We start from the raw sequence: 144,179 nt of genomic DNA on the forward strand, positions 1-144,179 counted from the left end.
TCATGCATAGAAATGATCACAATAGCAAACAATGACATGCTCACTCATTCACTTAATTAATTAGTCACTGTTTCATTCACTTGGTTGACTCAGTCCTTCATACTTAAATCTTTAGAATTTCATCTCATTTCACAATGAGATGCAGGAGTAGTGCCAATTAAATTCACTTAAGACCCACATAAATTGAGAAAATCAGAATTACGCTGTCAGTCTGATTGATAGTAAACTTCATGAAAAAAAAAAATCTCAATGCAATCTGAAAGTATTTTAATGTCTTAGGTAGAAATTCAATGCTGCATAGGCCTCAGCTAACCATCTCTTTTTTTCCTTTTTATCTTGCCTGATTTGAAAGCAAAAGATGAGATTCTGCCTTTGGTACCATTTCTGTAAGCAAGCATTATTGAGAACAAAATGTGGCCTGCTGCATGTAAATTATAAACAAGAGTTTAATACTTACATATTTGTCAGCAATCTATCCTCCATAAAGCATTTCTCAGCATCAGTCTGTACGGACACTCATTTATTTCAAAATTTTCTTGGCTACAGTCCAGTACATGTAATTGGTCACTTTAAGTACCTTTAATTCCTCCTAACTGTATGTTTCATATCCAGCATGAAGGATTCAGAGAGAAAAGTGATATATTATATTTCTAAATTGTTACACTAATGGCCTTTTTTATTCTTTGTTACAAGTTGGATACAAATTCCAACTAGTGGTTTTCCCGTTAAACATCTGCAGTATTCAGCTGACACATAAAATATATCTTTGCCAAATCAACTCGTGACCAAGTTCTGCATTCCTGTGTGATAGACTGATGTACAGGTATGTTTGTCTTTGTATACATATATGAACACAAAACACAAAAACCCATTGCATCCAATGTTCTGTTTTAGAAAACAGAACATTATTTTTCCCAGCAGCAGCTTTCTCAAAAGCAGCAGTAGAGTGATTTTTGGTTTTACCATTTTGTTCTTCAGAAATAAATATATAGCGAACCATATATTTGACAAAAAGACAGCCAAATAACTACAAATTCTTGCAACTAGTAAGTAAATTCATTGTCAAAAACTCACAGTAGTGAATGGGTCTGCATAATCTGTTTTTGAAATTTACATTTATTTGAGAATGCTTTTACCCACAGCTAAGACTGAAAACCAAAAACACAGGGGGTGCTTTCTGTTGGAAGGGAATGGCATCAGCATCTTGACTCACCACCAGCTCTTTACATATATGGCAGACAAGGAACGGGAGCAGACAACATCATATAGTTTCCAACATCACAGAAGATTTCTGCAACCCAGGCCCAAGGGATGAAATTTGGAATATGCTATCATTTGAAAATGTTTGTGAATCACAAAAAGTGCAATCGTAACACTAACTAACATGTTATGGGTTGCCATAAGCATATTCAAATAACATACTTCTACTGTGTACATCTCCACAAACCTTTTTGAAGAACATCATATTTTCATTACTTGCATCTGACAGTTTATTCAATAGATGGATAATTATCTTTTTACTTTCAGTGTAAACTATTTAATATATATCTTCTTAAATTGTCTTTTTTTTTTTTTTTTTTTTTTTGACAATATAATTTACTAATTCTGGAGAGATTTAACACATCATCAAATACACTTACAAAGTGTGGATATTCCCAGTCTTGTCCAGTAAACTAGTGTTTTCTTTTCTTTTCTTTTCTTTTCTTTTCTTTTCTTTTCTTTTCTTTTCTTTTCTTTTCTTTTCTTTTCTTTTCTTTTCTTTTCTTTTCTTTTCTTTTCTTTTCTTTTCTTTTCTTTTCTTTTCTTCTCTTCTCTTCTCTTCTCTTCTCTTCTCTTCTCTTCTCTTCTCTTCTCTTCTCTTCTCTTCTCTTCTCTTCTCTTCTCTTCTCTTCTCTTCTCTTCTCTTCTCTTCTCTTCTCTTCTCTTCTTTTAAATCAAATTAATGTTACTAAATGATATTTTCATTTTCAGCTTTTATGAAATTTCTAACCTGTAGTATGTGAGTTTGTGTGTGCATACACATAGTATGCATGATTATCATACTAAAAAAAGTTAGGTAGGTTCACTGCAAACACCTTCTACTATTTTAGATGTCATGATTAGGCAATTCTGGCACAGGACTGCGACTTTACAACAGAAGAGCTGGAAGTTGGCGTATGGTAAATATCAAAGAGAGAATGAGAAGGGGCAAATGAAGTTTAAAATGGAGGCGTATGTGTGGAAAACACACAGATAGATGGGAAGGTGACTACGTTTGGAAATAACGCTTTCTGAGAGGTGGAAGGATAAACAGAAGGAACGAGATTTCACAACTGCATTTACTTTTGCAAACAGTCTCACTTATCACTACAAGTACGTTGTGCCTTGCTGTCTGAGGAAGTACCTTCTGCAGCTGAACAAGATTTGATTCTAGTCAGGGAACTCTGTACGTCTCCTACATTGATTTAGTCACTGCCACAGAAGAATTTTGGCACCTCAGAAGCGGAATACCCAAACAGAGCCCAGGTTTTTAATCTTGGATGTGGCCCAATGGGATAACTACCATCTCTCACTGAATGCCCATCTGAACCATTAAATTTACAGCTCTTTCTGTTTGGGCAAATCCTCCCATGTGAATGGCACTCCCCAAAATATCATACAGCTACACTCCCAAATACACCTGGAAATGGGGAAGGGGATCAGGAATTTAAGTTCTCATTCATGTGCTTTCATGACTACTTTGTTAAGTTTGGCCATTTAGACCTTAAGATGGTTTTAATATATTGGTAAATAGAGGTCAAGGAAAAAAAAATAAAGTGAAAGGTGACAAACAAGGAGACAAGGATGGTGAAGTATTTTTCCTACAAAACTTTTCCAACACTACACAGCAGCCTCTGTGACCACAAAATAAACAAAAGTAGATTCTTCAGAGTGAAACCATTGCTACAGATAGTTTTTAAAGTCAAATTAATTTTTAATTGAAGCCAGGGGAAATCAATTAATCCTTTTCATGAATTGAAATAGATGATCACACACAGTAAGCTTTATCTCTGCATGTAGAGAAAAATAGAAAGTCACCCACACTGCTTCCCTTGTTGTATAAAAACATTGTAGTTTTCCTTTCAGCAACATTTCTCCTTAGCCAAAAAGATACTATCCTGTATTTTAGACAGTGCCATAGTTTGAGTTAATTGTGTTACTCTCACTTCCACCTTTATTTGTCTTGCATTACCTTTCCTTAAATTGGATGTTTTGTATTATAAACGTTCTGTGAATTCAATATGATAGAGCTGAGGTGACCAGCATGCTGAAAGTACTTACACTTCGTATAAACTGTATTGCTTACATGTATTATGATCCATGAGATGAACACTCAGTGAAAGGTCAGGTATCTTTAGTTACTCGGAGGGAAAACTGATGCTCACAAAGAGCTAAGAACCAGCTGCTTTCATTATCCTTCACAGCATCAGCTTCGGACGGCCCGTAAATGGCACAGAATCTGCATTTTCCTCTAATAGCGCCGTGTCAAATCTTTGCCACATTAAGCAATACCCTTACTGCTATAGTTTTTTTCATGCACACATTCTACCCAGTTTTCTTGGTACTCTGGTGCTAGTACTTTGAGACAGTAATTACACCTGCACTTGCTGTTGTACACATATATCGCACCCTGACTGTACACACCTCCCAACCTTCTTTTGGATATGAGAGTTTCCAGGTCTTGAGACAAGTGCATCAAATAAAATGGCAACTACCAGTCTGGTTGCGTGACAGGGAAAAAGTCTAAATCATGAGTAATCTTTGCTAGCAGGGATGCTTTGAGCATGGGACTTCTTTTAGAGGCACATCTCCAGGTGCACACCTGTGCCATGGCCTCTTTCCAGCTTCTATGGCCTATGCCTTGGGCACGTCGGGTGCCAGAGCAGGCAAGGCCATAGCACTGCACTGCAAGTGTGTGGGAAACAGGGGAGGGCTGATCAGGAGGCTCAGGTACAGTACATTGGGCTTGGCAGGTCTGAAAAGCACTGGTTCAGTGGGGGTACGTTGTGCACTGCAGTGACTAACTAGGCTCCTTGTTCTCTCACGTAGCCTAATGGCCACTGTGTCCAAAGTTACTTTGGTGGATTATCTGAGTATTGAATTAAATTCTAATGGGGATACATATAGTAAATGGAAAAGCACAAGTCAGAAATTATTTGTAAAACAGGACGTAAGGTTGCATTTCTTTCAGGGAAATTAGTCTGTAAGTACCATCAAGATGTTATGGCAAAACATAGTTGTTCTCAAAATGGCTAGTTGCAAAACACGGTCATTAATTGTTACTAAAGGTTAACACACTAAAAGAGAAACTTTATTGATAATAACATAAAAATAGCCAACTCTTGTTGTGTCCATGCTGACTTGTACAGTGTAATTATTGCAGCACATAATAGTTTTATGATGTTACAAATTAATCATTTTAGGCCACGCTTTTAGTTCTGTACATATGTTTCCATGTTTGTAAACATTTTGTAAAATCTTACCAAATTAACATGGGCTAAAATTCAGGATTTGATCCACAAAAGAAGCTAAGGTAGCCAGAAAAGTACAGCTTAGTGTTAGGAATTGAAGGAATATTGAATGTGAAACATCTTTCAAAGCAGACATGGAATGCATTAAAAAAATATACAATTAAACAAAGAAAGAAAAGCTCAAAGAAACAAAGACCATACTTCTGAGTGGCCTACCGTAAGAAATATTATTTGCAGGCTTTGCTTGTAGGGCAGTATGGTGGTAGGTGCAACAAGGAGAGGGTGTGCATCCTCTTTCTCTCCCCATCAAAGAGCAACTGAGTTCAAAACCAGGCGGACTGAACCTTTTGAACTGTGTGACTAATATATGAAGTCCACCAGACTGCATTACAGAACAGACCCACCCAAAATCTATGTGCAGCTTTGCTGAAGCTAGGTCTTGAAGGGCAAGGGAAAATTACACCGTGATAAGCAAATCGTAAGGTTACCAACAAGAATTATAGATGCAGCCCCCAACACAGTTGCTTTGGGTGGTTTATGATGGGGGCAGCCTGGCTGTGCATCCCCTTAACTAAGCAGGATGGACAATAGAAAAACAGGCCAACATTTGTGGTTATTCCGGGCTAGGGGAGTTCTCTAAGGGTCTTGCTGGATCCCTCAGACAGATGGAAAAATAACATGTCATTCTGACTGCAGGAATCAGCAGATTATCAGGACAGTTATTTCAGTAATAATACATAGAGAATAGTCTACGTTTTATAAATATGACCTTTTTAAAATGTCACAATCTTTAAAAGAAATCACTCAGCTGGTAAGTTTGCCTTTTAGTGCTGTATCTTTTTTTCTGTTTTCATACGTCTCTTTTTCAAACGGTGAAAGAGGCACCTAAGTACCTCAGATTATCCTGCAACGTTGTTAAACAATTCTTTTTACATCTAATCGATATTAGTGATCCAGCATTAACAAATCTTTATTCTACTATTTCAATCATGCATAAAACATGAATAAGCTTGTTTCATTCATGTATGGGAAACATATAAAAAGCTCTTCCAGAATGTTATCTATTAAAAAAAAAAAGGAAAGTATTTCACCAAAGAAGAAATAAGGTCCAAACCATTTTTTTTTCCTGAGTATGACTTTATTTTCATTGACATGTCAAACATATATTTCTTTGGCGTTAGCTACTTTTCTCAGAAGCACTATTACACACTGTCATCAGAATTGACTCCTTTCAGAATAACTTGTCAAAATATCAGATTTCATAATTCTTTCAGAAACTTTTGTAACATTTTAGCCTAGAGATCTGGTATGAATGTCTCTTCATCAAGCAGATCAGTGTGCAAATGGACATACTTTAATCATGAAAATACACAAAAACGGAAAACAATTCAGGTACTTTATTTTGTGAAAACAGAAAGTCTATAAGCAGCTCATTGCAACATTAAACACCTGTGTGCAGAAAAACAAACAAACAAACAAAAAACAGCTGTCAAAATTCTCCGGATTGTTTGAAACAGCTAGGATGACCGATCAGAGAACTGGTACTTAATGGAGATCCTCACTGAGGAAATTCATCACTTTAAGAGTCTAGAACTGTGTCTCGGAGGAAAAGTTGTTTAACTACAGTGCAAAACAGAAAGAGTAATTCATTTCAAAATGTGTTTTGCTTTCCAGTAAGCATTAGCTTGTGATATAGCAGACAAGTAATTTTCTGTGAAAGAGGGAAAAAGCTAGCTGTACTGCAGTCTAGTTCACAGCGTTGGTTCTACAATAGATTTGTCCACCTTGTGACTGAGGTACTACTTAAATCAAGGTGCCCTGTGCTTATTCAGTATTTTTACGTTTTGACCAAAACCAGATCTCATGAAAGGCAATTCTAACAATCAAAGTAAATTACAAATTCCAATCTGTGAAGAGACTTGGTAGCCATTTTGGTGGTGGCAGCCATCTTGGGGCAGAATAGATTTAAATAGCTGAATTTCCAGAAATGACTAATATTTTGCAAAGTTGACAGTCGTAATATAATCTTGAAAACTGCCAGCTATTCCATGAGAACTGGGGGAAGGGCACGGCAATCTATCACTCTGTGACATGTAAACACAAGAAGAAATCATTTATATCTCACGTTTTTTGCTTACAAAATAAAAAAACTAAAATAAGTCCCTAGTAGAACCCCCTTTTCAAGGTCATAAAGTAGATCAAGAACAAGCCACGTAAGAACGACATCTCTTGAGATTTCATTGCAAATTTAATATATGATGAAGTTTGGACATTTTAAGTGCTTACATGTGGAAAGACAGAGGATGTAAAAGCACCCCAAGATACCACCTCTAAGAATAAGAGCCCTGCGTGACTTGTAACCCAAGTGAATGATGTGGGAGTGGGGTTGTGTTTTTCCAGACGGGAGTTTTGTCACTCAGGACCTCATCGCGGTGCGTGGCGCCCATTTCTGGGGCCTCGCCCACGGACGAGGCACGGTCCCGGAGGGCGCCCCAAGCCACGCACCCGGTAACAGACAACAACGGGAAGAGACGGCGAAAGTGAGAACGCGCCTCAGGTTTTATTCCCCCTCAGAAACCGCTGGGCGCGCAGGAAGGAGTTACGGTTACAATACAAGGGGAGGCGAAGAAAAGAAAAGCTGACTTAATGAAATTTTATTTTTAATCGGTAAAGGCGCAGAAAGGTTGGGGCGGGCAAAGAGGGGGGAGCGCCGTGCCCCGCTCCCGAGGAGGGGCAGGGGACGGCTGCGAGGAACCGCGCCGGGTGCCGGCCGGGGGGCGAGGGGCTGCCGAGGGCTGCGCCCCCGCCCCCCCCCCGTCCCGCGCGCAGCGGCCGTTAGGGCCGTTACCGCTCCCACTTTCGAACTGATTCAAACCGGGGCGCGGCCCCGCCCCGGGCCGCCAATCCCCTCGCGCCCCCCGCCCGGCGCGGCCCCGCCCCCCTCCCTCCGGGGGGGGGCAGCGCGAGAACAAAGAGCTCCCCCTCCCCGCCCTGCCCCCCCCGCACGTGGGGCGCCAGGCCCCGCCCCCCGGCCCGCCCCGCGCCGCGCCTGATTGGCGCGAGGGGGCCCCCCGTCCGCGCCCGTCCAATCGGGGCGGCGCGCGGCGCTCGCCAATGAGCGCGACGCCGATTGGGCCGCCGCGTTTGGCGCTCGGTGCGGGAGGGTGAAGCCGGCGGCCGGCGGCGGCGGGGCGGCAGAGCGGGCGGGAGGGCGGCGCGGGCGGAGCGGGGCCGGGCTGCCGGCGGCGGCGGCAGCGCTGAGAGGCCGGGGCGGGGGTGAGTAAGGCAGCGAGCCGCGCGGCGGGGCGGGAGCGGCTTTTTATAACCGGGGAGGGGGGGAGCGGGAATAGGGGAGGGGGCGAGGCCCCGCGGCGAGCCGCCCCTCGGCCCCGGCGCACAGCGCCCAGCGGCGGGGGGACGCGGGCGCGGCGGCGGCCGGAGGCGGCGTGCGCGGGGCGCCCTTTGTGTGCGCTGGCCCCGGCCCAGCGCCGCCGTTCCCGCGGGGCCCTGCCCCAGGCACGGCCGGGGGGCTCCCCCCTGCCTTCACCCCTCCGAGAGCCCCCCCCGTGGTGCCCGCCGGGCCCCGGGAGCCCGCCCGGCCCGCCCGGGGCCGGCACGGGTGCGCCCGGCCGCGTGTGCCGCGCCGTGCCGGAAACCGGGGCAGCGGGCAGCGGGGCTCGGCGCGCTATTGTCCTGCGGGGCAGCTGCCGCCTCCCGCCGGGTCCCTCCCCGGGGCTCGGGGCGCCCGCTGGGCGCGCACCCCTGCGGGTTTCCCGGTCCCTGGGGGCTGGGGGCTGCCAGGGCGCCGCGCCCCCGTTCGTAGCTGGGTGCCTGGGGTGAGCTGCAAGGCGGCCAAGCGCGGGCGCAAAGAGCAGCTCTGAAGGCAGGAGGTGTGAAGGAGGCTGGCCTCGAGCAGCACGTGTGCGGTCCGGGAGCAGTGAGGAGGTCGACACGTTGTAGCATCGTGCGTGTGTGGGTTCGGTGTCACCAGGTACTCTTGGCGGTGATTCGGAAATTACTCGTGGCGGGCTGAGCGTAAGGCAGCAGGAGTGGAATAATGGGCTGGTGCCTCGCTGAAGGCACCTACACAAAGTTACAGAGCACCGTCTTCGTTTTACTGGAACTGGAGAAAAGTTTTTTTTTAAATTTTTAACTGTAGGGCTGAAAGTTCAGATGCTTTGTCTCTAAGAAAAAGCATGTAACAATTTGAATGGAGCTGTTCAATTGTTGCAGGATAGATTTGTCTTTGTGTAAGTCTGGCGGCTGCAGATCCAGCTGTTATGAATTTGGCTCATATTAACGTGTGTATCAGTGAACGTTTTACCAGTACTTTTAGCGCGAGCTTCGCTTCTAAACTGGGATTTCCTCACAGATAAGTTTTCTCTTTCTCAGGGGTTGGCACACTCAGATTCTTTATGTGACTTATAAAAATTTATGAGTCTTTATAAGAAAATGTCATTCTTTGTTTGTCCCCAGTGTCTATATCAAATTGAGAGTCTGGGGAATGTTTATTTGTGGTAACAATAAAGCATCTTCAGAAGGGTGAGTATTATTTGTCCACAGCGTACAATAGCCACTCTTGTTTTAGATTAGATTATTAAAATATGAATATTAAAGATATGCGGTATCTTTCAGGCAGCATGCTTCCAGTACTGTAGAAGATGTGACTGAAGAGTTTTCTGTGATGTGTCAAGTGTTTTAACTTTGATAGGTAGTGGTTTGTTACCTACTTTAAGCTTATTATGTCAAAATGTTACACTTCTTGTTACAGGGTATTCTTTAAAAAAAGAGAGGAAAAGGTACACTTTCCTTCCTCTATTGACAACAGGGACTGAAGTGTAATTAAAGGCTAAAGAATGTATGGAGAAATCTGTGGTAGTAAAATGTTCTGTGAGGCGTCAGTAGCTATTTTCTACTGGATAACTGTAAGAATTCAAGATTGTAATCTAGGACAAAAAACTGGGGAGAAGAAAATTAAGACATTTTTAATATGTAATCTTACCTTGAAAAGTGACAGACACTGGAAATCCATATAATCAAAAGAACATAAAATGTCTTTGCTCAGTTTAAAATGAGCTAAAACAGTAGTCTGTCAACTTAGGCTGGATACTTGAAATTCAAACTTCTTATTTTCCTTGCTGTATTTTTTCTGCTCTAGTAGATATAATTGCCAACAAGCTGAAATACGGTAAGTGATTTAATTGAAGACATGCCTTTAAATGGATTTGTTTGTTCTGTAGCATTGCAGCATTCATAGGTGAAATGTAAATGTATTCCTGCACTTCTGCTCATCTGCAAAGAAACTTTGGCTTCATGAGCAGGGAATTCTTGTAGTACATTAGTGAATGCAGTGACTGTATAAATGGAGAGTGCAAGCTAACTGCTACTTTCTGTAATTCCTGAATAGTTGGTGCACTCTAAACATCCTCTTGAAATTAGTAAGAATAAAATAAAATAAAAAAAAAATAAACCTCTCCTTGCCACCATTCACAAAAAGATTCTGCCTCTTCAGCTGTATACATCATGTATACATTCTAATAAATTCACAGCTGTAATGTTCAAAGTTGAACAACATTTTTAAATGGCAGCTCTACCGTCATGGGGAAAAACTATTTTAAAAAATGGCTGCAATACTGACTGAAGGTATATTTAACAAATGTTTGCTTTATGTTGTTCTTGAGCAAAAGTAAGGTGGAAAACTTTAGTGTTGTCCTTTGAATGTTCTGTAGTTCTGTGGTTAGCTGCAATGCATTGTAGCTGACTTGGAGAAATACCTGAAATTTTAGGGGGAATAACATTTTCCCCAGCAGAGGTCCTGAAAATTTCAGAAGCAGGATGTGGCCTTTGCTAAGTGAGGAATATTCAGAAGTTTACTGAATCAAGCAGGTCGTCATTACAGAATTACACACCCAAGGAAATTTCATTTTATCAGATTAAAGAAATGTTGAAGAAATGGATTACGTACCGTGAATATAATTCTTAATGGTTTCATGAATTGTTTGAATAGCACTTACCTTAGGAAACAAGACTACTGTTAACAGAAGCTGTAGGACAATAATAGGAAGATTATTTTTAACTGTAATGTTCTCTAATGGTAATGTTGCTACCAGCCTTCTAATTTGCTGATAGTATGGAGGTGGAAACTCGTACAGAGCTCATTGAAATGATGGCTGACAGCATTTATGCTGTCTGTATCTTTAGATGTATTTCATATGTGCATCTGTATATCTAACATCCATAACTTGCTATTCTAGAATATTTGTGCTAAATTAGTCTTTAAATGGATGAATTATTCTAGTGGTGGCATAACTCAGGTGATAATTTCGGTTAAGCTTTGTGCTTGGGAGAAGGAAAGGTGAGATGAAGAATCAAAGCCTTGTGTAAAATGGGTGCAAAATGGAGAGACGTTTTACAGGGGAAAAACAAGGAAGTCAGTTCCAATTTAGCAGATTGCTTGGATTTGTTTTTTAGATCTAAGTATATGCTCAAGATTTTTGTTGAGTTAAAGACTGAAAGGAAAACAATGTAAAGAACTACTAAATAGGTATTCTGTCTGTTCCCACAGAGATCAGTTAAAGACTCTGGGATGAAGCTATGAGCTGCTTGCTATCTATGCATGAGGTGAAACTCAAGAGTGAAATTTGTTGAAGAAGTAGGTTCTGTTGAGGTCCAAGCTAGCAGCACTGAAGTTTTCTAAAAACACAGTAGTAGCAATGCAATTTTCTGTAACTGATAATAGTAGGTAGGTTGTTTGTTGCGGGCTTGTTCTAGCTGTGCACCTAGACTCCCATTAAGATTGTAGGCTTGAGGTCTGGGTCCTCAAATGACAGTGAGAAAAATGCCTCCAATACTGGAGTAAGTATTTTAAATTAAAAAGGTAAATGTGGGTAGAGGCAACTCTAAGGAAGAGGAGTGAAAAGTAAGATTTTCATTTGCATATAGCATTGACAATTTCAATGTAATTTAAAAAAAAATAGTGAAGAAACAAATTCTTTGATATTACTAATTATTTAACCACAGACTTGTAAATTGATTTCCATTTAAAGAAAAAAACAGAGGATGTCTTTCAGATGTCACTACCGTGTCCAGAAAAAGTATATTAAAAAAAAGATTATTGTGGATTCCTTATTTTAGGAATCTTTTGGTTACCTGGCTGAAGTGTGGATGTAGAGTGTTTTGGTGATCGTACCTCTGTTCAACTGGTGAAGAGCACTATTGTAATGGAAAGATTCATAGTGCATATAGTGCTTCCCTTCTAATGGTAAAATCAGGAGTACTTTTAAGGTGAGAAGACCATCTGGAAATGTAGTTAGATACCAGGCATGTTCTAACTGCTTCAGATAACAATAACAATGTAGTGATGTGAGTGGATCAGTGCAATATTGGCAATTGCTTGAAAATGTGACGTAGTTCTTCAAAATGTCTTTCAGATACTTCAGTTGTTAATATAATCTTAGATAAAGCTGTCAGTGCTGTCATCATTCTGTATGCAGATAAAGCCTTCTCTGATATGCCATTTCAGGAGTACATATGAATTTGTTATTTTTTCACCTTTTTTTATATGTATATGGTGCCGGCTTAAATGATGTATGTGTAGCTATGCAAGCAAAGTGGTGCATATTGCAGTCCATACTCTAGGCTTTCTAATATGTGAACTAAAAAAAATATTTGCAGGAGAGTATGATTTCCTTATGTGTTAATTTTATTATTTTTAATCTAGACCCAGGCTGTTTCCTTTGTCAATTTCTGTTGCATCTGGTTCCTTCTTTCATTCTGCCTTTTCGTGGTTGATTGTTTCTCTGCTGCGTATTCTCCCTTTCACAGCCTGTGTGTTCAGTTTAAATCTCAAAGCAATTAGACATAACTTAAATAAAGTATTTGAAAGGAAGCAAACTCAAATCTTACTAGTAAGTGTTTTAACTGTGAGCTGTTTTCCTTTCTATGTTTCTTAGGCTGAGTGGATCTGGTAAATTGTGTATTTCTTCTGTGTAGGTGTCTGATCTTACTTTCATCTAGTAAGATGAAATTTAAGAGATAGAACCTAGTTTGCTTTTTATGTGAGAAATCAGGCTTGTTTTAGAAAGACCTGATATACCTGCAAAAACTATACCATGGCAAATGGATTAAAGTCATTAAGTTGATTTTATGTACAACTTACAACTAGGAAGAATGTAAAGTCTGTCCATTGCGATAACTCTTCAGCTATCTGCCTGCCAATTTATGCCATGTTTTTAGTGAGTATTTTTAACTAGTGTGTTTAGTGCAAAGTTGAATCCATTGTTTAAATATTGGGAGAGAAGATTGACAGATGTTGTTTTAGTGTTAAAATAGTTTGACCATTACTGGTGTTCAGTATATCATTGCTTTGAAACCGGGGGACAGAAACAGTCCCAGAGCCATGGAACTACTCATAATTCTCATCTGTAGCCTAAGGTAGCTGAGTTCTCACTGGAGTGTGTTTTTTTTTTTTTTTTTTTTAAGTTAAACTGTTTCTCATTAATTCTCTTTATTCTTTAAATAAAGATTCTAGAAAAGTAGGATCTTTTTTTTTCCCCCTTTATAAGCAATATTTAATCTGCTGATGAATTAATCACCGTATGCTTTTTAGAATAGGGATGCTCTGTATTAAACCCAGTTATTTTGAGGGCTTTAGGGATGAGAGTTGGCTAAGTAACTCTTCTGGTTGCTTTCCTTGTTTGAAGTTTATTTTGGAATTGTTCAGACAATTTACAAATATTCTAAATACACATTCGGCTCCAAAATTTGATACGCTTATCTGCAATAAATTCTATATGACCTCTCTGCATAAGTGGTTGTGTAATGTCTTTGAAAGTTTAAGCTATTTGCCTATATAGAGGAAGAAGTATGTTATAGCTATTGAACTGCTTAATTGTTATGTGGCAGGATTTTTTCAGTTTGGAGTGTGGTTTGCTTTTGTGTGTGTGAATTGAACTGAAGACCTTTTAGGTATTTTAATGTATTTAGAGTAAAAACTAAAAAGGTGTGTCCACAAAACTAGTTAGGGTGGAATAGTCACTGAACTCTAAATTCACACCTCAAATTATTTTACCTGTGTAGACATGCGTTAGGTGCTTGCAGCAAGTGCTATTTTTTCTGCTAGGTTTATCCAGGGTATCAAAAAGGTTTGAATTTTAAGAGGTGGAGGTGTTAGGCAACAGAGGTTATTTGGAACGTACAAGGGAGTCATCTAACTGCTCTGGGCATCTGAACGAGTGTTAGGGGAGAGATCTGGAGGTATGCATTTGAACAACTGAAAGTTTAAGTCTTATGTCTAAAACTTTACTGTCTCCTGACAAACAGCCAGGCTTCATCTTATGTTAGAGGTGTGGAATGGTTTTAATGGTCACTTATAAAGAACATTATAAAAATCAGGCTTGAAACTTGTTGCTGTTCTTTTATTTGAATTTTTACATTTTATTTTTTTTTGGGGGGGGGGGGGGCGGGGGGAGGATCCAAATAGTCTCACTTGTGCCTGCAAATATAGTTAAAAACACAAGTGTAGGTAAAAATAAAAAAATAGCTTTATTAGCTGATACTGCCTAAACTGAAGTGAGATTTCAGTTCCAATTTTCGTTTGATTTTTTTCACTTAAAAAAAAAATCCCCGGTGGTTATAATTTCCCTGTTTTCTACTCACCTTCCCCCACATCCCTAAGTACTTAAGTTTATCACTTCTGTTTCTCAAACAGTATTTTTCTAGAAGTATCATATGTTTAATTGTTCTGGGAGAAATATCATTGAAATAATTGCTTCTTACATGATATTCAGTAATTACATTTTGTCTTTTTTTTTAATTCTATTTTTTTAATCCTGAAACTGTTGGGATACAGTGAAAGGAATTAATTTTTGAAGGGAAGTTTTGAAAGCTACAGGTTAGCATGAGCAAACTGCTTCAGAACTCTAGTAAAGATTTATATTTATATATATTTAATGGCTGTCTGAAAACAAATGATACTTTTTTTGTCTTACTCATATTTAAGGAAGTATATTAGGAACCTATTGAAATTATATATTAACAGACTATTTAGTTTTTTTCTTTATTAAAGAGAATGAAACCCTTTCCATTGTCTTTACTAGTAAATGTCATAAATGAAGAACTTCCCTCAAATGAGTTGGCTTAAATGTAAATCCAAAGGCAGTGTACTACTGGGAAAAAAAAAAAGCCCTCGAACCGATGTCTTCCATCCTTATGGTTGGTGGAAAATCTGCAATAAACTGCATTTCTGATACAGTTCTGTTGTTGGATTTTACTCGGGTGCTTCATGTCTGTTCAAACTGTAGTTGGTGCGAAAAGTTTTAAAAATGACTGGGGAATTTTGTCAAGACTATGTATATTCTTACCTTTTCTTAAACATGTTTGAAGTAGATTGATTACAATTATTTTAGATGCTAAAAAAAGGTTTGGGATAAATTTTATGAAGTACTTGTAGAATGTTTGGGTTATTTATAAGCTCTGAGTTTAACATGCTGGTGGATAAGGATAAAGAGATGTTAAATAACCAGTTATTACTTACCTTTCATAGCTTTCTAACACAAAAAATAAAAGATTCTAATGTAAAAATAGTAAAATAAATAAATAAAATAAAAAATAATAATAATTAAGATTCCTACCCCTTTTCCGGGAAGGAAAAGGGAGTGGAGGAGTGTTTCCTCCTCTTTTCATATTCAAGATCTGTTTTACTCCTCATTCTTCTCTTTCCCTGTTCCATGCTGTGGCAAAGGTGGCAGTGTTTTTTGTTTTGTTTTTTTTTTTTTTCTTGGTTTGGGGTTTTCTAATGTCTGCCTAGTCAGTTTATAATAGTTGTAGAAACTCCTGAAAAGAATATTCAAGCAACATAGTGTTAAACTGTGAGAATGAACTATTAGGAGAAAACAAGAAATAAAATACTGTGAGAGGCACAGTAATACATTTAAAAAAAAAATGAGATGGGGGAAAATACTTGAAGAAAATGTCAGTTCTTAGAGCACTAGAACTGACTTGTTTCCTTCCTGTCTTGATTTACTCTGATGTAAGCATCTCAGAAAATAGCGGTATGAGTTTTAGTATGAGTTGAGCGCATTCAGAAATCGATCCACAATCTTAGGCATTTAGTGCTCTCAGGAGTTGGAAATTGAATGTGTAAGGCCAGAGTTTCACAGTGTGGTTAGGTGGGGACAGTAGAAATGGATGCTCACTTTTCTTCAGTGAAGAGACATAAGGTGTTTTCAGCCAAAGGACTTTCTCGCTTCTGTCAGTGACTGGCTACGAAAATACTCATGCTGTCGGGAGGGAAATGATAGCACAGATGCATGAGCAAGTGGCAGGTAAAAGTCTTTTAGTAGCAATGTCAGCAGAAAGTAGCAGTGACACTTGAAAGTCCAAGCCATCTGTACAGGTTTTGTCTGGTATAATCTTTGGTTTCTTTGAGAAACTTTTTTTTGAAAAGGTTCACTTAAATGTTAAAAACAGATAAGAAATGATTGATTAAAGTAGGCAGATGTGCCCAAAGCAAGCAGAAGTCATGAGTTAGGCATGGGGATGAAAACAGGGTTTTCTAACAGGTTGGTAACTGGACTGAAGGTTAGAATTCCTAATATCTAAAATAAAAGCATATCCTAGCAAGGTCTAAGGATGCAACGCAGGACTGTAGCTACTGTGAAGTAACGTATATAATTATGTTATGTGGCTGGGACAGAGAACAGGCATGTCAGTGAGTCTTCTGAATTGTGGTTAACTACAGTGGCATCTCAGTGAATCTGCTGCTGGGTTTGGTAAGTCAGTGTCTGCATGTTTTTCATGATTTCTGTTTGTTGTTTTCTTCTGCTTTTCATAAAATGAGAATTCATACTGCAACATTTCATAATGCCAAGGCACTTGCAGACCTTTATGAGTATACTGCAGAAAGCATAACTAACTTAGTTATCTCTAAGAAATGTCACATATGATTTATGCTTGCCATTTGTATCAGAAGTTACGGTAAAGGATGTATGCAGAATGAGGCCGTCGGCCTTATTTTCATAGGAAGGCTGTAATCAGCCATTTAAAGGAAACTGATTACACCGATCAGCTCAGTTACAAGGTTTTGCCTGTGTTATAGTGAATTAGTAACTACTCCCAACTAATCTTAGTTTGGGGAGTAATACTGCAAATAAACAAGAATTAATTACAGCTAATTTCTTTATTCAGCGTATGGTCATGCAGTTTCTAGACTAGGACACAAAAGGTAACAGTATGAACAAGTGAGTGAACAGCAGGCTGGCAATTCGGACAGAAGTATGTAGCTTAATTGGATTAAATACGTTATGAAAGTGTACTCCTAGTTCAATCATAGCCATTCAAGTAGCTATAAGAAAAAAGGGTGTGTATAGTTATTTTGTGTATGGTGGCTATGTGGATCGAGATAGCATGTGATAGCCAAAAGAGTTAATATGCTGCAAAGTAGTGATTTTTTTTAAACCTCTTTTGAAAGAGTGGTGAGATGTAAAGGATTATTCCTAACAAAGGAGTGTGAAAGGGTGAGGGACCACTTTAACAAGGAAGAGTAAGTAACTTTAAAACTTGAAATGTAAAACTGATCTTTTTTTTGAATAAGAAAAATTGCCGTTTTAAGTATGTTCTCAGAATTACTCAATGTTTTTAAAGCTATAAGGATTGACAAACACAGCAAAAAGAAGCTGGTGACTTTAGCATCAGACTGAATGCAATAGGACTAGAAACATTCTGGAAGTGAAAGCAGAAAAATCAGTTGCTGACAGGGTGAAAATACGCTCCTGGATGAGTAATACCTTATAGGTAGCTGTAAAAGGGTGAAAATTTAGCAAAGAAAAATGGCTTTGAATGTGAGCTGAAATTCTTGCTTAAAGAATGTAGAAGAAATGTGAGTAACCTTGAATATCCTGAAGTATCAACTGGGTACTATTAAGTTAAGGGGGTGCTGGGATAGTAACAAAAGGCCCAGAGAGTACTGTGCTTGGGAAGAAATAATTGAGAAGGCACAGCATTTCACTTGCAGGGAAGCAGGTCACAGCAGTTGCTTACAGTGCACGTGTACTCCTTGCTTATTGATAGCTTCTAGAATATGTTTAGGTTTTACTTAAATACTTTTGTCTTTTTTTTTTAACATTCCAGGGTAAAGATCAGGCTCCTGATCTGAACCACACCAAGAACAAAGTAAAGCTTTATTCACTTAAATTACAGTATGTAAAAGGTTGGCAAAGAATGACACTTCAAAGGCACAAAAGTTGGGCTATAAGAAGAACTCTATTAGAATATGAAGAAGGCTCACTTGAAAAAACAGCCCTTTACAAGTCTTTCTCAGCTAATTTTCCCTTTACTTTCTTTCTTTTTCCTTCACTTTTCTAGTCCTGCTCCCTTTGAAAAAGAAAAAGAAAAACAACAATAAAACACACCTTTATTTGGAGTTGAGAGCCTGTTGCCCTGATACATTAATTCAGACAGTGAATGATGGTTTCTTGAAGCAGAACTTGCAAAGTTACTACTTTGACTCTGTTATGGTTTTAGAACAAGTGATCTTTTTTCTGGCTTTGAAAGGAACACTGCATCTTAATTTCTTAATTTTTAAAAACATTGGTAAGTTTCTGGAGAGTATGAAGTACAGTAGTTGGAATACATTTCTTAATTAGTAAAGAGCTTTCTTTGCCTTTTATGTTTTATATGAGGGGGAGCTGAAGGTTCCAATTGGTGTCAAGCAGAGACAGACTCTTCAAATGAACAAACACAAGATTGTAGTGGGAAGGAATATGTGAACTAACGAGTTGGAGTTGTTAAAGGAGACTCTAGCACAAGGGGTGTTTATACTGATGAGAACAACCTGTGATTACACACCAAACTAAAGATTGCAATCTGATTAAGCTCCCAAACACTTTAATTCAGAAATTACTGTTCCCTTAATATTGTTTTCCAAATTGTACTTGTAGCTGACTGAAATATCAAGAATTTTAAAGTGTAGTGGTGAATATTTCCATCTTCTGAAATACTAAATTGGAATTTAAACAGCAAGCAAGCTTGGTAGCATCAGCTCTAAAAACAGTGTGGCCCTTGGTTTTGAGATGGCAGGCCCAGTTCAGAATTTTGTTGGCTTTTAGAATAGTTTAGGTTGGCAAGGAAATCTGGAGGTTATCTGATCCAGTCTCCCGTTCAGACAAGGCCAACACTGAAATTGCATCAGGCTATTCAGTGTCTTTTCCAGACCACTTTTAAAATGTTTTTGCGGATGGAGATTCCAGAACCTCTGCTTAATGTGTTCTTGTGCTGGACTGCACTCGCTGTGAAGCATTTTCTCCCTATGTTGAAGTGAAATCCCTCACTTGAGACTTGCTTGTTGACTTTGCTGCTCTTTTTTAGCACATATTAGCATGTCTCCATAGAAGGGCTAGAGTAGTACTCAAATTCTGTGGTCATCTGGGTTTAGTGCTGATTTCTATGAGACATAATGCTGTTCGTGGAATATTTGTTTAAATTCTTGAAATGACTTCCAATTTTGATAAGGCCACAAAACAGACGAAAGCGTAACATCTTTAAAAGAGACTGTTTAGGAGTTTGGATCCCTACATGTAGCTTCCTTCTATTCTTTTTAAGAATAGTCAGAACCATATTTTGAAGCCTTAGACTTGTACTAATAATAGGAAATGGAAAATAACTTATTAACTGTTGATTTGAACATAGAGAGTTGTTGTGAACGGCTATTATGTATGTATGTATTATGTATGTATGAGGCAAAACTGAACTGTAAAGCTTGCATTAACTTCTCATTTGTTACAGACATCTTCTATACCTGTCCTCCACTGGCAGCTAACAGAGGCAAGTTATAGACTGGTTTGCCAGTCCCTGAATCATTTTCAGGGTAATCTTTAGCTGATAGAGCAAGAGCAGGAAGCACAGTTCTTGACAACTACTCACACAATTATTTTGCCATGTTAACTTCTTTGATTGTGCATAGACTTGTAAAGAAAAAAAAGATTAGTGTGAATAGTATGGTACATGTGGTATGGAAGATAAATGTTCCAGTCTAAGACAAGTTGGGGAGATGCTCAAGCAGTTTGCTGGTATTGACAGAAAGAGGCTTTGCTTCATACCCATGATGCTGTCTGCATGGCTCTTCCCTGCCAGTTGTGTGCTGGCTCTGCCAGCTTGAGTAATTTTGACTTTCTGGTCCAGTTCAAGAGCAGTCAGCCTCTTCTGAGGGGGGAAAAGGTCTGATTTAGCAGAACTAATCATCACAATCAAACTTACCGTATTTGCTCTCTAAATCTATCAGAGATGCAGAGGTAATGTAGGCAGATAATGAAGAGAAGAAATGTATGCCATTTTAAGATTCCATTGCCCTTCCCAATTCTAGCCAAGAAGTACATGAGGATATATGTTCCAAAAGCAAATGGATGTATGATTGTGCTGCTAAGTCATGGTTAAGTTGCAATGTTCTTCCTCAAAATTAAATTGTATTAGGCAACTGTTAATACACTAGTAAATACTGATTTTGCACGTTGGGGAGGAGGGAGTGCACTGGCCTTGAATGTGACAACTTTTAAGCTGTTATCTCAAAGAAACAATACTGTAGTGACAGACTGCCAATTTTGAAAGGATTTCACTACTTAAAATGTATTCTAGTGTTGCAAATGCTAATTGCAAGTAACTGGCAGTACTATAATAAATACAAGCTTAATTGTGATGAGACTGCTCATAAGAAAAATGTCTATTTATAGCAGCAGCAAACCTGCTTTCGATGCTGCCATATTACATGGAAGGTCTGTCTATGGCTGTTACCTATTTGGGTGTTAGGGCTGGTGCTAACGTGCCTTGGTGCCCATGCTGCTATTGGAACATAGGCTTTTAATTCTACTTGTAAACCAGGGGTGTGCTGTGAACTTTAAGGTGGAGGGAAAGGAGTCATTCTGAGATTGGGATGCTTACTTTCACATACAGACATTCCTCTTTAGTTCAGGGTTATGGCATTGGTATATATGAAGAAGTTGATGGTTCTTCTAGATACCTTGTTAAAATTAGTTTTGTATTTGATGATAGCTTGTCTAACAGTTTCCATCTCCTGAGTAATCAAGAATGTTCTTGCAGAGTGCAGAATCGTACTAGAATTGGTCACGAGTGTTGTATTAGCCTACATCAGCCACAGCCACTGATGTCTGTCAGAGTGAGGAAGGACAGATGAGCTGTTTAGAGTTACCTACATAGCCTAGATTCATAAATAAGTATACTTATTTTAGATATTGCAATAGTGCAATAGAGGTTAAGCCTCTGTGGGCCACGACAAGCTTCTTGGCTTTTATGTGGCCAAAGAGTGGCAGGTCTGGCATGGGTGTCTTGCTAAATGTTTCTGGTTGGTAAGGATAACATTTACATATTGGTAAAACTGTGGTAGTGATACAGTGTGGCTTGACAAACACTTCTGTTGAAGGCAGGACTGGCATAAACTCCTAGCCTCTCCAATTTCAGTTCTTTGCCTCTTGTTTCTACCCCCTACCCTCGTGTTGATTCAAGTATTCCTGTGGCTGCTGAACAAACCTGCCTGTGGAACTGATTTTGTTGAAAATTTGTATTTGAAAACCTAAGTGTGTTTATTTTCTGGGCTGTTCAGCAAGATTTTTTTTTCCTGACCTAGTTTGATTAACAGAACCATAAGCACTTAGGTCTTACAATACAGAAGGCTGAGTAGAGGTGGAGATGAGGTATGTGGGGCCACTGATACAAAGGATAAATGATGTCTTTTTCTAGGTGAAACTGACAACAAATAATGTCTGAGGAAGATAGCTTAACTTGATAACATTTAATAAAAGTCCAATGCTGAAATTTAAATATTCTTAATGATAAAGATCTTCAGCATATGGAATAACATGAAGTATATTTTAAAACATAGGAATTTTTAGGTATTTCTTGGTTAAACAAATTGAATTGCACTGTAAACTTAAAATACTATGTTTCTATAATATATTACAGTAAAAAACCACTGCAGTTTATTCTCATCTATCACTGTGACAAATCTTGTAGAGTGAATGTGATGTAGTGGAATGTTACTAATAAACTATGCTAATCTTTCCAGTGTTGTATATGACCCAGAGATTTTTAGTTAGTCAATGTGGTTTGGTGTCTGAAATGCAGAAGCTGACAACAGAGAGCTGACAGCCTTGAAAGTGTTTTTCTTCCCATGGAAATGAGAACATGCTATTTTACGCAGATAAGTTTGAAAGACAACTGTTTTTTTATTTCTTTAGAAAATGCAGAAAGAGTAGCAAGCAGCTATAGATCACCTAGGCATAGATGATTTATATGTGTGCTCATAACACAGGTAAAAAAGCCATTCAGGTGCTGGGGTGTCTTTTCCCCTCACCCTATAACTTGCATAGGGAAGAAGTTAGCTCTGAAATCACAGAAGTAAATAAATTTTCTTAGTTTGCCTGAGAGAGTAATACTGTTTCTTGACCAGAGTTTTTTTCATTAATATCTACACGGTTAATAAAAGTTTGGAGTAAATGAAGGATGCAGATTACAGCAGTTAATTATAATTAAATTTGACATCACTTCTTGAAGTCTGGCAATATGTATATGTTGGTTTATTTTTAGGTGCTTGATAATTGTAATAAGAGTCTGCTGGAAACTGCTTACTCTGAAGGCCTTCAGAATAGGTTCATAAATAGTATTGGCTTGTTTTGCATTTAGACTGCATGAAGTAAAATACTAAAAATACATCTCCAAGAGTTTCTAAGCAATAAGGTTTGGTTTAGTGTAGCTGATAGCTACTTGGCTGTAGCTGAGCAATCATTTAGTAGTATTTATATATTACGTTGTTATACTACTTTGTACTGTGTAAAATCCTGTAATATGAAGATCATCTGAGTTTTTTATTAGATGGGTTTGGAAAGTTAAAAGTACTGTGAACTTACACCTTTAGGTATACACTGAATGCATTGATGCTAGTAATTTACATTTATTGTCTTCTTTTCTAGTGAAGGTGCGGTTGTGGTTTTTTGTTTGTATGTTTAGGCTTATGGAGAAGTCTTTAATCCTTTCTTCTTCCTGTTGCTAAAATTCTGCTTTTTGAGTTGAACATGAATTATCTTAAATCATGCTGTCTGAACAATTTTATTTTTTCTAATTTGAAGAAGATAGCATGGAAGGTGTGGCTTTTGTAATCGAACCCAAGTTTTGTAGATGAGTGAAGAAGCTCAATAATGACTTCAGATAGGGTTTAATATATGGTAATTTTGTCATTAATAAAACTGAATATGCATAATGTGAGGGACATGTGTGCTGTCTGGATCTGATAACAGCTTACAGGTAAAGAGCATGTCTGCTACTCCAGAGCAAACTGATGTATAAAACCAGGGCTTCTTTATAGTACAGTGGCACGTGCTATTTCTTCCCCTGTGGCCCCAGTGTTGGCCAAAGTTCCTCACAATTCCCTCCTGATTTGTAGCTGTGCGTTGTGTAGGGCTCTAGGTGGGGTCTCATAAGAGCAGAGTAGAAGGAGAGAATCACATCCCTCAACTTGTATGAATATCTTTGTGATGTAATATTGAATCTAAATTAATAAGTTTATGGCATTTGAAGTGACAGTTCTTGAAGCTAGCTGAGATGTGTGCTTTGAGCTCAATAGTGTGTCAGTCCAAGGAATGTAGTGACAGTATGTCACTGTGTTCATGTTGTCAGTGAGGTGGGAGAGGTCTGGACATAAGATGTAGTTTGCTGAGCAGGTCTGTGGAGTCCAGTAAGTTTCCCTACTTCTTGAGGTTCTGAGAAGCAAATGTGAAAGCTTTCACACTTGGCTTTAGGTGAGGTTCTAGAGGTAGTATTTCCTTCCACCCTCCCCAAACTGAATTATTTTATTCTTTCATTACTCTAGGCAACAAAAACATTATGACTTGATTGTTCATTGGTTTGCATCAAGTTGCACAGGCACTTTGTCTGTTGGGTTTTGTATTCTCTTCCCCTCACCATTGAAACTTTTGGTTAAGAGTGCTCCTAAGTGCAGTGTTGTATTGGAGTATACATACAACTGAAGCATAGGAATGACATTTTGAGCATATATGAAATTCAAAAAAAAAAAAAAAAAAGGACTTGGAAGTTGTGCTGTGCACAGTATGTTTTAATTCTTAAATATTGCCAAAAAGAATTTCTGAGTTGTCAGAAGATACACAATATTTTAAGCTGTAACAATATTATATTAATATTAAGCGCAGTTACAGAATTAATAATATTCGCTTATAAGGGCAGACTCTCTCCTCATTTATGCTCTCATGGTTTGCAATTTTAAATTTTTTTTTCCTGAAATTTGGCAGGGTAGCCAGAGGAGCTTTAATATAGTCTTTGACAGCAGTATGACTGCTTGAATAGACTGCCTAATTTAGAGAATTATCCACGTGCTTGTTTATTACTGATGAGTATTGCTAAAGCGATTGAAGAAAAAAAGGATGTTGTTTTTAAATAAGGCCATTTGTATGTTCTGTAGGCAAAACAGCAATATGAATGGATATTTTTCTGTACTTAATTGTCTCTTGTTGTGAATTGTAGATGTATTGTATACACTTTGGCTGCAGACATTTAGTAGTTGTCAGATTTAAGCTCATGCAGTTTTTTAAAACTTACTGTACAGCATATGGATCTTGTACAAAATTTCATTATGAAATGCTTAATGGAGTTTATTTAGTACAAGCATGCATGCTGTAGGACACTTGCATATTTTGTTATTTTTCATTTCCAGCTAGGCAAGCACGAATGGAAATGGAAAAGAACACCTCTGTGTCTATTTTTTTTTTCTGTATGGTTTTTCTTGGTCATTGTTTTGGTCGATTGGTATATCTCATTCCTAATACCATAGTTAAGGCTCCTCATTGGTCAAAAAGAGGCATTATTTCTGTTACTTTTCATTTGATGATGCTCTGCTTCAAATTGTGTTGGTCCTTCCATTAATATAACTAACACCCAATTCTACCCACCTGTGTACTTAATGCTATGAAATGGCTATAGCTCAGGGAATTAGTTGCGATATTATTGGTAATGGGAAAAATAGGGATGGTGTGAGATCTGCAGAGAGGAATGTAGGGACACTGCTATACGGAGTAGACAGTGTGGGGTCACTTGAGTTCTGCGGTCCTGTGTTGTGGAAAGACTGGATAGCTTCTGCTCTGTGTTGGACTCGAGGACTTTGTTTAGATGGGGCATAAGCATCTCTGTGCTTTTTGTGGTATCAGGATGATTGTCCAGTCTGGAATGAGTGAGATCTTTACCAAGCTGAAGCTAGAACTCCTTTGGTGTGTCTCACTGCATTTCTCAGTGCTCTCTCTTCTGCAGATAGGTGCAGGGAGCTCTGTCAGGGCTGTTCTCTGTAGTATGAAGCCAGGTATGATCAGGGAAGGTTGGCTCAGGTTCTGCAAGGAAGTCATTCTGTGCTTTGGGAAATGAGCTTTCTCTAGAGACAAGATAACCGCTTTAGCGTTGTGCTTTCTTTCTCTACTTTTTTTTTGAGATGAGATAATCTGCTTATAAATAATGACTGAGTTGACTGTACAGTATCTTTTAGAAAAAGTCTCTGGACTGAGATCATGAGCAATTGCACAGTTTCTGCAGGCTGTTTCATCAAAGAGGATGAACAAATGGGAAGAAGATTTTAAGCAATAGAAGTAACAGGATTCAGAAAGGAAAATTGAGAAGGACTCAATTGGAGGCTGTCTGAATCACACTCTTGCACAAAGATATTCCAGAATCATGTTTATATTTGCTAAATGCAAATTGTTTAACATTATGTTGTCTTAAGACAGCTTTAACTATTCTTAAATGGAATTTAGCTTGTGATATTGTAGGGAATATTTGGAAACTTTTTAATGAAAAGGTTTCAAAATCAGTCTTAAAAATATCCCTGGCTTTTCTGTTCTGCAACCTTAGCTGCAAATCCCATACAAAATCATTTAATGAAAATGTACAGGCTTTTTTTTTTTTCTTGTGTAGTAAAGTGTAGTTTGCAGCTTAGAGTTGCATACAAATGTGAACTGCAGAAATTGTAGGTGATTTGGAAAAGGTTTTCCTTACACACAGGTACTAGTGCAAATGAATGAAGAGTAGGTTTGAGAGAGCACCTTTACAAGTCCTGGATTTGCTCCAGAAGCCAAGTTTACATTGATGGTTCTCTGAAGTCTTTTAGTTCTCTAAATTACCTCCATCCCTGAAAGAAGGTATACAGCATCCTTCTGTAAGAATCCATCTTTGTCTGATTTTTTTTTCCTCTTCTATATATATTAGCCCAGTTTCTCAGGCTTAGCTTCTGCATAGTTTTTTTTTGTTTTGTTTTTTGGTGGACCTTCTAGCTGGTGCTAATAAAGTATCATAGATAATTCCTATAGTCCTAATATGAAGATGCACCATGGGAATTAATTAACTCTGTCCTCTGTGAAAATGCATTAATATTTCCCCCTGAGACATGGGGACAAAAGAAACAATTACTCTTACTGCGGTATATCTGTTAAAATGTAATATAATTCTACTTCAGAGATGTTCAACTGCCCAGAAACTTGCAAGCCAAGTGAACCATATTTGTAAAACTGCTGCTAAAAAAAGGAACAATAATTGAAAACAGATTTCTTTCAAAATTGATATTATACAACCCTGTATCCAAAACACTTTTTCTTAGCTGTATTTTTTGTTTAACATATACATGTGTATTCTTCCTTTCTACTCAGTGCTTTTTGTCTTACTATGGACTTGCCATTTAAAGGACATTTCTAATTTGTTTGTACATATTTGACTTAATGTATTGTGTGTATCCCACTGATCTTTGCACATTAACATTATTACTTTATCTTGAAATGTTTCTTACTGTTGTTTATATGAAGTTGTAGCATATTTCTTTATTTTCTAGGATTTTCTTTATCTGGTACCTTCAATACTAAATTCGTTGTCCATGTTGTGTCTCAGATAGCAGCTTGAAACTAGTGATAGTGTTTTTAAAATAATTTTTTTATCAGATGAATGACCTGTGTGTAGTATTTTGAAAGGAAGCATTTGTTTTGTAAAGTATGAATTATTTTTCTTCTCATTTTAGCACACCATGTAACCATGATGTTCATTACTGGGTAAATTGAATATACTTGTTTTGTTTATTAGATGGAGATATTTCTCTCTGGTTTTAGACTCCAATTTTGGGGACTTCTGAGGCAGTATTTCAGATCTGTGATAAAATAAACAGAATTCCCATCATTCTATTATTATTAACCTAATTATATATGGTTTCCATGCAGATATACTTCTGATTAGGGCTTATCTGGCAATTTAAGTTAAGTTGAGAATGCTTTTTTAAGACCTGAATCATTTATGATTTTGCAAAAATCTAAAATTGAACGGACTGTGCTGAATGGAGTATTAAAGTAAACATAAGTTGTGTTTTGTCCTGTTTTTAATGGGATGTGCTACTTTAGTGTTGTCAGCTGAGGTTTCATTTATCTTTTTAATTCCTTCATACTTGTTACATGTCTTTTGGCTGAACCCTAACTGAGACAATTTTGATATTCTATGTTACCTAAAAATTGAGATTGTCTTTCCATTATTTATCGTGTCTGATTTATTTCCAGTTAAAGGGATGTTTTTCCATATTTTTCCTTTGCTTAGTTTAGCATATAATACAATGCATTTACTTTTTTTTCCATAATGCTTTTATACCATTCTCTAATCAATATAGTGCATTTTGAATCACCGATCCTTTTCACTGTGCTCTAACATGAATGGATTGTGATTTTTCACTTTAATTATCTTTAACCTCTTTCTCCTGTAGTCACTTGTGTTGTGGTAAATGAAATACAGGTAGATTCTACCTGCTGCCTTGAGGCATGGAAACATATCAGCTGTGTTTGACTCCTTTGCTCTAGGTTGACCTCTCCCTTCTAGTTTATTGTCCTCCCCTTTGTGTAAGTCAGGTTCTCTTGCATTATGGGAAACATCATTTATGCCTTGCCTTTTTTTTCCCTCAAAGGATACTTCCTATGATTTGGGTTAGCAATTTTGCTGTTTGTTTTCAATCTCAACCTGAATATCCAGTATGTTTTCTTCCAAAATATTAATCTCTTGTGTACAAATGTGTGAAGCTCTTAGACTATTACTTTTTATTCAATGATTACATTGTAATCATTAGAAATTAATGTAAATTACGGCATAGTATTGAGAACAAACAGGATCTGCACTGATTTTTCTTTTCAAGATTATCACGAGTTCTTGTAGAACTCAAATCCACTTGGTACAAAACTGCTGAAAATTGAGCTCTACCTACAAAGATCTTTTAAGTATTTACTTGTGACTGACAGGTGTGGAGTGGTATGGTGTGGCAGAAGTGGCACTGGGCATTTGATTCAAGCCTGAAGAATGCATTTCTGTTCATCTTTACTTATATTGTACCTTGATAATAAAGGCTAGAATTGTTTCTGCTCAAATTGATTCTGCTCGTTTGAGAAAGCATTTTTCTTGGGCAACTGGACACATAAGCCTTTCAGCCTCTGATGGCTATTGTGAGCTGTTCAGTGAAATATAGGTTTTGTTACAGTGTAACTCTGGAGAGGAAGTAAGTCTTCAGTGTAGTAGTGGCTTTGTTTATGAATGCTGTCAAAAGAGTTGTCAGCATGGGTGCAGTATATGGTCCTTGATTTTGAAAAATGCTGAGCAGATTTACATGTTCCAGCAGTTTCTGTAATATAAAACACAACTTCAGTGCCAATGGTCGTGAAACATAAAAATAAAGCACTTGGTACTAGCTGGGTGATCAGTAAAAGTAGAATCTGTGTCCTGTTTGCAAACAGCTGGATAGTTCAGTTGTTCATATTGTACCTGAGAAAAGAGTGAGGTCTGTCTCAAAACTTATGTACGCCTGAATTTCTAGAACTCCTTGGCAATTGAGTGGCTAGCAAGGAAGACTGTACTTGGTACATCTGTGCACTCGAAATCTACTCTAGAAGCCTACTGCAGGGTTTACTATCTTAATGACCCTTCCTGTGAGGAGGGGAAGATTTGTCTGTCTTGAACATTGCTGCCCAGAATCTAATTTACAAGACTGCTTGTATGGATTCTAACCTATCTCTTTGCAGTGGGGAGTTTGATTTGTTCTGCTTTACTCCTTTAAATACATCGGGTACTTTTATTTATGTAGGTATTAGGAGTGCTTAAACCAAATGTGAATGGTCCCCATAATTTGTAACTTAGATTACTTTCCTTCAGTGTCTATCACTGATTCTTAATTAAAATTACTTTTTCCAGTGTCTATCACTTACATGTCTTTTGGCTGAACCCTAACTGAGATGATTTTGATATTCTGTATTACCTAAAAATTGAGATTGTCTTTCCATTATGTATCGTGTCTGATTTATTTCCAGTTAACGGTGGAAGTGGTGGTGGTGGTTGTTACTTAGACTGGGATGGTGTTTCAAGTGTACGATTGAAAGGAATTAAGTATGTTAGGTATTAAAAGAATATCTCTATCCAGCTTTTCCCATTGCTCTAACTTCCTTTGTAAGCAGAGGGGATGGGTTTGGTAGTATTAATATGTTGTCGTCTCTTGCAGCATAATCATGGGTCAAACCGGAAAAAAATCTGAGAAGGGACCAATTTGTTGGCGAAAGCGTGTGAAATCAGAATATATGAGACTGAGGCAGCTCAAGAGGTTCCGACGTGCAGATGAAGTAAAGGTATGTCATCTTTTGGTTAGATTGTTTAAAAATTGATATCAAAATCAATTTTCTTCTGAAGTATGAGTTGGATTGACTATGAAAGTTGTTGTACAGTTAACAACTGCAATAACAGTTTTATGGAATATTTTGTTAACATACTGAATCTTATCTCAACTCTGATATTGCAAGTAGGTGTGATTGATTTGTATATGATTGAATTAAGTGTGCAAAGTATCAGAAGAGACTGGAGAGCAAGTATGGCAGTTCCTTTAGCTACCTACTCTTTCTGATTCTCTTTAGAATTTAAGTCCATGTTAAACCTGTAAGGCTCTAAATGTGAGAACTTGGTTTCAGTCAAAGAAAGGGATAACAATCTATTATATATATAATATATTATATATAATATATTATTATATTTTATATATTATATTATATATATGTGTATATATATATATTATATTATATAATAGATTGTTATCCCTTTCTAATCTATTATAGATTGTTACACTTAAGCAAAACTGGGCCAGTTCAGTGTTGAGCAGCTTCTTAAATTTTTTGGTTTTAGTATATGTTATGCCTTAAGATGTTAGCAGATTAGTTCATAGTCTTTGATTTATTTGTAATGTTTACAATTGTGATTAATTTTTAGAGTATGTTTAATTCTAATCGTCAGAAGATACTGGAAAGAACTGAAATATTAAATCAAGAATGGAAACAACGTAGGATACAGCCTGTACACATCATGACTTCTGTGAGCTCATTGCGCGGGACCAGGGAGGTTGGTTAACATGTGTTGTGGTAATTCCCCTTACAAGGTTGTTAGCATGTTTTAATTTTATTACAGTAAATTTGGCTGTTCTTTTAATTTTTTTTTACCAGCTTGATATGACTTTGCAACTAAACAATTTTCTTACAAGTAAAGGAGTTATTTATCCATCAGATAACTTCCATCAGATGACTTCTGTCTGGAAATTATGAAATAGCAGGCTACTAAGCTTTGAGTGTCCCACAAGCCCAAAACTTCTGATAATACGTGGCTTGTACTTCAGCATCCTTTAATCAAATCATTTTGTCTCAGTCTCACTGATACTAGGAGTCTAATGTTGCTTCTATCAGAGTTGATCCCCTGTGGTACAAATGACTAGTTACTTTAGTTCTTACTAAGTTAAAACACATGAAAGGTGTGAACATAACTATTTGAAGAAGTCTTCTTTATACTTAGAGTTGTTCAAACACACAGGTTCTGAAAGGAGTTGATACGCCATTATGTTGCATATTCAGACTAAACACTAGATTTGTGTAAAAAGCTTCCATGATTCTGATGCTGAGTTGAACACCTAAATTGGCTGTCATGTTGGTAGCTGAAATAGTGGTTGGAGTCCACTCCAGCTTCCAACATTCACCCCAGCTTAATTTATCTTGTTTGTCGGTTGCTCTTTAGACACTTCAGACTTAACCAGTTTGAGGATGCTTCACGTGTAATTATCTGAAAACCTAACTCTTCTCATTAGACTGAGAATGAAGACATTACTGCATACAGGTTTATAAAAAGAAAAAGCAACACCTTCCTATTCAAGGAAATTTGTCAGGCTTTCCTTTTCCTAAAATTTTAGAGGGAAGCTGATTTTCTTTATATCATAGAGGTGCATTTGTGTGCCTGACTGTTTTCCTTTAAGCATGATTGAATGTGCAGCTCTCATGTACAGCTCTACACCTATTATATGGCACTGTGGGATCAGAACCTCTCCTAATAACCGAGAGGTATACATCCAGTTTTCATTTTTTTGATAGAAGATCATGTCTCACCATTCCTCTATTGCTCTTTTTTTTTTTTGTAGCTTGATTTACTATTCTTTTATTTTACTCTTTTGCCTGAATTGATTTCTTGCCTGAATTGATGGAGCACACTACTTACTGCATTCAAAACCAGTCTGCCTCCATGAATTAGAAGAACTCTACTACTTGATTTAAGATTGCTATAATTCACAGTGGGAGAAGTGAAAGAAAGTAGTATGGGAGGTGTTGAAAGATTACTTAAGTCTTTTTCTTTCTTAATATGCTAAATTTCTTCAAAGAGTTGTATAGGATAATGGCTAGAAATTAAGTTACTTGATTGAAAGGATTTGAGAAACTTGATGTTCTTGATGAAGTCTGTAGGGCATTGCTGATGATGTAGGTTTCTTCCAGTCCCTAGTGCAGTTAGCATCAACAAGAGACAATACCACATATAATATGTGGTAGCCTAATAAACATCAAGCTGAGTTCCATACCTAAATAATGGGGGAACATAATGGACTTTGTACTAAACACCTTGAGTCATTTTGACACAGTCTGAGATTTCTAGTTCCAACGGTAAAAGTAATGATTTTTGTGTTTTTCTTTAAATGAAAGATATGCTAGAAGGCTGCTAGCTAGAAAACTAAATATTAACCTGAAATGGCAATAAAGCACTATCATAGCACAGTGTCTTGAGTGTATTGATATACACAGCAGAAATCTAACTTCATTGCCTGCATATTTAAAAATAAAATAAAAAACCTGGCTTGTATCATTCTACTGGGGTACTGTCTCTGTATGCTGTTTGTTATATTACTTTGTGTATTTCTTTAGAAATGTGAAGCTCTGTTCATCTTTCCCTTCTGGAAAGGAGAAAGATCTTTTGTCTCCACTTCCTTTTTTCCTTTCAGGTACCTATGATAGCTGTTCTACGTTCCTTCCTTGTTGTACTTTACCTAGCATTGTATTTTCCTATCTGCTTTGGCTTGTAACATTTTTTAGGAGTTTTTCATACTGCTGTTCAACTACTTGAGAAGATCTCATCTGTATCTCTGTATCTGTTATCTGTTGAATTGATGCAAGAATAACCTAGAAGTTGTTTTGTATTTCTGTGGTATGTTCATTCTTCGGAGGCTGCATACACATTAGAATTTCAAAAAAAAAAAAAAAAAACAAAACAAAAACAAACAAACAAACAACAAAAAAAAACACAAAACCAACTCATTGACATGTCCAGAGTTGCACAGTAAGATGTTAATTTTCCTCTGCTCTTTGTAAACAGTGACCATAATCAAAGATTTGGCTATAGTGTAAAGATATGCAGACAGTAATGGGTAAGCAGGACAGGAGTTAACAAGGCATATATGAAGTATCAATTTCCATAAGATGTCTTGATGTCATTAAAATAAAATTTTATTTTTAACGTGTATCATACATGATTTCTGCAGTGTATTGATCTAAAGCCAAGGGAATTTTCATCTGCCTGCGATGGCTTCAGTAAATACTCTTAAGACCAGTGTAGCAGCAAAAGGTACTAAATCTATTCTGAGGTACAAAAAATGGCTTATGGCAGGCTGAATAGTCTGAATAAAATACTAAGTATCTAACACAGTCACTTTAGTATTATGTGGAGGAAAAAAAACACCTCATGTTCTATTGACAGAGGTATTAACACAAATAATTCCTGCATCTTTTTTCTTGCGAAACCTGGTTTATTATGCCATACAAATCTGAAGCATTTCTCAAAGGCAGGTCTAGCGAATTTTGACAAACACTTACCATTTTGTTCATTGTAGAGTGATTTCTGTGTTTTTTTTTCCCCCTGAAATTGCTATGTAAGTGTAATTTTAACCTTTTATTTCAGTGTTCTGTTACCAGTGACATAGATTTTCCAAAACAAGTCATCCCACTAAAGACTCTCAATGCTGTTGCTTCTGTGCCTATAATGTATTCTTGGTCACCTCTTCAACAAAATTTTATGGTAAGTTTAAAAAGGTGGTGCAAGGAGAAATGTATGGTGAAAAGAGGGGATTAGTTTTAGAAATAAAACACTAAAGGTATTACTAATAAAAAAATGGTATTAAAAGTATTTTTTTTACTAATAAAAAAGGTATTACTAATTGCAGACTAAACCTGTGTTCTTAATGACCTTCAGTATCTCTACAACCTTGCTGTAAAGAAAGCTGTACTGTATTTAATTTCATCATATAATGGTTTGGGTTGGAAGGGACCTTTTAAAGATAATCAAATTCCAACCCCTCTACACTTTTCACTAGATCAGATTGTTTTGGGCCCTATCCAACCTGGCCTTGAACACCTCCAGGGATGGGGCATCCACAGCTTCTCTAAGCAACTTGTTCCAGTGTCTCACCACCCTCTGGGAGAAGAATTTCTTCCTAAAGTCTAACGTATATCTCTCCTGTTTTAGTTTAAAACCCTTACCCCTTGTTCAATCGCTACTCTCTGACAAAGAGCTCCTCTCCAACTTTCTTATGGGCCCACTTTAGGTACTGGAAGAGAGCCTTCTCTTCTCCAGGCAGAACAACCTCAACTCTCAGCCTTCCTTTATAGGTGGAAGAAGAGGTGCTCCAGTCCTCTGATCATCCTCATGACCCTTCTCTGGACTTGTTCTAATAGGTCCATGTCTTTCTTGTGCTGGGGGCCCCAGAGCTGAACATAGTATTTCAGGTGTGGTCTCACAGGAGCAGAGTAGAGAGGGAGAATCACCTCCCTTAACCTTCTGCTCATCCATCTTTTGATGCAGCCCAGGGCCCAATTGGCTTTCTGGGCTGGAAGTACACATTTCTGGCTCATGTTGAACATTTTGTCAACCAACACCCCAAAGTCCTTCTCCCCAGGGCCATTCTCAATCCATTTTCCACCCAGCCTATATTTGCGCTTGGGATTGCCCTAGTCCAGATGCAGGACTCTGTACTTGGTCTTGTTGAATTTCATGAGGTTTATACAGGCCCACCTCTTGAGGCTGTCCAGGTCCCTCTGGATGGCATCCCTTCCCTCTAGTGTGACAACTGCAGCATGCAGCTTGGTGTTGCTGGCAGACTTGCTGAGGGTGAACATGAATCCACTGTCTGTGTTGCCAGCAAAGATGTTAAACAGTGGTGGTCCTAATACTGACCCTCTGAGGAACAACACTAAGCACTGATCTCCACTTGAACATTGACTATTTTAAGTGCAACCATCCAGCCAATTCATTACCCACTGCGTTGTCTGTCCATAAAATCCATGTCTCTCCAATTTAGAGACAAGGATATCATGGGGGACAGTGTCAAATGCTTTGCACAAGTCCAGGTAGATGTCAGTTGCTCATTCCCTGTCCATTCATGCTGTAGCCCCATTGTAGAAGGCCACCAAGTTTATCAGGCATGGTTTGCCCTTTGTGAAGCCATGCTGGTTGTCACCAACCACTTCATTGTTCATGGTCCTTAGTGTAGTTTCCTGGAGGAACTGCTCCATGATCTTTCCAGGCACAGAGGTGAGACTGATTGTCCTGTAGCTCCCCATGTCTTCTCCTCCCCTCCCTTTTTAAAAGGGGTTATGTTTCCCCTTCTCAGTCACTGGGAATTTCACTGTGCTGCCATGACTCCTCAAATAGGATGGACAGTGGCTTAGCAGCTACATCTGGCAGTTTCTTCAGGGCCTTTGGATGCATCTCATCAGGTCCCATGAACTTTTGCACTTTTACATTCCTTAAGTTGTCTTGAACATAGTCTTCTCTTACAGCAGGCAGTTCACAATTCTCCCTGTCCCTGCCTTTGCCTTCTGGGACTTGGGCTGTGTGGATAGAGTTCTTGTGGGTGAAGTCTGAGGCAAAAAAAAAAAGTCATTGAGAGCCCCAGCCTTCTCCATATTCTAGGTAACCAGGTCTTATGTTTCCTTCTGGAGGGGGCCCGCAATTTTCCTAGTCTTCCTTTTATCACTGACATACCAATAGAAGTCTTCCTTGTTACCCTTGACGTCCCTGGCCAAATTTAATTTTAAAAGGGTTTTGATACTAACCTGATCCGTGGCTGCTCAGACAATGTGTCTGTATCCCTGCCAGGCTACCTGTCCTTGCTTCCATCCTCTGTAGGACCCTTTTTCTGCTTGAGTTTGGCCAGGAGCTCTGTTCATCTATGTAGGCCTCCTGGTGTTTTTGCCTGACTTCCTCTTTGCTGGGATGCATCACTCCTGAGTTTTGCAGAGGTGATCCTTGAGTATTAACCAGCTTTCTTGGGCTCCTCTTCCCTTCAGGGCTTTGTTGCATGGCATTCTACCAAGCAGAAGAGGTCAAAGTCTGCTCTCAAAAGGTCCAGGCTAATGAGCTTGCTGTGCTCCATCCTCACAGTCCTTTGAATGCAAAATTGCACCATTTCATGGTCACAGTAGCTACATCTGCCCTTGACCTTCATGTTTCCCACCAGCCCATCCATGTTGGTGAGAATGAGGTCTGGCACAGCGCCTCTCCTCCTTGCTTCCTCTGTCACTTGGAGAAGGAATTTGTCATTCGTGTGTTCCAGGAACTTCCTGGATTGCCTGTGCCCTGTTGTGCTGTCCCTCTAACAGATAGTGGGGTGGTTGAAGTACCCCATAAGAACCAGGGCTTGCAAATGTGAGGCTGCTTCTATCTTGTCTAGAGAGGGCTTCATCTGCTTGTTCTTCCTGATCTGGTGGCTTGCAGCAGACCCCCACTATTTTGTCCCTGCCTTCCCCTAATCCTGCCCCACAAGCTCTGTTTGCTCCTCATCTGTCCCCAGGCAGAGCTCCTTGCACTCCAGCTGCTCACTGACGTAGTGTGGTGCCCACTCCTTGTTTCCCATGTCTGTCCTTCCTAAAGAGCCTATATCCTTCACAGCCATCCTGCCACATCCTCATATTGCCAATGAGGTCATGGCCGTGCAGGCTCTGGACATCTATTGTTGACACCAACATCAGACTGGGAGGAGTGGGGTGGGCTGAGGTTCCCCTCCCCTGGCAACTTTAGTTTTAGCCCTCTTCACCAGCTTGGCAAGCCTCACACCAAAAATGCTCTTCCCCGTCTCTAACAGGTGGACCCCATTAGCCCCCAGCAGACCAGGTTTCTCAAAGCCAGTCCCATGCTCCCCCAGTTTTGGCACCAGTCCTGTAACCATCTGTTGATTTGACAGATTCAATTGGCCCTTTCAAACCACTTCTCTCTGATTGGGAGGACAGATGAAAAAACTACCTGAGCTCCTGAGTCCTTCACTGCTGCTCTCAGGGCTCTGTAATTCCTCTTAACACTCCTCACGCAGCTCCTGGCTGCATCACTGATGCTCATGTGAAACAGCAACAATGAATAATGGTAGTTAGCATCCAAGGCTTGGCAGCCTCTTGGTGACATCCCTGATATGAGCCCCTGGTAAGCAGCAGACTCCTCTCAAGAGTAGGTCAGGTTAGCAGATGGATGCCTCTGTACTTCTCTCTCAGATGAGAGTCATCTGCTATTATCACCTGTAGCCTTTTCTTAGGTGCACTGTATTTAATATAATGAGAAATATTTTCAGAGGGATGTGACTGTCCTTATGTAAGACAGGTGACCAACATACCTGTAGCAGAATAATAATTCTTACATACTAAAGAGATCTCAGTCCTGAAGTAGTCTCCCAATGTAATGGTGATTTTATATAGCAACTGGAGTTTAGACTTTTTTTCTAATTAGCCTTACTGTATATGCAAGCTGTAATGTTAGATTTCTGATAAAGGTGTTTGACTTACTTGAAAGGCTTAGCTTATTACAAATCTTTGTCACAGCATCTTGTATACAATGGCTTTTGCTGAAATGGTTATGATGATAATCACAGCAAAGCAATTTAAATAACCAGTTTTATCAGTATAAGTACAGAGTCCTTCCACAATTTTTTCTATTCATTTCAATTTTTCAGTATTTGGGTATTTGCACTGCTGCAGAATGATGATCAGCAGGAAACGTTGCATTGTCTGTTTTCCTAACAATAGAAGGCTCTTTTGAAATGCTGGAAAACACAGCTGAGTATCAAGGTCTGTAAATTCTACTGATAAAACTTTGAGTTATTAATGTGGTTAAGTCTGGATATAGACAAAACAAAACTGAGAATGGCATTTGGATTAAATAGTGTGAGGCATATTTCTGTGCTATCTGTTTAGACAACTTGAATTTAGAGTCTTTCTGTATCATGTTTTCTTGTCTCTAGCAAAGGAATGAAAGGACGATTTCTATCACATATTACTGAGAGAAGCAAGGAAGAGAGAGTGAATTTATCAGTGCAAGCTTCCCAAAGCTAGGTAGCTCATTGTGCTTCTGTAGTAGGAGTTCTGTTGCAACACACTGCTGACCTCAATGGTAGGAGTTAGTGTCAGAAACTTAAGCCTTTCAAGACTAGTGCAAAAAGTTGTTGAATAAAGATGAGGGTTTTGTTTTTAGTTAACTGTGAATATGTTAAGTGGTGAAGCCAATTTAACTGTTACCTAAACAGTTGTAGATTATATAAACAGCAGTGGTGATATGGCCAACTGAACATGCAATTTAACAATGATTCTGATCAAACAATTTTACTAGGTAGAGGATGAAACTGTTTTACATAACATTCCGTATATGGGAGATGAAGTGCTTGACCAGGATGGTACCTTTATTGAAGAGCTTATCAAGAATTATGATGGGAAAGTACATGGAGACAGAGGTGAGCCCAAACACTCAGGTATACTAATCACTTCTTTTTACATAAATAATTTCTGTCGGTTTTATTTGTTAAGGCCTGATACTTGATTGTTACAATAGTATCTCTAGAATGCCTATGCTGTGTAGATGTTGGGTGTAATAGAAATCCTTATATAAATATAATGACTTTCATTTTCATAAGGCTACAAAGTATTCAAGTATGGAGAAATTAAATGCTTTTTTTTCCCCAAGTGATTCATCATAATGCCTAAGTGTAACATGGAGAAGTTTTTGGTGTTCAGGGTTCAGAGCTTTGAATAGTGTAACATCTAGATGTGTGTAGTGCTTAGCAGAAAGTAGCAGGAGATGCATGTAAAACTCTGATTATAACAACACTTACAAATGACATTCAGTAGAACAACCTTTTGTGGGTTTTGATTTTCTTCCCTTACCTGCAAGGCGTAAATAATTTTTCATTAGTTATCACAAATTATTTGCTATTTAAAAGCATTGGTTCTATAAATCAGACTGTAAAGACTGTGTGTAATGCTGTATTCTTCTCTTGGTACACTGTATCAGAGAATCATAGAATGGCTTGGGTTGGAAGGGACCGTAGAGACCCATCTAACTCCAACCCCCCTGCTATGGGCAGGGACACCTTCCACTAGACCAGGTTTCTTAAAGCCCCATCCAGCCTGGCCTTAAACACTTCCAGGGATGGGAGGGGGAACAGGGACAAGTGTCAAATGCTTTGCACAAGTCCAGGTAAATGACATCAGTTGCTCTTCCACTACCCACCAATGCTGTAACCCTGTTGTAGAAGGTCACTGATTTGCCCTTAGTAAAGCCAAGCTGGCTGTCACCAATCACATCATTTTCCATGTGCCTTAACATAGTTTCCAGGAGGATCTGCTTCGTGATCTTTCCAGGCAGAGATGAGACTGACTGGCCTGTAGTTCCTTGGGTCTTCCTTTTTTCTGTTTTTAAAAATGGGAGCTATTTCCCTTCTTCCAGTCAGTGTATATGTAACTATCTACAGTATGTATATGTATTCACATGTATAGTTTTTTTCTTGAATCAGTAGATCTGCTTGCTCTGTGTATCATTCTGTGTACTCAGAATGGCTTATACAAGCCTAATTTTATAGTTGTAAAAGTTTCTCTGACTAATCTGCTTCACTTTCACAAAAACATTTGTCCTGTTCTGCTCCTTGCCCACTCTGTCCCAAGCAGAATCATTTCTTGCAGTGCTACTTTTACGTTCCTGTTAATGCAGGAGTGACTAAGGAGGAAAACTACATTTCTGAGTACATTTTGTGTCACTCATGAAAGTTAAGCCTGTGATTCAATAGTAAATGTTACTCAGTCCTACATCAATCTTGTTAATGTCCTCAGGACACATGGTGCCTCTATATTTCTTGAAAGAACATTACTGTTTTTTGCCTTTGGATAATTATACAAATTTACTGATTGTTGTTGACGCTCTTGTCAGAGAACTGATTAGGTCAAAATGTTGACATTACTAATAAATGTATTACTGATTTAATTTATTATTTTTAATTTATTATTTAATTTATTATTGAGTCCAGCTTTAAAAATAATCTTTCACTGCCTCGAGTCCCATGTTCACGATGGCAATTATTCAGGTCCTTTGTACCTGTATAGCAAAAGTCAAAAGAGTTCTTTTTATTTTTCCAGTAACTGTTTTTTTGTGTGGCTATAATGAAATTTAAATGCTATGGAAATCTGTAATCCAGAGGCATTTCCTTTTACTTATATATATACATATATACATATATATATATATACTTATATATATATATATATAAAATGAGCCATAATTATAAAATAGTTTTGTAGTTGCACTTTTGGGAGAGAAATTCTTACTAATCTACGTGGGTATGTTGAGAGTTCTGTTTAAAACATCCAAATGCCTGGCTCTTTCAATTATCTGTGTATTAATAAATCTATGAGCTTCATTCAAGTTACATTGTGACATCCATACCCGTTCGAGTTCAGAAGTAGGGTGAAAGCACTACAGTTACAGTTCAGCCACATGCTTCAGTTATTTCTTGAGAAGTAACAGCAGTATGTCAATGTTAACTACAGTTTTCCTCTCTGCAAAAAATTGCCTTTTTGTCCATCTGTGCTGCCCTGTGGGTTTCACAGCTGAATCTGAGCTAAAAAGCAAATACATAGCATTATATCCTTGAGTTTTCTTGTGAAATTGTTGTTTACATTTCCTTGCCGGTGAACCTACAGTAGTGGAAATATATGCTAAAAACTACCAGCCGAAAGTCTCTCTGGGGATTCCCTGTCGAAGGATAGTTTCATAGTCTGTTTGCATGAATTGGCTGGCTTTGCATGCATAAGGCTGGCTTAACCCAACCACATTGGACTTGGGATTCTGGTATAAAATAATATACAATAATAAACAATCTAGCTAGTAACTCTACTCTTAAAAGAAAAAACTAAAATCTATCAAGGAAGAGAGATATATTCTTATTTACTAGTATGAAGAATGGGGAGATGAAAAGAATTTTCAAAAATTTTTCTCCCCATCCCAGTTCTCAGGTTAAAAAATGAATACCAAGTATTTTTAATTCTTCTGAGTTCATACATTGAAACGAAGAAGGAAAAATACAAATTTGTTTTTAATAAATTACAGCTTTTGCCATAATTCAAATGTAGGGAGTATTAAAAATATTTCATATATACCATGTGCTTTTCTGTTCACTCCCAATTTTGCTGAATTTCAGAATGTGGATTTATCAATGATGAAATATTTGTTGAGCTGGTCAATGCACTTGGTCAATATAGTGATGATGAAGATGATGATGATGGAGATGACAATCCTGATGAAAGAGATGACAAGCAAAAAGATCGGGAAGGTAACAGGATGGGTATGTCTGTCTGCAGACTTTAAAATTTAAGACCAAAAAAACCTTTTCTTTAATCACTCGGTAAATTTGTTCAAACCCTTCAACTTAATAGTTTTCAGATCTAAAGTAACATCATTTTCTTCATCATTTCCTTTGCCATTTAGTTCAAGAAATTTACAGAGAATACTACAAAAATGCTTTTGTCAACTTTTGTTTCTCTCCAAATTGAGACAATCAAATGCTCAAAAATCAGTTGGGAATCAGTCTAATAAAAACTTTGGTAAGCCTCAGAAAATGAAATAATATTGTTCTTAAGTAGACAGTTCTGAATTGCCATCTCCATCTGCTGGTGAAATAGTGTTTTCTCCAAATTTTATTAGTACAATTCTGTCAGCAGGAAAGATCACTTTAAGGAGTTTAATTTAAATTCTCAGTAATTTAGAAATAAAAACCTTTGTTTCTTTTTTTATTAGGATTTTGGCGAAGTCCCTCTTTGAACACCTCCTTGAAGTAGCAAAGGAATAGAAATATAATTTTTGTTTGTTTGTTTTCCAAAATTTTGCTTCTTTGACAGAGAAAGAAAGTCATCCACCTCGGAGGTTTCCTTCTGACAAGATATTTGAAGCCATTTCTTCAATGTTTCCAGACAAGGGTACAGCAGAAGAACTGAAAGAGAAGTAAGAAAATATTTCTTAGTATATATTGCTTTGCTGAATTATGAAACAAAGATTCTTCAACTTCATTAAATATTTGTTGATAAGGAATGGTCCCCCTAGCTTCCAGGTTCTGTGGCTGTTGTGTTACTCTAGTGCAAGTGATATTTGAAGGTAATTGGCTGTTCTCTCCAATAGAGTAAAAAAAAAAAAAAGGTTTATTAGCTTTCCTTTCAAACTACTGAAAAGTGGATGCTTGTGTGTGCTTAATGCCATTTTCTTGAAGTGGTAAATAAAAGCTGTTTAAAAAAAAGCCACCTTTTTGGTGTTAGTGAGTAATACATATGAAGAGGTGAGTTTCAAAGTAAATGCATGCATTCCTAGCAATTTTGTACTTGTGTTAATGAATATAGAACTAACTTGTCATATTACTTGCTGATGAACCTTTCTAGCTGATGCATTGCCTACAATTTTTTATAAAAATTTTGTCACTGAAACAGAGTGGTACTTGTAAAAAATTGTTTTTCATTGCACTGAATAAATAACTTGTATTTCTTTCTCCTAAGATACAAAGAACTCACTGAACAGCAGCTTCCAGGAGCTCTTCCTCCTGAATGCACACCAAATATTGATGGACCAAACGCTAAATCTGTTCAGAGGGAGCAAAGCTTACACTCTTTTCACACACTCTTCTGTAGGCGCTGTTTTAAATATGATTGCTTCTTGCATCGTAAGTACAATTGTATTGTGCTTGTATCTCTTGCTTTTTGCAAGTCAGAAAACTTAACATAAGATGCAATACAGAAGGAAGTAAAAAGAAATGAAAGTATTATTATCACTAAAGTTTACAGAAGTAATTTGTCCATGTTGACACTATTTTGTAGGGAAAACTATACCTCAGAAAATTGAATGCACCTGTTTGGGGTTTGTTATGCTTTTTGCATTTAGGAATGCTTGTAGAATTGCAGGCTTAGACCAGCCTGTGATGTTATTTCTATTTATCTGGTCTTCAGGAGAACTACCCTTTTTCCCACTACTATTTCTGTGTTACACCTTTGCGGTTTGTGCAGAAAAACTGATAATGGAATATGTTTCTGTATAAAAATATCCAGTTATTCAACAGACTTGCTTTGTCTTCCAGGAGGGAGAATGAATATCCATCCACAAACAGCTTTATCTTAATCATTCTCTTAGGTCACTTTCACCTGTCTGATGATTTGAAAAAGAATAGTTTCAGACAGCTGAATTTTAGTAACTGTGATATCCTTTCCACTGAATTCCTTTTGTGTTGTCCCACACTTTTGGGGAATTCAAAAAGACAGTTAGCAATGACATTAGTTTCTGTTTGCAAAATATGAAGAGTAAGAGAAATTTAGAACTGCTAATTGAGACAATTATTTCTCTGAGAATGTAGTCAAAGGTAAAGGGGAACCTAATGGTCAAATACGAAGTGGTTTGGACCTTAGTTAAATACTATGATGTCCTTTATTTCAAATACTTTTTCTCTTTTGACTTAACTGCTCATATGTATGTTAGACTGCAAGTATAAATGCATATTCATTTGGAAATCTTCATGCTTTGTCAGCAGCTCCTCATCCAGCATGCATGCATTCTGCCTGTATTTGTACTTCATCCAAAAGGCTTTACACAGTGCTGGTGCTTTTTAGTATCCCTTAGTTGCCTCATAGTTTGAGGAGGAAATGGTGTTGTTCTTACATGGGGAGTGGTGGGGAAACTTCTAGTTTCATCGACAGTTGTGGCTTTTGGAGTTAGGTCAGTTAGTTTCACTTTCCCCCCTGTATTCTTTTGGCAGGTCTTGCTTGAAAATACATTCAGAGAAACTCTTACCTCTCAGTGTTTAAGAAAATAAGTTTCTGGAGATAAAGCTGCTGTCTTGTCCAGCCAGCTTCAACATTGTGTGTCCTGTGAAGCTATAGATACTGTTTAAATGTGCCTTAGTTGCCTGACTGACTCATTTCAAGAAGTGTTCTGCATGCAGCTGTAGTCTGTAGGACAAGGGAGGTGAAGCTGTATGCTACTTCTTGGCAAATATATTATTCTGGAATTTCTTTTAAGAGGATCTGACACTGACAGTAGTCTCAGGGAGTTTGAATGCCAGTATAGTTTTCCTTTTCCAAAAGCATTTTGGTTTTTAAGTCAACAAGAAAACACTGTTCAGACATTTTGAGAACAAACTTTTTACAGTAGTGCCCTAGAAGGTATTTAGGTATTTCTGCTGCAGTGTTTTTTTGGCTATTTTTCTCAGTATCTTTTATAAACTTGGAAGAGTTTTCCACTGAAGTTGTGGGCTTCTTTAAGAATATGCATATACTCAACGATTAACATAGTTCATGTAGATCTGCCTGTATATAGATATGCCTTTCATAGTCATTTTTGGAGAGTGTTAGAAGTAGAACTGAACGAACCTACATACCGTAAGTCTGTATCCCTTCTGGGATACACCTGCGAATTCTGAGTGATCTGGCAAATGCTGTAAGGTGGCTCTCAATCTTTGATCAGTTGTGGCAACTTGGAAAAGTGCAGAGACTGGAGAGAAGCAAGTATCACTCCTATTTTCAAGAACTGCTAGAAGGAGGACCCAGGGAGCTGACCCAGGTCAGACTCACCTCAATCCCTGGAAAGATCCTGGCAAGTATTTCCAGGCACATGAAGGACAAAACATCTTGGGAGTTGTCAGCATGGATTTACTAAGAAGTCATTGTGCTTGATCAACCTGATAAGCTTCTATGATAAAATGACAGGCCTTGTAGATGATGGGAGAGATATTGTCTATTTGGACTTCAGTAAGGCCTCTGATACTGTCCCCCATAAGATCTTCAGAGAGAAGCTATTGAAGTATGGGCTGGATGAGCACACAGTGAGGTGAACTGAAAAATGGCTGAATGGTGGGACCCAGAGGGTAGTGTTCAGTGGTGCAAAGTCTAGTTGGAGGCCAGTAAAGAGCAGAGTACCCCAGGGGTCAATACTGGGTCCAGTCCTAGTTAACATCTTTGTTAATGATCTGGACAGTGGGGTAGAGTGCACTCTTAGTAAGTTCATGGACAACACAAAGCTGGGAAGAGTAGTTGACCCACACATCCATCCAGAGGGACCTTACAGGCTTTGAAGGAGAGGTGGGCTAGTGGGTGTGCTTCAACAAGAAATGCAAAGTCCTGCACCCAGTAAGGAGCAAACCCATGCATCAGGATTTGCTTGGGGCTACTCAGCTGGAAAGCAGCTTTATAGAAAAGTCCCTGGGGGTCCTGGTGGACACCAAGTTGAACATGAGCCAGCAATGTGCCTTTGCTACAAAGAAAGACAATGGTCTCCTGGGCTGCATTAAAGAAAGTGTTGCCAGCAGGTTAAGGAAGGTGATCCTTCTCCTCTACTCACCCTTGGTGAGACCACACCTGGAGCAATGTGTCTAGTTCTGGGCTCCTAGTACAAGAAAGACATGGACATACTTCAGAGTGTGTAGTGGGTAATTTCCTGGTCCAGGTACTAGGTAAACCAACTAGAGGAGAAGTGTTACTGGACTGGGTGCTCACCAGTGTAGATGAACTCATTAGAGAGGTCAAGATCAGAGGCAGTCTGGGCTGCAGTGATCATGCCCTGGTTAAGTTTGTGTTCTCAAGGAATATGGGCTTCGCAAATCCCTGAACTTCTGAAGAGCGAATTTGCAGTTGTTCAAAGACATAGTGGGTGAGATCCCCCTGGAACCCTCTAAGGATGCTTTTCTTAGAGTGCAAGAGCTTTCCATCCCTTTCCATCCCCATGTATAAGAAAGGAAGAAGGGAAAGCAGGAAATGGGCATGGCTCAGCAAGAACCTGCTGGTCAAACAGGTGTGAGAAGGAAATGCACAGGCAGAAGCAGGGACATGTGGTCTGGATGTACAGGGATGCAGTCCAGATATGCAGGGATGGGATTAAGAAAGCCACGGCACAGATAGAACTAATCTTGGCAAGGGATGCAGAGACTATCAAAAAAGGATTCTATAGGCATGGCACATTGGTCAGAAAAGTAAGGCCAAGGAGAGTTTATTCCCTCTAGTAAATGAGAAGGGAGAACTGATAATAAGAGACATGGAGAAGGCTGAGGTACTCAACTTCTTTGCCTCAGAATTCACTGCCAGCAGGCTTCCCAGTCCCTGGTGATGGCTGGGTTAGCAAAATCCCTCCCACTGTAAGTGAAGAGCAGGTTTGAGACCACTTGATGAAACTGAAGAGATAGAAGTCCATGGGGCCTGATGACATGCATCCCAGGGTCATGAGAGAAATGGCTGATGTAGTAGCCAATCCTGTCTCCATCATATTTGAGAAGTCCTGGCAGTTAGGCGAAGTCCCCTGTGACTAGAAAAATGAAAACAATACCTCATCTTAAAAAAGGGTCAAAAGGAGGACCTGGGGAGCTACAGGCTGGTTAGCCTCACCTCTGTGCCTGGCAAGATCATGGAACAGATCATCCTGGAAGCAATGTTAAGGCACATGCAGGGTAAGGAGGTGATCAGAGACAGACATGGTTTCACCAATGGCAAATTGTGCCTGACCAATCTGGTGGCCTTCTGTGATGGAGTGACTGCATCAGTTGATAAGGGAAGACCAACCAATGGCATTTACCTGGACTTCTGTAAGGCCTTTGACACGGTCACACATGACATCCTGATCTCCAGATTGGAGAGACACATATTTGAGGGGTGGAGGACCTTTCAGTGGATAAGGAATTGGCTTGAAGGTCACACCCAGAGAGCAGTGGTCAATGGCTATATGTCCAAGTGGAGGCTGGTGACGAGTGGTGTCCTTCAGGAGTCTGTCTTGGGACTGGTACTGTTTAGTATCTTTATCAATGACATAGACAGCAGGATCGAATGTACCCTCAGCAAGTCCGCAGGTGACACCAAGGTATAATCGATACAACAGAAGGAAGGGATGCCATCGAAAGAGACCTATACAAGCTAGAAAAGCAGGCCTATGTGAACCTAATGAGGTTCAACAAGGCCAAGTGCAAGGTGCTGCACCTGGGTCAGGACAATCCCAGACATGAGTACAGACTGGGAGAAGAACTCATTGAGAGCAGCCCTTCAGAGAAGGACTTGGGGGTTCTGGTGGACAGAAGGCTCTGCGTTAGACAGCAGTGTGTTTCAACACAGAAGGCCAACTGTGTCCTGGGCTGCATCAGAAGAGGAGTGGCCTGCCCTTGTGAGGCCCCACCTGGAGTACTGCGTCCAGGTCTGAGGCCCCCAGCACAAGGGAAGATGTGGAGCTGTTAGAGCAGGTTCAGAGAAGCAGTTTCAGAGAAGAAACATGAAGATGATCAGGGGGCTGGAACACCTCTTCTGTGAAGAAAGACAGAGAGCTGGGAATGTTCTGCCTGGAGAAGAGAAGGCTCTAGGGAGACCTCATTGCAGCTTTTCAGTACTTGAAGAGGGCTTATAAAACAGATGGAAAACAACTTTTTGCTCAATCAGGTAATGATAGGATGAGGGGGAATGGTTTTAAACTGAAAGAGGGGAGATTTAGTTTTGAGTTTAGGAGAAAATTCTTCACTGAGAGGGTGGTGAGGTGCTGGAACAGGTTGCCCAGAGAGGTTGTGGGTGCCCCATCCCTGGAGGTGTTTATGGCCAGGCTGAATGAGGCCTTGGGCAGCCTGATTTCGTGGATGGATCTTTTAAGGTCCCTTCCAACCTGAGCTATCCTATGATGAACTTAAATTTCTTCAGATTTTCAGGGCCTTAACAGAAGGAAGAATAATGTTTTCAGTATGGAGGCATTCAGAACACCGCTGTGCATCAAGACAGTGTGAAGTTACCTGTAATGATTATGCTTTTCATGACAGCTCATGCAGCATGTTCATTGTTGCTGACCTTCTTAAAAAAAACCTAGTTTATCATTGCAAAGAGACCATTTTGCTATGCAGCAAACCAGAGTGGATACTGGTGTAGTAAACTGATGCTTCAGTCACCATTCCCTGAAGACATAATCCAAATCCCACCTCTGCAATGATTGGTCACTGCTTTGGATGCGTTGCTTCCTTCTGCTTTTTTCTGTAGTGACAGCAAAGGAAGAAGTTTTTTTTTTTTTCCCCTGTGTCTATGTGTGACTAGAGCTAGGAATTTGTCTGTTAAGAACTGAGAAAATTCACTTCTATGACCTCTTCACTTTCTGTGAAGTTTTAAGACTGTTAGTCTAAGTACACTGGATTCACTCCTGGGATCTAATTTGTAAGCAGAAATCTCTGGAGAAGGCATAAAGAATTAAAAAATAAAAAGTACAGGAATTCTGTTAGTTCTGTTTTTGATCTTATAACTCCCATTCTTAGAGTCTGTCCTTGTTAAGTTTATCCTTATTTTATATAGTTTCAAATCTTCATTGTAGAAAGTTTGAGTTAAATATTGGAAAATTTATCATTAGATTTCTAATATGTCTAGTCCCCTTGATGAGCTGGCAATCCCTTTATGTGCAGGTGATGGCATTACTGAAAAAAACTTGTGTACCGACTTCATTTGCTGACAGCAAGGAATTATGCCTAAGTGTCTGGACTAACAAAGAATTTAGAAGAAGGAAAAATATCAGGTAGGGAGAATTTCCCAAATAGCTTGACTGTGAAGCAAATGTACATTTCAGGTTAAGCTATTGCCTGTGTGCTTTCATGAAAAAGTTGAGAACTGAGCCTGTTGTGGATTGCAAAGATGGAAAACATTCATAGTGGAACAATTTTAGAATTAATTTAAGGAAATTATTAAAGAAATTGAGTTTAGTTACTTAGAAAAATCTACAAAGTTATCTGTTTTGAAAAAAATATATATTATTGTTTGCAACATTCAGAATACAGCTATAAAAATTTTTATATCTCGTCCTGGTCCTTTCTTTTGTCTCACAAATACCTTGCAACCATTGTGGTAGATTCTGTTTATAGTGGTCAGTACTGTATGGTGTATGGTGTTGTGTGTTTTGGAAATAGCAGAATATAAGATACGATTCTAAGATTAATTTTAAGGTATAGCATATTTTTGGTCTTGTTGGTTTAAAAAGTCAAAGGATTTGATTTTACAAATGAGAAGGGTTTCTTTATTATCTAGTGGAAAAGAGGAAAATAAAATTTTAATAAATAAGAACTTGTTTTAACTTGTTTTAGGACCTCACAAACTTGGAAGAGAAATACTTAATATTGCCGAGTGGCATATGTAGAAACAATAGTTTTGATTTCTGCATGTTGCAGCAGTCTGACATGGATCATGGATAGCAAATATTTTACTGTTCTTTTGCATTGTTGCAAAATCATTTTCCTTGTGGTGTGAAGAGAGAGTAAAACAGTCAAGCTTGAATGAATAAAATGGTATACGATGCAAATTTAAAGATGCAATGTTGAAAAATGTGCCTTTTCCTTTCCACTTTTTGTTGAGAAGCTCCTGTTATCTCATTTCTCAAAAGCTGGCAAAGGGTGGAATAACTTGGCATTAAACTGTATGGTTTCTTATTTAAATTATTTTAGCTGCAGAACACATGAACTCTTCAAGGATATATGAAGCATGAGAAGTGACATACTACATAAAAGATTTTAACTGAAATGTGGGGGGAAGAGAGGAAGAAATGCTAATAGCAGCACTGTGCATAAATTACATCCATATACTTGTGTGTAAATAATTTTTACATGTCTATATGTCAGAAAGTGGTAAACTGAAGCTTTTTTATTTTTACAAATTTATAAAATGTAATATATGTGGAAAAAAAAGATGCAATATTTAATTAGTGAAATATTTGTATCCTTGTACACCTTTTTAAGCCCAGCTTTGGAAAAATACATTGCTTCCCTGAAATCCCTATGTACTCTTGTTATTAATACAAGCATAAAATTACAGAATTTAAAATGAAATTTTTACCACATCATCCCTCATGGAAGAGGGGAGTATGCAGTGATGGTTTTAAGATGAAGTGATTTCACCAGAGGAGCTTCCTGAAGAAGCACTCATTAACTCATTAGCTCACCTTCCCTGCAGGTGCCAAATCAAGTGCTTATGAAGCTGTGTTGCAAACCAGATCACTGAAACATGATTTCATTGTAAAAACCTTCTGTGAAGACATATGCAAGCTCTGTCCATAACAGCTGACAGATATTCTTTTTTAACAGGGGAATAACTGCATTTAAAATGTTAAAACTTGAAGCGTAGTGGATTATAGAGAGGAGCCTTATGTAGAGTCTAGCAATGAGTAGGAAAAGCTATGGTGGTGATCTGTTGAAGAAAGATGTGAGTTTTGTTAATATAGAAGAGCCCTTCTTATGGATTAATATGGGTGTGGGGGAGAGATTTGTTCTTTCAGTTCACACAGTAGCACTCTTTATTCACCAAGTCATGAAAAACTTAACTGTGCCTTACAGTTGCTTAACTGTAAGTGTGGTAAAACTGCAGCGTATGTTCTGCAGTGCTTGGGAATCAGTATTTTCAAACAGGAGTCTCTTGAGTCCTATGTTTTTTAAACTTAAGTACGTTCTCCATTTTTGATCCTTGAAGTTGTATATGTCATTGTTACCATGTTTAGGGGAAAAAGCTATTTCCTGTATTAAACTATTTATGTGTATTAAAATAAACAAACAAAAAATCTTTGAGGATAATTTATTTATTTATTTATTTATTTATTTATTTATTTTTAAAGAAAATTGCAGAAAACTAAGGATAGTATTTTTGAAAAGCTCCTAATACAGCAGTGAACAACAGAGATAGAACTTGGGAACTTAAGTATGTGAGTTTGGCTACAGGTTTCCCAGACTTTACTTAAGTAGGGGATACTGAAGAGTTCCTGATGCTTCCAGTGAGAACAGGAAAATCAGTCTCTCTGGAAACATTCTGTTGGGAAGCTGTTAATCAAGTGAGGGAAGAGCTGGCAGAGATGAGCTCTAGCAAAGGAATGGCTAGGGAACTTTGTTATCCTGTTGTAAAGGTGGTAATGTGGCATCTGCAGCGTACCCAGTTTGGCTTCTTTCTGGGTCACCATTTTGCAACTTGAGTGCTCTACAGATGCCACCAGGATACAAGAAATAGTTCTCTGCAAGTTGCAGACTTGACTGTGGCTGTTCTGATCTGTAATGATTGTGTGCTGTTAATTCATTTTTACCTTGCATTTAGGTTAGAGGAACTGGACTCTTACTGCCTGTTGGCTTAGTTGTGGTGCTAGTAACTACTAGAGTAAAAATGCCTGTAAGTCCTTCTCACTAACCAGAATGAAAAGTGGGTCTGTCACATTTGTAAAGTGTGTGGCTTTTTTTTTTTTTGACAAGATAGAAATGGAAAATATGGTTCTTACAGCTTGAGAGATGAACACTTAAATGGAGAAATCCTGAATAATTCTGTTTAACTTGGTAATCAAGTTTGTTCTGTTTGTTGGAAAGGGAGATAGAGCAAGTCTTCCTTGACACATGAAACAAAGGTGATGATTGCCTTCACTGATATAAACAGGCATATGCAAAACTTACCCATCTGCTTTCTGTGTGTAATTAAGTGGTAAGCAAATGTCAGTAGCTGGAATATATTTTGTGTTTTTCTAGTTTTTATCGGTTTTATGCATTTTTATGGTGAAGTCTAGATAAATCTTGTGTTTTGAATATTGTTTGAAGTTTCGCCTAATGCATTTGAAGTTCGCCTAATGCATTTTTTTAAGATTTAAAAATGTTATTTTTTGATTCAACAGCATTCCATGCAACTCCTAATACTTACAAAAGAAAGAATACAGAAACAGCATTAGATAATAAGCCTTGTGGACCGCACTGTTATCAACATCTGGTAAGATTTCAAATAAACTGTTAGAATTCATCAAAGCAGAAATACTTGTAAAATAGCAAGCTGCTATTGTGTGTTGCTGTATGTGTTAGGACATGCTAGGTATACAAGCATGCCTATGTTTGTGGGCCACTTGGAGTCAAATCTGTTGTCTTTAGTTTTTGTGAAAGGAGAGTGTTAATCACCAATTGAAAGTCTGAGTATGAATAACTTTTAACTCTATTAGATGTATTCTGACATAGCTATAGGGAAAAAAGATCATTACCTCCTAATGTCATGTTGCTGCCATTGTGTCTAACTTAGTTAAAGAACTGGGTGTTATAGACTTAGCTCTCATAAGTTACATATCAACTGAAAATTGGACAGATTTAGTTTACTGAAGGAGAGTTATATACAGTATTACAGTTTTTAAGAAAAATTGTGATAGAAATTAAGGGGAAAGTGTTAGTAATATAATTTCAAATTTCTCTCATACCTGCCCTAATTTTTTTAATGTGAGAAACTACATATCTAATTTTCCAGTCTGAAAATGTACTATTTTCATATCCATTTTCATTAGAAGGCAAATTGCCACTGATTGTATTTTGAAAAATGCAGAATGTATATTGTTTAGGCAAGAAAAGTTCTTGTTTTGAAGGCCATTCTCAGTGGGAAATTCTCATTCCTTCTTACACCTAGGAAGATGGAAACTTAAAACTGAATTATTTTTTACTTGGCAGCCAAAATGAAAGTAGAGTTGAAATACATAATTACTTTGTAAATGTAGATTTATTCATGGTAGCATCAGAAGTATTCATGTTCATGATAGAAAACTTGAACACAGAGAGACATTAAAAACAATTTGCATAATTGGCATGAGTAAATTAACTAGAATTTATGTATGCGTGATTAAGTTACAGAACAATGTAGAATAACGCAAGCCTGTAGAGTATGTAAGTAGAATCTATTATCTGCCGACCCCAGGCTAGAGGTGAAAACACATTTAAACTCTTTACTGATAAGCATAGTGTTTTGTGTCTAGGAAGGTGCAAAGGAGTTTGCAGCTGCTCTGACTGCTGAACGTATAAAGACACCACCAAAGCGCCCAGGTGGCCGCCGAAGGGGAAGACTTCCAAACAACACCAGCAGACCCAGCACACCAACAATAAATGTATTGGAATCAAAAGACACAGACAGTGACAGGGAAGCTGGAACTGAAACTGGAGGAGAAAACAATGATAAAGAAGAAGAAGAAAAGAAAGATGAAACATCTAGTTCCTCTGGTAAGCTTCTTTAATTATTTGCAGTGCTTGAGAGCATGAATCCGGATTATGCCATGCAATCTTAGAAACCATGTATTTGAAATGTATGGAAATCAGAGAAAAAACAATACGAGTTTAGTAGAAACCTGTAACAAAATGTACAGATTGTCTCAATTATGTATAGAAGTTAGATGTCTAGTTTGAGTAGCTACCTAATTTTAAACTTCTCTAAGAGCTGTGTGAAAATTACTGTTTTGTTATAGTACTTAAATAAAAGAAACAAGCCAAAATGCAGTCTCTTTTAACTACAGTTGAATAGGTTAATAATTTGATGTTTTTAAAGGCTGTGGAAAAAATTTGAAACATAACCTTACATTGTTCATGCTTTCAATAACTATTTATTACAGAAGCAAATTCTAGGTGTCAAACACCAATAAAGATGAAGCCAAATATTGAACCTCCAGAGAATGTGGAATGGAGTGGTGCAGAAGCCTCAATGTTTAGAGTTCTTATTGGCACCTACTATGACAACTTCTGTGCAATTGCTAGACTGATTGGGACCAAAACATGCAGGCAGGTAAGGAGGGGAGAAACTCTTACTAAGGATGATAGTATTTTATTTTCAAAAACTGAAGTGCAGAAGTACTAGCGCTGAAAGAGAAAATTAACTAATTTTCTTGTTTTTCCTAAGAATGCTATGATACAGAATATGTGACACTTTTATATAAAAGTTAGTTTTAAATCTTTTTTTAAATTAAATTTACAGGAAGTTGTAGTCAGACTATCTGTTCTTAAGGAGAAAAATAATAAACTTTAAATATATTGAAAAGAGACTATGGATATAATCTGTAAGATGTTGGTTGGAGGAAATCATATTAACTTAGAAAATGAGCAACTTTCTACTAGTGAGAGATTTATCGTGGATGTATTATGGTATCTCTTGTTAGGTGTATGAGTTTAGAGTAAAGGAATCTAGTATTATTGCTCCAGTCCCTGCTGAAGATGTTGATACTCCTCCCAGAAAGAAGAAAAGGAAACACAGGTAAATTTGTTACTAAATAACCTTAGCATAACAGTAAATTGGAGGTGCAAGGGATCAGAACAGAAATTATTTTGAAGGAAAAGCTATGCAGCTCCTCTCCTTTTCTTTTCAAAAACAAAATTTGCAGCAATAAAATGAAAGTGTGTTGTTTTCAGACAAAACACTACCACGTATGCAAGTATAACCCTTCCACTTCCCTTCCTTCCCCCCTTCTTTTTAACCTCTTAAACAGTCAGATTCTGGATAGGTTTATTGTTGCAAATCAAGTTTAGTTTAGAAATACTCATCTATACAGATAGTTAAAACATTCAGGATATTTCAGTATAATTTTGTTTCAGCAATAAATAATAAATTTACAAGCATGATTGTGGTATTCAATAATGATTATATGTTATTTTGCAAATCAGAATCTATGGTTTTATGTTGAAATGTATTCCATCAAAATTCTATTCAGATGATCAGTAAGAAAAAATGTTTCAGGAAACTAGGATTGCCTTTTTGGGAGGGGTGACAGTGGGAATTCCTTTATTGCACCCAGCTTCATTATTAACTAGAACTTCAACTGAAGAAACAAGTTAATGAATTATTATTTAACATGTGGCTGCAATTAAGAACCTTCAATTAAGTACAAAATAAAGCTATTTGCTGGAGCTAGAAAGACCACCTATAACAATTCCTGTTGAAATTATAAACTTACTGTCCAATGTCAGTGAAGTGTAATTGTCTTTGTTGAGAATCCTGAAGTTTGAAAAATGTGACAACTTGTGTGTTGTGATCATTTTTGTTCCCAGGGATAAGAAAATAGGAGATAAATCAATAAATAAATGACTGAAAATTAGCAAGAGCGTTTCTTTTTGCAAGGAATAAGTACACTTTTTTTCCATATTTCCTATTTTTCCCTTTAACTTTCCTTATCTTCTACCAAGTTCATTCTTCCAGTTCTTCTCCCAGTAATTCTAGGTATATTTGTTATTTTCAGGGTTAATTGAATTCCTAATGTTGGTTCAAAAACTACTGTTGGAGTAGAATGTTTCTACTTTGTAGCACAGAAACAGCTGATGTAAGCTAGGAAAAAATTTGGTGAGCCTCTGGAAGAGGTTCTGTCTGTTCTAAGCAAAACCTATATTGACTTAATGTTTTTGGCACAGCTTTCAAGTTTGTGGGCAATTTGGGACTTGGATGTTTAAATCTGGAGTTATTAGCCACAGTGTAAGTTTGGAATATTCGGTTGGGAAGCTTGCTTTCAGGTTCATGCAAATTGCTATAAAATAGTGGCACTACATCTATTTGGAAAGCGCAACTAAAAGTACTCAAATTCATTTTGAAGCTGGACTGGATTGTATGGTTAATGGATTGACATTGTTTTGGAGTAGTTTGAGGACTTTTTTGTTTTAAATAAATGAAAGAATATACCAGTATGTGGAGTTTCTTGATGTTTCTTTCTTCCTACTAGTTGCCAATAAAGAATAAAAAAACCTGTACGCCAGTGATTTGGTTTTGAAATGCCTTTTAATTATTTTTTTTTAGCCCTCAGTGAAGGAAGAAGTTAAATTTTTCTGTTGATTTCAGAGAATGTGGCAATCAAGCAGTCTCCACTCTATGTGCAGTAGTCTTTCAAAAAAGAAAAACCTTTTAGCCCATCTATGTACAAGTGTAATCTGAGCACTGTCTAAAGATGGCGCACAATCCTAGTGACTGGGAAAACCATCTGGAAGCCTTTGTCTGGTTCTTATGCTGAGTCCAGTTTGATTTTACTCAGTCATTGAGTAAATCCAGTTCTAGAGGCAGGATAGTTCTTTCTCTTCTCTTTGCACTTCCCCATTGCAAGGGACTTGCTGGTCTGCAGGTTTTACATGTGCAGATGTGGTACACAGCCTTTAAAGAAAAGCAGCATTTACCAAAGAGAGAACGACCAGTAGAGGACTTAGTTAATGATATTTTCTATCTGATTTGATAGCAGATTCTCTCTTACAAGGCTTTTTGTTGAATTTCTTTTTAAATATCCACATAGTATGATAAAATGACAGTTCTGTCTTGTGAGTGGAGCTGCCATAGTTAGCTGAATGGCCTATGTCCCATGTGGTCTTGTTTGTACTCATGTAGGCATACTTAGCAACTAGCTAGCATGACTGCACCCATTTGGGATAGTAAAAGATGCTCTCACCTTCCTTCCAGTGTCACTTTAGTTAGATAGCTGTAATAAGACTGATCAGTGACAGGAGAAAACTTTTTAGGTAGTTATTTTTTGGAGAGCTGGTAAATGTTAGAACTTGTCTTATATATCAGAGATTAACTTGGCAGTTTGTGACAACGCTGCTTTGCTAGCAGAATAAGTACTTTGCATAAGAAGCAGACAATAGAAAAATATGAATAAAGAAAAAAAGCATTCTTCAGTACTGTTCATTCTCTTATGTATATGCTTTTTTCCATTGCTGGGAACTGAACTGCACTTGCTTTAATCAGCACTCTTCCCTCTGCATTGTTAGGGATCTGTTATTGATTGCCATGTAATGCTGCTGCTTGATTTTTAATTTTTTTCTCCCTTCCCTTTCCCATCCTCTATTTAGATGTGAGTATACTTTACTAAATTTTATTTGAAAGTATTTTCTTTTTTTTCCCCAATTTTTCTCATTTTCATCCTGCTGTCCCTAGACTACTGTTTACTCACCAAATATGTTTGATTAGCTAATGCAGTTCTGCCTAGAGTTCATGGTGTAAAGATGCATGTTAGCAAAGAATAAAACTCATTTTGACAGCTGCTGTCATAATGCTTCTCGATATACTTCTGGAAATGCTTGTTTTCAAAGCTGTTAGCCCTACAGATGTTAGCAACCAGATGTACAAATCCACCTGCTTGTTTGGAATTCTGCCACTCAGTTTCCAATTTATTTATTTTTTTTCTGATACCTTGTGTTGCGAGTGCTTCCTCAGCTTTGTTGTCTTCCCTTTGATTCTTGGTGCACAAGGCCCGATCTTGGCTTATATTTCTGTTTTAGATAGCAGATTATAGGGCAGATGAAGACATTAATCTGCCTCTGATAGGGTACTCATTCAGGCTTTAGTTCTGTGTACTACTAGTAAGGAGAACGTACAGTGCTTCCTGGCAGTTTTTGAAAGTTGCAAGAAAATGAACACAATACCTGATTGTGCTAATCAAACCTCCTGTCTAACTGGTCGGTGTTGGCAGCTCCATGCTGCTGCCTGTCATTTCCCTCATGTCATGGTCACACAGCATATCTTGGTTCCTTTCTTGCTGAGGTCTCTTAGCCAAAACACCAGTCTCTGTTACAAGAGTGGCAAAACTGATGCCTTTGTCATTGTGACTTCCATGCTGAATTTTCTATCCATCTTGAGTTGTTAGTATACTGATCGTTTGGTTGATAATGGCAATCTTGGTCATATTCAGGTAGCCATGTCAATACAATCCACTTTCGCATAAAACCAAAAAGTTCCAGCAGGCAACTAGTCAGGAAATGGCATTTTACTGTTAAGTATTAGGACAGTGCTTCACTTAAATATCTGTATCTATAGATACTCATACTAATTGCTAATTAAATAGTTTTTTAAGGAGTGTATCCACACACAAAGCCTTGAAGGATTTGGTATGCTGGTAGGTCCTCATTACCTTAAGCTGAGACAAGCTTCTGTGAAAGAGTTGTTCAAAAGTAGCATTAAGTTATACTTGCCAAATACCAGCCAGGAGAAAAAAAAAAAAAAAAAAAGAAATAAAGGTAGCTTATGCATTAGAGTAATTTAAGTCAAAATTACACTCCTCCCAATTTTATGGGAATGGGCTTCTTACATAAAGTCAGTGTTTCATCATTCAAAAATATATGTTGGCATCTTTTTTTCCCCAGTTCTTCTCTTCTAGAGAGAGCCATTCTCAACAGGAATGCCATCTATTTGTTACAGTGTTCTGTAATTCTGATAGTCTTCGGTTCAGTGCCCACTCCTCAACTGTGTTACCTTGAATAAGTTTGCTTTTGGATGTTTTTAACTTGTATGGGTTTCTATAAATGTTTGGAAGAAAGTTAGCCATTGATAGCTTAATGAAGTCAAACAGTAAATCTTTGAAAGGGCAATAGCACAGAGAATATTGTTAACCTAAAAAATATTGCATGTGACAGGAGGAGGCAGCAAACAACTGAATTAAAGCAGAAATTGAGACAATGCTTATATAAAAGAAAGTACCAGGTAAAAAAATCCTATTTGGGTAGGTACAGCAGAAGGTAATTTTTCAGAACACAGACTTTGGACTGTTGCATTCATCAAAAGGCAGTACAGCTGTCTAAGTATTCTGTGCTGAGGAATTTGAGTGCAGGTGTTTACTACTATTTCAGACCAGTTATAATAAGAAAATTTGCACAGAAAGTAATGTTGCTAGATGCAGCTAGCAGCATATTTCATAGTTATTTCGTTGGGGAGTGAGAGTTGTTCTATACTCCCTTGATGTTGTTATATAATGTACTAATAAACAGCAAGTATCAAATTTTGAAAATCCTAACTCCAACTAATTTAACTTTTTAAAAATTGTTTATTCACTGAAATTCAGCTGCCAACAACAATGCATAGAATTGAACAAAAACTTAAAAAAACAACAAACAACAACATGTATTTTTAATTTTAAGGCTGCTGAAATTTTTTAAGTGTGTGTTTGGTACCTGAGGTCCAGACAAGTGTTTTTGCTTGGTTATGTCTGACTCTGCTATTCATGATACCTTACTTGCCCACAAAATTTGCAACCTGAAATGGCTACAAAATAAAGAAAAGGGGTAACCATAACCTGCAAGAAATTGCAAGTGTAGCAAGCCATGCTGTGATAAACAAAAACACGCATTCCACAAACACCCCAACCTTCTGCCCCCAAGCAAACTAGAAAAAGCATTGCTTAGGTACAGTAACAGAGAAAGAGGACACTGAAGGAAAACTATAACTATATAAGAGGAAGGCACATAATGCACAGAAGGTTTGAAATTGAAGGGAAATGACTTAGCAGTGTGACCTGTTGTCACATACTTGGAGATTGGCAGATGAGGGGTAATACCTGGTTGTGATCTGTAGGAGACTATTAGTGTGGTGCTAAGCCCAAGTCCTGTGATGCAAACAGCTGACAGACTTTCATTCCTCTATTTAGAGATACCCCTGCATATCTGCAATTTGATATCTTCTGCTGCTGCTTCTGCCCACTAGAAGCAGTTCCAGCAGTCACCTCCTTGCAGGGTTCCTTCAAGGCCACCCGAATTTAAATAATCTCTAGCCTGGGCTGGGTGGGGGCTTCTCATGTGTACAATTCTGGGACTACAGCAATGCAGGTGGTGTGGGGAGAGGGAGGGATTAGCCTGCAGAGTGTTGAGTTTTAAAACTCAGCTCCAAGAGACTACAACAAGGTGGTTCTGCTGCAACCACGTCTGTCTGTACACTTAGCGGATGTTCATGTTACCAGAAACTTGCCCATTTCATATCAAGCATGGGTGCAAGATGCCAAGATGCAGATATCTTTCCCAGCCCACTGCAGGAAGAGTTCCTGTCAACCTTGTTGTGTTTGTTTTGTGTTTTTGCAGGTTGTGGGCTGCTCATTGCAGAAAGATACAGCTGAAAAAGGGTTAGCATCTTTCCATTCAATTTATGTCCTGAACTTTTAAGATCCTACTATTGCTTTTTTGGTTTGCTTGTTTATTTGTTTGTATTTTTTTAATGCTAGGTCATTATATACATTCCATGGGGAGATAGAGATCATAGGGGAAGTAAAAACATGAATAAATAAATCTCATTACAGATATAGTAGGGACATGGTTTAAATAATTTCTTGGAAATATTCTATAAATCAATGAAAATGGTAGGAGGCTGAATTTACAATTTAAGTTTGGTGTCATTAAAATACATAAAACAGTACCAAAAATAGAAGCTGCAGTAAAAAGCAGCATTTATTTCTTAAAAAAAAAAAAAAGCTTATTTTAGTAATTGTTTTCTGAAAATTTGTTGAGAATGGTTGGGACTTTTAGCAACGAATAATCAGTTTGTTTCTCTCCCCTTTTTGCTTCCTAATTGAGCATTTTTACAAATATATGCAAGCCCAACAAAAGCTCAGGAGTATTAACAGCAAACATAATTTATATTGCACCAAATTCTCCTAGCTGCTCTACAGGTAATGCTAGATTTTCCACCAGTAGTCCCTCCTAGCCTGTAAGATGTTAGCATGGTCTTTATTGGAAAAATGACTTTGTAAAGCACAGTGGTATAATGACCAAGTATTATTTTGCCCAGCATTATCTGTTTTAAAGTTGACTGTTGCTCTAGTGTAAAAATGATTTGGGGGTGTTTGAGCAAATCTGCTTTGAATAATACCAGGGTTACTCTCCCACATATTTACGCAGGGAATTATACCATTGTAGTTTTGTTTTTCAGTTTTCCACAGTAGGAAGCTTCCAATTTTGAATACTTTAAGTAGCTAAATAATGGGAAAAATGAAGTGCACAAGGAAGTAAGCAACTAATGGTGTCAAACACCTTACTAATTTTATAGTTCTGGTTTGGTGTTTTTTAAAAAAAAAAAAAAAAAAAAAAAAAAACACAAAAAAACACACACCAACACACACAGTTTGTAGTATTGGGCTTGTTTGGTTTTGGGGTTTCTTAGTTAACGGACTTAAAGGGAACTTATACTGAATGAAGGGAACTGCATATTGTTTGTTTACACCTTTCACCGTTACCAAATGTTGCTATTTTTATTCAGATGGGTCATCAAATCATGTTTACAACTATCAGCCATGTGATCATCCACGTCAGCCTTGTGACAGCTCATGCCCATGTGTAATTGCTCAAAACTTCTGTGAGAAGTTTTGTCAGTGCAGCTCAGAGTGTAAGTAAAAATGTAAGAGCTATCTTATAAATTTTTTTACTGTCCTAGCGTCTCTGTACTAGCTCTCTGTCCGTATTGCAGACAGTGATTGCAAGAGAAGCAAATAGTGTTGAACAGTGTTTACAAAAATAAATAAAAGCAGCACAATATTCAGTTTTATCTTGCCCTCTTGTTAGCCACTGAACAAAGTCAAAGTCTTAATGTTTAGATTGGGGAAGACTGAAGTAAAGGAGCTGGACTTGGACTTCATGATCCTTATGGGAGTTGGATTTGAGGAGTTGGACTTGATGATCCTTATGGGTCCCTTCCAACTCGGGATATTCTGATTCTAAAATCAGAGAAGGCAAGAATTCTTAGTACTTCCAAATGTCCTATAAAAAGATCAGTGGTTGTTTTGTTTTTAATATTCTGATATGCTATAATCTCTATTGTTTCTTTTATAATCTCTTTTACCTGGTACTTTTTTCATACTTGCCCTTTTTGTTTTTCTTATGTTCCTTTGTAGGCCAAAACAGGTTTCCTGGATGTCGTTGTAAAGCACAATGCAATACTAAGCAGTGTCCATGTTACCTAGCTGTACGTGAATGTGATCCTGATCTCTGTTTAACATGTGGAGCAGCTGACCACTGGGACAGCAAAAATGTTTCTTGCAAGAACTGCAGCATTCAGAGAGGATCCAAAAAAGTATGTAGATATACAATTACATGCCTATTGCCTTGTTTTGTTTTTCTGAGTCATTTTCATATCAGAATATGGAATTTGTCTTCATGCTTTCAAAAAGGAAAAAAAACAACAGCTAAAATAAAACAAAAAACAACCAAACAATAAAAAGCCAAAAACCAAAACAGAATGGGAGGTAGCTGTCACTTACGTTACTGTGCTTATGTGCTGCTGTTAGGCTTGTACGTTTTACCATATACTACTACCACGTTAGTGTTTTTAGTGTTCTCTGTGTAATACCATGGTAGAATCTCTCTTCTTTCTCCCAGTCAGGCTTCTCTTGTATTTTGCAAATAGTCTGCTGTTCTAAAGTGGTAGCTTGTAAGCCTTTCTCTAGTTCAGGGCAAGAAAACTTGGCTGAAACATAGAGACTGCTATTCTTTGTTAAGTTGTTGACTCTAATGCAACAACTTGTACACAGTCTACCAAATATATCTGGAAAGCCTGTTCAGCTCATTTAAAAAAAAAAAAAAAATCTGCTTTGGAGCATCTTTCCACCAACTAGGCTGTCAAATGGTGAACTAATTGGTATTATACTCCTGTCAGCAGACCTTTCTAGTTTGAAGTCCTTAGTGTATATGTTGTCTAAGCTCTTTTTTATTCTCTCCACCCTGCTCCCACAGCACTTGCTGTTGGCACCTTCAGATGTGGCAGGCTGGGGAATATTCATCAAGGATCCTGTACAGAAGAATGAATTCATCTCTGAATACTGTGGTGAGGTAAAGAAGGTTATGTATGAACTTAATTGGTAAAGCTGCATGTTGACTTGGAAACAGGAGATTATCTATAACGTATGTGATATTTTTTAGAGAGACAAATGTGATTGACTAAGTATATATTTATTGCTGTCAGAGACTCCAAACCCAGGAGTCAGATGTCTGAAATGTCACAAAAATGATGATATAGGTTCTTGTGAGAATGAGTGTTGAAGTTTACTTTTATCTTTGATATAATTTCAATTCAGACACACCTGGAACTTTGTGCAAAATCATTTAATATAGTACTAAAATTCAGTAGGCACTTTCATTAACTGATATTCCACAGTAATAAATAATAATGATAATAATAAAACTGAATCATATATGCAGTCTTGATTTTGAGATGAGAAGCAATTCTGGCTTTCTTCCTGTTCTGAAAGAACTTATGCTTAGAGCAAACCGTGATTGTTTGGTAACTCCAGAATACTGAAAAGAGTATTTTATGTTTGGGAATATTTTCAGTGTCAGAGAATAAATAAGCAAGGCCTCTATTTTTTCCAACCTTAAGTTCTTATGGTTACAAAAGGGGAGAGGTGGTCTACTTTACAAATACTGTTCCTTTCAGATTATTTCTCAGGATGAGGCAGACAGAAGAGGAAAAGTATATGACAAGTACATGTGCAGCTTTCTGTTTAACTTGAATAATGGTAAGTGTTTACAAGTCACAATCCTTACAACATACATAAAATATGTATGTTCACAATATCCTTCAGCCCTGTTCTTTTGTAGGCAGCAGGTAAGACTAAGCAATTTTCTCTTTCCCTTATCTTTTCTCAGTAACTTTCTTGGTTCCTAGTGCTGATAGTGTTTAATGTAAACACTGTTCAAATAGATACTAGTAGTTATATAAGCCAACTATGCAAGATGAGTTGTGTAGATTTTCAAGGAGTAAAATGACATGCAAGCTCTAGTAAACTAACCTGAATAGTAAAAGTCATGCTAGCTATTGTTTGAAATAATTTTACTATAACTTAAATAATCAGTAAGTTATGACGGTAATTTGTGAGGAGAAGAAGCTACACAGATGTACAGCTACTGCTGCTTGAAGAGGAAAAACACTGATTGTACTGTGTCAATTATGGAATACTAGAAAATATTTGGAAGAAAAAAGCTGCCTTCTGTAAATGTTAACTTAATATATTTATGGAACTTGTCCTTGTGGAGTAAGTTTAGAGAAGCTTGAAATGAGAAACTAAGGTATTGCTACTGGGGCAGGAGATAAATGGGCTGCTCGGTGTTGGGCAGCAGGAACATTCTGAGTTGCAGGACAATAAAGCTACTGTAAGAGACTGTGCAAGCTCTTCTATGTGGGAAGCTGAGCAGTTATCTTTCCAGCTGCTAAAATCTAAGCACACTAGATATTAAATAAACACCAAAAAAAAAATGTTTGTAGGTGACCTACCTATCACTTGTGGCCTTTTTTTCCTAGATTTTGTGGTTGATGCAACACGCAAGGGCAACAAGATTAGATTTGCTAACCATTCAGTAAATCCCAACTGCTATGCAAAAGGTAAGTTTTAAATTCACCTTTAGCGTAACAATACATGAAATGTTGTGGGATGCTAATTCAGAATATACATTTTCAGTATTTTTGTTAACATGAGTTTATATTTCTTTTTAACAGTTATGATGGTTAATGGTGATCACAGAATAGGAATATTTGCTAAAAGAGCCATTCAGACTGGTGAAGAACTGTTCTTTGACTACAGGTTGGTAGATGTTTTTTGTAACTTCTTCCTATCACACATTGCATTATCTAACTGTAGTTCTTGGCCAGCTCAAAATTAGCTGCTGAGACCCGAAGTTGTAAGGCACAGTAACTGAGAGACAGTCCTGGAGCATTTTTTTTTTTTAAGTCAAAAAACAATAGTAAGAAAGACTGACTTAAGCAAAGCAGCTGGCCAAGAGCCTTGCAAACCTTCAACAGCAGCTTGTATCAAGAAAAGAAATGGTACTTAGAAAGAGGGCAGATTTGCATAATGCTCCCAGCAGACAGGCATTAAAGTTTCTTTGGGTAGGGTTCCCTGGGTAGCAGTGCACGTTGTCTCTACCATCATTCAGAAATGGACAAGAAATTTTTGCTTTATTACTGAGAGGTGCTTGCTTGCTAAGATTGTGTTCATACTTTCCTCTAAAATCATTACTAGAAGAAAACTAATCTGTCCAGTGAAAACAGTACTATTTAACTGCATTTCTCAAGGTTGACTTAATTTCCTTCCATTAGCTAAAATAACTATAGCAGTGTGGGATGCAGGATGAAAAGTGTGGGTTTCTTTCCCCCTTTGGCTCATGCTTTTCTTAAAGCAATTTCTTGAACATTCTGCATTGTTTTGTATCTGCAAGGTCACAGAGGAAGCAAAGGCCCCAGTAGTGGGAAAACTATGGCAAATCTGAGGGTATTCCAGGCTGAGTTGCTGTGCTGTTAGGTCAGAGCAGTGAAGTTGAAATGCTGTGTTACTGATTTTTGTTGTTATTTTTATTTCAGATATAGCCAAGCTGATGCCCTTAAGTATGTGGGCATAGAAAGAGAAATGGAAATCCCTTGACACCAGCTACCTCTTCTTTTAAACATACAGCTGCCTTATCTTCAGGAATTTCTAGTACTGTGGGCAATTTTTAAAAGATAAAATGATGCAATTTGAAATTCTGTATTTGCAAAGTACTGTAACAGTAATTTATAGTAACAAATTTTAAAAAAAACAACTTTTTATTGCCTTCTCACCAGCTGCAAAGTGTTTTGTACCTATGACCTTTTGCAATAATGTGGTGTGGTACATTTTTCAACCTTGAATAAAGGATACTTGAACTTCTTCATTTTTACTGGAATGGAGTTGGGATTCTGTGCTAGGTAGTTGAAAAAGCAAAGTGGCGACTTGCTTTCAATTTCTGAATAAAGGCAGTCCATACTTGCCTAGTTCTGTTTCTGTTACTTCAGGTCACACTTACATTAAATTCTTTACATACAATCATCTCTTGGTGCTGTCAGGCTAATTGTACGAACTTCAACTACAGCACTTAAGTAAAAGAGTAGTGATCTTCAGTTTTCATGCACCCTTAGGGTAAAACTACAGTCAGGTTCTCTGAAGTGATAATTGGAGGCCAGAAACATCTAAGCTGACCTGTTGTCATGCTATCATTTTTCCTCTACTTTCACTATATCCATCTCATCAGTCCTAACAAGAGACTAAGTCCTACCAGTCCATTAGCAGCAGATGGACACTAAAAGAACGAAGGGACTAAGTAGAGTTGTGATTATTTCTGAAGCAAAGCGTTTTCATGACAAATACTAAGATGTATGTGGTGCCTAATGTTACAAGGTTTTCTTCTCGACACATACTAGCTTAACAGTAACCCAGCTCTCCAAACAGGTGACATGAATATATGTGTAGAAAAAACACTGAAGAGGCCACCTGTCATCTGATTAGGGAACAGTGTTCCCTTAACTCCAATAACTGCTCCCCTGAATTGTGGCTTTTCTTAAGCTGCAACCTGAATGATGCCATAATTACGTACATATACCATGTGCATCAACCAGCCAAGACCACTTAACTGGCTCAGCTGTAAGCAACAACTGTTTACTTATTGGTACAAATGTCTAGCTCTTATTACAAACTTCATATGTTTTCATCCAAAATTTTTTAGATTGGAGATAGATAGTCATCTGTTTGGGTCTTGTACATGTTTATTTCTTATTTGCCAGCAGAGTCTGAACTCTGCAGCTTATTGCTAGAACATGATGCTCTGATACATAGTCAAAACAGCTGGGCTAGGAGGGCAGAGACAGGAAAACAGTATTACAAAACTGATTTCAAGAAATCCTGTCAGTAATGACTGACTGCATTCTGAACTGAGGAGGTTCTAACTTACTGATTATTTTCAGACAGAGCTGAAGTATTGCAGTCTGGTATCAGGTGCTCAATACCATCTTATTCCACACTGGCTCCAGGAACAAGAACTAAGAATTCATACCCCTCATCTTACTGATAAGAAAAAAACAGCTTGAACCATTCAAACCTTTGGGGGCAGTTGCGAGGGGAGAAAGTCTCTCTTGCTGGTCATTTTTGCTTTCCAGTCCCCACCCCTCCCCATGTTGTAACATGGGTGACCAGTCAGCTATTCTCCTTCTGCAAGGTCAAAACTTATTTTCACCCTGCTTAGCTAAAGCATTTCAGTTGCCTAGAGCCAGACTGAGAGCAGATGGGCTTTTTAAAATAGAGCTCTGCACAATATAACATACAAACTATGCAAAACAGTACTGCTTTAACCAGTGATGGGTTAGGCTGCCCAACAAGGCTGTGAAAGGCAGCTCACAGCAGGTTATTTCTGGCATCCCACATGAGCATTTGGTATGCTTTTCTAAAGCCATACCACCCTTATATCCCCCTACAGAAAAAAAAAAAAAGAACTTCAAAAGGTAACTCAAAAATCAAACAGCAAGGTGCATTTAATCATGCAGGGAGTCTTCAGTGCAATTAAAGTTCTTTCAGTACAGGAATAGGAAGCTTGCAAAATCTCAAGATGATCAGACTATCCATTTTCCAAACAAGTTAGGATCCTATCTAATACTCCACAATTCAAGCTGGGACTTTTTTTTTTTAAAAAAAAATCATGCATTTTTGTAGGTCAAAGCCTAGTTATAATAACAGAAATTAGTTCTAACCATAAAATTCAGATTCAGAGAATATTATCAACACCAAACCTGCCTCCCTTCATGCCACACAAACAAAATACTGATTGTTTCTAAGGGGAAAAAAGGGAAAGCAAAAGCCTTTTCACCATCAAGAATGAAGAATATAATTAATAAGATTGAGTCGTGTGAGGATGGTAGCTTTTCACTTGTTACATACATAAGCCGGTTTTCCTTTCACATGTATATGATGAATATACAACATGAAAAGAATGGAATGAAGCTTGGTCAATCAATGTATGTATAGGAACATTTTATTCCCACCACAGGTTGCATTTAATAGGAGTTAATCTTTAGGGACACACTCAATTTTTTGTTTTATTCAAAGAAAGGGGCAGCGTAAACCTTATTCAAAGCAATACTTAGGCAAGTGTGATGGGATATGTTAAAAATAACTCCAATTTCAGATGACCAAGTATTTCTGCATATTTCACATTTTCTATTCTGCTTATCTTGTGAAATCACAGTTTTCTTCTCTTTTCAAAGCAGGCATTTCCTCTTAAAGAAATAATACTTATGTTTGATTACAGATGAAAATTAATCTCTTCAGAGAACAAAGTATGCTTTAAATCACTGGAAAATGGGAAAGGAGGAAAAGCAAAACAAGTTTCTATATCTTTCATAACCATTATACCTTTTATTTACATTTAGAAAGATAAGTCATGAAACTTAAAACAATAAAACCAAATGCAACTTGTACAGAAATCTTTTAATTTTTTTTTTTATTTATCACATTAAAAAATGAAACACACTATACAAATGGTTTTTCATAGCAGATTACACATGGGTCCATTCAGACTCGCTCTCAAAGTGCTGCCAACATTTATAAGTGCTGCCTGTGATGGCAGCTGTTTATCATATAGCCAATGTATTGATTTAAATGCAGTAGCATGCAACCCTTAAAGGAGAAGGGTTTGATTCCTTTCTGTTCTTAAATTAGGTTAAATGGCATTGGTGTCCATATTTACATACTTGAAATGTATCAATCCTGAGCAGTTCTGATGTAAGTCTGAGACTGGCTGATGGGAGTCCTGGTCTCAGTTATTAAAAAGGGAGGTCCAAATGGCAGCAGGGTAGCTGCTATGAAGTTCCGTTGCTTTCATTCTTTCCATCACATACCTATTTGCCGAGTGTCACACAGTCAGAAATTTTGCTAATAAAAATGTTAAGCCAAGTAACTGTAGGTGTCCTTCTCACCATCAACACGTTCCAAGTACTCCTTCTCAATCAGAATGTCAATGCATTTCTGTGAGGAGAAACAAAGGTAAGTGGTGGGACACTGACAGAAAGCCTCCGTGGTTGCTACGAGCTTTGAACAATTTTGGCCTTTGATTTTCATGCCAAGTAGAAGATGGGAGTAGGCAATGGGCACAAACCAAGGCAATTCACTCTCCCATTTCTGACCACATCCATGTTGAAGACACTTCACTAGTCCACTGAATGGAATTATGCTTACTTGATGCCATTCCATGGTAGTATGCTCAGCAACTTGGTAGTAAGACAGCAAATAAAGAATTAAACCAAGATGTAGAGTGCTTACTATAACGTTACTAAAGATTGCTACAGCAGTAACCAGTGGCCTGTTTAATGACTTGTCTATACGCATCATTTTCAGCACTGGTGCCTGTTAATACAGTGGCTCTCCACTGGCTGTTGCATGCTCCACTTATCCCTCTGGGTCTTCGATGTGAAAAGAAAAACTAAACCAACCAATTAGGAAAACATATAAACATAGTGTCCCCTTCCCAACTTTTTTTATTCTAGAAGAGATCAGGAAACTATTATAGTAAGCAGGCCTGTAAGCAGTGGTACTCTGACAACCATGAGAACAGAACAATAGGTGGTAAGCCTGGAGAAGGGATTGCTGTATGCTGGAACTGACACACACACAGAAAATAAATAAATAAAAGCACTCAAGCTACTGTTTTACCACTGAAAATATGAAAATATTTTCATATGAAAATATGAATAGTAGACATTTGAGAAACCATATAAGGAATCTATTTCTGGTTAAAATATTTACTGATTAGTTACAATTTTAAGCTCTGTCCCTACCCATCCCATCTTTAGTTTCCCTTTTTAATTCAGAAGCATATATTTTATCTTCCTCACCCCCAGATCAGTGATTCAGAGCAATGATTTTCACACACCTTAATTACTGGAACTCGTGGCTTGAACCTTGAGGATAGCTGTGTTAGCACTTCTCCAAGCAGTTGCTGGTGTTTTAGAACCTTCCTCATTTTCATGATTCTTACAATAGCAGCCTGCACGTCAAAGTCAGAAAGATGTGCTTTAGTGCATACAACTTGACTTCTGCATAGAACCATTTCACTTCCCCAGCAGATAATGTTTGCTAGCACAGAAGCATCATCACAGACTACTTCAGTAGCAGATAAGGAGAAGTGTACCTACAAGTGCCAACTACTCAAACAGACTTTCATAACTCATTCTATATGGTATACAGACATCAAAAGTGCTTTTGACACATGAATTTTGAGAACTACTCTGCTTAAGGTCAGTAAGGACAATAGTACCAACAGCAATTCACCTTACAACAACATTTAACCTTACTGTAACATTCTCTTAGTAGTCCATTTATGTAGCAGGCAGGTGATTGATGCCCCATGCCTGTCAGTGTTCAAGAGGCATTTGGAAAACAACCTCATTAATATGCTTTAACTTCTGGTTAGCCCTAAAGAGGTCAGGCAGTCAGACTCTAAAGGTCCCTTCTAACTGAACTATTCTATTTTATCTCCTTCCCTTGCCCTACTTGCTTCTCAGGTGGATTCCAAATGAAGTGATAGAAAAACACCTTCTAGTTCATTCTGCTTAGATATAACTAATTTTCACCCAGAATAGAGGTCTGGTGAGTGTATGCCTCCATGGAACGCAAACACTCGCCAACATGTTAAAACTATGTGAAGGACAGTATGCTATCATGTCTTTCACTGGAAGCACCTTCAAGAGCATTGTAAATATATTTTTAGCTTCATTCCGTTGCATTGGTACTACACATTGTCTTTCAATAAAAAATAAAAAAATCCCATAGTGTATCTCATTAAAAGACTACAGAGTTAGGATTTCAAGTGCACTGTGTGGCAGTACTCTGCAATACTAGTCACCTGAATCAGTAGTTTCCTATCTTCCTCTATATTTTTGTGTGTAGTTTCTTGCTCCTGCTTCTGTTCAGTCTTCATTGGCACATTGATGTTCACCCTTAATTTTTTGCTGTAAAGAAAAACAGAAGTTAATCAAACAATGAGCCTGTTCTCAAAACAAAAACTCACTGAACTACCCACAATTACTTGAACAACAAAAGTAGACTTTGTCAGTTCCAAAAGATTTAAATAATCTCATTCAAGTTAAAATAAAAAAAAATAACTAGAAAAACAGTGGGCCCATGACCATGTGCAGCATGTATCATGCCACGTTACAAGCAGGGAATACGCCACAGCACCGGGGCACTTGTGATCGTGTCTCAGTGCTCAGCCTGTCAGCCACACTTGGAAGTGCTGCAGTGGACAGAGGTTTCACTACATACTTAGCAGTCCTGTGAGCTGTAATTTGGGAGCCTACAGTCCACACAATACAGCAACACTCAAGTGTTTCCATTACTACACTGATGTAGCTGACAATGAATTCTCAAACCTTTTATTATTGGTCAAGAGCAGAAAAAAGCAGATGAAGAGGGAGGTACAAGGGCAAGTTTTAAAATAAATGTTTCATTCACTTAAGATCTTATCTTCAGGAAGTGCTGAATTCCTCACTGAATGTGTGTCTATGCTCTGGTTAACATGATAAGAAGTCAGCACAGTGGTGCGAACAGCTTAAAATACACAAACACTGAAAACAACACTGGTTAAAGTAGAAAGTAAAAACTACTGAGAATCATGTTCAAGTTTTTACATCACTTTCCACTTTGAAGTTCTAAAATGAGCCCGCTGATCTTCTCATGTTATTGTGACTGGATGGACACTTAAGTCTTTGGCCCTTGCTGATCACTGTATACTAATTTATAAAATGTAATGTCCTTTGTGGACTGCATTTACGCTATGCACTCCAGTAAAAAAAACCAGCATAATTATAACTGGCAAGCAGCATATCTTGCCAGAAATAAATTATACAAGAATTAGGTAAGAATTGAATCAAGGAACAAAATAGAGATGTGAAAACATATTAAGGCTTTGCCAGACTATGAGAAAGTCAGACAACTGAAATCTCCATTCCCTTACTAGCTGTCTCCTTTAAAGCTGGTATCTGGATCTATATTTGTATTGGCACTTGTGCCCTGGAGCTTTCATCCCATGCATGTTACCCAAACTTTGAAAGCAGAAAAGCAGGATGCTACCCATGCTATATAAGTGACGTAGGTAGGCAGCTGAAGGTTTTCCTTACTTTTTATAACCAAGATACAGTTTTATTAAGGTATCTGGTTTTAACTCCACCTCATCAACATTTGCATTTTCATCTTCCAAAACCTGCAAGAAATAAAGTAAATAAACATTAACGTCATTAACATTTTGCTGGATGTTAGGCATATCATAAAAAACAAGGAGTACTTACAAGTAATTTTGATTTCAACAGTATCTGTAGAACTTGTGCCAAGATATCCTACAAAATTACAGAAAATATTATCAGACAGACTGCTCCCTTCTCTAACCTAAAATCCTCTAACAACAATATACAGACTTACGGTAAGGACTACTGAGTGCAGAGCACTCCAAAATGAGTCTGAGAAGCAGTAAAAATGTAGTTAACATTAAAAGAAGTAATAAGGTCTTTTTTGGGGTATTAGGACACATTCCCCTGTAGTAGGCAAATACTATAAAATTCTTTATGAAGACTAATTCCAAACAAAAGATCTTTCTAGTTGTTGTTCTAAATATCTGCTTAAAAAATCACCTCTAAGTGTTAAAAATCATTTTCCTTCAAACCATGCAAATATAAGTACCATGCCAGGCTTAAATCTCAGAAGTAGGCACCCTCTGCTTTCTGATTAACATATTTTTCTTGTCTTCAATACAGAGGTCTGTTCTGGTTACTGTCACTGGTCAGACACCCAGATGGCTACACCAATGCTCTGTGCAAGGTTGCAAAGCTGCTATTTTAACACAGTGAAAGTCTTCTGGATTTCATTTCATTAAGTTTCACTTGAATGAAGAGTTTTATTCAGGTCCAATCATGATCTGGGCCAAATACGTATTTTTTAATAATATAATATATATATAGTGATGTATGTTTGCATTTATCTATCTGCAGATATCTGCAAACAAGTATCTGTAATAAATGGTAGCCCTTCAGCATACATAAAACTTCTGAAATTGCTGTAAATTATCAACAGCAGTAACTGACTAGATTTGCATTTCTGAAATCAAAATTTTAAAACCCTCACTGACTAGGTATTGCCTAACTTTCCAGAAGTCCCAGCAGACTCGATTCAGAACTACTAGGAAAAGACAAAAATGCCAAATAAATTGTGGGTTATAAAGGCTACTTGGAAAGAAGAAGGAATCTTTTTCACAACAGATAGTGAGCCTATGATATACAGACATTACTACGTTCACATATATAAGCACTGAAGTGCAACGAAAAACAAACTCAAAACACAATCATTTAGGAAATAAGATGTTCTCTAGGAAGAACAGTATTTAATATTAAAGATTTATGCAGGGAAACTGTGAAAACTTGATATGGGAATTCAGCAGGAGCGTGCACAATTCACTCTAGTGATCAGACATGCTAAGATTCCTTAGAAGATTAAGCAGTTACGATTACAGGAAAGTAAACCAGGAAAGTTAACCAAGAATAGAGCACATCTGCTCCTTCAGGACAGAAATCAACTCTGGTTTAAAGCATGTCTAATCCCAGTTTCTTATGATAGCAGAAGAGCCCTGATGACCAAAGAGTGCAGTTAAATGTGCAAAATCACTACCATTTTTATTTGAGTACTGTCTGTCAACTGCTGCACAGTGTAGGCATCTTCTGTGTTGTACTGCAGTAAAATTGCCATCTGGAATGTGGATGCCTACCAGAAACAAAAATCAGAGAATGAGAATGAACATACTTACTGAACTTGAACAGCTTGGAATTCACCAGCGTGAACACACATACTGGAATAACCGGACAGTGGAAAATAGCCAACTAGCACTAATCATTATACAATACAGGAAGTCTGATACTACTTATATAACCAGAACTCTACCTTTCAGCATTATCTAGACATAAACCCTAAGATAATGAGCACTGAACTAGCCACAGACACTTAATATCTTCTATTATGATGTCAAAGCGATATCTTTCCACTTGTTAATATCAATTTTTAATTATTTTCCCATCACTCTCTGGCTCTTACTCGTTTAATCTTCATTAAAAACCTACACAGACTACTGACTTCATTCTCACAACCCTCTCAAATCTAACAGAATAATGAAAACAAATTTATAAACAAGCAGCTATCAGTGGCTTATTCACGTCTATCACCGTTGGGTTAACATATGCTGATTACACAAGTTCAGAGTCTGAGATTATTTTGTTTCTTCTCACTGTTGTGAACTCCCCTCCTCTGCCTACTTTTAGAGAACACAGACAGAAAAGCATGACATGCATGAGATCTTCCATAACAGTCTGTTGTCTCACGTAACCCAGTTCAACAACTATTTAAACCCCAAGTAATATACTCCCTTTTCTAAGTCAAATTTCTTTTAAAGAAATCTTAAGTATCATTACAGTAAATAAGTCAAACATATAACAAAGGTTCTATTTATCATAACACCAACAACTACCTGTTGAGAGCTAGTATTTGTTCACATTAGAAATACCCAGAATACCTTCAATATTGCACCAGCGCTTTTTTTTCAGCCAGCAGCATCGTACACAAGTAAAGCTAATTAGCTAAACTTAGTAGCTAAACACATACAAGCACACACAAATGCGACAATTGATGAACCAAATGATTTAAAACACTTGCAATATATCATTACATACTGTTAATGAATATTTTGACATACAAATAAAACACAGCTTAAGTCTCCATATTATCTTTTAAAATTTGTTTGTATGGGCGCACAGGTATTCACATGAACTCCACTACTTCACCATCTACACACTTTGCCATTTTAAACACATTTATCTACACAATTATCCTTTAATGTTGGGAAAACCAGTTATCTCCAAATAAGAGGAGGTTGTACAGCTCATCTACAATACATAAAAGCAGTGGAGTAGAGTGTGAATGCATGTCTCCGAAGTGATCAGCCACAACCAGCCCTCTAAAAATGCAAACATCAAGTGTTTCTACTGGCATAACCTTATTCGTACCTGTAACGTGTATCTATTTTTGAAACAGTTGGTAACCAGTTCCCCTTTGGACAGCTGATACAACCACGTTAGTTTTCTTCCACTATGACGACTGGCGTAAAATGCAGTGAATCTCTGATAGCTCCGTTCTAACTGTATAAAAACAATAAAAAAAAGGAATATTATTTTTCTTCATCCTTTACTAGAATATGCTCTGGAACCAACACATGACAATCAAATCTGATTGCCCCATGCTGCAATGTTGTCTGAAATACGAAATATTCAGGTTCTTCTGATTGGATGGAACATTTCCCTTTGTAATGAGTTTCCCCTTTAAAATGTCATTAACAATAAAAACCTTAACAAGAATCTAAATTTCATTCTTCCCTTTTTGAGATATTAGGTAAGACTAGAAAGGTGATTAAACTACCCTGATCCTCCACTTAACAGCAGTTGTTTCTCATGTTAAGCACTCATTTCTTGTCTAGTTTTCTGCTGAGTGCTTATCAAGAATAATGATTACAATATCCAAATAATTTGGAAGCAACTGCAACAAAGTTTCTTACACAGACCTATACAAAAAAAAAGATACGCTAACAAAGACTTGTCTCAGTTACTGTGGAACGTTTTGAAGAAAACTTCATTAATTGTCTTTCTATAGAAGAAAGAATTTAGGTATTTCACATAATTTTGTCCCACTATCTTTACTCACTTATCTTATTCCCCATATCCTTCAGCCAAAAAGCCAAACCCCACATACAAAGCTTTTAGACAAAAAAGAACCTTCCAGTCCTCTGACACACAACAAAACACGCACACACACCAGCCTTGCTCTTGTTTAGTAATCTCATTGCTCTGATGAACAAAGTGCAGCACCTTACCTCAGAGGGCAGAGCAAATGTGCAAGACTGCTGAAATGGCCATGATCCAGAACTCAGCACCTGTATACTAAAATCCACTGGAAGAGAAAAATGCACATAAGTAGGCTGGACTGCATTATCTTCCTTGCTTCCACTCGCTGCTCAAACATGCAGTTCGTGTTCTAACACAGGAAATAGTTCTGTTTTGCTCAAACTAACACAATGAAAAATCATTAAGCAATATACATTATTATTCAGGCCATAGAACAAAGAAATTCATGAAGGATGATTGTACAGCTGGATAGGTTTAGGTTTGTGACAGACACTCAATTTTCTTTCATTTGCAGAAATTGCCCTGCTTCTACCCCACAACAGACTTCTCTTTTACCATGTCAGTATAAAAACTTATAAACACACATTTCTGTGTGTAACTAAAACACAACGCATAGCAAGAACAAAAATTACACGTTTATATCTGTAAGGCATATAACGTAATTCAATAAGAAATAAAAATACAAAACTCTAATGTAATCCAACAAATAATTATCATTTTTTGAAAGGATTTGATTCGATATGCTTCAAATTAAAAACAAAAACAACACAAAAGCCATAAACACACAAAAGAAAGCAATAAGGCTTTCTAACAGTGTAATGCAGTATCCTTTCTCTTAACTCTTACAGAAGTACAATTACTAAGCCATGTTGTGTTCGAAACCAAAACTGTTTACGGAAAATCATCTCAATTAAAAAAAAGTGACAGCATTCAACTTACTTTCATTAGATACCCAAATACAAGCTACAAAAAGCTATGGAATGAAGAAGATGAAGTACAGACACAGAAGACTAAAAATCCTAGTTATCTTGGATAAAATAGTAACTCTAACCATTGGGGAGTTAAGGTATGTCAAATAATGTTTCCTTCATATAGTTAGCACGTAAAAATACTACTTACAATCTAGTGGTTCTGAATTGGTCAGGTGTTTTTTAAATTGCTCATTCAGGTCCTTGCTTACACCAATATCTTGGAACATCCGTTGCAGTTTGGACGTATACTCGAAACCACAAGCTTGCTGTATTTTAAAAACAAATATGTCAGCACAAGACAACAGGTTTTGACACTGAAGAATGAAAACAAAGCATAGGAGCCTGTTTTCTTAAAAGATGTACACAGTTCAGTATTTCCTTTACTGAATTATAGATCCCAACTAAATGTGTTCTTCAAGTTACCAAAAAGTGAAAGTTTTGTTTAAAGATGAAACAAAAACACACAATGAAACAGACTACCAAAAAATCATTAAATCTTATTTCGCTTGACATTGCACTAACAAATGAAATTAAGTTAATGAAATTAAGTCCTTCACTTGGACAATAATATCTATGTCATTTATTGGATTAAGAATAAACTTTAACTCCATCAAACAGACATGCATTACAAGTTCCTAAGAGGTTAAAAAAATTAGAAGTAGATGAGAACTAGGTTGCGTATTTTTCTGTTGTACATGAAGTAAGTGAAAAAACAAAGTGAAAGTACATACAGCAGTGATATACAAGGTACTGTGAAGACGTGCAATATGGTAGATCATGGGACAAGCACGGAATACTCACTTTTAGTTTAGAGATCATGCTTGCCTCAGCATCATCACTAGCACTGTTCTGATGTACAAGTCTTTTTGCCAGCATTTTGGCATAGAATTTTTGAAACACATCTTTATCCTCAATGTACTTGAAGACAACCATCTGCAAAAGCCAAGATAATTTGTAAGAAAGAAAATTAAGCATTTGTTGTGAAAAGCTTTAACAGGACCTACTTCAATAACAGTTCAAACTTCACAGCAGGGTTGTTTTTTTTTTTTTTTTGAACGTTTTTTCTCCTTTTATTTTTTTGTAAATCTGAATATAATTTAAAAAAAATTGACTGTATAGTCCACAAAAATAGTCTTATTATGCATTAATATAGATAGTGTATATACATGTATATAGCTATATAAAACCAGTGTAGAAACTGTTATGCATATATATAAATCAACTAAACTAAGTGGAAATTCTACCTTGTCATTTTAAATACACTAAGTACTCTGTATTAAAATTATGTACAATGAAATACCATTAACAAGTCTCAGAGATAAAGACCATCACTGAAAAGCTAATGAAATCAAACATACAAAGTAACAGGTTTGATCTCATCTGACTTATGTGACAATTTAATATTACTAACTTTTCAGAGCTAAAAACGGAAGAGAGCTAACTATTTACAGATGTCTTACCACTTGATTGAGTGTATCTTCCAATTCTGCTTCTTCTGGATTCTTTGAGCTGTAATGAAACAAGTGAATTTTTTATGATTCTCCAAACTGCTATATTAGGCCAAAATAAACAAGTATATGGAAATTTATTTCATAAACAAAGGAAAACTAATAGTTTTGGAATCAAAGACTCTCAAAAGAGGAAACAGTGTAATGAAATGAATGCTTTTCTCTTTACTCCACAAAACACACATATGCAAGCACTTCTAAAATATGTGATTTTGAAACAATAGGTTGAATTCCTGTACCATTAATTGCTTGTGATTTCCTGATAGCCTCATACTTCTCAGGATATACGGGCTTAAATGTGGATCCCTTTCTTCCTCCTTTCTGTTCTGCTGCTAAATTCTACCTTCACTTCTTATCTTAGATAGTACAGTGAAAAGGAAACAGCTCAGATAGCTGGATCTTGAAAGCTAAGGTGGCAATACATTGTTTTTCTCCATATCATGCTTGATATGGAGAATCTAAGCTATAGAAGGGTAGTATTTATAAAGGGGAAAAATAAATCCTTTGCAGGAAGAAAAAAGGGATGGATGGGAAGTGAGAAGTGAGCAAGTTTTTCTGGTTTTGTTCCCTCCCACCCCAAAGTTGCCAGTGACAAAAATGACACCAATCCAGTATGAACTGGACTGGTACCAACTCAATTTATGTGCTGTTTAATCATTTCAAGCTAAATAACTTAATATGAACTATGAGAACTCAGAAGGCAATTTCTGTCCTCCTCAATTTCTGCCCAGATGGAAGAATATACAGAGAGAACAACAGAAGGAAAGCAAGAACTTTAATGGAAAAGGGATTGCGTTTCTTTTCTTTACCACATGTATATACTGCACCACTCAAATTTATGGGGGGGGGGGGGGGGGGGAGGGGAGCACCTAGACGTTAGAATACATGTAGAACTAAGAAAAACTAGAACTTTGTTTTCTATAAGAAAAAAGATCTTAGTTCTTTTGTTATTTCCCACCCTCCTGCCATTCTTTAAAAAAGAAAAGTAAACTACATATCATCTTTAGGAAAGGCCCTACTGATTTTTTGGTTGGTTTGTATAAAATCAGGAATTGATATAATTAGTTTTTCTTCAAAAGTTATGTTCTCTTTCTGAATACACAAAATAAAACTTCACAGTATAAATCATTTTAAAACAAAAGCCAACCTGGAATAATAATTCGTCTTCGAAGACGTACCTTTTCTTTAGCAACGAGTCACAGTATCGTGCCAGTAGCTCTGGGGATTTACTGGATGATTGAGCCATTTTTGTCACTGCATTATTATTTATAAATCGACCACAAGCCTATAAATCACAAAAGATCGTGAAATTTTGGGGAAATAGAAAAAGGAAAGAAAATTGTTACCACATGCCATTACATATACTTACTTTGTCCAGTGCAGCCACAAAGCCAGCATCATTGTTGAACGCAGACATGACTAAAGCATTGTATTTCTTATGGACATCCAACACTGTCTGTACGTACATTTTTGGATCCTGTAACAGAGAAAGATTGTTCGCAAACAACTGACTTTGTGCTTTCTACTTTCTCCTTCCTCTAAAAAGAAGCTACTCACTGGAAGTTTTTATGGCAAAATGTAAAAAGTATTAGAAATATTTGATGTAGTATTAAAAGTTTTAGATACTGTTAGAGGTAGTATCTATCCAGACTAGTTTAGTCTCTGTTTCTGTTATTACTGCAAACTTTCATTTAATACAACCAGGGCAGAGTGTTAACTATACTATATAATACAAAAACCAGAATCAGTTATAAAACTAGAACCAGTAATTCTGCCATTGCGAGTACTTTCAAGAAAGGTATTTCCAGAGACACGAGCTTAACTCCAATCAGACCTGAGAGCTGGATGATCATAAAGTGGTAATTGCTGGAAGAAACCCTCAAAATAAATTTCTGTAGCAAGAATGTAATAGTGTATCGCGAATAGGTACAACTTAGTGCAGAGACCTCAGTCATCACTGATAGTTAAAAAAAAAAAGATTAACTCAACACCCAGTGGCATTCAAATGCCAACAAGCATCCAGCTTGCGTCACTCAGACCAAGTCCTGCATGCAATTACTGACCTCTGCATCTCAAAAAAGATGTAGTGGAATCAGTAGAAACAGTGAAAGGCAACTAGAACACCACGCAGACAGGACATCTGCTTTACATGTGTCTAAAAAGGCTAGAAGTCTTCAATTTGGAGATCTGAAGTGTAAAAGCGCACACTGAGCCAAGGTTTAGAAAATCCTGAGGATGAGTGACAAGATGAAGGTTCACCAAACACCACATTTTAAAACTACAGGGTACTTGATGAAATTAATAGGAAACAAGCTTAAAACAGGTAAAACATGTAATACCATTACATACAAGGTAGTGAACTTCTGTAACTTGCTGCCGCAGTAGACTACTGGAAGCAGAGACTGTAAGGGGGTCCAAAAATGCATTAAACAAACTCAAAGGACGGAGTTTGTCATAAACAAAAAGAATTGGGCATGGAATTACTACTGTTAAATCCCTACCATAAGGGTTCTGGATGCTGGGAACAAATAGCAAAAGGGGCAGGGTTACATCAGGATCCTGAAAAACATTTCCTGTTGCCACTGAAGACAGACACAAACTATGTAGACCACCAGTCTAAGGCTGTGCTTGAAACATAGAACTGACATGATATTGAGAATCTCGTTGGCAAGAAATCATGAAGAGAACCTGAAGGACATTCAAAGAGGAGTGTCCTGTTTACAAATCCAAAACAGATAACCAAAAGCAACTAAAAACAGTAGTCCTCTGACTAAAGAGCAGTCCACTTAATATAGTTAATGGTGTTTAAAACACAACTCATTCAGCAAAAAGAATCTAAAATAAGTCAGATGAATCAACTTGGTATGGCCATTATCCCCACTGACTACAGAGAAACTGAGACATTTGCTCAGTTGTTAGTGTGTTCAGACACAATACAGATAAATGAAGTTAGACAGAACCAATCCTACCTAAATGCAACCAAGGGCAAACAAGACAACGATTCAAGTAATACAGTGGAGTAATGGATATTGTAAGAAGAGGCAAGATGGTTCCCAAGGAAAACCAGCCAGAGATACAGTTATGAAAATAAATATATATATATATATATATATATATATATATATATATATATACAGAAAAGGAAAAAAAGAGAAAGGTAAAGCATACACGTTTAAGAAACAAGAAAGAGTGCCATGATAAAGGTTTTTTTCCCCTCTCTGTCCTTTATGGGGCTGGAGTTAAAAGAATACATATGAATCTCAGGCTTCCTCACTCTCAAAGACAAACTGCTGAAAAAGAAGCTTTTATTTTTCTGGGAACTTCAAGGTCTAGGTAAAAAGAAACCTGAGAGTTACAACTTCTTGAGGGATATGTCTACTATGGAGCATATCCAATTTCAAAATTTAAGTTGACATCTATGAATGAAACTGAAGACTCCTTAAGTTGCTTCATGATTCATAAAGCATCACTACTGCCAGAAAGCTAGGCGCTTAGAACTACAGAAAGGAAACTACAGACATGTAACGCATTTTAATCTCTGCTAAAACCTACAGTATTTACAGCTGTCCATACAGTTATTACAGACTATTGTTTTAATATTTATTAGTATGTTCCACTGCTAGTACTATTTCAAGAATATCTGTGCCCAATAAATGGTTGAAACTGAACTATGTCAGAAATGAAAATTAAACCCAGTTTTAAACAAAATTTACCAGAAATCTATGTTCCATTCTTCTATCCCAATTTTGTTTTGTGCAATGCTTTTTTTTTTTTTTGATAGTTAGTGACATATTGTCTACGTTCAAAACGGTTAAGAAAGGTTTTAAACAACTTCTTAACATCACTGAGATCAATACAAAATTAATCCTGGAATTGTAATGTAACAAAATCAAGAGGGCCAATTATATGGCTAAATGACCACATTGCTGTGGAAGAAGTAACCTGCTTCTTATATTGTACCCTAACCAACCATTTCAGTTGTCAACTTGTTTCTTCCTTTACCATTTGTCATGCTTTTCCAAACAGAATGAAGCAATTCACCAAAATACTAAACCCAGAGACTTTCTTCGAACAGTCCCCTCCAAGTCAGGAGTCTACACAACAATAAAAGAATAGAATACACTGGAAACAATACTTCTTGTAACAAAAATACTACACTTAGAGTGGACTTCCAAGTATGTTGTATTTGCACAGCCAGCTTTCTGAGCAGTATGACATCCTGACAGAGCCAGAACTCAGAAAGAAAAGAAACCCCAGAAACAAAATAAAAACACAGAAAAGTAGTAATAACACAGCAATATAACTGTTGCTCTAAACCTACCCTAAACATCAGAGAACTGTCTATTCTTCACAAATTTGAATGAGTGAGAAGAAAAATGCATGAAAAATGAAGATTTACACTATAGGAGGGTTCATGACATACATTGGCAGTAACCATATACAGACTTATTTTAATGGGATACTTGCGTTCAGAGCAGCTTCTCCACATTTTTCTATTGCAGCTAGACCTTGATTATGAATGTGGGTTTCTAACAGCTTTTTTAGCTCTCCAAGGCCATCCTGGATTCGAGATACAAGGTTATACATACGTCCCAAGTCTGAAAAGTAACAAAAAGACAGTATCTTTTATTTGTACTAGCTATGACTCCAATTTTTCATTTATAAATTGTTGATAGGAGTTAAACATTCATTACCAATGAAAATATGCATGCAATTGCCATTGTAAAAAGTAAGAAAAATAGCAAAAAAAATCCGTATAGCAAACTTTTCCACTAACCTGGAAAGCTAAGAGTTCAAGAGAAAATCTGTTAAATATTAAGACACGTTTTACATTCTCAGTGCCATCAATAAGAAAAAAAAATGAAACTTCAGTTACAGAAATACAATTACCTCTGACTTCTAGTCGTCACACATCTAAAGAAGTGTAATAGTTTAAAAATGGAATTAAGCATTCTTATTTACATGAAGTTTTGAAGTGATGCCTTTAATTAGGACTTGCATTAGTGTTACTGCTAGCTGTTCCAAGAACACAGAATTCTCCACTTGATCACCATCCCTTAGATCTGTTCTTATTTCGAACAGGACAGTTTTCAGAGACAAGACATCACTTGTAGCCTATTCTATATTAACATTTCTATTTGGGGCAGCAACAGTGGAAATTGCAGGAAATTTAAGGCAAACCATCACACACCAATGAGACCTCTGGAAGATAATCTGTAACATTAGAAACCAAATTTCTTCCAATAATGCTGTCTAACAGTGTTTAACTATCTGATTTAACTATCTAATAGAATATTTAGAATTAAAATAGAATACTAATTGATTTGCTTTTACCTCAAAGAAGAAAAAGGCTTTTAAAAATCATCCCCACAGCATAAAACTAGTGATGGTAGAAAGAAATAAATTGGGCATCATTTCACACATATCAAAGCTTCATATAAAATTCTCAGTTTCCAGCCAGTCAGTTCATAATGTTGGGTACTGTCCTTAAAGAGGGCACTGTTCTTATTCCTTTTAAACAGGGCAGATTCTTTGGGCTTTCTGAGTGCGGGACTCAACCTCTCCCCATCCCCTAACCACCTTTTGTTTCATTTAAGCAAACAAAAAACTCTTAAAACTTTTACATTGGCAAACCAGGTACCCAAAAACACTTGGTATTTCTAGTGATCTTGCCCTTACCGAACAGACACTTAAGTAAAACAGCAAATCACCAAATGAGTTACTATAAAGAAATGCGGATATTTCACCTTACTGAATTGATCTTAATGTTGTCAGCTACATCTAGCTATATTCTAAAATTGTAAAGACTTCTCTTGAAGGCTTAGGAGCAATTTATTACCACCTTCAGATTATTAAATGTAATGGAGTAATCAAGTAGCTGTATTGCTATCTAACACTGAAATACAACACAGAGCTTGATACCTTTAATAGTGAAGCAATTACACCTCTATTCTGAAGAATTTTCATATAATGCTTTCAGTTCCCTAGAACATTGTGAAGTTTTTAATTTTTGTATTGACCATTTTTGAAAATGGAACTGTTTTTCCCCCCTTTGAAAAATCACACTCCCAGTGTAATGTTAAGCTTTTATTACTACACAGGAATGTTTTTCCTTTACCTACAGAAGGTTAGAAAAGAGATAGGAAAAAAACGCACGTGTAAGTGTAACAAGCTGCTATCCTGCTCAGGGGTCACAGGTTGCTCTATCAGGATGTCTGTATTGGGTGAAATACAGAAGAGATACTACAAAAAAAGGACCATTTACAATGTAATTACTCCTAAATTATCTTAGAATCTGTTCCCAATAAATATAATTATTTCCTATAGGTGTAATGCTGATGTGAATAGGTTAACACATGAAAAATATGCCCTTAAAACCTAACTGGCTGCACGATGCAATTAAAAAGTTAGAGAATACCAACAGGTGTGGCCTGCAATACAGTATGCTTAATATACTTCACTTAGGAGGACCTCAAAACCTGCATGCTCTCAGGAGCAAAGCAATAAAGAATTCATCGAGAGTGATCAAGATTTTATTATGAGTTATCATAGCCTATAGTAGACTATCCTAACCGTACCACAAAGTTTAGGTCCAGTGCTTCAAGAGTGAACTGATTAAAAATTGATATTTCATTCTTTAATCACAGTCAAAATAAAATGCTTCTACTCGAGAGACTTCAATAGGGCCAAGGAACACTACTGTTATTTGAGTAAGTGAAGCCCAAAATGAGAAAAGGAAGCATTTTGAAAATTAAGAAAATATCAGTCTTTGATATAACTCAAGCGAAAATTAAAGAAACACACCAAAAATGAAACATCAGATGGTGCCCACGACTCAAGGTTTTTGTTTTTTGTTTTTTTTTTTTTTTTTCCTCTTTACCCCAGGAAGGCTTCCTGAGTCCAGACAAGTTTTCTTCTTGATTGAGCTACTGTTATTTCTATTGTCAGAATATATTTATGAAGCCATTTTACTATTCAACACCTATCTATATAAAAAAAAAATCTCCATTATAGACTAAGTACATTTATTAACAAACAAACAACATCCAACCTTTAAAGACTACCACAGGACAAAAAAACTATTGCATCCAAAACAGGTAACTTCTGATCTACTCATCATGTTTAACTGCCCTGTTTTGAAGTGTCTCTTAGTTATCAACATAATCATAGTAATTATGCATAGTTGCTCTTTAAGGTTGGTATGTAGTCATAGTTGCAATACACAACTGTGAAACCAACAGTATTAACAATACTAACTTACTACATCTCTTCAATTCTGTCATTTCTTTATAAGCAACAGTTCAGCTTATCTTGATATAGTTCTAATTAATTGCAAAAAAATCAAAAAAAAAATGCAAAAAAATTTGCAATCTCCAATTGCAAAAAATCTGAAATACCATTCTTCTTCAGCACCTGCATTATTTGACCCTAGTTTTGACAATTTTGTACAAAGCATTAACCCCTGAAGAAACTCTTAGTAATCAGTGCAATTGATAATTCCTTAGAGATAACCAAACTCTTAACTTATTTTAGAGGAACTACTGAAGAAACCTTTATGCTCTTTGTTTTCTATAAAGGTATAAATTTAATTCACTTAATTTTAGCTGTGAAAACGAGTCTCATCAAGTAATAATTTGTACCTTTGTGCTCTATATGCAGTTCTATTTAATATTTTAGAAGTTACTTTTTATTTCTCATATTCCTCTTTTAAATTCCAGTAAATTTAGATTTTAAAATTCTCATTGCTGACTTAGTAAGATCCATGTAACAAACTGAAACAGCTGGTGAGACTACTGATCTGTTTTCTGTCTCAAGACTCGAGAAAGCTTCCGTTCCTGCTGGAAGAATAGCTCAAGTGCTCTTGAAGCCATTCCAGCCAAGCTAAAATTAGTGCTGTTTTGCTGTAGTATTTAGGATTAGAATGGGCTTCGTGAGGCAACATCCTGAACTGTCCCAATTTAATCAAAAGTTGTTTGTTATCAATTTGATGTCTATCTTTTCTCTTAATCTGTCTTGGGAGAAAAAAAAAACACACACACAAAAAATCATGTTTAGCTATTAACAGAATTTATGTCATTCACAAACCATCAGGGAAGAACTCTCAAGCCTAAAACCAATGTCTTAGTTGACCTACCTTCATTTTTGTCAGCATCCAACAAATTCTGAAACTCTGTATGAAATATTTCCAGGTGTTTTTCAATAAGTACTTGCTCACATTTCCGTGCTAATTCATCTTGTGTGCTCTCATGGAGATATACTTGAACTCTACGCTGTTCTTCAAGAAGGCGAGCTTCAGCCTACAGGAAAGAAAGATGGACATGAAACCTGTATGGAAGGCAAAGATCCAATATAGTAGAAAACAGATTTCTAGATTAATTTACTAAATAGACGACAAACAAAAAACGCCAAATCTCTTATGAATGCAGTACTATGGTACCTACCCTCACTGTAAGCATTATTTTTCTGAGAATTGCAATGTGATCCCTCCCACACTACACTATATACATATGGAATCAATGTCAATGTTGATGATAACATCATATACTGTTGAAAAGGTGGAGAATCACAATAAAATTGTCCTTCCCTTATGATTCTGATCAAGAAGTTTTCAGATGGGAATATGTTGTCAGACAAAGAGAAAGCCGCTGACATGCAATGCTTGCAGTTTCAGCATCATCAAGATCTCCAGCTACAGTGTGTGCCTGCGCAAAACTACACGGCACAAAACTAGAATTTAACTCTACACCCATTATAAACTTATCTGAATGTTCTCATATACATTCTTAAACAGAAAAGCTTCTTAATCTACAATTACTTTAAACTGTATCAGTATTTGATTTAGCACATGAAATACTACATATGCATATATTTCTGGAAAAACAAAATTAAGTGTCATTTGAGAAACACTACTTTATTCAAAAATGTAAAACTGAATGGTTTTTTATGTAACGATGACCTCTACTTTGTTAAAGTGTTAAAGATTCCCTTTATAAGCCATGTGTAAGAGTAATACGCTACTAGGGATAAGGTACATATGATTATTTAAATTAATGTCACCGAGACACTATTTATCCCCAATCAGAATTCAATGCACAGTGCTTCCATGGGAAAGTCAAGTGTACTAATAACAGATTACTTTTCCTAGTTTATACTTCCAACAGATGACTTAAGATGCTCTTACTGCCAGGATGACACGTGACTGATTGACAACTTGCAACTTTTCACATCAGTCTTATTAATTTTCATAGCAGAAAATAATTGTATCAGTACATGAGTAATAATTATGGAGAGTACTATTCTGTTCCAGGCATTTAAGTGGCATGCATGATTAACACCCATCCAGAAAAAAAAAATAAGATAAATATTGTAAGACAGTTTCGTGCAAGTCAAAAAATATGTTAAGAACTCCTGACACAGTAAGAAAAACTGAAGAACAAACCTATCTGAATTTTAAATAAATAAATAGTTGCAGTAGACCACATAGACCAGATAAATCAGTCAAGACAATTTATTCCAGTAAATAAACTTTTAGCTTCAGTAATTCCGCTTTCTGGGAGGTAAAATTAGTTTGTTTTTTTTTTTTTTTTTTTTTTTATCATTTTGCAAGCTTTTACCATTTTTGCTAGCTCCAGTTAAAATGCTCCAATGACACTTACTGCAGTCTTCTTGAGTTTCACCAGTTAAATCCCAAATCAGTTTAAAGAAAACACTAAGACAGACAAAATGTCTTATACATAACATACAATATACAATACACACACACACACCATATATTAGTATACAACTGATCAGACTTGCAAGGCTACACGCTTCCTTGGTTAAGGATTCCCTTACCTTCCAATAGCTTTCTATACATTTTCAGCATCAACTAAAAAGCAAACATTAAGCTTCAAGCAAAGCAAGTTGCTCTTCTGTGCACTTTTCAAGTTTTTAAGATCACATGAGATACTACTAAGTTTGTTGTACTTGCCACTAATCCCTAGTTCTTGAAATAGTAATGACCTTCAGACAGCTTTTTACTGTCCTGTACTAAGGAATCCTGGCTGAGCCATTCATTCATGTTATGAATGACTAAAATTCCCTTACTGTTTTTTTGTTTTGTTTTGTTTTTTTAATTGACACCCATAACTCAGAAAATAAAAGAGATTGTTAGAGAATGAAAGTAGAGACAAATTGAAAGAGAAGTGTCAAAAATAATGAATTCAACATCAACAAATGTAAATATAGAAATGTCTGAGAACAACTGATGCCAGGCAACTCTCCCAATGCACTGAAAATGGGATTTGTTATGTTGTGTTATAATCATATGTTTCTTCTGTGGCAAAGAGCTGCACAAAGATATTACAACAAGAGACTGTTACATGTACCTGCACACTGCATATTCAAAAAGCTGTTTTTTAATTAAAGAAAAAAGATAAATTCAGAAAGCAATAAAATGTACTAAATATATATATACATACATTTTTCAAATTCACTAAGACTGACCCAATAACCAGGCAGGAAATACAATTTGTTTATCCAGGTTGCTCTTAATCACCCTGTTTGGGAGTGATTAAGAAACCAAACCAGAGTGACCAAGAAGAGACCAAGGATTCAAACCTTGCTTCTGTTTATCAGAATGACTACGTAGAGTTCACTAAACGAAAATATTCTGAAAGAACGAATGCTGATTAATGATCTACTTCCTCTGTGGAGGCCAACTTGCTCAGGAAGAGATTTCAGTAATGTGCTAACACACAAAGTTCCTGGTACAGGAATAACAAACTTGGAGAACTAAAGCAAAATGATTATTCTGGTTTCAAATCCTCAAGTCTAACAGAAACCTGTATTTATTTCAACTTCCTTTTCTGTTTTGCCAGTTAATAAGGTTTCAAATTTTTGTTTTACCTAACGGAAATCACTAAGGAGGCAAACTTCAGACCAGACAAATAAGTAAAACATAGAAGCATATCACCTTAGGGAAAAGAGATGAATTGTTTTGCTTCTGTAAAGTAATTGTCATTTAAGAAACTGGTAACAAAAGTCAAAAACATAGTATTACTTTACCTCTAACAAGAAAATAACCAAAGTCATTTAATAACCTACCTTCTTCATATACTCTGTGACTGGGTTCTGTTGCAAAAATTCAGTACTTTCTCGTGTATAAAATCTCTCTGTGTCAGCAAGAAACTGTGATTCAAATGATTCTTTATAGACTGTTAGTGTAGGTCCTTTTGCAAATGCATCATCTTCATTCAGTCCCAGCTCCACTACAAAAAAAAGAGCAAATATTACTAAAATTGTCTTTTATTAAATGGCCCATTGCAAGTAAACAGGTAGTCTCCTTCTAAGAGACATGAATATAATCAACTGGGACAGTATAAGCATCACTTTTTTTTTTTTTTTAAGTAGTATATATTTATAGCATTTAAAAACAGCACAAGGACATGAGAAACTCCACTCTCAAAATATAGTTAAAATCCCCCCTTCCGTATTTTCCCTCTTAAGAGTTACACATTATATGCATACTTAATTTTAGTTATGAAACTGGTCATTAATCTGCATGGCAAAATTCTCAACTTCATGCAAATGGGAAAAAAATAATCCCACTCAGCTCTGTAAACTGTTACACTTTCACCCTTCCGTTTTTTCTCTAAAACTGATTATATGCAAATAACATTATCATTTTTGCTTTCAAACTTTACAAATATTTTATTATTAACTGTAAATATGCATCCAGTGTCTCTACATACATGAAGTTAAACTTCGTATTACTGTACTTATTTTACTCTAAAATGATATTAACTGAACATCCAAGGAGAATAGACAGGAGTCTACTTCTGAGTCCTGATAGGGGATTATCACCACTATTTTTAAAAAAGAAAATAATTAAACCTTAAAGATATTTTATTTACCATAAGATTGTACAACTCCACTGATCAGCCTGGTATTGATAGTTTCACCATTTCTTTCCTTTTCAATCAGTTTCAACACAGCATTTGTTACCTTAGAAAACAAGGATTAAAAGCAAGTCAAATACAGAAAAAACTGCTGGTAGGTCCAGAAGGGTATTTAATCAGGAATGTATTCTGATGTTAAAAAGCAGTCAAGATCCTTGAGAACAAAATTTAAGGATACCTGAATATATAAAATTTCTACAGACATCACTGAGAGTATGCTACACCTGTAAATTCTACAGTACAATTACAGTACAATTAGTGGTGAGCTGTAAGAGGGTATGAATGTGCTTAGGCTTTTTTTTTGTTCCCTTTTATTTACTTCAAATGTTCGTTTTTTGTTCTTTTTTTAAAAATTCAAAAAGCACCTAAATCAAACTTCTGTTTGCTTTATACCTGAAATATAAGAGAACATCGCAATAAGAGTTAACTAACGACCTGTTCTTTAAAAGAAAGCTATTGTTCATGCTGATGGATAACATGGTATAACTACTGCACCTTTATACTGAAATATAACTAATGCTTTCATAATACAGCATATCTTTTCATCATAAAGTACTAATAAATAAGAGTGAAATATACACAAACACAGTATTTCATTGTGATAGACTCATCTTGTTTTATATTGTACTGATTCACAAATTTAAAATATATGGTTGACTTGAATCTCCCAGGCATCAGAGTAAGTTAAAAGATCCATAGTAACATGAGATCAAAATCTGGATCAAAATCTCAGATTTGTCACTATCTGTTCTCACAAAATCCTGACTTTCTCAAACATTAAGATATCAGTATGTACTCCTGCCTGTCCTGCAAACATTAGTTGTTACTTAATTTACGGCTAGCTTCATTAAAGAATGCCAAGGATCCTCTAAGCAAAGAAATAATGAAACAGTGTTGATATTAAAGTTCAACTACTAAAAATAAATAAATGAAATTGAGGCAAGGTTAATTCCCTCAAAATATTTTATCTTAACATCACAAAAAAGGAGCAGAAATCTGTTTTGTTTTCTGGGACTTTTTTATGCCCCTAGTTCTCCTTGGAGCAGTCATTAAGAATATATAAAATTAACTATCTAAAATAATGCTATAGTTACACAGTCTGTACACACACATATGTATATAAATATACCTGCTTATTTAATGGCCTGAATAAGCAGTCCCTCCAGGTCACCAAGGCAAGCTAGAGGAAGGGAGGTGAAAGATAGAGTTAAAGAAAAGTACTTGTACACACACAGAGTGTAATTCTTTAAGGAAAATTGATACACTAAGTAATCAGAACTTATTTTTACAATTATGTTCTGGCACACAAATTTCTCATGCAATAAAACTGTTTCACAGTAAAATTACCTTTTGCTTTATTGCTAGTCCTACTTAAGGTAGAGTTACCTAAGGTGTCCCCTTTTCTGACAGTGATCCACTGCCAGCTCTGAAAAACAACAAACCTCACATATTACTTTGACATTATACTGCTTTTTCTGTTAATGATTTTCAGGCTGGCACAATCCCTTAGACTAGTGAAAGGCAGAACAGGGAGCTAAGTAAGAATATCAACTGTTTTTCTACCCTACATAAAGTTATTTTAGTGAAGCAGTAAAACAACGCATCTTTCCTAATGCACCACCAGCACGGACAATACTTATCCATTATAAAAAAATATACTTTCAGCAGAAAATCTGCACCTTGGATAACCGTGTTCTTCTCTTGTCATATTTGAAAAAAAGTTTAAAAAAATCAAGATCACATATCAATCTTCCAGACTGATATTACAAACCAAATGTTGTCTGAATCTTGACAGTTTGAATGCTAAAAGATTTGTAGAGATACATTGAAGTTAACAGAAAAAGGCAATTCACTTCCTGGTCTTATATTTGAAACACTTGACTGAATTTAAAGTAGAAAGAGAAGGCTATGTAGATACATAAAGATAATAGTAAATATCAAGGGACAGCTCTTGTCAGATTGATACTGGTAGTTCCAATAGGTACCAGGTGGATTATACATCCTCAGGTTTAGACCCATCAAACTTTTACAACAGAGTGGTGTGAGGAATAAGGAAAGAGGTGCAATTTCTTTCAACAAATTCTATGATGCCCAGTTCAAAACTTCTGTAAACGTCCTACAAATAGCAAGTTTCAAGAAGTGATTTGTAGGATGAGAGTGCAAATAAGACAGGCGAAATGGACAAATCACTCACTTCAAAAGGCTACCTACCGAATATATTTCATATATTCCTTTACGACCTTCATCGCACTCACGACGAACCCAATGTCGATTGAGGTAGGCACATATCCCATTCAGTACTTTGCTTGAAAACCTATAATCTTCCCACTGTTGAGTATAGAATTTCAGCACACTCTCATCCATCAAATCTTCACCATCCTAAAAAAAAAACAAACAGAAGTTTACTTGTTTTACTACTACAATACTACTAAAAATTAGTAGTATTTTTAATAAAAAGTAGTATTTAAGGTAAAAAGACATAAGTGTATACAATAAATGTATGCCAAGAAATATATTTATAGGAAACATAGGGCTAATACTTTTACAATAAAAAAAGTAAAACCAAAACAATAATCAAACAAAAACCACTAAAATATTAAAAGGAAAGCATAGACAAAGACACTTTCCTCTGAAAGAGAGAGATGGTTCTATATTAGAAACAGACAGCTACACTGATGAGTGTGCTAGGGAGACGGACAAGTACTATGTAGAAATTCAGGTATCTTTCCAAATTGGACCAGTACACTTTGAATTGACATGGAAATAAAACAGGAATGCATTCTGGATAAAACCCTGAGACACCTTCATGCAGCCATGTAAATTAATTACAAGGTAGACTTCAAGACTAAGAATTGTTTTACTGTTGCTCAAAACTAAAATCCTAAAAATCAAAAGCATGGTTCCTTAATGCTTTTCCAAAAACAGATAGGAAAATTTTCTCTTACAATGTAGCCCATTGCTCTATTAGTAATATATCAATTATAATAAATTAAGGTCTACCATCAGGCATTTTCAACAATACAGACAACCATTTTTTCAGCACTACTAATATGCTGGTTAACAGGTTAGAAAGTCTGGCTATACTTGTTCAAGTTACAGGACAATTTAAGATGACATATAATGTTACTTTTATAACACACGCACACACACCCCTTTGGCAGGAAAAGTGGGAAAAAAAGCTTATGCCGAGGTAAAGCCTACAATACCTTCTAATGTTTAATGGAATGCTTGAGATGAAAGCAGATTTCAAGATCATCCAATTTACTTCCAACGACTGCACACAGTTTTGTTGGTACAAGTTTTTCCTCAAGCCAGCCCATATTACTATAAACACCAATTGATCTAACATTCCATCTTACCTTAAGAAGATTTGTCAAGTAGTTCTTCAGAAATTCTTTTAGGCGTTTGTACAACTCCAAACCCACAAACTGAGCACCTCCAGGTGTTTGGCCCTTTTTTGATTTAGAAGGAGGTACTCCAGCTCCACGTGCTTGATTAGACTGGTGTACACTAGTACAGTAGTTATAAACGTGACTGACAAGGAAGTTAAGGATGTATGTGTGAGCACAGGACATTAAGAATACAATAAAAAAAAATCAAGTCAATTTAAAGAAACTACTTTTATATTACTGTAAATGACTTCACCATATATTACATTAACTCACATAAAATCAAAACTAAGAAAAATAATTTTAAGCAGAACTGTCTGGAGCAGAAGTGTGCACTGTGGACTGCACTGCAAATACTGATATAAACATTAAATATACCTAACAAGACCACCAACAAAATGAAGTAATGGAATTCTCTGAGAAGGTTGTTTTTAAGGTTTGAATTGAATTTATCTGATTCATTATAATGGCTTTCTAAAAATACATAAGCTTTCATATGAACAGGAAGAAATTTCAACACTTTCCTCAACATAAAGAGAACTTTGTGATGAGATTCACCAAAACCCAATTTACAGCTAGAAGCGTAACTGAACTATCTGCTTGCAATATTTTTTCCTCTAATATCAGTACAACCTGGAAGACTTATTGTATCTGTTAGCATGATATTTCAAGAGACCATTCTGTTTTCTGGAAGAAAAAACAACAACGAAAACAAACATTCAAATACTCATAATTCTTCCAAAGTTGTAAGTGGAAGTCACATTGCTTGAAACACTTCATGTAAGAAAGCATCCTAAAAGAAACTGCACTCCACAAACAAAGAAAAAAGCTAGGTCAGTAACAATGAATGCAACTGGACATTGATGATGTAACAACAAAAGTTACTGTGATTACTCACTCAACAAACAATTTGTCAACAAGAAGAAAGGTACCGAGCAGTGATGCTTCTACTGATAGTCTAAGATCAGGCTTTTGAGTCACATATCTCGTTAGAGCAATGTTGTAGTAAGTGATCTAAAAGGTCTAATTAGGCTGTAACTTATGTTTTAACTAATGGGTCAAGCTTTAACCACTAGACAGGCTTTGCCCATGGTATGCCGCACATTAGGAAATCAGTATATTGCCGAGATTTGGCTTTTTCGTTCCCTTCTGAAAGACCAGCACAATAAAATGAAAGAAATGACTGTGATTAAATACCAAGGGCATTAGAAACACAATCCATTACAGTCATTTTAACAGACTTGCTGCTGGTATTTAAACAGTAAAGCTCAAGCAGAAAAACTTCTGAAAAATACTCAGTTACCTCCTTTGCAATTTAAGAAATATTTCACAAACAATCTTAAACTGGGTTTTCAGCTTCAGTGTACTCTACACCACAAGGAAAGAGACTTGTGTTTTGTTGTTGTTGTTTTTGATGAATTTCAAAGGAAAAGTCTATTTCAATCCTACATGTATACTCACATGCTTGCTTAGAAAGTCATCTTATTCCGCCCAAAACTATAATGCTCTTTGCCAAAAGTTAACCATTTTGGAAAATGTATATTATAACCTCAGTCGTTACCTGTTACCTCTTCTAGGTGCCAAGTAATGATAGCAAACAGTCTGAAACCTTTATTTGCGCTTAGTAACTGAAGCTTTATCAGCTTCCTAATCTCTTATCAGCCACTTATTACCTGAACGTTATCGATTTCTTTCAGCTCCTAGCTACTTGTTTGTTCAACTTTCCTGGCACTGTCACTACTTTTATCATTTAGACTTCGATTTCAGAATTCCCCATTTAAGTGAGCAATGTTATACAGTACAACAAATTTTCTCTGGGTACAAAACTTTTCCCTCCCACAAAGAAAAAAAGAAGCAGGGCTTATCTCACAGTTTAACTTTAAAATATTTAACCTAAGGTGCTCTGGATTGTGTATGTCCCTCCATAATGATGCAAGGAATTTAGAGTTTTGATTTATACTGAGCTTAGAGTTTTGCCTCCTCCTTCTCATAGCTCTCCTAACCCAAGTGGCTTTGATCAAGCCTAAAAATACAAGGAGCCCAGATGGTGAGTAATTCTTACATTTTTTGTGAATACAGCCTGATGATAATAATACTCTTTCTGCTCTTCTCCAACAATCATCCCAAGACATAAGCCTTTTTTCAGCCCTATACATTTTACTGTTAAATCCAGGACTTCCTGTAAAGTAAACGCTGAGAAAGATTTTGCAATCTTTTGTCCATTCCTTACAGTAATCATCTCAGAGATGAAGTAAAAACACACCAGGAGTAGCCACCTTTACTTGTAGTTCCAGCTTCAGTCTCACTAGCCAAAGTGTCCAAGATGGCACTTTCCAAATACTCTATTTTAGTTGTTCTGTGCAAGTCAAAATGAAGTCATAGTTTGCCTGTGCAGAAGGCAGTTTGTTAAGTGCAAACAACTCTTAGACATATTATGCATAAAAGAAAACTCTCTTAGGCTTTGTTTACAATCTGCATCTCCGTCTGGTAAAGCCAGCCACTGACAGAAAGACTGACATATGCAAAACAAAATCAGAGATGTGCTGCCTGCAGCAAAGTACACGCCAGTCCATCTGAGAATCACAAGAAGAAAGGTATAAAAATATTTCTTGGTTGCAGAAAGCAAAGTAATCCCCTTCAACTGCCTTGTACTTTGGAAGTCAAGTACATACCAAATGTCTATTACGAAACATTTCTGTGGATGTTTGCACAGTTCTGCATAGTGATTCATGTATTACGACAATCAGAGAAATTAATTTATCAATAGTTTACACTACAGCGAAGTTGCATTGCGCCCAAAGCTTCTGACTTCTAAACTTCAAGCTTGGTTCAGCAAGCAGACAAACCATCTTAAGGATTAGATGAATCTTTATGTCATCTTTATAGTGAAAGAGGAATTAGATTTATCTAAATTAAGGTTTGAGGTAGGAAACGAAAAGCAAGTTTGTAAATTTATTCAGTATTGTGTAAGTTGAGCTGAAAAATCTTTCAAAACTTTATTCTTCTCTAAAACGTGATTCAAGAAGCATCCAAAGACTAAAATTAATTTTACCATCTTTGTCTTCAATACAATTTATACTGCTTTTAAAACAACCTTTACTCAGTTTCTGAAGCCGAGCAGCTACCATTTCGTAATGAATTCATGGCTTTGTACAACATACCTACTGAAGGAAACAATCTTGACAAACAAAATGCACCTGGAAGGCTTAATATCCATCCTTGCCACCTACTTTTCTAGTAGGACAGGAGTTCATGCAGACAGTCAGTGTGGATTTGAGGAAGTGACTGCCATGACAACTAACCATTTTTCCTTTTCCCAGATCATATGCTGAGAGGTTCTAAATTTCTGTGTCAGCACAGGGGAAATGAAACAGTCTCTCAGTAGTACTGAATAAACTTTTTGAACAAGTACACCATGAAAACAGTAAGCTTGAGAGTGCTATGGTCACCTCTGAACTAACCCCTTCTCCAGAAAAGTACCAAAATACTTCATGAGGCATTTTTTCCTCAAGGAGCAAGTGCAGACAAAATATGAAAGACAAGTATCAATTTTGTAATTCAATACAACAGGAAAACACTCAGACTTTACACCAATGGATGTGAATTACTTAGTTTCATGAGTTTCTAATTTTAAACATATAAAGAAAGCTGTGCTTCTGAGGTAATAACTGATTCCCCTTTCAGTAGCACAGCTGGGTCCCCACAGTTCTCCCATATTGCTATGAAAATAGCATAGTTGGAGTACAGATATGTAAAAATAAAAGGAAGTGAAAGGGAAGCAGAAATAATGTAATTTAGCACAAAGCTACATTATTGATGGCAGAGAAATTACCACAAAGCTTTTACAACAAGAAGACAAATCCAAACTACCTTCTAACCAGAGTTTTTGTTATTGATTTCAGTCTCTTTATAATAAAGATAAAGCATAAATTTGCTATTTTACATATCTAAATCAGTAATTAACTCTATGCCAAATGCCATCACCCTAAGAACAGGTTGAAACACACAGGTTCAGATTAGTTATACTTAGGTATAATTAAGAAAAATGCAAATTTTTGACAACAGTAATGCAAGAACAACATATAGAAAGTTATTGAAAACATTAACAACAACAAAATGCTAGGAAAAGCTATGGTAATTTTGTATTCTTGTAAAACCACTTCCAATAAAACAGTACAGCTTACCATTTTCAATAGAGAACTGCTTTACGCATTTTCTTCAGACAGATTAAAGTCATTTCAATTCATGTGTCCAGATTACATTGGGTGAATTTCACAAAACCATCTCGTGCATAAATAAAAATTATGAGAGAAGTATACAGGTCTATATGACTTTAACAACCTCATCAAACAAACAGATTAATGACATTTTGCACAGGTTTTTGAAATGATGAGGCTGCCAAGATCAAACCACTTTTCAGAACAAGTGCTTTAAACCTGAAATTCATCTTTCTGAGGAGTAGCAATGAGAAGGAAAAAAAAAAAAACATACAAAAAAAAAAAAAATGACCAAAAAATAAAACCACAAGCCTTAATTCTTTTCAGGAAGGTATCAGCAAGAGCCCATTTTTAAGTCAATTCAGTTAGGAAAGGTTACAGATACTCCACAAAGCAGTTCAAAGAAAGGCCAAACAAAAAACACCCCGGCTCCAGCCCCACACATTCTCCATCTGAGTTTCAATACAATTTATTCTATGATCAATTACACATTTAAGTCTTTATATGACACACTACTGCTTTGTTAAGCTATTCCCATGTTAATCAAGGAAAGACTGAGGCAGTGAATGTAGGACCTATTACAGAATCAGCCATGCATGCTGCTATAAGAATCCATGCATAATGTAATTCATACATTTATGAAAGTCTGAGATCTGAGAAACTTCCAGCAAAAACCATCTAAAGACTAATAGACAACTTCTGGTTTTATGCCATGCAGATGGAAACAAGAAAAATTGCAAAGAAGTGCTGAGTTAAAAGGAAAACACAGATTTTCAAACTCAAATACATACACAAAGCGTACAGTCTTTATGTCAATGTGTAAGAACCACAATAATTGAGGTAAAGTTTAAAGTTCTGTGCATTAACAGAAGTTGATTCTGTACAGAATATTCTTTGTTACTACAAGCAAGTAGAACAGGACATGATCAGCATAGAGATGAAAATAAAGAAGGAACTGATCACACTAAAATAAATATATTCTGCACTTCAAAACCAAAGCAGCAATTGTTATAAGTATACACAAGACTGTACCATTATACCTACATCTCTGCATAACCACATGTACCCTTCAAAAAGTGTAAACAAAATCATTTACTTCTACCACAAGTGCATTTACTTCTACCTTCAATAAGCTACCAAATAAGCTCTTCTACCAATACTTCTACCAAATAAGCTCTAACTCACACACAAGAAATGCTAAGAAATATCATATTGAATGTAAACAGGATTACTACTAGAGCACAGTGGAGGCTCCTTTGATGTATACAGAGTGACCTCAATTTGCCGTTAACGTGAACGGATAGCTTAGAATCTCAAAAGAAAGCGGAACTGTTTCTGAGGTTTAAAGACTGCATACTCTAGCATCCCAGTATATTCTTCTGTACAGAAAGAATAAGGGACATTAAGAAGAAAAAAAACACAAGATGTTGTACTGCCCAGTAACAGCAGATTCATGGGATCAGTAAATGAAAGATTCTTACAGTTTTTAAGTACTTCTGCTTATTAAAAGTCTTAACTAAAGAATCTTACAAGAATTTTAGTAAAATTTCAGTAAATGCCATTAGGACAAGGTCTGCAAAAGAAGCAATAACTTCATGATTCTCCTTGGGGAAAATGTTCTACTGGTGCTGAATCTATCCACAGGCAAACACATGTTTCATGGATATATATATTTTATTTTATGAACAGGGAGATTATCCTGAGTCATCTGGCGTTTTTAGAATGTAAATATACTACAATGTATATAATAATGTTTTTCCCTTATTGCATGCTAAAATCTGAGACAAAACCACGATAACCTTTTCTGATGTACAATTACATGATGCAATGGATAATCAAAAACTACCACTTCATTAAAGCAAGTTTAAAAAGTTGAATCACAGTAAGCAAATTTAGAAACAAGGGACAAGTGTTCATAAAATGATGAAATTAGACAGAAAAGCCTAACCTTTATTTATCCTTACTTTAAAATACTTAATATAACTATTTTCAAAAATTATTGCCAAGTTGTTAATAAAGGGACAATAATATAATAAAGTTGATTTGGACACTGCAGACGCACTTTTCAGTAAAACAATCAAACCTTCCATAGTACTTGTCCAATTACCAATTAAAACATTTTAAGCTCTCTCTCTACTTCACGTAGACTGAGATCTTATTCACAGTAAATTAATGATGCCTAGAATCCTTAAACAGTTCTTCTCCCCAGCTGAACATATTCCTTAAACATTACAACTGAACAAAACGGTTCCTCTGTTCAACAGGTACAAAATAATTGCACTGCCTAAAAAAGAATCTATAAACGCTTCCCAGATTATGTTTTGTAAAGTAAGACAGTAAGAGCATCAGTTTAAGAGAAAAAAAAAATCTTGAGTTTTCAAATAAGTACACAGGTATGAAATAACGGTGAACCACTGAGCTTTCCATTCATCAATCATACCTGTAAATTGAAAACTTCTTTAGGAAGAGTAACTTCAATAAGTTATTCAGCTTTCTGTGAAAATTCATGCTAGTTCAATATAGTGCAGTAAAGTTTTCTGATGGTCTAATACCTGGTCTGAGTATCTGTTTAGGATATATAAAAGAGGGTAAGTTACAAAATCCTGTCATTCCCTCCACTGCAGAATTTAAATCTGAATGTGTGGAAATCCCAATTCATCTGAGGAAAATAAATCACAGACTTATCGAATAATTAGTTTAAAAAACTGTCAACACCTTCTGTAAAAAAAAAATAGTAAAATGGAAGATGTACAAATATTTTACCATTGCCAGATGGGTGTTGGCAAGAGGTAGCCATGAAGATAAGTGACTTATTCAACTTGTTCTTATTTGTATACTCTTATTTGTTATAAGAGTCATTCTAGTAAGTAAACAAAGTAATAGGTGTTCCATCAAGAATTCAGAAGCTCACGACTTGGTTTGCAAGGATGGTGCTTTCTTGGACAGACCCACTGCCAGTTGCATCAAAAATAGATCAAATGACATGGAGCAATACTCTGCATACATTGGTAATACTATCCCTGACTTATTGCAACAAGTGGGGTTCCTCTTTCGTTGTTTTTGTTTCAGAACGGTGGCTTGAGCTCATTTTCCCTTTGTATAAGGGAAACAGAACAACTTATCAGTAAACTACCCTCTCATGTGTAGTGACATTAAAATTTTCATGTGCAGTGATATCAAAATTTGCTGCTTTTCTCCACTGTTCCACAAACTTCATCACTGTTACAGAACTGACTTTTACAACCTAGTCCTTTTCCCAACAGCCTCCAAACTAATTACCACTAAAGGAAAAAAAAGGAGGGAAAACAACAAGTACCATTCTAAAATAATTTTGTTTCTGTAAGGAAGTTCTCAACAGGAAACAAAGAACATATATCAGAAAGTAATTACAGTACAATCCATCATAACTGTGCAAAGAGCGGTAAATAAAAATATCACACCTTCTCTAAAGGACTGCTCTGCTAGTTAGGTGCTTTGACATAGCTGGTAGGACAAAAATGATTCAGAAGAGTATGTACTGCACTAAAAAAAACAAAACACATTTGGTAATGGTCTCATTTGACAAAAAAAAAAAAAAAAAAGCACATCCTGAAATAAGAAGCACAAAGGAATCTAAAAGATAGGGATTGAAGTCTTTAGAACTACCATTCAGAAACAAGATTTCTTGGTTCACCTCTTCAGTATTCTGCGATCTAGAAAACACCCAGAATAATCAACCTTTTAATTCTCCTGCTAGAAGAAAGCATATAAAAACTTAAATACCAGCTCTGACCTATACTCAGAGATTGAATCCACTGTCTCACAAAAGGACTCTCTGGATAAAGAGAATGAGTAGAGATAGGATGGAAAGTCCAAACTGTCTGAACTGCTTAATTCTTCCTCTACTTTCTAAAATTCATTTTAACAAAGCACAACAAGAACTTCCACATCTCCAATCAATGCTGGCTAAAAGTTCAATACCAGATACAGAAGCAAAGGCAGCTGCACACAACAAAAAAGGATGAGGAAATGACTGAACTGTCCACTCCACAAGATTTCCAAACTGGTGTCACATTCAGCCTTCTCAGCAGTAAGGCTGATTTTCAGACCTTACACTCAGCTGAAACTCATCTGTTTTGCTTTCCAAACCCAGCTATTCAGAGCCTCTTGAAAAGTCTGTCAATCTACTAGACTCATTGTATGTGATGACTGATCAAATGTTTCCAATACTGCATCTAAAAGGGGATAAATCATCTTTCAAGCACAACTTTTGAATATTTGCACTTGATATAGGATGTAAAGTGCATTATCATCTTGATAATTGATTCAGAACTCCTAGCCTAACCAGCGTCAAATATTCTGAGGTACCAGACTATTAAATTAACCCACAAATAAATATAAAAGTCAACTACCTAAATTATTCACCAAATGAATTCACTTATGGAAGAAACACAATCCATCTAAATTTCAGGCTCAACAAATCACTTGAAGCAGCAAGAAGCAAATGAGTAGTTAATATACAAGATAGCCCTTTCACAGCTTCATCCAATGAGTATTTGAGAACATCTGATGGAGAGGGGAAAAAAAGTAGATGCTTCAAGAGTACTATTACACCAGGTATTTAGTCTTCAGCTGAACTGCTTGATAGAACACACACAGGAATATGTTAAAGACTCAGAAGAAAAAAAAATCCCTCAGAGGTTCTAGTACATGTCAGATTTCTTGCAAACATTGAACTTCTGCAGATTTGTTTTGTTCAGTAAAGAACAACACTGGATCTAGCAACACAAGGCTTCAGTCATCTCAAGTCTCGGGAAGAGTTCTGACCCTAAACCAAATGTTATTTCATCTTCCTGCCTTTAACAAAAAAATCTAGACAAAATTGAGAGACTCCTCAGGGCGTTTTTTCTTCTTTGGAGCATGGATTCTGTAAGCATACACACCTGTTAGATTACACACCTGCTCTGAGATTATACATGCAGAAAACAAACTTTTCTGTCTCCTTAGATAGTCCAGAGAACCACAGGACTAATTGACTTATATTGCCTTGCATTATTTTTTTTTAAAAGTTGTCTCTTCACATAAGTTCACAAAAATAGACTAAAATTCGAGGCACAATTCCAAATAAGTGCCAATAACAATTTTAAGATTAATTTATGTATCAGAATAATAACTTTTATTAAAAATCTCCAAAAATTAAGAAAACTATCAGAATTACTTCAAGTAAGGAAATGCATACAACCATTCAATTTCTTTTGTCATATATCTACACACTTTGCTTTACCACAACCTTCTTAAACAGTACTTAACTCTACTGGGCAGTAGAAGGTTCTTAGAGTGAATACTGACCAACAGATGCAAAACAGAACAGGTGAGAGATTTCACCTTACTGTGGTTCTTTGTCATATCCAACTGCATGTCACTTTTTACACAAGGCACAAAAGCAGGATTTATCGCTTTCCAAACAACATCCTGAAGTTAAGCACTGAATATGTAATACAGGAAGAGGCACAAGCCTCTTTAAAAGCCAGTGATCGAAGATCACAGAATCATGGAATGGTTTGGATTGGAAGGCGGCCTTTCAGACCATCTAAGTCCAACCCTCTGCCATGGGCAGGGATGCCCCCACCAGACCAGGCTGCCCAAGGCCCCATCCAGCCTGGCCTCAAACACTTACAGGGATGGGGCATCCACAGCTTCTCTGGGCAACCCGTGCCAGTGCCTCACCACCCTCAGAGTAGAGTTTCTTCCTTATATCTAATCTAAATCTATCCTCTTTTAGCTTAAAGACATTATTTCTTGTCCTATCATTACATTCCATAACAATGAATCCCTCTCCAGATTTCCTGTAGGCCCCGTTCAGGTACTAGAAATCCACAATAAGGTCTCCCCAGAGCCTTCTCTTCTCCAGGCTGAACAACCCCAACTCCCTCAGCCGGTCTTCATAGAAGAGGTGCTCCAGCCCTTTGACCACCTTCATCTGGACTCGCTTTAATACAACCATGTCCTTCTTGTGCTGGGGGCCCCAGAGCTGAACACGGTGCTCCAGATGGAAGGTCTCACAAGAGCAGAGTAGAGGTTGGGAGTTACCTTCAACTACTTGACCTCAATCCTGACACACTACCTGACAGAAACAAGCTTCCTGAAGCTTTCCAAAGTAGTAGTTTGCTACACATACAAGGATGAACACAGCAACAATCTCCAGAATAGGAGATGCTGGAAAACTTCAATAGCTCTTGGATGTGAATTAGCAATTCAAGAGAAATCCATTGTGTGCATCCTCACACCAGCTAGAAAAATCATAAAAACAACTCAGCTTAAAGAACTATTTTAAAGTTCACAAGAGAAAATTTTTCAAGGTAACTGGACATTACAAGTAAGACCCCCCCCCCCAAAAAATGCCAAAATCTAACATATAAAGGAAAAAAAGATAATAAAAATGTAAATATCTGCTCTATCAAATAATCATAATAACACCTGAAATTCATAAGTATACATAATTAAGAGTTTTCCAGAACAATAAGTCTTTCTGCTTACTTGCAAGAAAGAATAAATAGAAAAGGCTGATCATTAAACAGAAAAGGCTGATATATTCTTAAACATCACTAAATCAACTACTTACGAAGCAATTTTAAATTTAAAAATGTAAAAAAAAAAATATTTTTCATCTACCAACAATGAAAGAATGAAAGTACTAATTGGCTTAGATGCTAGGATACGTGTAGAGTTCCATGTATCTGGATTTTGCCATACTTTGTCTGGTGTAAACCTGTTGAATTCCAGCTCTTAGGTCATCCCATATCTGGTCAAGACCAATTTGTTTAAGTCCATGTGGGTTCTGACTCCTATTAGATGACATTTTGTATTTCCTGCGAAGTCTTCCAGTGCAGCAGCCTGAGATCTCGTTATTCCTCCATCAGAGTCACAAGCAAAGCAACATTATAAATTCAGTTGCATTAACTCTAAGATATTCTTTATATGCAAACAGCAAGGCTTCCCAGGAAGAAAATCTGCAAAAGGAAAAAAAAGATGCATATATTACAAAACAGTCCAATCAAATTAATTAGTATTAGAGTAAAAAATGTAAAATTAGTGATCTCTTTGGTACATTTTCATTTACACGAGATACCCATGATCCAGAACCAGAAGAATTTAATTTTGCAATTCAGCAATTCACTACAACATGCAACTGTTAGTATCCAGATCTGTACAAAGCTTATAGGTACCTCTGTCAGCACAGTTGACAATAAAAACCTAACACTAATAAAAAATGTAACAGAAATAATTGTTCCAAGAAGCAGACACTATCCTGCCATTAAGTGTTTCCTCCCTCCACTATTTGAGACCAACTTATGGTTCTGTGATAACTCATGGTTTAACAACACCATGATACATATCCAAGATAACCACAAGGTATCTAATACCATTATTTTTCTTTTATCACTAAACTCTTCTAGACTCGAGATTCTATCACAGATAATCTGAAAGTCCAAGGTATTTTGGGAGCAGAGAATTTTGTATTTGGTAGATACATGCTTACATTAATTTCTGTGTTAAGTAAAACAACATCACTTCCTTGAATGTCATGGTATGACCAAGAAAACATGCAGTCAATAATGGTCAGAAGAAAGAACAACTAATTGAATGCACAGAATAAAGATCCATTTTTACAAGTCTTTTGAATTTATTTGCAATTTTAATATGGCTCATCCTCTGTAGCAACCAAATTAAGAAGATTTCCTAGAGTGACAGAGGAGGTAACATGATTAAAAAATAATCCACAATAATCAAGTTGTAATAAATCAGGATCAACTTACCCTAGAGTGCATTCACTGAAATGTTGTAATACCCAAAACACAGTAAAACACATCATTACTCTTTGCACTGCTTCTACAGAAAAAAAAAGAATACAGCCCTATGATAAACCTGTCCTGTAATGGAGTCTGCTGGCAAAGGGCCATGTGAATCCTTCTGTAAATTCAAGGATAGTATGTGCCAAGACCTGATAAATCCTGTTATTTGTTTTTGACCTCTGAGCAGTGGAAGATGAAGATATACTTCCAGGATCCAAAATACATCATAGGTACTTCATCACAGCCACTTCTAGACTTTGTATGTTGCACTCCAAATTCCACAGTTTAAGATTAAAGATAATATCACACCTTACCCGTCTGCTCCCCCTGCAAATTATTGGGAAAGGGGAACACACAACATTCATTTTTTTCAGTCAGCAAATCAGTCCTTACCCAAATAACACGTAAGTTAACATTCCTCATAGTCATTTACTATCCATCACCCACAAGTATTTAAATCTCAAATTCTAAGTAAAAAACAATTATTTAGATTATGTAAATCTGCAAAATGAGACAGTACTTGCTGCAATCAGAGAAACTGCTTCTGTAGCTATTTTTTCTTTTAACATGAGCAACAATTACTTGGAAGATTAGGAGAGAAAAATGAGAATACAATCAATATATGTATCTTATAAAATGTATATTTAAACTTTAACTTTGCTGTTCTGTGCTTCTACAGTTACAGCAAACTGATTGTTAGAGGCATGTGAATCACCATGCTGTACTGGAAAACAGATCACACCTTATTCGTATTTCATTTCTGGAAAACAAACTTGCCACGAAACTAAAAGTGATGGAATTTCCACAACTTAGCAATGAACACCAGGAAGAACAAAGGTCCACAAGCGGCTGCTCGCTTCTTACTGCAGGAGAATGGCCATGGTCTGAAGTGCATGTAACACACCCACAACCTTGGACTATGACCCTAAGTCAGCACTGCAATACGAATCAACAAAATTAACTTTCTCTCTTGAATCCAAGAGAAAATAAACTATTTGGTTCCTTACTATTTCAACTCTCCATGCAAGCAAGAGAGGACATAGTTACCAGCCTACCAACTCTCCTTCTCTATCAGGATCTGTAAAACGTAACTGACCCTGATGCTTTTACTAATCTGTAAAAAGCAAGCAGCCCAGAATTAAAACATATTTTAGTAAAAATATTTTGGTGTAACTAATACAGAACACTTCACTCATGTATAAAAGTTCACAAGAAAAGACCAACCCTTTATTAGGTCAAAGAAAATACAGTAACTGTTATTATAATTCACGACTGGGACAAGGTCCCTTCCCAGACAAGGCGCAGAGAGAAGCAACACCCAGGGTTCTTGCTCTGGTGTCTCTCTAGGTGCCAGTAAGGGTACATCACCATTCCACGCAAGCCTGTTGTAACCAGTGGCCTAACAGATGCAGTTATGTATGTATGACAGAAATATGTAACTTCTCTAATGAAGCACCTCCTCGTCTTGTTACATACCCTGGTGTATCTACAAATGCTGCCTTCTTCCATAATCTTTTAAAAATCAATGCGTTCCTCATTCACAATGTACTGATTTTCCCTAGTGTCCCCCTCAAATAACCTCTGTGAGCAAGTGAAGATGCAACCATTAGCAAAAAATGTCACGAAGAAAGAACTTAGTTTTGATTTCCATTTTATTTTCTCATCCAGTCCACTACATATAAATACATTTTCTTCAGAAACAGTAATTCCTACTGTATGTGACATTACATCACCACCCTTCGGCTATCTTTCAATTTGAATTTTACAATTAGAGGCGTAACTACAGATTGTTAGCATCATATCACTAACTTCCTATGGAATGTTATCCCATCACTAACTGCATAGATTCAAAACATTTACTTCTTCTAGTTACTAGTTAACACAGTTGGTAAATAACACAACAGATGAATGATGATCCAAACTACTTTTTTTTTCAGATTTATTCATGCGCATAAAAATGGAAAGGGAATTATTAATATATTACATAACAGAAGTTTCACTGAATAAGAATAGTGACAAAACCATATTTGTAAAAGCAGATGTTTGCACTTACTTGTTCAACTAAGATGGTGTTCCATGTATAGAGAGAAAGGGAAAACGAGGCTTTGTTGCATAGCAGTTATTATTATACACAAGCACCCAGGGAAAATATGAAGTTCTATTTCACTGCTACGGATAAGTGTAATTTTCAAAATTATTTTTGTGATTCATGCACACAAAACCTCACGAAGTCTGGTCCACACTAATTACACTGTGTCTCACTACCCATGGTCCTTATCACTACATTTACAAGGGAGAATAAAGAGAAGGGACAATAAGACATCTATAGCACTTCTGCAACAGCTCTCATTAGCTAAAGAGGCTTCAGCTTTTAGAACTTACATAACAGACACCATGCACGCCGCCTGCTATCATACAATACTCTTTCAGCATTGTACAAAAACAACAACAAAAATTCATTGCTGCAATCCTCACTGCTTTGGGGGATAGAAAACAAAGTAATAAATGCAGAGACTATAACAAAGAACAAGAGTTTAGCCATTTCCCAGAGCTCAGTCTATGTGCAGCCTCCAAAAGCAAGGTGCCCTCCCAAGAGCCAAACATGACTACAGATGAATTGAAAGCTCAAAGCTTTTCGTCAGTAAGATTTCTGACCTTTGGAAGTGATGTTAGCAGGAGTGTGTACAAGCCAAACTTGAACTGACTGTCACTGTACCTACCTTCTCGCTCAACCACAAAGCAAATGTTCTGTTGATGACCAGTCCAAAGACAGGACCACTGCCCAAGTTACACCACCTGCTCAGTAGCTCTGGACCAGTGAATACAGATTGCATTATGTCTCCAGGACCAGTGATAATTACATAAAAAAATTACTTCTGCAGTTTCCAGCTGATACAGACAACTTTATGCAGCAGTATGACAGTTTTCAACAGCCCACTTTTTAACCCTGCTTTCGAGCAATACAATTGAAACAGAACTGTCAAAGAACCTAGTCATTTCTGCCTATGCCAACATCAAAAAGAAGTAATATTTCTCCCCAACCTTTAGAACAATGCCCTCAAAGGACAGAAGGAAACACTATTCTCCTCTTCTGTTACTGGGGTACTAGAGGAAGAACACACCTCATATACAAGGCATGAGATCTCACTTACAAATGGCATCATTCATTTTTGCTGACCTAAGAAGCTTTCTTTTAGCTACCCCATATAAGGAAAACAATGCTTATCTTGAATTAGGTCTATACAAAGAAAGCAGGGTTAATTTTCAGAGATTATCTTAAAAAAACAAACAACAACAACAACACAATAAAAGACACCTGACTACAGCATCTCAAGCTATATGCTGGAGTTGATACCTTATTTTGATGTCTGAATACAATATAGCTTTCTTCTTCACAGCTATACAGCCTATGCTCCACCCACTGTCCTCTCATAACCACGCATTGCTAAACTACAGATTTAAAAGATAGTTTACTTCAATAACAGTAAAAACAAGCACAGATAGAATTCAAAGTTGATAGCTTCTTGACTCAGTAAGAATTTACAAAGAAAAAAAAAAAGAAAAAGCTGGCAGACCCGTAAATACACAGCACCTAAACTCAGTCACATCTAAGTAATCCTTCATCCATTTCTAAGTCAACCCTTGTCTGATTCCAGTAATAAGCTACGGTGAAACAAATGCCATTAAAGTCATCGTAGAAAATCCTGGTTGGAAGGGACCCACAAGGATCATCAAGTCCAACTCCTGGGTCCCCAGAGGACCACCCAAATATCATACCGCATGTCTGAGATCGCTGGACAAACACTTCTTGAACTCCAACAGACCCGGTGCCATGAACGCTTCCCTGGGGAGCCTGTCCCAGTGCCCGAGCACCCTCTGGGTGCAGTACCTTTCCCTAGCCCCCAGCCTGACCCTCCCCTGTCCCAGCTCCATGCCATTCCCTCGGGTCCTGTCGCTGTCCCCAGAGAGCAGAGCTCAGCGCCTGCCCCTCCGCTCCCCTCATGAGGGAGCTGCAGGCCGCCATGAGGCCTCCCCTCAGCCTGCTCTGCTCGGGGCTGAGCAAACCAAGGGACCTCAGCCACTCCTCATATATATTGCCCTCCAGTCCCTTCACCATCTTCGTTGCCCTCCTTTGGACACTCTCTAACAGCTTTATGCCTTTCTCATACTGTGGCACTCAAAACTGCACACAGTACTCAAGGTGTGGCCACACCAGCGCAGAGTGGAGGGGGAAACCACTCTAATAACTTATTCTAAAAGTTCAAAGACTTCAACGTTATTGAGGTTTCCAAAATTTTCAAACATATACTGAAGTCAAAGCTTTCCCCCCATACACCTCAAATTCATTTTCTAAAGATGAAAGAAATTTTGCAAGTAATAAAAATACATCAAAAGTTCATTTGGACACTAACTACAGTTTGTTATCTTTGGTAAAAAATGGTGCAGTGACCACATTCACTTAAATAACCACTAAAAGCAACAGAACAGCCCTCTGTGCTCAAAGGATAAAGCATAATAAACATTTAATCTTTGGCTTCAAAAGACAAGAAAAAGTAGTAAGTTTAATACAGCCACACACGTACAAATGCAAGGTGAAATTCCTCTTGCCATACACTTTCATCCCCATTTTTCCAGCTCAATTTCTGTCTTATCTTACCCTGCTCTCCTGTTGCCCTCTTTCATTTCAGCTTGTCTGATCCAGAATTTCAAAAGATGTTTCTTGAAAACAACAGCAGCAACTCTCAAGAAGGTTCCCAACCAGTTCTGCTCTCCTCCACACTGAGCTGAGGCAACTATTTAAGTTATTTACCTGGGATATGCAATACAGCTGAACAACATACAAAGTATTTTCAAAAGACACAGTCAGAAGGACATTAAACACTACCTTTATTCTAACATGGTAGTTATTTGCTTGCTCTTGTACTTATTTTAAAAATGAGTTAAGATATTGCACGCTGGTTTAACGCCAGCTACAATAAACTTGAAATCACAATAACTGAAGCGACCCTGAAGTATTACCACATCAAACTACTTGGCAAGATTTCGCCTTACAATGCATGCCTATCGCTTTACACCAAGGCTAAACTTACCAAAAAAACAAACCAAGCCTCTCTCATAACCAAAGCTGTCAATTTATTATTCTTATATCCCTCTTACCAAACATGGGCAGTTCCACATATAGGATGTTGCAAAATCCTACAAAGCGGTCTTAGGGCTCCTTTTGAAGTCACGTAAGCACAAACTCCTTGGAAAGACATGAAAACGCAAAGCACAGAGCCGAGAACAATATACAGATTAACTAGAGGTAAAGGGAGGTTAAGACAGAAACTCCATTGTGAAACAGACACAAGCATTGGCTTGTGGGGAGGTAGGACAGAGACTTAAAAAATTCTCTTCACTTTCACCTTTTACTTCTGTCTTTAACAGTTATATAAACTGTTTCTTGGACTTTTTTTTTCAAGTTAAACATCTCTCAAACCCTAAAGGACATGGCCTCCACTCTGGCACATATTAATATTTGATGTGGTGGGAACAGGAAGGAGAAATAATTCTATTTTGTCTCTATGATCACTTGCACTCACAATTTATGATTTCAAAGACATTTTCTAAAACCATGTGCCTCCAAATGAATTATTTCGTGTTTACCTGACTTCAGTGGAGGTTACCATTATGAGCTCAAAACTATAACATAACAGCTTAATTGAACCATGGTCCTGCATACAACATTTCATGATATTGACATTTCTGTCCAGAAGTATTTTGTGTCACTAAAATAGGCAGGTGGTTTACATGTGTAAAATAACCCAATCCCTACAGCAAGGCTAGGAACAAGTATGGTGTCCTTAGCACTTCACACACACTACATGTGTGCAATTATTCAAAATCTGAAGAATCTGTCTACAGCAGACATTTCCCCTGTGTCTCAACAAGATCAATCCACAACGATTGGAAAAAAAAAAAAAAAAGAAAAAGTTACAGGTTATTCCAAAAATCACATCAATACCAGAAGAGAAACATTAGAATATTCTAACACACACGCCTTGACGGACAACATGGATCAAATTACATTTCTTGAATCGGTTTGGAAGATGCAATAAAGGGAAACAAGGGTGGAGAAATCAAAAAACCACAATCCTAGATACTCAACATGCCTAGCAGAAGACAGAATAAGGCACCTTGTTCTTCTTACAAAGAAAAATCAGCAGTGGGAAGTCGTATTGAATTCAGTTTAGCAAGAACAAGAACAGAAGACTTTGGAAACTCTGAATTACCTTGGGCCAGCCTAGAGACCTCAATGACCTTGTACAGCTAATTCTTACATGAACTGATTTCCTGAGAGCTCTTACTTGCCATCAAAACTTTACCTGAAACCAACTGCATAAGCTGGAACAATGTGATCCTATAGATCTCTACCCAGAAAATCTTGGTCTGAACTTATAGCCCACTGGAGTCACAGTATCACCTCTGTCAGAACCTTCAGGGCGAGTCTCTAAATGCCAACAAATCTCTCTCCATCGTAACAGAATTTAGTGTACCACAGTACATGATTTAATACTGACCTGTTAATAGTCAAATAGCAGTTTTCACTTGTAACAACGTTTGTATACAAAATTTTCACATTGCTCTTGGACAGCGGTGATTCTTATCTAATTTTAGCAAGGACTAACGTTAGCAAGTGTCAGACAGTTCAGGGTAGAATCTCTTCCCAATAGCTTATTAATTTCACAGCACCTTTGATCTTTTTACCTTTCCAAGAGCTCAACTAATCAAAGTAATGCAGTTTGTAAGTTCAGTTTAAAAATAACAATTATGGCCACACTAACTTATAACAGTCTGAAGTTTTCAGATGATCAAATATATCGCAAGAGCATGGCTTAAATACTGTAAAGCTTCCTCCTACGTTAACCTTCCTACTAATCTTTCATTCAGAAGCAATGAGAACTCCAACTCATATAGTTAAAACAGTTGACAAAATGAAAGAACATTGCAATTACTTGTGTTTATCTCCTGCATGTGACAAAAGACACTACTATGCAAAAGCTGCTCCCCCAAACAGGCCTACATTCTATATTTGAACCCAGCCTAACCTTACGTCCACGTTACATGCACTGATGTATCTGCCAGCAATGCACATTTCCAGTAGGGTACAGTGCTGTGAACACTGTTCGCAAAAAAGAGTAAAGTTCCTGTTTAGTTCATTCCAGGTGCCTAGACATTGACAAGGCATAGCTACTTACTTCCAGAGATAGCAAGAAAAGGACTGAGAATGCTTCTCATTAAGGCCTAAAATGGGATTCAAACATGACTTTTCTGGTTCAAGTAACTTATCTGAACTGTGAAAACCCTAAATCTAATCTCCTCATAGCAAAGAATTTCTACTGTACAAAAAGGGAATTTCAAATAAACTCAGCATTGTCTTGAGCTATTTTTTAATCAGTTTTGACTCCCAATAACTGCAACAGGTATGGCTGGTACAGAAGTGAAACAATTTAACTTTGTAGAAGTTAAAATTGTGCACCACTATTAAATCCCACTTCTTGTTGATTTAGCTCGCACCATGAAGTCTTAGGTATTAGTACAGGCTTAGCTTTAACAAAATCAATTTTAATTAATTTGCTTAAGCACATACATTTGGGTGTTTCGCTATTCCTCTTAATGATGGCACTCTCATAGAGGCACACTTTCAGAGACAGTAAAACTTTGGAAAAATACCTGCACAGTAAGAGAACAGACTGTTTTAAAAAATATCTGCATTTTCTTAAGAAGAGTGTTTTAAATTGTACAGTGAAAAAAAATTCTCCCTTGACTACCCAGAAGCAAGCAAAACATTTGCCTGTGATATTATTACCACAAAAAGCAAGATAGAAAGACTAGTGCCTAACAAAACAAAAGCAGTTTCCTATAACCCTTCTTCTTCCCACATCTGAAATTAAGTCCACCAAACTTAAGATAAAATTTCCAGATGATAGTTTCCACTGCTGTGACACTAGAGGAGCTTGCAAATTTACATATGAAATTAAGTTTAAATTACAGAGCAAAGCAGGGTGAACTAAGGTTGCACCATTAGCCTTGTTTCTGAATTCCAATCAGCATCAAGACATTGTCCAACCTAAAACACATAACAATAAAAAGCCAAGTTACATCAGCTGCAAATTAAAAATACAAACAAGAGGTTCTCGAGTTTTCAGCTATGGCTGAAATTCAATTCCTAACAACCCAAATTCTCACAGTTTCCTGCTTTATTTTTAAAAAGGATCCTGCACTATTTTTTGTCTACCTTGTATGCTAATGACTCAAACACAACTGAGATGACCAGTACCTCCACGAAAACGGGAGAAGAGAAGCACGTCTGTGTTTTCCAAATACCACTACATTACCAGAGCAGAGTGAGAAACTGCCCACATTGCAAAAGCCTTCAATCCTCAGTGTCCTCTGCAAGAATAAAAAAAGTTTAAATTTCTCCTTCACAGTAACACAAAGTATGAGACATAGAGCAACATTAACCAGCGCCAATCTAATGAAACCAAGGTCAACGAGCATTTTATACCACCTCTCGGTATTTCTAATTTAATAAAGAACAGATGTCAAGGGTATTGAAGTGCTATTGGAACCTACTGCACAACTAGGAAGATCTTACAGAGAAAATATGTATTTGATCCTTTGTTCTTAGTAGTGATTTCAAGCAATGCCACATACCTGCCAGACCAACCTACAACAGTGAACCTCCTGACTGCAAAGCCAGAAAAATCAAAGGGAAAGAAGAAAAAAAAAAAAAAAAAAGATTAATCTCCTCTTTTTTGTGTTAGTTTTTGGAAGAGTACCACATCAAAATTATACTGTTTATTCAAGAAAGGTAAGGGCATCTTGAGAATAAAATACAAGAAATCCCAACTCTGGTACAGGGTTGCCACAGGATATGATTCTCTATCAGTTTCCTGAACCACAAAGTGGAGTCATTATTTTCTTATTTTCACAGTAGCTTCATTTTTTAACCATTTTTTCAAGGTTCTTAGATAAAGAACAACTTGAGAAGTGTTACATTAAATAAAGTGGAATGTAATAAATATTTGGTTAAAAAATGTGTATTTTTGATGTTGTCCAGAATCATTTATAAGAAGAGGTCACATCACAATGTGAATCAGTTCACTGTTGTTGACTCTAACATCAGAGGTTCTGTGGGTGAAAAGAGAACTCTGAAAATTACCCACTGGAACATAGATTATGTCCTAAAAGAGTGTTTTCCCACAAGCTGCACTGCAACTAATCCCCGATTAAAACCTCATATATCTACTCGCAATGCAGGAAGTGCTTAAATCTAACAGTGTTCCAACCCTGTAGTTACATTAAAGTAAGGCTGTGAGTTACTGCACTATAGTGGTGCGTATCAGGTCAGGACAGCTTTATTACCACATTATTTAATCCTGTCTGTAAAAGGCTGGAACTGCATTCTTGTAGAACCATCAACAGTCAATCTGTAGTAGTTCTTCCATTTAAAAACTCTCTTAAAATAAAATTGCAAGTGACTTAAAAAAATAATCCAAATGAAGATATGTTTTACAGCTCTCTGTAATTTTCCAATTCCAACCATTCAAATTTCTTACTATGTCTCTTCCCTAATGAATGTTGCCCTTTAGCAAGTAAGAGAAACTCAATGATCTCAACAACAATTTTTTAAAAATTTACTTGCACCCTGTAAAGGTTACAACTTTTACCTAGGCCTCTAAATGTTGGTTCCATGTAAGGAAATGGTTGTTGGAGATTACCTTGAAAAAATACAATAATTAATAAGTTTATGAGTTTGCCCTTTCCAAAAAAACAATGCTAGTACATACGTAGTCAGTTTAGAACAGGTTCAAGCATTCCTAAAGCACACAAAGAACATCCACGTAAGGCTACAAGTTACGTAACAGCTGAACTTCCAAGTTTTCCATGCTCTATCTTCCTTTGAGTTCTGTGGAGTACAAAGACTGTACTAACCTACACACTGCTGGTACTGCCCATGCACGTCCTCCTGACACAGACCTGCTGAAGTTCAGCACCTGCCCCTTCTCCTCAGAGCAGACAAACCAGGTTAATACAACATGGTAAGTACAGCAGCACAGCCATGATCCAACCACTTTACACTTTAATCTGCTTCTGCCCTCAGCAAGTTAGAAAATCCTGGTTGAAAAGTATAGTACACATGACATCATTATCCACCTATAGCATACTGGCAATCCCCAGTCTTCACATTCACGATGCATATTTTGGATGTTAGAAGTGGCATAACAGCAAGTGAGACATCTTTAAAGCTGGTTCTTCTGCTAGGAAAACTAGAAAAAAAAAATTTCAGTCTCAGAAAACGCCAGGTATACCCAATCCACATAAAAACTGACACCCAGGATGTGACTCATCATTAAACTGGGCCCTACTGAAATAAGTGTGACTATGCAAAACTAGACACTACTTGACAAAGATAACAGATGAAAAGCAATACTCAGAGATCTTCACATATAAATTGTAGGAAAACACTTTTTAAGCTGAATAACTGAGATAACTTCCTCAAAGGACCAATATTATCTTTCTAACAGCACAGCTAGAATATAAAATATTACACCAAGACTGAGAATAAGCTAAATTCAAAAGATCTACCCTCAAATCAGTATCCAACTAAGGGCGTACATCAATGTGGCCTAAAATAATTTAAAGGATTTAAATCAGAGTAATGCAATTTTCTCATGCCCATAGTTTAAGTAACAGGCCCAAAGTATAAGGTAAGTTTAAACCAGTGGAAAAGGACTATGGTAAAAGAAGAATAATTTAGTTAAAGCAGTGCAACTGTTTTGTCAATTGAGCAGTGGGGTGAGTATTGCCTAATTAAGGTGCCTAAACTATGAAACCATTCTCTATACGATCCCTGGATCAACAAATGGAAAAAGTTTCCTCTAGAGGGGTAGTTCAGATCAGAAGCCTAGTTAGTTGCTCTGAGATGTTGTCAAGTTACCAGGATCTGTGTGTACGCAGTTGAGAAAAACAAGAACAAGCTGTTAACATTAGACACCAAACTTGGATTCTAAAGTTAGGTGTACAAAGTACTCTCAAGATTCAATGTATTTGCCACACCTCCCTGGGGCAGCTATTTTCGGTGTTTAAATCGCACTTCAGATATATTACAACAGTACGATCATGAAATGTAACCAGTCTTAACCAAAGCAATTAAGCCAGACATAAAATAAAAAATTTGGCAAAAAATACTGAGAAATAGGGGAAATCACAAAGCAGAGGCAGAAGCCTCTTTTCCAGTAGTCGTCAGCAGGAAACATTACGTTTAAGCGCAACACAGACTCCTAACCATCACCACACAGCATCGCAGCTGTTAACTGCAAGCATATCTGGGGTAAGAACTATGTACTTTGTCACTTCAGAAGTATCTTACCACTTCCCCAAAGCAAATGTTTCCTAAATGCACCCAGATCAACCAACTACCAACTCACAGTACAGTACTACAAACAATATTTGGCCTAATTTAAGGCACACAGCTACTGGGTATCTCTGGTCCCCATGGAGAGCCTTTTGGCAGGACTGAGAGAAACAGCCTATGACAGAAGTTTCTTCTACACTAGAATCAGGGTACATGTGTATTAAGGTGGAGATACGTGACTATATATGATCACTATATAGGAGAAAAAGGTTGTTAAGGAAGCCAGTAACAAACAAACAAAAACAAAAAAGGTAAAACAAGTAAGTAATCTGTGCCCTCCTAGTGCTTACTGACAAGTGTACAGATAATCTAGGGTTAAATTCCTTTCTCCTCAAAGGCACAGCTGGAGGATTTAAATACAAAGTGGGGGAGACAGCATGAGTCTACAAAGGAAAGGAATATGTCAAAGGGAAAGAGTATTAGGTGAGATCAGAAGGAAGGTTTTAATGACAGGAAAGTAAGATCAGAAGGGCAAAAAATCATGGTGCGGGAACAGTTACTGAGGGGAAGAAAACTGAAAGAGGAAAAGCAATAAGGGAACAATGATGATTAAGGAATATAGATTGAAGAGGAAGTAAGAAGGATTGGAAAGTATCCCAGTAAGGACACAGTCAGCTTTCAGTGGCAGACAAAGTTACTGGGAGATGAATGAGGCGATTACTTGCAATGGCAGAAAACTGCAGGACTAGCCATCAGGGTGGAGGCAATAAATACATAAACAAGCAAACAGATAAAAGGTTATCTGAGGGGGCACCCTCCCTGGGAGGGCCACAACCGCAGGAGGAAACAAGGGAAAGTCCCGCACACAGCCCTTGGCTGCGAGGGGACCCGGGGGAGGTGAGGAGGAGGCAGTACTCCGAGGGAGACCCCAGGGCGCTGGGGGCACAGCAGGGTTTCCCTGGGCATGGCCAACAGCTCCCGGGCAGCCGCGAGCGCCGCTATGGCTGCGGGCCGGCTGGGGCAGGGCGAGAGGAGCGAAGGCGGCTGAACGCTGGGAAACGGCGGCCGGGCAGCCCGCAGGAGGAGCCCAAGGGGCCTCGGGACGAGCGAGCGGAGGCCTGGGCCGAGCCCGGCCCGGCCCGGCACGGCCGGGGCCTGCAGGAGCGCCCCGCGGGGCGGCCCGGCCCCCGCAGCTCCCCGCCGCCGGCTCCGCGCATTACAGCGCCCGGCCCCAGGCCTCGCCTCCCCGCCCGGCACGGCCCGGCCGCATCCCCGCGCCGCCGCCACCTCCTCCCTGCCCGCCGCCCTCTCTCCCTCGCTGCGCGCCGGGGAGAAGAAAGGCGGCCGGGCCCGGCCTCCCCTGCCCCTGCCGCTGCTCCCCGCGGCGTGGCTGGCGGCCGGGCCCCGCTCCGCCTCGGCGCGGCTCGTCCCGGCGGGGCCTCCCTCCCCGCCGGCCTCCCCCCTGCCGGCCCGGCCCGGCCTCCCCGCCGGCCTCGCTGCGCCACAGCAGCGCGGCCTCCTCGCGCTCACCAGCATCGCGCGTCCCGCAGAGTCAGGCCGCGGCCGCCCGCCCCTTCCGCCTCCGCCGGGCCCGGATCCGCCGCCGTCGCCTCCCCCCGGCGCGCCGCGGCCCGGAGAGCGCCCAGGCGCCGCCCCGGCCCGCCCCTCGCTGTCCCGGCAGGGCCCGGCCGCAGCCCCGCGCTGGAAGGAGCCCCGCGGGCAGGGACGGGGCCCGCGACCCGCGTCCCTTCCGGGGCTCACCGCGAGGGCCCCGCCGACGCAGCACCGGCCTCTTGCTTCTGGGTGCGAAGTGTCCGGGCTCTCGGTCGTCCACCAGCAAGCGGCCGGTGTTTTTGTATTTATCCGGAGCTCTGGCTCCCAGCTTGTCCCAGGCCGTACTGAATTACACGGTACCCGAAGCTCCAACGAGTGCTGAAGGTGTGCCAGGCAGCGTCCTTGTCTGGCGTTAATAAACTAAGCTGAGAGGCTCTCGTCTGTATGGCATCAAGAGTCATTAGCTTCGCTGAAGTGATAACTTACACGGCAATTAAAGTGTGACTGTCATAATGACTAAAGATGGTTAGAAATATTTCTATAATCATGAATTAAAAAACATATGTATCTCAGAAAACAACACTGCAGAGAGAACGGGGTAGAAATTCTTTGAAATGTATGTACTTCTCAGTCGTGAGCTGGCTGGGAGGTGTGTAAGGCTGACTGATGCAGTGGTAAATGGTTACGTGAACTTACTTGCAATCCGTGAACAAATTTAGCACAGGTAATTTTAATGCAAAATGAAGTACAAACTCGTAGTGTTTGCATCGCCTTCATCTGGACTGCAGTTTTAACACCGTGAAATAGGTGATGCAAATCATACTAAAATTAAGGCAAGTTTCAGAAAAGTAGTGTTTTGGACTTAGTCCTGTCTTGCAATTCCACAGTCCTCAGGAATAGATATTTATGGAATTGTGCTGCAAAGGAGAATGGGATTGACGAGTCCTCAGTATTTTGCTTAGTCAAGGCCATCCGTACTGTACCCTCACAAACCATGCAGATCTTCCCTGCCAAGATGAAATCAAATACTGATCTGAATTATACCAGAAGACATGTAAAGCAACTCAAATGAAGTAATAAAAAAAGTCTTATCATTTACACTAGTCTTAAGAAATCAACCCTGAAAGCACAATAGCTTCGTGAGAAAAAAAAAAAAAAAAAAGAGAGAGAGAGAGAGAGAGAAATGTGGAAGCAATCGAAACAAAACATTTGTTTGCACTGCAAAATGCTTCACTTGCATCCTGGCTCCACCAGCTTTACACAGTTTTCAAAAATTGGCCTTCTCAAAGCTAATGGCCTTTAGTCACCTAAGTGCTTGAAAAAATATTTCTCTGTATAATAACGCCTTACTTCAGCACAGCCTAGTGAAGTGGACATAAGCTAAGTCATTGAAACAGCTCTTCTAATGAAACAGTTCTGGCTAATCACTTGAGAAGTACAGTCTGAGGAACTGGTTTAATGCAGATCATGAACACAGTCCAGTCAGCTGTGTGGCATCACAGCACTTATATTAATTTTGCCCATGTAGACATAGTTTGCAAATACCATTCCTAGGCATGACTAAATTCCTGGCTTGTTAATGTGGGTTGCGCTAGAGGAGAGTCAGTGTTAGTCATGCTCTGTGCTGCATCAGCATGGCCAGCTCTGCACGATACAATAAAGACCAGGAAGAGTAAGGGGAAACGAAATAGTCTGGGGAAGACAGGAACCAAATCCAAAGGAAGATGGAGTGGTAAAAAAAAAAACAAAACAAACAAACAAAACAAAACAAAACAAAAAAAAACGGGGGGGAAGGTGACGTCTGATTTTTTAGTCTTGGAAAGTAAGTTTTAATGATGTATTATCAAACAATTATATTTACACAAAGGTAAAACCATCATTGGCTAAAATCCTAAAATGAGGGGAAGATAGGGCCATGGAGAAGCAAAGAAAGTGGAAAAGAAAGGGAAGAAAGGGAAGAAAATATGCACTAGACTTTTTTTTCCCCTTGAGATCTGAAAATTATTTGTTTGTATATTTATTTTCCAAGAGCTGCATTATGATTTGTATATACTTTAAGGAGGCAAGGCACAGTCCTCTGATTTTATTCATGATTGGCACTCTAAAAAGGTAGACCGTGAAAAAATCCTCATTAGAAGATTTAGTCATCATGCACAATGTGATTCATTCATACATCCAATTTCACAATAAGTGGTCACAGAGAGAAAAGTGAATTGTATGCCAAAGTAAATATCACCATTTTTTTCACAGCAGGATGGCTAATGCATTTTAAATTGTCCAGTGGATTTTATGTACTTCACACAAGAGGAGAGATACCTCCCCTAGAGAATGAGGCAAAAAAGTTCAAGGACAAACTTTATGGGAGAAATCAAATCAGTTTTTACTGGAATGAGTTCACAAAGCTGCTGAGAGGGGCCTGTTTCAGAAGTAACTTCCAGGTTTCTCACTTGTTGCATCAGCAATGAATAAGCAGGCATCAAGAAACACAGCAATGTGTGCTGTTGGTGCAAGTAGGAAGCACCATTTGCAGTTGGCTTTTTAGCCAAGGGGAAAAGCCTGAGTCACTCCAAGACGCAGAGGAGCAGTGCCAGTTTATTACTACTGTGAGGAGGTTGGCTGTCTGGGCAGGGAGACTTTCCCTGATAGTGATATCTACAATGGTTGTCTGAAAACAGCAATAGTATCATCCTCTCAAAATAGCCAGGGAGACCAACTAAGGTTACAGAATCACAGAATCACAGAATTTCTAGGTTGGAAGAGACCTCAAGATCATCGAGTCCAACCTCTGACCTAACACTAACAGTCCCCACTAAACCATATCACTAAGCTCTACATCTAAACGTCTTTTAAAGACTTCCAGGGATGGTGACTCCACCACCTCCCTGGGCAGCCTGTTCCAATGTCTAACAACCCTTTCGGTAAAGAAGTTCTTCCTAACATCTAACCTAAAACTCCCCTGGTACAACTTTAGCCCATTCCCCCTCGTCCTGTCACCAGGCACGTGGGAGAACAGATCAACCCCCACCTCACTACAGCCTCCTTTGAGGTACCTGTAGAGAGCAATAAGGTCGCCCCTGAGCCTTCTCTTCTCCAGGCTGAACAATCCCAGCTCCCTCAGCCGCTCCTCATAGGACTTGTTCTCCAGACCCCTCACCAGCTTCGTTGCCCTTCTCTGGACTCGCTCAAGCACCTAGATGTCCTTCTTGTAGTGAGGGGCCCAAAACTGAACACAGTAAGAAGATAACTAGATTTCATGACACATTCTTGTCAAATATGAGTTCTGCTGTGCTGACAGTGCACCACTACTTTGGGCTAGCAAAACCAAAAAAAAAAAAACAAAAAACAAACAAACAAAAAAAAACTGAAACAAAACTACCACCAACAAAACAACAAAAAGCAATACTGCAAAAATCTTCACCCAGCCAACATGACAAATCTGACAAATTTGCTTTGTGGAATTGAATGAATCTGTAAGATATGCAAAACTGGTGAATGTAGTTGAACATACTGCATTTCGATGTCTTGTAGAAACTACAGCTAGATCTTGAATATGAATATTTCTTTGATTATGATATTGACCCAAAGAAAAAACAAAACAAAACAAACAAACAACAACAACAAAAGCACTCTATTAAATCTTGTAAGCAATAGTTTTTGAAGACCTAGCTGAAATGAGCGGATGTGTAGCTAGCCTGGATGCAAAGGTCTACTAGACACTGAGACTATACTACCACTCACAGAGAGTATATGGTGAGTGGGCAGCTAACAGCAGAGGCCACTGCTAGGTTTGCATCTATAATAAAAGTTAGTGTAGAAAGTGGGCTTATTCATACTTTTTAATCAGTGAGAAGCTCATTAGTATTTCAAACTCCTTTGGCTACAGTGTGCTCACAAAATGGGACACCAGTCTGAAAGTCTCCCTCAAAAACATATTCCAAAACCATGCTAGATAACAACATTTTGCACTCCTACTTATGTTACAGGGGTTATACTTAAACTAAATAATGCACTTTTCACTAGCCGATACATTTATTTGATGAATTATAGAAGATTTTTTTTTACATTACAAAATGTAACTAAATGTAATTACTAAATATTTTCAGTCCTCAATGTGTTTAACAAATTTATATGTGAGGTAGAACTTTAATCTGCACATCTGACTAGTCTTAAAGGTTTGAAAACATTAACTAGTATTATTTTCATCTAGGTTACTTAGTCCAATGCTTTCTAAGTATGCAACTGGTCAGTGAAAATGATGAAGGGAGCCTGCTATTTACTTTCTGCCAGAAAATTCCTTCAGATGCTGTGGGCACTAAGAAAAGCAACATTAATATGATTTGCTTGGAGCAATAATGTAATAGAGCTGGAAAAATAAGTTATTAATGGATAATTTGGCCTTCGGAATACATCTAAACAGAGAAAATCACCAGGTCTGTATAACTATAACTCACAGTTTTGCACTTTGAAAGGTCTGGGGAAGTTATACTCTGAGGGGATGGCTAGTGAAACTAAAATGAATTTGTTAAATGGGATCTGTTAAATATGAGAGTTTATCAGGATATGCAAGCAAGGTAGAGAAGGGAGGGAGGAGATTTAGCTGAAAAAGTCCCTCAGGAGTAGACTTAGCACTAAGCTAGGCTTTGCTGCTTACAGGAGTTTGTAACATTTGACCTGAGCAGTCCTGCCACTCTTGGCAGTGTTAATGGGAATGGGAACTGCAAGTGCTTCACTAGCCTGATAAATCACTCAGTAACCATGAAAAAAAAAAAATATATACATATATATATATATATACACATAAATATATGTTTGAGCCATTTCCTAATAGAGGGAGTTTTGTTTTATTTTTCTTCAACAACATGATGCCTGGTACAGGTATTTCATCCCACGATGTGGAGGTGGGACTGCTAGCCTCTGCTTTCAAGACTGTAGGTTTTAATCAAGTTTGATACAAGTGTGTTGTGATATTTTCCTTCTTTGTGGAAAAGTACTCCCTGAACCACAGGGTGGAGGTTAATCACATCTGACAACAAGACCCTGTCAGTGATGTAACTGAAATATTCTGACCTAGAGGTAAAAAGTTATTATACTCAAAAAGCAAACTGCTTCCTCAGAAGTCTCATTACCTCTCAATCCTACAAGTGTTTTGTAGTTGAATCTGGCATTAACAATTTCAGGGAGGAATGCTTTTAATTACCTCCTTTTGAAGACAGTCCTAGTAGTCTTTTTTTTTTTTCTTTTTTTTTTTTTTTCTTTTTTTTTCTTTTTTCCAGGAGAAAGTCTTAAAGTCTTTGTGGATAATTGATTTTATAAATTACCACAGATCATGCAGATGTAAATTTTCACAGCTTTTTTTTTTTTTTTTTCTGATCAAAACAACTCTCCATGCCTTTCTTTTCTTCCCCTTTCAGTTCCCCTTCCCCTCCTCGATCTTCAGTCTGTTTGACACAAAGCATGTAATTTGACCTGAAAGGAAGTAGTTGGTCTGTGAATACTAGAAACAGAGTTTGTTTTCCTTTTAGTCAGAGTCAGAGAGTTGCCCAGTTCTTTTTCTCTTTCTGAGAGATCCATCATTTTGTCTTACCAAGAGAATGCTCTTCCCAACTAGCATTAGGCTTTGGTTATACTAGCTCAAGCCTTTCTCAGGCTCATCACATACAGAACTTTGTGGAAGTGAAAAAGGGTAGGAGAGATTCTCAAGCTCTGACGCCCTTCAGCTGGGAAGTGCAATCTCCTGCTCTTTTTTTTTTTTTTTTTTTTTTTTTTTTAAATACATTTGCCAAAGAAAGCAAGGATGGTCATGAGTGCTGTGAGAAAGCAGTGTTTCGAAAGCTGACATAAGAAATACCCACTGGCTGTAAACTTTTTTATTCATATGCTTTACCTCTAGTGAAAAACAAAATATTCTCCCCTTGTGTCTTTCAATTTCCTTGCCTAATGTCAGATGGAGATTCTCAAAACAAAGCAAAATTGAGACTAAGAGCTTAAGTGGTATGAGCACCTTTTGTGCTGGTTTGTTTATCTCCGTGAGTGACATCAAATCTGCCTCTTATTGGTCACTTTGAGAGCAAGGATTTGAGAAAGTGATACAATCGCTGCCTCTAATACCTAACTGTTTCTGTATTATACCATATTACTGTACTAACACTTGTATTTGGAAAAGGTTGCTTGGCTGTATTGAATATCTCTTGCTTTTTCTGGGAGATTCATTTTCCTCAATGTTTCAGTAAAGAATGTTTGATAAGCTCATAAGTGAGGGTTCCCCATTTTAGGACTTTATTCCTACTTTTAGGCTGAGCACATTTTGCTCTGTAGGAAACTCACAGTAGCTCTGAGAACATCTATTGCTTGAAATAGTGAGAGGCATGGTCATGTTTTTGCCCTTACTGTCCCTTCTTGGAGGGGTTACAAGCCAAGATACAGGAAATATAAAACAGGAAAAAAATGTGTTCAGGAAAGGGATAAATGGTTGAGTTCAATATTTGAACATACTGGTAAGAGGCTATCCATTTTTGCAGCTTTTCTGTTGAGTGGAAAGTTTGAGTTTCAGGATTGTCCATTGTTACTAGTAAATCAATGTTGGGCTTACTGTCTACCATGAATGTTTATATAGACTATCTGAAATAAGAGATCATCTGTGCTTCCAAATACGAAGGTGTCTGAAAGAATCTATCAGTGGTAGATGATACTACAGCCCTCTACTTCTTTTTGTGTTGTGACCATTTGCCAGAATTTAAGAAAAGATTTTGCAAAGATAGGATATCTTTGGTTAATCTGCTGCATTTTCTTTTATAGGCATCTGCAGGCTAATATTAATATTTCTCTCTGTTTCTATCACCAAGATTGGCAGAGGGTTGTAGCTCTCCCCAAGATTTCTGATTTTGCTGTTCTCTGACAGGTGTTTTTCACCTGAACTATTGTATCAGAGGTTTGCAGCAGTGAATTCCAACATTCCTGGATGCCAGGCCAGGCTGGATGGGGCTTTGAGCAACCTGGTCTAGTGGAAGGTATCCCATAGACAGTGGGGTTGGAATTAGATGATCTTTAAGGTCTCTTCCAACCCAAACCATTCTGTGATTGTAATGAACATCCTTGCCACAAAAGTAAGGAGCCTGCCGTAGGTTTTCTAATTCTGGCTGCAGAATATGGGTGTAAGAAGATGGGTTCTGATTTCATCAGCCTGCTAGCTCTCCAGCTGATAGCTGCAGGCAGATAGCTGTACCCTGATGTATGTAGGCAGAGATGGGACCTGGTGTGCTAAAGTATCAGTGGCTGCTAGAAGAACTCCCACAAAAGATCATGACATCAGACTTACATCAGTAAGGACATTAGTCCTCTTTGCACCATCAGTTTATGTGTTTTTCTCTAAAGAATGGCAAACACTTCTAGGTGAGTGACTCACAGTTTCTCTGCACCATTGATTAATTTCTTAACTGTTCAGGAAGCTGGGAAAGCAATACTTTAATGGTGGTCTGTATTGGTGCTTAAACAATACCGTAACAAGAGTTTGTCTTTATTATCATCAGAAACTAGGACCAAGTGTTGAAAAGTATTATAGCTGGAATCCAATACTTTAACTTACAACACTTTGTTTCCAGATTAAGGTCTAGTATAGCTAAAATCTTGAGTTAATTTACTATTTTAAGGTAATATAAATAAGAGTTAGCAAATATCCAAAAATAAGTTTTGTGTGATTTCTGTCTAGCTCAGATACATTTTAGTAATTTGCATAATGAGATAGCTGCTAGAATGCCTTTATGTTTCTATCTCAGAAGTCTGAGAAAACCTAATGAATTTTTATAGCTAGGAGACCTATTTTGTTGATTAATCACAATTACCTTCACAACATCATGAGGAAGAAGTGGTAGACCTACACTCAGTAGAGAAAGTAATCAGTTTTACCCTAATTCTCTGGTGTTTTTTCATAGACAAGTACAAGTTCTTTTCAAGCCCAGATAGCAACAGAAGATGTACATTTTTTTTTTCTTGAAAAGAAAGCTAATTTACAAGTCAATTATGAAGGAATTAAAATTACAGTTGCTAAAATAAACCAAGTACATTGTGTTATTTGTGACTGATGCTTTTAGTTATTTGTTATTATGGCTTCTTTTTTTGTTCAGTAATTTACAGTGGGTCTCCCACATATTATTGCAAATTAGCCTAGTTTGATGGATAACAAATACTTTTATCTCTTCACTAAACAAAAGACTGCATAAAATGAATAATGGTAATATTAGTATGTGAAAAACCTTATGTTCCAAAAAGCCATTAAAAGCACACTGGATGATGATTACAGGAAACAATGCCTCAACTCCTTGAAATTTGTCACAGAAATTGTGATAGCACTAAATGTGATTAAAAGCTGGGACCATTTAGAACGCCATATACTTAAAGGCATTACCAAACCACAGCCATCCCCTCTACAAACAAACAAAAATACCCCCAAGAGCTGAAAATGTGTTCACTTTACTCTGATTTCCATATTTCAAATATCATATAAATATGCCAGTTTCTGGACACAAGGTATTCTCAGTATTAATACACCTATTTGTATGAACTGTATGGACTCCAGTTACACAACGTGGTATAGCAACAAAGCTAAATGAATTGTCCAGAGTTACATGTAGTGTTCAGGCCCAGATTAAGTGTTACCAAGGTTAAGTGCTGTACTACTGTGCATGCCCCTTGGCACCGTGCAGATCAATTTGCTGTTCCTGCTATTTATTATTATTATTTTTTTCATCTGGAGATGCAAAACTGCATAAACTTTGATCCTCTGACACAAGCTTGACTGTATACTTGGAAAGGATTACTTTTGTTTAATATCATGGCAATTTTGTTAAATCAGAGTAACAGACTCAAGGTCAAAAACTGCCCCCACCCCTGCACCATTTAAGGCTATCTGTCAAGATCATGCTATGCCAGAGAGGAAAATAATGTTAAATAATACAAGTGATTCCCAAGGCAACTAATCCTTAAGTAACAACATATGAAAACATTTGAAATAATTCTAATGACACAGAGGTCAGTAAATCACACAGATACACTGTAGATCCTCGCTGTATGTGCTATGAATGGGTAATTCACAACCTGTAAAGTTGTAGGCTAAAAACAGACCAAGTAACAGGCTGGAAACAATTTTCATCTGGTTATCACCACTAAAAATGATGCTGATTATTCCTTCTGTTTCTGTGCTGTGTAAGATGAGATAAAACTGGAAGTAATTATTACTAAGATGGTCTCGACAATGTGTGCTGGACTTACTGCTCAGACTTTATTTTTTTGACCTTGCTGTGTTCAAATACGTAAATAAAATGAAATAAATTTGAAATAAATCAGGTGAAAGCTCTTGTGTAATGTATTGTCTAAACTGGAAGATTTACAATACATTAGAACACATAAGTGAATAAAATGCTAAGTACAACTAAGTTTTCCAGGTGAACAGCTTTGATTTTGCCTAACGTTTTACATGGTTGGCTAATGTCTGATAATAACTGAGGTACCACTCTAGACAAGCTCTACCATGTTAGAGGTCCTACACAGAGAAGCTGATCAGTTGGTACAAACATATTTGCTCAGGATGACAGACACTGCTGCTTTTTAGCATGAATGTGAAAAACTTTATATTTTGTTTAAAACATCCTGAATACTGTTATTTAATATTTGAAGTCCAACTGAGTTTGTTTTTTTTTTTAATGTATTTATTTTTTTCAGTTACAGAAGACAACCATCCTTTGCTTATATGGAGAGTATACCGAAGTCCATAAATATCCATTTAAATAAATAATAAATATCCATTAAAATTAAGTCATTAAGCTATTATTGTCAAAATAAAGAAAGTAAATATAGACCTCTTTTTCAGTTCTGTTTTGAAGCTACTTTCTTACACTTTATTTTTCTGATGTATAATGGTGCATTACTGTGAATTTTAAAGTGAAATCTTTTTTTTTTTTTTTTTAAGCCACTAACACTGTAAGGAAGAACTAAAAGTTAACATTTATTAAATTAAACTCTATTGAGCCATAAATTTGCATTTTCTCTTTAAGTGACTCAATTACAATCATCAAAGTCAGAGTTAATTCAGAACTGTGATCTGTTCTCAGTTTACTTCTGATGAAGTAAACAGAAAAAAAATATCCTAATGTCTAACAGCAATTCATATATCAGTTTTTAATTATTTGTTTTCAAAATACCTTCCTTATAAAGAACATGCCAAGTCAGATTATTCCCAGTTTGTAACAACCTCTCCCATTTTATTGATTTAAGGAGCTGTATAAAGCTAATTATTATTACCATAACTCTCCCTTTTTAACATCGTTCCTTCTTGTTAAGACTTTGAATACTTTGTTAATGGTAGGCATTAAAAACCCCTACAAGTTTTCCTTTACTCTCCCAGGAAAGTCATTTTCACAAATCATTGCAAATGAACTGGATCAGAGATTCTAGTACCCACCTGCTTCACATTAGGGAAGCTGGCCAGACAGGTGAGAAGACTTGTGAGATCTTTTTTGAGGAAGTGATTGTTTTTATTTGCTGCCTGTGACATTTCTACCTTCAAAAACTCCAGTCTCATTAATTTTTTGCTGTTACCCAACCATCAAAGGACCAAATGCAGATATGCCATGAAGGCAGGAGATGGTGGGTAGGTGCTGAGCTTTGGCTGTAGTAGGTAGCCCATGTGTGTCATCAGTGGTTATGTGCTTGGAGGAGAGTTGAGGCTGCTGCCTTCTCCATTGCTCCAGTAAACTGGTTACAGGGAAATTTTTGGGTCTTTGAAGTGGCCATTAATGCATCGATGTCACTCACTCCATTGGTATTCAGTGGCATCTAGAATGAATTGCTCCTGTGCTTCCAAAGGTAGTGGCTTGGTTGAGGGAGAAGGAAAGAGAAAATGGGAAAGGTTCCCCTAATGAATCTTTCAAGAATAAGATCCTAACAAGCATAGCTTCCACTTTAGTATAGCTGTTTGTTTTTGAAATGTCCTGCTTTTAAACTGGAAAGCTATTATATAGCACAGTACAGATTTTCAAAACTGGCATATTGCTCCTTATTTGTGCAGCTGAATTATTGGCAGACTGAATCTTCATGGTGCTGAGCAAATGTAAATTTCCATGTGTGCTGTAGGTATTCATTACTTAAAATGCTTTAAGTGCCAAATATTTATGGATCCAGGTTTGAAGATTTGATCCTTTTAAAAAAAAGGCGTAGAACCTTTGTAAGATAAGATTATTCTTCTGTCAGTTTATAACAAACATATTTTTTGTTTGTGATGTGCTCCTTACAGCTAGTTGCCTTTCTCTTCTGAGTGTCACTAATGGAAAACATAAACTTTATGAAGCACATTTTTAAAACAATTTATGAGTGATCAAGAAGACTTTGGCCTCTTAAGGAGGCAAATTTTTCCTCTATGCTAGAGGTAAGCAAAGGAATCAAAGAAGGGAATTGAACACACAATGCCTGTAGCATGCGTGGCTTCAATTTCTGTAAAGGATAAAATACCGAAAGTATTTACAAAGAAGGTATCTTCAACAGAAAGCAACCAGCTAGTCAGATCAAACCAACTGATTTATCAAAATAGATCACCAACAAGAAAAAAACACCAGTTACAGCTAACTGGATATGTTATCACTTCTGTTTGTTTTATAACACCCTCACAAGAAACAAAGAACTTTTCAGTGGTAATTTTGTAGAACTGTAACCAGTTCTCTTCACAATACATCTATGTTGTAGGGAAGTACTATTTTTGTAAGTGAAACAGAGGCCCTGAAAGATTTAAGCATCCTATTTTTTTTATATCCAAAGATGAAGATATGTACACAGTGAGATTTTTTGGATTTTTTTCATGCTTTTAACAGAAGTTAGGTTCATATGTGCTGTTACAAATACCATCCACATTTCTATTTGCAAGTTGAAACAGAAGAATTCTTAAAAATCTGGCACAAGCTGATTATCTCACAGAAATCCCTAGTGAAACAACAACTTTCCCCCCACCCCACCCTTTTTCCTAATTTAATTCCTAACCTGATTTTTTTTTTTTTAATTTATTTATTTTTTCCCTTTTTTTGTTTTGACCCTCTGTGCCCACACTGGCCATAGTCTGTGTATCATCCCATCATGCCAGCAGAGCTGTGAGCTGCACAGCCCCCAGCACTGCTCAGCTCAACTTCATGAACATCAAGCTTTGTGAATTGCCTCTAGCATGTGGCTGCATAGTGTGACCAGTTTTGAAGTACTGAATAGTATGTACAGTACAGTGGGGACTTATCTAATGCCAAACTTGGTCTTTTCCTTACTAGTTCAACAGGATTTACTCAGGAGAAGAGGAAAAATATATATAGAGAGAAACCTCCAGTACTTAAATCATTTGGAAAAATACAGTGCGTCAGAGGAGAAATGTATTACACTAATTAACAAGCTACGTACTAGTAGATGAAAGCAGCAGAGAGAACAGTACATGCTGAAGTAACATATAATAGTCTCCTCACCTGAACCTTTGTCTGGTCCATGCTGGACAGAGATGAGCAGAGAGCTGTTTTTTAAAATTAAGCCTTTTAAAAACAAATATAGCAGGACTGCCTGCTCGCTACCTCTGTGTTTAAATGTTGATGCAAAGCAAATTTTTATAAAGGTGAGCATCACATGCTGTGCGGAGATTACTAGATGTAGAAATCCATTTCAGTGGGGACACAGCTCCTTCATAAATGGAGGCTGTGCTTCATCTCCAGCTGTCAGTGAGCTGGCCACGTTTTTGATCCCCCTTTTAGCCAGTGGTAACTGGAAGTTTAAGGGAAACAATTGACAGGAGAAGTCAAATGCTCCTTCTCTATAACTGGTAGATAGAATATAGAGGAATACCTTGGGCAAAACAACTAACCTTCATGTTGCTAAAATCAAGTGATGCAAATCTCACCTCCCCTGACAAGCAAATGAAATTGCTCAAGCCCTGTGGGCTCCCAGCCCAATCTAGCTATGGAAAATGGGATCAGACCCCATAGGAATGGGAACAGTTATTACTCTGTAGAGCCAGATAGATACTATCAGCCTGTGAAGGCCTTTTTCTTGTCAGTTTGAAGCCTTTTCCACCTGGTTATGAACTTTGCCTCCAGTGCTGGGAAGTACAGTTTAACAAGGAAATGGTGACATCTGCATAGCTGCTAAATATGTCCAGGAGAGGGAGTTTTGTTTGAAGCAAAAGAAGCTGAAAAATGATAATCTTACATTGAGACAGGACCACTCATAAAAATATTAAGTTCAAGACTTACATTCCTGCATTTTGGAAGACATGTACAAAAGTTGTTATTGTTACACAGCAATCACAGATTCCAGTTCTTAAAGTGAGCTTCTAAAAAAAGATGAAGAGTGGCTTTTTACACAGACAGATAGTGATAAGACAAGGGGGAAGAGCTTTAGACTAAAAGAAGGGAGATTTAGATTCGGGTTTAGGAGGAAATTCTTCATTCAGAGGGCGGTGAGACACTAGAACAGGTTGCCCAGAGAGGTTGTGGATGCCCCATCCCTGGAGGTGTTCAAGTCCAGGTTGGATGAGGCCCTGAGCAACCTGATCTAGTGGGTGGCATCCCTGCCCGTTGCATGGTGTTGGAACTAGATGATCTTTGAGGTCTCTTCCAACCCAATTCTGTGACATGATTCTATGATTCTGTTGCAATTACTTTATAGTATGATAATCTTTATAAGGTATTGAATAGTGATGATTTTATTTATGAAAACTTGAGGGGTCCAAAAGCCTTTACAGCTAAGTTATATAGTAATTACACTCTTTTAAAATAATAGTTGATGTCTTTCTTTGTAATTCCCTTATCTCTTTTGTGTCTATCACTGAAACAATGAAGAAAGTCACCATATACATGTATATTTTATTTTTGTCTCCTCTCTCCATTTTTTTGTCTTTATTAAATTTATTAAATTTTCATTTTTTTCTTTTTTTTTTTTCTTTTTTTTGCATGTCCTCATTTTTTTCCCTCAAAGTTTTTTTTTTTTTTCCTAAACTTTTAAGAGGCCAGATAACATTTCTTATTTAAAAAGAAGTAAAAACAAAATCCTACCAAACAAAAAAGCTCTTACTGGACATTTCTCATTGATTTTCTAGATACTTTTAATCTCTAGACTTTTATTTTATATTTTGTTTCTTATGGATTTTTCTATTATTATTGCTCACTTCTATACCTCTTTTCCTCTGTCTTTCTTTTCACTGCCTCTTATCATCTCATACTTCCCTTTCTTCTGTCCCCTCTGTTTTATCCTATAAACTTTACCTTTGAGAATCATGAGTGACACATGATGGAAAATGTTCAGGTTAACATCAAAGACTGAAAGACAATCCTTGGAACACAAAAAAGAGAAAATATCATTGGTGTGAAAACTAGGGTCGAGATATATTTTCCATTGATCAAAAACTCTTTGATCTTGGAGAGCATCAAGCAGAAGATAAGCATTACACAAAATGCAATGGACATGTTTGTTGATGCCTTTGGTGATTCAGGTTAATACCCATAGCTGCAGTTTACATAGTTATACCATAGTTTTATGGTAGTTACAAGAAAACCTTATTCTTGGACTTGTACTTGATATTCACTAGGACTTTATAGGCTTATATAAGATTACTGTCTCTAACAGCAAATTACGTGCAAACAGAGAACAAGGGTTACAAAGTTGTATTTCTGTTAGTACTCAGCTATACCTCATTTTAGTAACCTAAGGGAAGAGAAAAGCAGGCTGATTTTCAGAGATACTGAGGACCCATGGTCTTTGCACAACTTTAATGCAGGAACTAAACTAAGTGGCTCTGAAAAACAGACCAACTTCATTAGAGTAGCTAATGCCAGGCAATCAGTTTTGAAATGTTAAACTGAAAGAGCCAGCTTCAAGTTGCATAGAAAACCTGGAAGAGCAGTCATTCAAATCTGGGATTTCCAGCATTTAATCATGAGATTTTTTTTAATCCAATGAGGCTGATGTTTTTTTTAATCACATCTGGCTAGGTATCACTATGTATAGCTTTACAAAATATAAACAAGCAAATAATTTTGAATCCAGCATGCTCACATTTCACATGGTGTCTCCATTACAAGCTCTGTTTCAGCATGTAGAAATATCATTACAGAATCTAAAGTAGCATGGCAGAGGCCAATGAGGATGTGGCTGGACCTGTTTTCAGTTTAGCTCTGTATCATTTGAAAGCTATGCATACATAATGACCTCTTGCTTACCTGGACCAATAACTCATTCAAATCCCTTCACAGATCTCAAACATAAGGTGAACAGATCATGTCTTTTTACAAATGGAGGAAATTAAGTCCAGAAAAGTGGAGTCATGGGTCTAGGCTGTGTCCAGCAGCCGGTGCTGGATCTGTCTGCTCTCCTGATGCGGGGAAGTTCCTTGGGCAGTCAGCTAGGTGAGTGAGGTTGGGTGGCAGCAGCAGACAAGGGACAGGCCTGGAAGCAGGGCAATGTGCTGGGGACTCGCTTGCCTTTGATGATACAACCTCAGGAGACAAGGTGTCACCTTGACAGGATTCAGCAGATACCCACGTGAAGATTGCGAGAGGAGGAGCAGAGTAAGAGGCAGGGGGCAGTTCACCATTCACCTCAGTAGTGATGTGTCTTTTAGGCTGTAGCAGAGGTGGAGAGGAAAGCAGAAGCAGGTATAACCGAGCTTACTAAGTTGTTTTGGAGAATTTGGATTTCGAGATGTGAGAGAGAAAGGAGAGTAGCAAATCAGAATATTGCTCTCTTACTTTGAACCAGATCTGTAAACAGACTCAAAGTAGCACAGGAAGAACAAACTTATTACTTGGAGTTACCTTAAAGCAATTCAAGCAGTGCTTGGAAAATATTTTTGAAATGCCACAAAGGATGCTCAAAGATGCTGTATTATTCACCTATATGGAGAGTAACACCTAAAGCAACTCATCATGACACCACACTGGGGTGCCTATTTTTTCTGGCAGAGGTGCTTTGTAGTATCCTGAGGACCTTGTTATGGGGCAGAAGCCTGGGCCGCTGTCACTCCAAGGCAGTGCAGGTGGGCTGCAACAGCTGGCCATGTGCAGTGGCAAGAAATACTGAGCTGGAAATGGATATATAAACCTGAACTCCTCGGTGCTTGGCTCTGGCAAAAAATGTGACGATGAGACCAGTTCAGCAAAGAGTGATTTGCTGGCAGCTCTAAACACTGGCAGGATGTAGTTCTTGTGTTAGATGGCATGGTATTAATTTTGCTCCTTCTCTTTGGAATGCTAAAATTAAAAATAAAAGTTAATACAGAACTACCAACATACTAAAGATTATTTCTATATGCATGTTTCGTACAATTTTGAGTTAGCATTTGTGTCCTCACAGAGACCCACTACAGTTTACTGGGCAGGCCACAGCTGCAGTGAATTACTGGCTTCTTTGAGACACAAGCCCAGACCGATCCATTCTTGGCTGTTTCCACATAGATGTTAACAGTCCAATAAGTCCACATTTAGAAAGGTTTACAAACAAGATTGTTGTTAGCTACATTGTCTTTTCTTTTTTCTTATATTTTTTTTTTAAATTGATTTTTACTACCAATACTTTCAGTTTCAGTAATAACTTCATTATATGTACTGCTGGCTGGGTGGAAGCTTTTTTCCTTTCACTGAAGAAGCAAGCCACTGCATGTGGAATAATCAAATACTGGGAATTGCTTTCAGATTTGCTGACTAGCATTCCTCATCAAGGACTTATACAGTGCTGCTTTTGACTTTGCCCATCTCTGATGCATGAGCTACAAAAACAGTTTGTATTGATGAAAACATAAAGTACAAAGCCTGTTAGCTCAGTGGTTTTGGCTTCATCCAGTCTAAACGTGCCTGCAGCTCCACAGCAGCAGCAACAAGGCTTCTCCCTTCTCTCATCTGCTCCTGTGCAATGGCCCTGCTAGCCCAGCTGCTGCCTTCGGCTCACAGCGCACCTGCTGGTGGGTACCCAGATGCTAAGGAGAAATCAAATGGCAACTATTTTATTAGGTGAAACAACCTGCAAACTTTAAACTGGTTTGTCTCCAAACACCTACGTTCAAAAGTAGCACCTGAGAAAATGTCAGTGTCTTAGGCCTTGCTACTTGCCAGATTTTTCAGATACATATTTTTTCTAGTACAAATCTGGCTACGCAGAAGAGATTGCACTGGCATCTGTGGCAAGCGGCAATGAATTCCAGGCAACAATATGGTATCTACATCTATTTTGTTAGATTTGGGAAGCTCCTCTTGGGAAAGAGCCCAGGGAGGTGGGAAGTAGTCCATTTTTTTTTTTTTTTTCCACAAAATAATTCTCATTCTCAAAGTGTTACTAGATCTAACATGGAGAACAAATGAATGCTTACAAAAAATAAATAAGTTAGAGCTTAAATGATCATTTTCAGCTACTGCTTTCATAGTTTTTTTTTTTTTTTTTAAAGATCAAAATCATAATTTTATCTCACTAAATGGCAATTCATTTTAATGATTCTCTTTATGGATAAACTTTTGGGCATAAACCTGTCTCCTCACACTTCTAAAGAATAAAAACAAAAAGAGAAAAAAAGCTACACAACCTGCAAGCTCTCGATTAATAAAGAAATTTTTGTCTTTACCACACTTAAAGAATTTGAAACACATCTGCCTAGCAAATTATAGCTTATTCATCCAGTCTATTACACAGGTCTGGTAAGTCCAGTCCTTAATACGCTGAGTGCACAAGAAGGTGCTAAAAGAAAGGAACGTGCTCTGATGTGAGCACAAAGAAAGCTCTTGCTGATCACGCTGTGCATTGCAGAGCCTTCAGTCCCTTAAGTTTCTTTCCAGGTGCTCTAGAAATGGCTGCATTCATATTTTATTTCCACTCAGGAATAGAAAACAAAACTATTAGTTTTAATTTGTACAATTCATTTATTCCATAATCAATGCTCTTTAAGTTTCTATAATGAGTGCCTACATGATTATTAATAAAAAAAAATAAAATAAAATGCAATAAGTGTATGCACATGGATTTTACTCTCAATGAAATAGTTATTTTGGAACATAAAGTGTTGACACCTTTTAAAGCAAACACAAAACTGTCATCCTTAATATTATTTTAATGAGATCCTCGTAGTCCTTTTCATTATTTTAAGGCGAGCATGTTCATGCAACTTGAAGATCATTAGCTGTTGACTAACCATCTGAAAGCAGGTGGAGACATGCTGTGATAACTGTGTACCAGCAATCTTCTTTCTTTGTCTCACTTTCTAGACAGTAATGCAGAAAGGGAAGCAACTGGAAATTTTCTGGTGCAAATAATAGACTAGAAGTCTTCTTGTTGGCATGGCAATAAGAGAGAATCAAATTCACTACACTTAAAATGTTGTCAAAAAGTGAACCTTGTTAAACAAAATCATGATCCAGTACTGATTTAAGGCAGCACAGTTTTGGGAGGAATCATTTCCAGTCTCCATACTTCACTTTTGCTTGTCATTTCATTTCAGTGATTATATAAAATACAAGCAGTTTTTAACTAGGAAATGGAAGTAGTTCTCTAAAACTTTCATTGCAAATTCAAAGGTGGTGCTGTCTCCTGCTGACAGTTTGTGTATATTTCCAGCTTTGTTCCCTTTGGACAAAAGCAATACCAGCTGCCTCTATATTATAATAGTCTGTTTTGAAAGCTACTGTCTTTGGGCAGGACCAGCTTTGCAGATGTCCCTTCACTGAATCCTGAATTAGCATATTTCTGGGGACCTGTCTCCTACAACATTTAGGCTACTATAAGTGCTTTTTGTTGTTGTTGTTGTTTGTTTGTTTGTTTGTTTGTTTCCAATTTTACACAAACCAATAAAGATGAGGGCTTACTTTTTCCCTGATTATCCACCAAAATTATTATTTTTTAACACTAGGTTCAAGTAAAATTGAAAAAAAAAACAACTTCCAGTAGTACTACTGACACAATAATTGCTTTTGAAGATGCTGTATAAAATAAAACCAAAAAAGTTATAAGTACTATTGTAAAAATACATTAAAAATTACTCATTGGAAAATTCTAGATGCAGAACAAGTCTATGGTATTTTACACACAGACACAGATGTGTGCAAATGTGCATTTATCCATAACAAAACTTTTCAAAGTATTTTTCACTCTATATTTCACAAAAAAAATAGAATACAAAAGAACAGAAAGACAGTCAGCAGCGAAAGGCAAACATGGGCAGACTTCCAGATATTTTTTCTAATAGTGAACTGTCAATTAGATGCAAAGAACTTATATGTATTTTGCAATATGCTCTACCACAGAGGAAAGCAAGAGACTGTGTTTTAATTCCCTTGGAGCGTAATCTCCATGCAGATCTCCTCAGTGTACCTAAATCTACCTAAGGTGAGTACAGAGTAACATGAGATTTTAAAATTATTATTATTATTATTACTTTCAGAGGGGGTTTCCTGGAAGTACATTATTAAATTTCTTGTTCTGGAATAAAAGGAGTAATGAAGTCTTCTCTTTCCTGTGGGCAATTCGTTGGTCTCACAGGAGGCAGCAGGAAGTTTTGCCCTCCTCAGATGACTCTGCAGAGCAATAGCCTTGAAAACAAAGCTGCATCCGTGCCAAGTGTTTTCAGTTCATTGTATGCTGGCAATGGACGACCTAAAATCAGACCCAGTGGCGGCTATTCTGAGATGCTCTGAGATGCTCTTCCCCCTTTTCTAACATCACTGACACAAACTACAGGGTTTCCAGTATATTATGTTTGCAGAACACGTGTTGATCTCTGTTTGGTTACAAGCAGCTGGAAGAAATAAACAGCTTTTCCAATCCCACATCAAGCTCCTCTGCGAGGAAACTAGGGTTGGGTGAGACATTAGGGACAGTTTGCCAGCCTCTCTTGCTTGTGTCAGAACAAGAAAATAAAACCGCTGCCAACCTCTGCAGCAAGGGATAGGGTATCGTAACTCGCTGAAGTCAGTCAGTGCTCTGGCTCTGCTAGGACTTCCACGTGGCGGATTTCTCGTTTCCTTCAAACTTCATTAAAAACAAAACAAAACAAAACCAAAAACAAACAAGCGGTCAGGACCGCGCCGGGGTCGCCGCCTGGTGGTGCCGCGGGTCAGGCGCAGGCAGCCCGGGCAGGCACAGGAGGGGTGGCGGGGGACGCTGGAGGGTGCTGGGGATACTGGAGGGTGCTGGGGGGTCTTAGGGATGCTGGGGGGTGCTGGGGGGAGAGGAGGAAGATAAACTCGGCCACTGCATGCTTTACTGCCTGCTGGGCAAAGCAGTAAGTGGTACAACTGAGTTGTTCCCCCCTCCTTAACCTTTTTTTTTTTTTTTTTAAATCACAGGACCATGTTTTGTATGGGGCTGGCTGCATAGTGGCAAACAGATATGATGGGCAGCAGCTTAAGAGTAGTCTAGTAGTCTGGTTAGCAATAGGTCTGATGCAAAGTGCTTGCTTAAGATATTCCTGATAAATTTAAAAGCAAAAATTGACTGTGTCAAGAAAAACAAGTGTGTGTAACCTCTGAATGTGGGCAGCAGACCCAGTTTATATATAAATATATATATTTATATATATGAAGAGCCTATCACCATATTGATAACTTGCCGATATTGTAATTTTTGCCAGAGTGAAAGCTGTTTTTGTTGGTCTGTAACACAAATATTACAGCCTCCAGAACAATGTCTCACAAAGCACTGATTATTTCCCTGCTGATGTAGGTTGTCCATTACCTCTAGTTAGGAGATCAGCTACTTACAAATAACTGGCCCAAACTGCTCATTTTGTGTCCACATTTTGTGCACACCTATTTTTATACATGCATATGCATTTGTGGAGATGCACACCCATTCTCACACAAGTATACACGCGAACACATACACGTCTGTATATACATATGCAGACATACACACAAGCATACAATACATACACATACAAAAACATTTACAGAAAGAGAGTGTTTTAGTTTTAGCCAAAAATAATGAAGCCATTATACAGAACAGAAATAGGGAGAAATACTCTGCTTTGTTCACGTTACGGAGTTCTGATGACTTTTTCTTTGAGACTTTAAGCATCTTCCGTGCACTGCACACTCTGCCCTCCTCACCTCTTAGGATTTCATTTAGCAAAATAATATATTACCTGACTTTCCAGTTTAATACATTAATTGGGCAGTATACATAAGGTGCAATGGCTCCCAGATGCACTATGCACAGTGTGTAGGCAAGCCTAATATCTAGTTCTGTCAGCAGCACGCACAGCCCTTTGACTTCCAGTGGAATATAGGCCAAAATATGCTTCAAAACTGCTCAGTGTTGTTACAGTATAAATGGCTGTACAACTGAACAGCAGAAGCCAAGATGATTAGAGAGCCTCATGAGTTGTAGCTTAGGCATTGATTGAGTTTAGGCATGCCATAGATTAGCTTAAAGCTGTGTGAGTGCCAGGAGTACCTCATGTATAAACTAGCAACCCTTCTGTAAAAATACTGAAAAAACGCTTGCTTGCTTGCTTCCTGTAGCTCTTGGGGCTCTCATGGGCTTATCATGTGCTAATGTGACTTATTAAGCCTACCACATATTAGATTAATAGCCATAAAATTGTGGGTTAAATATCAAGGTATTTTCCCCAGGGGTTCTCACATGCATTGTGTATGAAGTTTAAATAAAAGTTGCAGAGTGGATTCTTTTTTTTTTTTTTAACCTTTTCTGAAATGTCATTGAATTGTTTTAACAACCTGATTCCTTCTATACTGGCCTGTCTTTTCAGTCTAAAAGGAACAATTTACATGCAAGTTGTCTTTACAGAACTGACAAAAGGAAAAAGCACTCCCAACCAGTTGTCAGGACACAATATCCTTGAAGTTCCTTGAAAGGCAGAAAGCAAGTTACTTTTGTGCTTTAGATCTTGTCTTCAATTTTTTTTTTTTTTATTTTTTTTTTCTCTTTCATTTGTAACCAGTTCCCACGGTGACAACTCCTGCAGTACCTGTGTCTGTCGTGGCAGTGACTGTGGTTCTGTAACTTTCCTGAAGTCAATTTGACCGGAACAGAAAAGCACTTAAATTCTCAGAGAGTCCATGCTGGTAACAGCAGGAGTGTTTTGCAGGAACCACAACAAAAGAAGAGATCCTATACATTTCTGAACTTCTATAAGTATAGAAAAACAGTTAGAAAATATTGAGAAATAAATGTATATAAGCATTTTTAATTACATAATTGGTCCTGCTTTACTCTGTGAACATATCACTCTTATCCAAGTCAGCATTTTCCTAGTAATGCTTGTAACTTTACATAATGACTGCTCAGAGTTTTTGGTGCAATAACCAGGAATTCAGATGTGCATTTATAATAAATAAGAGTAGGGAAAATTATGTTCCTAATGCTGTCAGTAACAATAATAAAAAATACTACTAATTAAGGCTTAATGCTAAACTCACATGTTTGTGTTAGTGGTATAAATGAAAAACAAAACAAACAAACAAACAAACAAACAAACAAAACCCTTCGAAGACTGTTAAAAATATTCAGGGATGAGCAGGTGCATATGTGAGAGCTAAAACTTTTTTTTTTTTTTTTCTTTCCCCCTGCATCTTATGCTACCTGATTTTAATGTAGATGACATGCCCAACTAGTGCTTAACCTGCATCCTGTAAATTCTCGTAATTCTTCTAGGACAGAGGGAGAGTCATTTGAATGTAAGAGAAGTATGTCACTATGTCACCTTCAAAAACTATTCTTAGTTAAAAGCTGCAGGTGAAATAATTGAATTTACCAGGAACTACAGTTTCTAAATTACTGTGTAGTGAATCACAAAAAGGTCATTCATCCACTACATCTGCTCAATAATTTATTCTTTGACTAAATCCATGTATCACAGCAAAATATTTAGTTCATGAGATGACAAGAATAACTCCTGATGGATTATAAAGATTTGCACAAAGACATTGCACTGCACTTGTCTAAACTTGCATAATTTGAAATAATTTACAAACTTTGGAAATTTGGTATTGCAGAATAACTACATTACAGGTTTTAAAGACTACCTCTACACCTTAAAATATAAGTATCTGTACAGCAGCAGGCTTTGAGTTTAATCTTTAAGAACTCCCACTTTTATGGTAGTCTGATCCCCTGAGTCCCAGGCCACCTAGCCAGTGGTGATGCTATCTGTAACACAACCTGTAAGTTCTGGATGACTTTGATACTCTAAAATTATTAAATTATCATAGTTATTAAATAATTAAAATTCTGAGCCTGATGTATTTACCTCCTGCCATTTGTAAGGATGTACTTTTAACTCAGTCCTGTATACTTAGCCAAGGACACTGAACTCTGACTGGATTCTTATAATGGTGTTTTGTTTTTTTTTTTTTTTTTTTTTTTTTTTCTAATTTATTTATTTATTTATTATTGTTAATGTCACACTCTGGACCAAAATAAGCCCTCAGGTACACCCAGACACCTTTGCTCCCTTTGTTAGCTTTGCACACACCCTGGCTGAAGCTGCACTTGGGAAATCCCTTGCAACTTTTCTGAGGAGGCGTAGGAGAAAGTTACTATCTAGCTGAACTTTGCTGTTAAAGTTAGTAGATGTGCTTGAACACACTCTTTGAGCAGAACTGTTACTGAAAAAGGGCTCCTTTTATGTGGTCAGGCATAGGGTAAATCCGCACTTTGGGATGCATTTTCCGCATTACAGTAATTAATTCTCACTGCTCTGCTTACATAAAGCAGCCATTGCAACCAGTTCAACCAGTCCCTTGAGAAATCCCACTACATAAGGAAGCAAGGAACTGTAGGTGCATTTCCACATTACTGAGTTAAATACTCTGATGAGTCTCACAAATCACCTGCAGTGGTTCTTGCCTACCACAGCTGCTTTGGTCTGCAACCTTGTTATGATAAAATGAAGTTCATTTAAAGTCAAACTGAGACTGCAGCTTGGCAGAACTATGCAAACACCTCTCCTTTCCATAGCCACCAAAGTACCGGGGGATTTGCTTGCTTGCTGCTTAATTTTGCCCAAGTTTTTCTAGCTACAGAGGAGAAAAGATAATAAGCATATTTTGTGTTTAGTGACCTGCTCAATGAGATCAATTTGAAACTAAAACTTTGCTGGGATGGACTTAGGAATAGAGTGGGAGAGGGGCTGTGGCAGCGCTGCAAATACTTGATATAATTCCTTGCTGAGGAGGAGGATGAGGGGGGGGAGAACAAAATGAACTTGGTATTTCTTCCTAATACAATAGCTGTTTAGCACTGTAATTTGTGAAACATATTTTAACGGATACCACATTAAAAGATATTTCTTTTTCATGGAATCATTGCTGACTCTTTCAGAGCAAAACCAGTTTAAACCTTCAGGGTATGATGTTGCGGTGGTTACCATAAACACTCAAAAAAGCACCTAACCAAGCCCCTTACTTCAGTACTGTCTCTGTCTTGCCTGTTGATGAGACACGCCTCTAATACCAATCTACTCATCAATGTAGTCTCAAGGATGTCCATCTTTTGTTCTCCATGTAAGTTGTGTATGAAAAGCCCAAAGGTCAAACACCAAACTCAATAAAGCTGAGGGTCCTGGCATGCTAGGTGGCTGTATAACCTGATAAGACCTTTCATGTCTGAAAGAGCATGTAAGCTGTGTGATCAGCATGGACAGGACAGCTATTAAGATACCTTCTACATGATGATGGGGCAGATTTGTTTCAGATGTACCTGGTTTTCTTTCATTGGTTTCAATTTTGTTTTTCTTAGAGGTATTTTAGAAGAAGTAGGTATGAAGAAAAAAAAAAAAAAAGAATAGCAAATAGAAGGGGCTTGGGCATGTTTCACTTGACTGTGGCCTGTGCTTTGAACATGAAGACCCAGCAGTATAGGTGTCAGTAGTTTGTACAAACCAACTCAAGGCTGCAAATATCTGAAGCCACAGCCAGCATTACAGGAGCACAGTGGGGCAGATGGTCTCATACCACCCTGCATCATGAGGATGTGCCTTATGACTTGACTGTTATCATAAACTGTTATCGAGTTTATCTGTGTTTACAGCTAATCTACACACACTTCCCTGGGGGTAAAAAGGGGAATAGGAAAGGTAAGGGTAAGAAGATGATGGCTGGAAGTAGCATAAAATCAGATTAGAAGAGGCATTTTTTTTATAGATTTATGGTTTCAGAAACCTTGGTTGATGATGTGAAAGAGAGTGATGTGATATTTCCCATCCCGTGTTGCCAGAATTTCTAACCTTTCAATTTGTGTTATTCCAGCCCAATTTCTGGGAACATTTTTCTTTCCCATAGCCCCTCAAAAGGCTTGAGTCTTGATATTCCATTTGTAACAATTTATATCAACAGCCTTGGACAGTTTGACTTTTCACTTTCCTTCCTGTAGCAACAGAACTCATCTCCATAAAGCTTAACATTATATAACTCCCTGTTCTCTCAGAAAAATCTAACATGACAATTGGCAAGAAAACATATAAAACATATAAAAGCAACTCATATTGGATTATATCCTTGTTAATCTTTATCCAGTGGAAGAAGTCCAAGCTGGTACTTTTGTGGGTATACTGTTTAACAGGAGTATTTAACAACTCAAAAGAGCTTTTTGTCTTCACAGGAAAAATAAATAAATAAATAAATAAGATTTTTTTAAAAAAGTGGCTATGCCATGTTTTGAAATGCAAATAATAAAAGGAATGGGATTTAAAAATTCTGTTTATTTATTTTTAAATGATGTTAAACATTAAGAAGACAATAGGAGAAAATCCTCCAGCCTTTCTTAAAAAAATATAGGTATGTTGTGACCACTTTCTAGTCTGCATCCCTTAGTACCTATCTTCTTTGACTCTCTAACTTGGCTTGTGTTCCCCTATCTTTGAGGACAGACTTACTATTTATTTGCCAGACCATATTGCTCCCCTGAAGGTTAATGCCTTCATCATTTTCTAATCCAGGCCTTCTCTTCCATGCTAATGCTTCTCTCCTTGCTAACTTTAGGTATGATGTAATTTTCATTGTGGTTTGGTGCAAAAACATTCACAGAGGTAAGGGCTAGGACTAGGATCCCATGCTTTGTTTGACTCTAAGATCACCTAGAAGGCTTAGGAGCAAAACCTTTCAGTGCCAGATACACAAACCACCTTAGTAAGAAGAAATGAAATAGACTGGAAAAAAAAAAAAAAAAAACCACAAACAAAACACTGGAATTGTATATGCAATAATCCTGAACATTCTCTTATGGCTTTAATTTTTCAATGTTTTGAACATAGCTGAAACATTTGAACTCCAGAAGGGTGACAAGCAGATCAGCAGAGAATCTATGCCGAGGAAGTGGGAGATAGAAGTGTGTCCCTGCTCAGCCCTGCTGTGCTATGGCTGGCAGGCATACCCTGGTCACCTTGCAACACCTGGCTCTCAACTGGGTCAGGGAAATTCTGATGGTCAAACAGTGGTTGTGATGATTTGTGTGTATTTCTAAGATAACATACAATAGTTTGTTGGTGTTATTTTCAGAAGACCACCAGAGCATATCTAGAGACACCTGATCAGTGTACTCATCTACATGGCCCATTAGGAAAATTGAGTCAGCTGCAACTTTGATTTGCTCAGGCTGTGGTGATCTAACGAATTCAAAGCCAACAGCCTCTATGAGGAGATGGGAAGGATGTCTTTCAAAGCCAAAAGGGGCAAGTAAAGCTTTAGTGCTCTCAGGATAATTGAAAGCAGTGAATCTTGCATGTTGTGATAAATATCCAGCAGCTCAAAAAAAATATGTGTGCATAACAGCAGTTAGGGGTTCATCTGTCATTTTTAGATGGTTCACAGAAGTGTTTGTTCCCTCAAGAGGTCTCTCCTCTGCTTCCCCACTGCTACAGGCTTCTTTCTGTAACTTAGAAGTTGAGTACCCTTGGGACTGGGAGATAACATGGTAGGAACTCCATCCACAAATGCTGGTGGCCTCTAAACCTCTCTGCACTGCTGTGAACAGAGCATACAAAATGCCAAATTACCCCTTTAGAAAATAATATCTGAGGGGCACAAGATTTCTTTTTGCTTCCATGCAGTTCTTCCTTCTGTTGTCAGCTTCCACTGAGTGTAACATTTCAGTCAAGGCTCTGCATTCACCTCTTAGGCTGCAACTTCCTTTCCCGCCATCGTGTGTCAATATACCACAAGCAATAAAGCAATGCTCCGT

The 144,179-nt window shown here is 37.4% G+C and overlaps 2 protein-coding genes across 10 annotated transcripts; one reads left to right on the forward strand and one right to left on the reverse strand.

The window, feature by feature from the left end:
* Positions 1-7,610: 7,610 nt before the first annotated feature.
* On the forward strand, positions 7,611-64,323 carry EZH2 (enhancer of zeste 2 polycomb repressive complex 2 subunit). Of its 9 annotated transcripts, none has more exons than XM_068674832.1 (20): positions 7,611-7,766; positions 29,053-29,176; positions 29,808-29,936; positions 32,799-32,915; positions 37,488-37,626; positions 40,345-40,488; positions 41,042-41,144; positions 41,687-41,850; positions 50,802-50,893; positions 51,912-52,152; positions 52,539-52,708; positions 53,079-53,173; positions 58,735-58,775; positions 59,906-60,031; positions 60,537-60,715; positions 61,375-61,470; positions 62,075-62,156; positions 62,939-63,019; positions 63,134-63,218; positions 63,995-64,323. In XM_068674832.1, the coding sequence occupies exons 2-20, from the start codon at positions 29,060-29,062 to the stop codon at positions 64,053-64,055; spliced, it is 2,262 nt and encodes a 753-aa protein (XP_068530933.1). In that variant the 5' UTR covers positions 7,611-7,766; positions 29,053-29,059; the 3' UTR covers positions 64,056-64,323. The 9 variants fall into 9 exon arrangements, with proteins under 9 accessions (XP_068530933.1, XP_068530932.1, XP_068530930.1 ...); XM_068674831.1 differs by lacking the exon at positions 7,611-7,766 and adding an exon at positions 8,990-9,032 and having other exon boundaries at positions 29,808-29,909; XM_068674829.1 differs by lacking the exon at positions 7,611-7,766 and adding an exon at positions 8,991-9,032 and having other exon boundaries at positions 40,345-40,476.
* A 2,580-nt stretch (positions 64,324-66,903) lies between these two features.
* On the reverse strand, positions 66,904-117,129 carry CUL1 (cullin 1). The gene is made up of 22 exons (XM_068674827.1): positions 116,973-117,129; positions 102,908-103,198; positions 91,963-92,137; positions 90,815-90,982; positions 89,733-89,783; positions 88,559-88,649; positions 87,750-87,913; positions 84,799-84,961; positions 81,132-81,262; positions 78,034-78,141; positions 77,843-77,949; positions 76,617-76,665; positions 75,958-76,089; positions 75,305-75,422; positions 74,374-74,450; positions 73,514-73,645; positions 72,129-72,221; positions 70,760-70,807; positions 70,592-70,674; positions 69,319-69,424; positions 68,347-68,460; positions 66,904-67,442 (listed from the first exon to the last, which is right to left on the reverse strand). The coding sequence occupies exons 2-22, from the start codon at positions 103,045-103,047 to the stop codon at positions 67,362-67,364; spliced, it is 2,331 nt and encodes a 776-aa protein (XP_068530928.1). The 5' UTR covers positions 103,048-103,198; positions 116,973-117,129; the 3' UTR covers positions 66,904-67,361.
* Positions 117,130-144,179: the final 27,050 nt, after the last annotated feature.

Source organism: Anas acuta, chromosome 2, assembly GCF_963932015.1.
Source record: "Anas acuta chromosome 2, bAnaAcu1.1, whole genome shotgun sequence".
Lineage (NCBI taxonomy): Eukaryota > Metazoa > Chordata > Aves > Anseriformes > Anatidae > Anas > Anas acuta.

What these genes read in the sequence shown, in the direction of transcription:
- EZH2 (XM_068674829.1), top strand. Translation starts at nt 8,995, where the DNA reads ATGTTTATTTGTGGTAACAATAAAGCATCTTCAGAAGG. An exon ending in CAAGCAAAAAGATCGGGAAG is followed by an intron (nt 40,477 to 41,041) that starts GTAACAGGATGG and finishes CTTCTTTGACAG; the next exon opens with AGAAAGAAAGTCATCCACCT. An exon ending in AAAGATACAGCTGAAAAAGG is followed by an intron (nt 58,776 to 59,905) that starts GTTAGCATCTTT and finishes ATTTTTATTCAG; the next exon opens with ATGGGTCATCAAATCATGTT.
- CUL1 (XM_068674827.1), bottom strand. Translation starts at nt 103,047, where the DNA reads ATGTCATCTAATAGGAGTCAGAACCCACATGGACTTAAACAAATTGGT. An exon ending in CAATTCAGAACCACTAGATT is followed by an intron (nt 74,451 to 75,304) that starts GTAAGTAGTATT and finishes TTTCTCTTCCAG; the next exon opens with TGGATTTTAGTATACAGGTG. An exon ending in ACAGTACTCAAATAAAAATG is followed by an intron (nt 70,808 to 72,128) that starts GTAGTGATTTTG and finishes GTAATTTTGTAG; the next exon opens with GATATCTTGGCACAAGTTCT.